Source organism: Gopherus evgoodei, chromosome 6 (genome assembly GCF_007399415.2).
Source record: "Gopherus evgoodei ecotype Sinaloan lineage chromosome 6, rGopEvg1_v1.p, whole genome shotgun sequence".
Classification (NCBI taxonomy): Eukaryota; Metazoa; Chordata; order Testudines; family Testudinidae; genus Gopherus; species Gopherus evgoodei.
In genome coordinates, this window is record NC_044327.1 from 2,989,530 (window position 1) to 3,133,708 (window position 144,179).

A 144,179-nucleotide genomic window follows, 5' to 3' on the forward strand; every position below is an offset into this window, starting at 1 on the left:
AGCCTCCGTGATCATAACAAGAAGCTTGAAAACATTTAGCAAGTGCACTTAATGGCTCAGATACCAAAAAGCTGATAAAAAGGATGAAAATGCGTAGGTGTCGACTCCATGGGTGCTGCAGCCCTGGAGCACCCGGGGAAAAAAACAATGAGTGCTGAGAACCCACTGGCAGCCTCCCTATCAGCACTTCCCCCAGCGCTCCTGATGGCCGGTGGTCCCGCCAATCAGCACATCCCCGGCCCTCCCAGCGTCTCCTGCCTGCCGTGGATCAGCTGTTCCACAGCATGCAGGAGGCACTGGGGGAGAAGAGGGAGGAACGAGGGCAGGGCATGCTCAAGGAGGAGTGGGCAGAGCGGAAGTGGGAAGAGGCAGGGTGGGGAGGGTTGGGGAAGGGGTGGAGTGGGGCAGGCCTGTGGCAGAGTGGGGAGCGCACCCCTGGCACATTAGAAAGTCAGCGCCTATGTGAAAATGTATTATTTTTAAGCCAATTTCATTATTGGGGGGGGGGGTGATGTATGATTTGTGAATGCGAGGTTAACAACACTGCACTCCACCAGTGGTTAAAATCCCAGTGCAGACAAGGCTGTGCTGAGCTTTTGTGTGCCTCTAAGATGACAGACACTGACGAAAACTCCAGGCTGCAATTATTACTGCTTTTCGTACGCCATTTAAAATGTCTGGTTTTGCTCTGTGTATTTATTTATATACAGGCATTTCTATGGCACTCATCACCATAGTGTCTGGGCAATTCTCCTCTCCCTTCTCATATCATGTAATTAAATCTATGTAAAATACATAAGTTCTTGGCAGGGAAAAAAATCGAGCACTCCTTTTGGAAGGAATTTGCACCCTGCAATTAACTCTTTACTGGTGTCTCTTCTTGCGCTGTATCATGACACCACAATTCCTTTCACATTAAGTTGAGAAAGAAAATATTTTTAGTCTAGTTAGCATTTCCAACCCACATGCTCTTTCCCCACCCCCCATGATTGGTGGCCCTATTCTGCTGCTACTGAGGTCAATGGGAGTTTTGCAATTGACTTCAGTGGTTGTAGGATTTGGCCCTGAGTTTTATGCCTCAGCCTGCATTGCTCGCCCTACTTCTGCATGCTGCTACTTGCACATACTGAAAAGTTCACAAACAGTGAAACAGGGAAGTGCAAGGACCCTAGGGTAGATCCATGGCTATTTTTAAATGGATAATTCTGTATTCTGGTGGGCTGTATGACATCATATGTGCTCTAGCTATTTACGGCTCTAATCTCATAGACTTTAAAGCCACCAGGGACCACGTAATCTTGAACTGCTTAGTCAGGCAAAACTCCCCCTGAAGCCCAGAAACATGAGCAGAACCTTGGCATGGGCTCTGAGTTTGCACGTGGTTGGTTCTAACCACATGTCCCCGCCCCCAGTGCAAAGAGTCGTACGCTGACTCATCACTTAAACCCAACAGAGGCACCTGCTCCTGCTCCTGCTCCCATTCAATTCAAAAGCAAAACTCTCCTGGTGAAATCCTGACTGTTGCCCCTCTGTTTTCAGGGGCAGTGGGATTGACCCCTAAGCAGTTAACAAGGGCACATAAATGTGATTTAACTGATACTGATGAAGTGCTGTGAGCTCAGTGGCATTCTGTGGGCCAGCTGCATGACCCTGGGTGAGTCACCTCACCTCACGGTGCTGGTTTGCCATCTGTAAAATGCTCCCCACCTCCTTTGTGAAGCTCTTTGAAATGAAGTGGGCTATTTGTTACATCTTCTTATTGCTCAGCCCTCTCTGATTTTTACCTCCATTGACCTTGTGAAACTCTACGTACGGTGAAGTAAATGGTGAAGCCCCAGGTGTTTCAGTCCATGTTCAATATACAATTTTGCAAGCTTCTTGTGCTAGCTCCTGCTCTCACTGAAATCCATTGCAAAACTCCCATTGACAGCTGTCATGCAGGATCAGGCTTATAATGAATGGCTGCTTGGTATGAAGCTGTTCTGTGAAAAAAAAAAAAAGATGATGGATGGGATTTTCAGAAACACAATTCCACTCCAAAAGGCAATAGGACTTGTGCTCCTAAATCACTGTTGTATTTTTGAAAATTCCACCCAACTTCACTTTAAGATTGTTCCACAGTGCTTTTTTGCAGCATACTCCAGTTTGGTTTGCATCAGTGAAGGGGGCCAGTCCTGCAGCTGGTCACTCTCAGAGACAAGCCATTGGATTAGGTGGACCAGTGATGTATGGCAACACCTTGTGGCCTGTGTTCATACAGATCTCAATTTTATGAATGAGAGAAAGACTCTTGGGTGAAATTCACCCTAGTGCAGATGGCTTTCCAAGGAACTATGCACTGCTTCAGTGGGGGTTTAGTGTCTTGTTGTGTAGCACCCAGGGTGAATTTAAACCAATACTAAAGTGTTTTATGCTCCTATATGCTGAGGTGAATCAGATCTCTTATTTTTCAGTGGTGGTCCATTATTTGCACTGGAGAAAGAAGAACTACTGCCATATCAGTGGTTGCAGACAGCAATGCTATGGCTTTTTGGGATGTGTGGGCACCCAGCTGGACTTGCCTTATAAGGACCTGATTTTCAGAAAGTAATGAACACCTGCCCATCCTCTGAGAATCAGGCCCCTTTTAAAGTGTCTTAAGCTGGGCACCCAAATACTGAAGCAGCCAAAATCATTAATCACATTGGAAAATCATGACCCTTTTTTCGCATGCATCTGTGTGACCAAAGACTTGCTCTTGCAAAACTTCATGAAGCCAGCGGGACTGCTCATGTATTTAGATATCTTCCTGAATGGGGGCTGACACGCATACCACTCCCACTGTTTTCTGAAGGCTCTTAGAGGAGAATTTGGCTTCGTATAAGATTCAACATACCAGTGATGTTCAACCTGAGGCTTGCAAACCCCAAGTGTGTCTCCTGCGTCTCTTTGCAGCACGTGATATTAAAACACTGTGTGATTTAATTATTAACCAATCTATGTTGGTAACCAATCAGGATGCTGTTACTATGTTATTAACCAGTTATAATTGATAATACTTGGTCAGTCATTTTGCTCTGAGAATTCTGGTTCCCCGTCATACTGTTTAAATGTGACTATATAGCACTGTAGTAAATGAAAGTGAATTCCTATGATTGTGACTCCTTTGGGGAATGTTGATCAGTAATATGGCTCCTGAACCACTGAGGTTTGAGTATCACTGGGCTAAACTAAGAAACAAACATTCTGCTGTCCCGCTGCCTATGAAAAGCAGCCTGTTGTTTTATAAGCATGTGCTATTGCAATAGTAATTGCCTGCTGGGAATGCTGGTTTTGTTGGGGTTTGCCCCTCCTCTTTACACCAGTATTTACATAAGGAAAATAATATCCAGTATTGCTGGCTGAATATGCAGAAAGGTATTATTGTTAGGTACCATTTGCTGGTCCAGTTTAAATAGAACTGCATCAAATCTCTTTAATAAACATTAATAGATTAGCGAGCCCTGTGTGTTCACATCTGCCTGTGTTTAGAAGGAATATGAACCAATATTTGTTAGCAGGGTGTTTGAATGCTCTTTGGTAGCACAGATTATATTAACTTAAATTGCTTACCATCCATGTATGATCTAATACAGGGGTAGGCAACCTATGGCACACATGCCAAAGGCAGCACACGAGCTGATTTTCAGTGGCACTCACACTGCCCGGGTCCTGGCCACTGGTCTGGGGGGCTCTGCATTTTAATTTAATTTTAAATGAAGCTTCTTAAACATTTTAAAAACTTTATTTACTTTATATACAACAATAGTTTAGTTATATATTATAGACTTATAGAAAGAGACCTTCTAAAAACATTAAAATGTACAACTGGCCCACGAAACCTTAAATCAGAGTGAATAAATGAAGACTCAGCGCAGCACTGCTGAAAGGTTGCCAACCCCTGCTCTAACATCTTCGCCCTCATGGAAATCTATTCACAATCACGTTGACAATTCTTCTAATGGCAGAATCCTGAAAAGGATGGATGGACCCAACAGATTAGCACAATCTGAAAGATACTGAACCTGACTCTTCTTTGCACTAAGCATGTGCCTACATTACAACGGCTGCAGCATGGCAGCTCTGACACTGTAGCACTGTGCTGTAGATACTCGCTACAACAGAAGGGTTTTTTCCCCCATTGATGTCGTTTATCCACCTTGCTAAGCAGCGCAAAATTTTCCACAGCCCTGAACGAAGTAGCTAGGTCGACCTAAGTTTTAGTTGCAGACCAGGCCTGAGGCAGTGCAAGGGAACTTAAAAAGTGGATGTAACCTGCACTTTAATGTCTCAGGCCAAGAGAGCAATAAGAAGTGACCCTAGTGGAAAGGGGACTTAAGGATGTGTTTATACTAAGGAGCTAAGCAGGCGAAGTGCTGCTTGCCGAGCCGGTGATGAATTGTTTTGTAGTGCCCCCATGAGGACTAACAGCTGAATGCAATGTACTCCCTGCATGCCCTGCACATCTCTCTGCACATGAAGGGCCAACAATTTGCTTTCTTAAGCACACAAAATAACTGGCCAGCAAGAGCTTTGGCCAGCGGGAGGCTTCCTTGCAGGAGACCTTTCTGCTTAACCAAGGACAGCTTGATTATTATTTTAAGTTTAGTTTAAATCAATGGTTATAAGGCACAGCAAACTCCAGAGAGACAAGGAGGAAGAAGCCTCAGAGCCGCCTGTGAACTTCTTGGTGATTTTTACTCCTCTTCAGCAAAGTACATGCGTAGTCACAGTGGTTGAAATCCTGGCCCATGCACGGGTGGCAGGTGAAAATATTGTTTGGGGTGTTGGAGAGCGAACCTGCCCTGGACCGACTAGTGTAAGTAGTGGGGTCCCCTACTGTTGCATCACTGCAGGAGAAAGGGGGCCCTTTCTGCTCTTGAGGGGAGTGGAGCCCCTACTACTGTTCCTGGGAGGACAAGGAGCTCCAGGCCACTGTCTCAGCCTCATGCAAGGTAGAGGGCAGAGGGCCTTTCCCACCAACACTCCAAAAGGATGGTGGGGTCAGAGTGCAGGGACAGGGTTACAGGGTGGAGCCATGAGTGCCTCATGACATAATGGCCTTATCAGGTGGCTGCCAAATCGTTCTATGGCATTGTTAGAGCCCCTGCCACTGTCCTATGGAGGCTTGTGTGATGAGTGTTGTGGTCTCAGTTCCCTTCCTACTGGGCAAATGTCCAGGCCTTATACAAATATTTGCAGGTTTATTCCAAAGCTCTGCAGCCCAATCCCAGCAATGAAGGAGCGTTTCAAAGCCACTAAATGGCATTCTGAGCAGAGCGGCCAAAGACTGCATAGGTCAGGAGACAGCCTGTCACCCGGAGCTCAAGGAGAAGGCAGGTGGGCAGCAGCAGCTCCTGTCCCACAGGGCTGGGCCTGGTTCTAGCCCAGCCTGGTGCAGAGGGGAGGTGAGCCCGCCTGGCCTCACCCTGAGCAGCTGTGGCTCCTTTTTTTCAGCCACAGGGCTGGGCCCAGAGCCTGCAGCATGACCCCAACCAGACCAGTACTCATTCTGGGTAGCCATGGAAACTGCCCTATGGGCTTGGTCTGGGCCCAACTCTCTGTCCAGCCCATAGGCTCTAACTACTTGGGGAGCTTACCGCAGCCACCCATGGCACCCATGGACAGGCGCAGGGGAGAGGGCACTTGGTAAGCAGGGCTGATAGATTTGTAGGGGCTGAGGCCTTTCTAGCCATATTCACCTGCCACCTATGGGCCCATGGGAGTTTTGCCATTGACTTCAGTGGGGCCAGGATTTCACCCATTGAGTTCAGTGGGACTGGTAATGTTCTTCAACAATTAAATGTGTGTAAGCACCTTGCTGAATCCAAATCATAATATCTCTGAGTCTCAGTTCCCTATCTGTAAACTGGGCACAATAATACTGCCTTTCTCCCACGCTGTGCCTGATTTGCCTTTTCATACAGTTAGCACGTTCACATAGGGACTGTGTGGAAGGGCCAGATGGCTTTTTCTAGAGAATGAGTTGAGCAGCTTTCCTGTAAAACCAACCCATGTTTATAAAGAGAAGTCCAGATTCTCAGAGCTCTCAATGCAGCCGCTCATTTTGACATTGCATTCATTTGCTCTTGCAAGGTGTCCCATTTTTGTGGCGCACAAATGCTGTTTGCCTTTGGGAAATGGAATATTGTCAGTGTTTCACAGATAAAAAATAATTTGTCCCTGCCGTTAATAGGGTGAATACAAAAATCAGAAGTAGGTTTAGAAAATTTGCCCCCTTAAATGTATTTAAAAACCAGGAATCCCTTTTGGTATTAAAATGTGGTTTTGCTAGAAATAGCTTTTGATTATCTGTAGCCTCTCTTGATATGGCAACAGAGTGTTTCTATAGTTGGCACCTTGTAAAAGAAAGCTCCCCTAAACAGGATATTCCTGTTGGCAAAAAGACACCATATTTACTTAACACAACATTTGTATGTTTCTGCAACCCTTGACAAGTACAAACAAGGAAGCATACTGATAACTGAAGGGGGGGGGATCTCTATCGAATAGGAAGTATGGAGGCCAGAGCTTGGCATTTACACAGATATCTTGGAGTTATACACGTTGTACAAAAGCATATTTCGATATTTCAAGGTCTTGATTGTTCTCATTCTGCTCTTGTTTTTCAACTCAACAAGAAGTCTGTAATGCTCTGTCTCAGTTTTGTTCACTAACTTGATCAGTTACTTTCCAGCTGTCACAAGCAGCAATTGTTACTCTGTTTTTCTTTTCTTTTTTTTTCAATTGTCTTTCAAGTTTTTGAGAATTGTTTGAAGTGATTGATAATAGGGCCTGATTCTCACTTATACTAAGGTCTGTATACACCACTCTGGCAATGTATGATCCTTAAAGACCCCATTACACTCCTCTGAGTGCAAAGGAGCCTAAGTCTAAGTGAAAATCAGACCCTTAAATCTATAGTGTGTATGCACTAACACTTAGGGGGTGTCTACACTTAGAAGGCTACAGTTGTGGTGCTGCACTCGGACTGCTATCGTGATTCAGGCTATGTCAACACTACAGCTATGGCAGCATAATTTATGTCGCTAGGACTGTGAATCAACCACCCACCTGAGTGACTTAAGTTACACCGACAGAAGCGCCAGTGTGGACAGCACTATGTCGGTGGGAGAACTTTTCCCATCGACATGGCTCCTGCCGCTCACGGAGGTGGTTTTATTATGAGGATGGGAGGCAGAGCTCTCTCCCAATGGCCTAGAGTGCCTTCACCAGATGTGCTGCAACTGCAACACTATATATGTAGACATGCCCTCAGTATAGACACTACCAATCCTGCTAGAAGGAGGTCGCCCTGAGTGGCAGGAGTTCGGTCAACAGAATTCTTCCGTCTACCTAGTAACGTCTCTCAGGAGTGTAGATTTTTTGCACCCCTGAGGGTATGTCTACATCTACAATTTTGCAGCGCTGGTTGTTACAGCTGTATTAGTACAGCTGTATAGGGCCAGCGCTGCAGAGTGGCCACACTTACAGTAACCAGCGCTGCAAGTGGTGTTAGATGTGGCCACGCTGCAGCGCTGTTGCACACCGCGGGGAAGGAGACCTGCTTGGAGGGGGGGTCGGGGAACGCCAGAGCACACCGCGGGGCTGGAGACCTGCTTGGAGGCGGGGTCGGAGAACACCAGAGCAAACCACGGGGAAGGAGACCTGCTTGGAGGGGGGGTCGGGGAACGCCAGAGCACACCGCGGGGAAGGAGACCTGCTTGGAGGGGGGGGTCGGAGAACACCAGAGCAAACCACGGGGAAGGAGACCTGCTTGGAGGGGGGGTCGGGGAACGCCAGAGCACACCGCGGGGAAGGAGACTTGCTTGGAGGGGGGGTCGGGGAATGCCAGAGCACACCGCGGGGAAGGAGACCTGCTTGGAGGGCAGTGGAGTTTGCTTAATTACCAGAGAGGCTTCCTCAGGTATGCTGGGATACCTGCTTATTCCACGGAGGTCAACAAAAACGCTGGTGAGTGTCTACACCTGATGACCAGCGCTGGTGATCCAGCGCTGGATCCTCTACACCCGAGGCACGACCGGGTGTACGGCCAGCGCTGCAAACAGGGAGTTGCAGCGCTGGTAATGCCCTGCAGGTGTGTACACATCCTAAGTTGCAGCGCTGTAACCCCCTCACCAGCGCTGCAACTTTGTAGTGTAGACAAGGCCTCAGACAAGTGTCTATACCAGTGTCAGTTCCTAGTGTCGACCAGCCCTTACAATCAGCATTAAAACTATAGGCATTTGGTTACTTCTCAGTACTAAGAAAACCATAACAAGGACATGTATTCTCTGTGGTAGGTTTTTTCCTTTCATCATTAAATTTCAGTCTAAGCAGCTTGTTTAGCTTTTCTGAGGAGGAAGTGAAAATGCCCACAGGGGAGGTAGAAAGCAAGTAGCCAATTCAGTTAAGCGAGCCTCCATGATGTGACTGTTTACTAGAAAGGCAAGTGAGATGTCAGCAGTTTGTGGATTTTGGATGTTTGACTGGATGTTGGTTTTCTAGGCAATTTGAACAAATTGGTTTCACTTACATGATGATATCCAGCAAAGTGAATTATAAGTAGCAATGTGTACAGTATAAATAGCTGCAGTAAAATAACTTCAGGCCAAGACTGGAGCCGGGAGAATAATTTGAAACTAATCATTTAAAAAAATTACCTCTTTTTCTGTTGATGAAATGTCCCAAATGTCTGCCAAATTCTCAGATGTACTGATGAATTCAAATTATTTGTGAATTTCTTCACTGAAATAGTCTTAGTCTGGAGCTCATTTGAGAATTGCAAAGAATCGAAATTTGAAATATACGATGTATTGGTTAGTTGCGTTCATCACATAGTACTGCTTCTGTTTCCTGATTGGATAGCTTATATAACTAACCAAGAACAGTGCAGCTGCTCAATTCCATATCTGAGTGTAAAATCTGAAAACTGATGCAAATTGACATTTACACAAGTTTTTGTTAGTTGCACAGTTTGAAATTTCACTGGCTAATACTTCACAGTTTGCTAGTGAAAAAACCCATTTTTACAAGTAGCTGTGCTAGTAGAACATGAAAACTCCAGTATTCATATACAACATACACAAAAGGCTCACAGCTACACGTGAACTGAAATTCACTTTCAAATAATGGTTTGCGCTAATATCCCAAGTCCAGTCTAGACACAAACCAGCAAGGCGTGAGATACTCTGCTGCATCTCTAAGAGGCAGAACACAGAACTAGCAGCCCAGGGGAAGGAGGGGCTATCCTGGCATAAGCCATCCTTACACCTTCACAACCCTGGGCTGTCATAGGGGCTGGAGAGGCCCTCAGCATAAAACTTAGATAGCTCCAGGGGCCTATCTGTGGGTGCAGTGCTGAATGTCTCAATGCTGGGACCTGGAAGGGGGTCCTCAGGAGGCAGCCGTATGGCTGTCTTCTGCCATGTCTGTGCCTAGGGAATCCTTGCCTGGCTGGATGCAGGGCTTTTAGGCAGGGCCGTCCTTAGGATTTATGGGGCCCTATGCAGTATTATTATTAAACTGGTGCCCCATGCCGGATGGCAGCCCAAGCTCACAGCCTGGTGGGGGAGGGGGAGGAGGGACTTGACAGCAAAGGATAATGAGATGCCCGGCCTGCCTCATGGTGGCGGAGAGTCACAGTTCCCCGCAGAGACTTCCATGCCCTCTCCCTCATGCAGAATGGACATGAAGAAAGTACCTAATTAAAAGCACTAAAATTTGGGAATGAAAAATGTCAGTCACAGGTTTTTTGATATGCCCTGAAGTTTGTCAGAGATTTATTTGCAAAAACTTCATAGTAAGGGTGAGTCAGCTGTCCTGCTGAATACAACATTACATATAATGGAATATATGATGCAGCTTTTCTTTGTTTTACATTTTCTTAATCAGTATTTCTAAGCTGAATTTATATTTTAAATGTACTCAAATCTTAAACCAGCATTCCAGATTACTACATATTTAACTCACTGAAACAAAGACATTCTTTTAAATTAATCAGAGAGGTTTAGTGTGTTCATAAGAATGTTCATTGCTTTTAGAAAAAGGGAACAGTAATTTACTTTGTGTGATCTCCATAACAAGAGACATGGTTATGAAATTTCACCAACTTTAAAAAAATATGTTTCCAAAGATTTTAGGTATAACAAGGATTTTGTCTTACTAAGGTACTGATTTTGCTGGAGGATTCTTTTAAAACTAGTTCGTCGGATAGTCAAAAGTAAAGAAAGGGAAACTCTTTGTCCAGCTATCTGGAGGGGAAGGACTGTTGTCCCTTTAAGGGCTCTCTTCAGTGGGGAGTGGGGGGAGAGGTGCTGAAGGGATGAACAGAAAGGACAGGAAGACTTGGAAGCACTTTTTTTTTTTAACTATAGTAATTAAAATGTGTATTTTAGATAAGGGAGGTCTTTTGAAGGATTTATTTAAAAAACTGTATGTCTGAAGATCCACACATTTAAGGCTAAAGATGATTGTGTATCTAAAACTCTATGCAAGCATTTTTTAGAAATGTGATTTTATAATCTTCACCAGCTCACTAATGAAATATTTTTAAAGCAAATTTTAAACTAAGGTCCTGTAGACTGACATGTTCTGTGTAAATATTACATTAATGCACAACTGTTTTTGTCAGTAAAGTCAGAAACTGACAGTATAAAAATTTATTTGGGCATAAGCTTTCGTGGAGATCTGATGAAATGGGTTCTAGTCCACAAAAGCTTATGCCCAAATATTTTGTTAGTCTTTGAGGTGACACAAGGACTCGTCCTTGTTTTTGCTGATACAGACTAACAGGACTACCACTCTGAAACCTGTCAGTATATACCTTGGGGTTGGCAAATGCCTGTTAAATGGCTTGAATGTCTCTTTAACAGTTTCAATGTTGTGCTAATAGGTCTGGCAGGCTGGAGGTTTTTTCACTTTTAACTACTAGATTCCCTTCCAAGGAAGACTCACCAGGCTAGAGCAGCCATCTGTGGGAGCCTACAGGAAGGGTCAGAACAGGGATAGGAAAACAAGCGGGTGGACACTAAGACCCAGTGGTGCCCCAAATTTTCAGGTGCCCTACGCAGCTGCCTATGTTGCCTATGCCTAAGGACGGCCCTGCTCTTAGGCTCCCTTTAACATAAGAGGCAATATAAATGGGATGGAGAGAGAGTTAGGAGCGCACACTGGTTGCTTAAAGTTAGGCTCTTAGATCCATCTTGAATCACTGAAGTTAGCAGCCTGGTTTCCAGAAATGAGAAGGACCATCAATTCCCATAAACATACAGGGGAATTCCTGGGAGCTCAGTACATTTGAAAAATCGAGCCCCTGACTACTCAGAGTGTGAGCTCTTCAGGGAAAAGACTGTTTGTACAGTGCACAATGGAGGCCCGGATCTCAGTTGGTGCCGCTAAGTACTATCCAAATATAAATAAAAAACAAACATTTCAGAGCCTTTGAAAACATGTAATTTGAGATCAGTTCTAGGAATGGGCAAAAAGTTTGGGTGCGGTAGTTTCACATGTTTTTGGAACCAGTTTCTCTGTCTCTGTTAAGCCTCTTGGCAGGCAGATCTCACTGGTGATAATTGAAATGGCTCTGACCGTGATGTAATTTCTAATTCTCTGCTTCTTGAATATGATGAGCTCTGATTGTTGTCTTCCGCTGAACCTATTTCTTTGATGGACACTTTATGGTCCAGCAATAGCAAGAGGCAGAGGTGGCGCCATCCCAGTGGTCTTTTGGTCTAAACATGATGCATTTGTAAGCCTATTTTTCAGTGAAAAATGGCTGCCGGTGACTCATCACCATCCCCGTGCTCTCCTTACTTACAAAACCTGGCTACACTACCGTGGGCCACATCCTCAAACGTATTTAGGTGTCTATCCCCCATGGATTTCAGTGGGAGCTTGGCATTTAAATTTCTGTGAGGATCTGAATATGCCAACATCGTGCTTATTTTCATAATGGATCAATGTATTAGCTTGCCAACATGCTGTTGGTAGTACAGTCTGTGTCATTTCCAGTGTATCTGGAAAGCTTAGCTTAGCAAACATTTTTCCTTGTGTGTGTGTGTGTATGTGAGATTTTTTTTTCTTTTATCAAATTGACAAACTGTTACTAAGTTATCCATTTACTGAAGCATTTCTACTGCTGGGAAAATAGTAACAAAATATTAATGAACATCTTTGCATATTAGACATCAAATTTCAACTTATCACAGACCAAGATTTTCAAAAGTGACTAATGATTTGAGGAGCCTCAGTACTTGATGTTCAACTTGAGATACTTTAAAAGGACCTGATTTTCAAAGGAATACAACAGTCCTTTCTGAAAATTGGACCCCCTTTCAGATGTATCAACACTAGCACCCAAAAACTCAGCCACCCAAAACCACTAGTCATTGTTGAAAGGGGTGGCCCACAATGTTTTTGTGTGTGGCATCTGTGTGAGCAGTGATTTGTTTACACAAACTTTAACAGAAAAACAATTTTCATCCAATAGCAAAAAATCATTTCATACTTAAATGAAAGTTGGTTGAGGTGGAAGCAGAATTAGATTTTCAATCGGTGTATCTCAGAAAAGACAGTGGAGTGTTTACTGCAGTCGCCCTAGCATGCATCTGCCAAATTGTATTGATAAAGCTATGCTGGGGGTGCCCAGATTAGCACCCACCCCCTGCATCTGCAATGAACCTTTTTTCGTATCCCCTACCCCCCAACTATTACCTCTCTCAACCTTCTGGGATTTAATGTCTGTAGGACAAAAAAGCACATATATTGGTGCAATATTGCCAGATGTCATTGTTTTTCCAGCCTAATTGTATGTTAATATAGAAAAAGGCTGGAACTGATATGGTAGTAAATAGAATGACTCATTTATTTCTATTACTTTAAAATCTGTACTGCAGTGCCCCCTAGAGGAATAAGGATTCTCTTGATAAAGCTAAGCTAACTAAAAGCAGCAAAGAGTCCTGTGGCACCTTATAGACTGACAGACGTTTTGGAGCATGAGCTTTCATGGGTGAATACCCACTTCATTGGATGTATGGCTAAGCTAACTGTGACTTTTGCTATTATTTCATGTGGATCAATGACTAATGTGACAGAGGGAATTACATTCAGGTACATAGTAAGCATCAAGTGTCAGAGCGGTAGCCGTGTTTGTCTGGATCTGTAAAAGCAGCAAAGAGACCTGTGGCACCTACAGTCTGTTAGTCTATAAGGTGCCACAGGACTCTTTGCTGCTTTTATAGCAAGCATCGTTTAATCAGTAAAACTGAGGAGGGGGAAATACCAAATTCTCATAGTCATTGAAATCACAGAAATTAAAGCTGGAAAAGATTTCCAGGATTATGCTGTTGTTCTGGTCAGTCAAAGAACATAATCGCCGGGCTATCTAGACATTCACTTAGACCCAGGTCTTCAAATATATTTAGGCTCCTAACCTCCACTGATTTCAGTAGAATATAGGAGCCTAAATACCTTTGAGGATCAGGGCCTCGGTGTTGATGCAGTAAAGTTTCCTTCCTCTCCTGGCAGCTAAATAAGAACACTATTTATTTACCCAAGTTTTTATACTGTACCCAGGACCTTAGTGTTATGCAGAAGGGCAGATTAGATGATCATTATGGTCCGTGGTGGTTTTAAAAAGCTGTTCAATTATATCTGAGCACCTATTAAGGTACAAACTAAGGACAGTTCTTAAAAAGGTATTAAATAAACAACAGAAGACTCACTAATAGACCTGGGATATCTGTCCCCTAGGTACCATCAGAGCCAAATAATGCTCTGAGAGGGAGTCCTGGAGGACAATACTCTTGGATCTTAGGAGAAAGGAATTCAGCTGGAACAGGCATGTGCAGCAATCATCAGCCATTGATAACACTGATGCCAAAGTCATCGAATGTGATACTGTTAAGACTGAAAGGAGAATCAGCTGATACACCTATTAAGAGTCACTTAACCTGAAGTACACTGCAATACAGGTGTTGGGGAGGAAAGTAGTGCTACTTTTCCTGTAGCTTGACCCACATGAGTTGCCAAAATGAGCTGCTGCTCACAGTAGATTTTGCAGATATTCAAAATATGCACATGTTGCACTGGGCTCCCCCTCACTGGGCTTTGAACATGCTCCGGGGCTTTTGCGCTCCTGGGGTTTGGCTCCTTCTTGACTGGAGGAAAAATATACATAGAATCATAGAATATCAGGGTTGGAAGGGACCTCAGGATGTCATCTAGTCCAACCCCCTGCTCAAAGCAGGACCAATTCCCAGCTAAATCGTCCCAACCAGGGCTTTGTCAAGCCTGACCTTAAAAACCTCTAAGGAAGGAGACTCCATCACCTTGCTAGGTAACCCATTCCAGTGCTTCACCACGCTCTGAGTGAAAAAGTTTTTCCCAATATCCAACTTAAATCTCCCCCACTGCAACTTGAGACCATTGTTCTTTGTTCTGTCATCTGGTACCACTGAGAACAGTCTAGATCCATCCTCTTTGGAACCTCTATTCAGCTAGCTGCAAGCAGCTATCAACCCCCCCTCATTCTTCTCATCTGCAGACTAAACAATCCCAGTTCCCTCAGCCTCTCCTCATAAGTCATGTGCTCCAGCCCCCTAATCATTTTGGTTGCCCTCCGCTGGACTCTTTCCAATTTTCCAACATCCTTCTTGTAGTTTGGGGTCCAAAACTGGACACAGTACTCCAGATGAGGCCTCACCAATGTCAAATAGAGGGGAATGATCACATCCCTCGATCTGTTGGCAATGCCCCTACTTATACAGCCCAAAATACCGTTAGCCTTCTTGGCAACAAGGGCACACTGTTGACTCATATCCAGCTTCTCGTCCACTGTAACTCCTTGGTCCTTTTCTGCAGAACTGCTGCCTAGCCATTCGGTCCCTAGTCTGTAGCAGTGCATGGGATTCTTCCGTCCTAAGTGCAGGACTCTGCACTTGTCCTTGTTGAACCTCATCAGGTTTCTTTTGGCCCAATCCTCTAATTTGTCTAGGTCCCTCTGTATCCTGTCCCTACCCTTCAGTGTATCTACCACTCCTCCCAGTTTAGTGTCATCTGCGAACTTGCTGAGGGTGTAGTTCACACCATCCTCCAGATCATGAATGAAGCTATTGAACAAAACTGGACCCAGAACCGACCCTTGGGGCACTCCACTTTAAACCGGCTGCCAACTAGACATGAAGCTGTTGATCAGTCCCATTGAGCCCGACCGTCTAGCCAGCTTTCTATCCACTTTATAGTCCATTCATCCAGCCCATATTTCTTTAACTTGCTGGTAGCTCCCACATGTTGCTACCCTGTGGCACCAAACTGAGGCATTGCTCACAGTGACTTGTGTGGATCTGAGCACCACCCTCTCTTTTCTTATAGGAAGGATGAAATAATTAATGTGTATGTCATTGGGCATCTGCCTTAGCCCCTCACTCAGATGAATGGGGCAGTTTGCACTCTATGAGCTATTGTTCCATCTATTGTTCTGAACTACTGTTCTCATCTCTGCATTGGTTACACTCATTCAGATTGCGGAGGTTTTCTTCACACCAGTAACAACTAGTGATATCTTTTTTCTTTTTAAATGCAAACCAATAATAAGATGGTAGCTTCAGAATGGTGCTGGGACAGTGTATGGGCACACACCAGCTGTTTCTGAGCCCTAGTGCAATAGTTATGAGTTGAGGAGGAGCTGACATTCCCCATTATTAAATTACTCTGCTTTTCCTTCCACAATATGGATCATTCCACTACTTTACTCATCTAGATGCCTGCTGGTTTACAGGCCCTGCAGATTTTAAAAAGGATTCCGTTAAATTAAGCTGTTTGTCCCCTGGCCTAACTCCATGGTGCTTGCCCAGGCCAGAGTCATGCCAAATGGGGCCACGTCTATTTACAGGTGCTTGCACATGACCACAGGGTCTCCAGAACCAGAACTAGGACTAGAGTCCAAGCAGAACTTTGAACTAAGCAAGAGGGGGGCTTCCTTGGAAAATGGGATGGACTTATTACAAACTAATAATATAACAGTTCCTATTCACTGGGGGACTCCGAGATGGCAGTAATGTAAAGCACTAGACCTCTGCTTGCCAGAATTAGGCAGAGACATAAGCAAAGAGAAAATGATTCCCACACACTCCCACTCCACACTCACAGCGGGATCACCTCTGAGGAATGAAGTGAAAATAGAGTTGCTGAACTAACCTGCCTGGTCACATGGGCTAGATCCAACCAATCAGAGATCCTGGCTGGAGAGATTCCGTGTGGCTTCCCACCTTTGACTTTGTCCCATCATATGAGCTGTCACAGCAAACCCAACCTGATCTCAAAGACACACTTCAAAAAGTTCCTGCCTATCTCTGATGTGGGGGAGGGATAGCTCAGTGGTTTGAGATTGGCCTGCTACGCCCAGGGTTGTGAGCTCAATCATTGAGGGGGCCATTTAGGGAACTGGGGCAAAAGTCTGTCTGGGAATTGGTCCTGCTTTGAGCAGGAGGTTGGACTAGATGACCTCCTGAGGTCCCTTCCAACCCTGATATTCTATGATCTCAGTAAACAGAAATGTTAGGTGTGGGGCACCCACTCTAAGGCACAGCTCACCTCCTTCTCATGGGCAGGCGTTTGCTGCTCACAACACCTGTGTGGATCAGCAAGTACGGGCTGGAGCCTAAGGTCTGCCCATTCCCTGCACACATGCTCTGGGTTGACAGCAAACACACAGCACCTAATTACTAGAGTGTACCTGGACTGAATATTCACCTAGCCCTCCCACCCCCTGCCCAAAGAGAAATAGGAGCAGGTGTTCTTAGTCCTCCTTACTCCCTTCTCTCTTTTCTCACCCACACATTCATACACAGACTAGCCCAGGACTGTAAAATCTGCCTTCCACTCGCTTTTTTAAATAAAATACATTTTCCTCTTGCAAATGTGCAGCACACACCACTTAAAGTTGAAAGAGAATTCAGTCTCTCTAGACTGCAGCCAAACTGAGAACAAAGCACAGCATTACTGCCCTGACTAAAGGTATCATTAGCTTTTATTTCCCCTAAATTTATGATGAAATTTTTGTCTTGTGCTGTATGTAACACATTTTAATGCATGTCATAAACCTTTGGTCACACACAGAAACTGACATTAAACAACTGCTGAAGCTTGATACAGGCTGATGAAAGCCAGTAAATGTATGTTTAATGGGGCATTGTTCAGACCATATGGTCTCCAATACTGAAACAAATGCAGTCCATTAAAAAACAGTTATGATGGGGGGGTGTCAAGGGCTGGATGGGTCACAGCTGTGCTCTGCTTAAGAAGCAAAGAGGACATTCGCATGGCTCAGCTGAGTGGGTCTGAAATGGGCACTGCAGTTCATACTGTGCCCCTCCCCTGTAGCTCACTGCAAGGATGTCGCTCGCTTGAGTCCTAAAAGCCCAGACCCTGATAGGTGTATAAGCGTATAATCCCCATTGAAATCAGTGGGCGCAAGGCATCGAAATACCTTTGGGCTTCTGGGCCAAAGTGCCCACAGCTCCACACAAGCTTGGTGTCCCTGTTTTTACTGAATAATAACTCTTTATTTTTGCTGTCAATAGAAGCTAGATTACGAAGGGTTGTTTACACGGGGGGGAAGGGGGGAATGGAAATTCGACAGCATTTTGACCTCCCTGTGAGACAAAAATGGGACTTTTCTGTACCAATGGGTTGTTCAGGATTAGCTCGAACCACCCATCTCAGTGGCAGATCCAGAAAGCCAATGGGACCACAAACCAGACGTCAAGAATTGTAACATTCAAACCCAGTCGGAGACACTTCAGCCTCCCTGGACACTCAATTCCAGACCCAATTCTTCAAAAAAATCACTTCAGAAAAAGACTCCAGTGAGAAACTGCAGAACTGGAATTAATTTGCAAACTGGACACCATTAAACTGGGCTTGAATAAAGACTGGGAGTGGATGGGTCATTACACAAACTAAAAACTATTTCCCCACGCTAATTTCCCCTACCGTTACTCACACCTTCTTCTCAACTGTTGGAAATGGGCCATCCTGATTATCACTACAAAAGTTTCTTTTTCCTGCTGATAATAACTGATTAGTCTCTTTAGAGTTGGTATGGCAACCCTCATTTTTCCATGTTCCCTGTGTATATATATCTTCCTACTGTATTTTCCACTGTATGTGTCTGATGAAGTGTGTTTTAGCCAATGAAAGCTTATGCCCAAATAAATTTGTTGGTCTCTAAGGTGCCACGAGTACCTACTCGTTCCTTTTGCTGATACAGACTAACACAGCTACCACTCTGAAACCTGACACTGGGACGCTCCAGCAGGCAGAGCATGTGAACTCAGCAAGGCTCTGCAGGACCAAAAGGTAGCTGGCAGGTGTCTATGTTAAGAGCTGAGCTCACAGAGAACAGAAAGCTCTCACCTGAGACTAACAAGGGGACAGAGCCAGAAAACCAAGCTGGTTCCCATAGTGCCTTGGCTTATGGGAGACCAGGCACTGGCCAGTTGGGACTATGTCTTAACTTTGCTTCTCTCTGTTATCTTAAGGCCTTGCCGGAGCTGTATTCCAATCGACTCCGAAATCCTGCTCTGATCTGAGGAAACTGGCTGGTGTCACTGCAAATTCTTGCTGAGGTGCATGGATCTCTGGAGAGGGTGAAAACCTTTGAACAGGAGTCAGTCTCAGTGGGACTCAACGGGGGGAGCTCGTGGTGAGAAGCAGGAAGGCTGAAGCTTAGGAGGCATTGAGATTGTGTGGCCTATTCTTGGGGAAAAGTGCAATCCTTTGGCAGGTCTGGTGCAGTGAAGGGGTTTAAAAGCTGGGGCATAGCACAGAGCCTGTGCATCTGTGACAGTCCCTGCATGAGAGACCTTCAGGTGTCCTTAACTTGGGGTCTGTGTGTGATGGGTTGGGTCACAGAGACCCCCTTGGGACTGCCACCTGATCTGCTGAGACTACCTCTGAGCCCATTTTCTCTGCCAGCCTGGGACTCCAGAACCCTGCCTTGTTGGGCCAGACACACTAGCCCAGAGGTCCCCAAAGCAGCGCCCGTGGGGGCATCTAAATGCACCCGCATCCTGGCCAACAGTGGAGCATTCGCCGAAATGCTGCCAAATTTCTGCAGCGTTTTGGCAGTGACACCTCTCAATGACATCGCTTGTCAGCGGCAAGTGATGTCATCGAGAGGTGTTGCTACCGAAATGCCGCAGAAATTCGGAGGCGACACCTCTCGATGACACCACTTGCTGCCGACAAGCGACATCATCAAGAGGCGTCACGACTGAAATGCCGCAGAAATTCAGCAAGTGCTCCACGGCAGCCACGGTCCTTCGTCTGGCGCCCGCCAGACGAAAAGGTTGGGGACCACTGCTCTAGCCTGCTGCAACACAGACTCAGAGTCTGAACCACATTCCCAAAGCTGCAGACTTAACTGAAAACAGCTTAGCAAATACTCCTGTCTCCAGCACCCAGTGGGATCCAAACCCCAGATAAAACCGTTTTACTCTATATAAAGCTTATACAGAGTAAACTCATAAATTGTCCGCCCTCTATAACAATGGTAGAGAGATATGCACGGCTGTTTGCTCCCCCAGTATTAATCACTTATTCTGGGTTAATTAATAAACAAAAGTGATTTTATTAAGTATTAAAAGTAGGATTTAAGGGGTTCCAAGTAATAACAGACAGAACAAAGTAAATTACCAAGCAAAATAAAACAAAGCATGCAAGTCTAAGCTTAATACATTAAGAAACTGGTTACAGGTAAATCTCATCCTCAGAGATGTTCCAATAAGTTTCTTTCACAGACTAGACTTCTTCGTAGTCTGGGCCCAATCCTTGCCCTTGGTACAGTTCTTGTTAGTTCCAGCAGGCATCTTAGGTGAAAAGCAGGGGATTCCACATGACTGTGACCTCTTTGTTCTCTTGCACCCCCTTTTATAGCTTTGGCACAAGGTGGGAATCCTTTGTCTCCCTCTTCATTCCCACTCCTCCTTCAAAATGGAAAAGCATTAGGTTTAAGATGGATTCCAGTATCATGTGACATGGTCACATGTCCTGTGAGACCCCTAGTCTCCATTCTTCCAAGGCTGGCCAGCACATATGCAGTGGAGGCTTGCAGGTAAACAGCCATCTACGTCAATTGTCCTAGTCAATGGGAGCCATCAAGATTCTAAACCACCATTAACAGCTCACACATTGCATAATTACAATAGAACCTCAGAGCAATACTTCATATTTCTAGTTTTAGATACAAGAATGATACATACATACAAATGGGATGAACACATTCAGTAGATCATAAGCTTTGTAATGATACCTTACAGGAGACTTTTAGCATAAAGCATACTCCAGTTACATCATGGTCACACTTATAAACATATTTTTATAAAGCATATGGAATGCAACATCACACTGTCCCACACTGTGTTCCAAATCTGGGTCTTGGCAAGTCTCAAAATATTTTCAACTGTGCTGTTGTAAAGTCATTCAGCTCCAAAAGGGCGCCCCTTCATTGCTTCAGTATTAAACATCTTGCTTGTTTGTGGTCTGAACTCAGGACTGACAGCCCAGTACTTTGGCATTTCCTCCCCTGTCCTGCTACAAACAAAAGTATACACAAAATGGGCATACATATGGTCACAGAAAGTTCGGTGTTACCAGTGGGTAAATTCACTGTCTGGACACTATTTTAGTTACATACCATTTGGTGTACAGAATTGGTGCATTATTGTTATATCCAGGGAGACCTGTGTGGCACAATTATAATAATTACAGTAGCACCTGCAAATCTCAACTTAGACTGGGGTTCCACTGTGCTAGGCACAGTTACAAAGCCCCTGCCTCAAACAGCTTACAAATTAAATGGACAAGACAGACAATGGGTGGGAGGAGAAACAGAGGTGAAGTGATGTGCTTGAGGTCACGTGGCAGGTCTGTGGCAGAGCTGGGAAGAGAAGCCTGCTCACCTGATCCCAGTTCAGTACCTTATTCTCTAGACCATGCTGACTTCTTACAGCTAGAGAAATCAAGCAAAACATGCTCTATGAATATGCCTTTGCATTTATAAATGACTTTGCTTCAGCCATTATCCTTTTGTACATGTTTCCATGTACTTTTCAAGATTTTGATTCAGCATTTGGATCTAAAGTGGAGCCAAACTGCCTTCAGGGATCACCTATAAACAAGAATGCCTCATTTTAAATCAGACAGGACCCGTATTTGATTTGGCTCCAAACCCCTCCCCCGGGTCCATTTAGAGTAGGCAGCTGAGTCATAACAGATCTCAATATGGTATTTAACATATGGCAAAAACACAGATCAGGCGCCTTGTAACACTTAGCTGAACTTGGTAATTAGCAGGTATTAATGTGAAAAACTGCTCCATCATTAAATACTGCAAACATTCATAGAACCTTGGTCTCCTATTATTATCATCATAAATTAGGGGCTGACAGACTGTTATTTAACCAGCATGAGGTGGAGGATAATATGCATGCAGACACAAATGTGTGTGTGTGCATGGATATACATAAACACAGATAATTAATAAATGGTAAACAATGAGTGGTGCAAACTTGCTATCTTTCTCTCTATTCCATTATAATTCACATACTGATTAAGTAGTAGCATGCATAATCACTGTGCACAGAATTTTAAATATATGTAAATAAACAGTATTGAAATTATATTAATTGCTTTAATCTTTAATAATCAGACCCCACTTTGCTTCTGATTCATGTTTGAATAGGGCAGCTTGAGGAGAGGAACGATTAATTCATAGAATCAAAGAATATCTGGGTTGGAAGGGACCTCAGGAGGTCATCTAGTCCAACCCCCTGCTCAAAGCAGAACCAATCCCCAACTAAACCATCCCAGTCAGGGCTTTGTCAAGCCTGACCTTAAAAACCTCGAAGGAAGGAGATTCCACCACCTCCCTAGGTAACCCATTCCAGTGCTTCACCACCCTCCTAGTGAAAAAGTTTTTCCTAATATCCAACCTAAACCTCCCCCACTGCAACTTGAGACCATTACTCCTTGTTCTGTCATATGCTACCACTGAGAACAGTCTAGATACATCCTCTTTGGATTCCCATTTCAGGTGTTGAAAGCAGCTATCAAATCCCCCCTCTCTTCTCTTCTGCAGACTAAACAATCCCAGTTCCCTCAGCCTCACCTTGTAAGTCATGTGCTCCAGCCCCCTAATCATTTTTGTTGCCCTCTGCTGGACTCTTTCCAATTTTTCCGCATCCTTCTTGTAGTGTGGGGCCCAAAACTGGACACAGTACTCCAGATGAGGCCTCATCAATGCAGATTAGAGGGAAATGATCATGTCCCTCAATCTGTTGGCAAAGCCCCTACTAATACAGTCCAAAATGTCATTAGCCTTCTTGGCAACAAGGATACACTGTTGACTCAGATCCAGCTTCTCGTCAACTGTAACCTCTAAGCCCTTTTCTGCAGAACTGCTGCCTAGCCATTCAGTCCCTAGCCTGTAGCAGTGCATGGGATTCCTCCATCCTAAGTGCAGGACTCTGTACTTGTCTTTGTTGAACCTCATCAGGTTTCTTTTGGCCCAATCCTCTACTTTGTCTAGGTTCCTCTGTATCCTATCCCTACCCTCCAGCGTATCTACCACTCCTCCCAGTTTACTTGCTCAGAGTGCAGTCCACACCATCCTCCAGATCATAAATGAAAATATTGGACAAAACCGGCCGCAGGACTGACCCCAGTGCACTCCGTTTGATACTGGCTGCCAACTAGACATGGAGCCATTGACCGCTACCTGTTGAGCCCGACGATCTAGCCAGCTTTCTAGCCACCTTATAGTCCATTCATCCAGCCCATATTTCTTTAACTTGCTGGCAAGATACTGTGGGAGACCATATCAAAAGCTTTGCTAAAGTCAAGGAATAACACATCCACTGCTTTCCCCTCATCCGCAGACCCATTTATTTCATCATGGAAGGCAATTAGGTTAGTCAGGCATGACTTGCCCTTGGTGAATTCATGCTGACTGTTCCTGATCACTTTCCTCTCCTCTTAGTGCTTCAGAATTGATTCCTTGGGGAGCTGCTCCATGGTTTTTCCAAGGACTGAGGTGAGGCTGACTGGCCTGTAATTCCCCAGATCCTCCTTCTTCCCTTTTTCAGTGTTTCTCAAACTATTTACCATTGTTGGCCGCACCCAATACTACCTGTATGGCCCTGAGGATGTCACATGGGCTGGAGCTGTGTGCTGATTGGGCCACAGGTTGAAAGCTACTGCATTAATTTTATGCTTTACTACTGTTCTAATACATTGGGTCAAAATCCTGAGGTCCTCAGGGTGTGCTCCATTCCCTTCCCACTCCTAGATCCACACATGAAGGAAAACTCTCTCCAAGCTCCGTGGCGGATGTTCTGCAGATCCATGGGCCACGTGGGTAGAGGGGACTTGAAGGGTCAATGGGAGGAAGGAGGATGCATCTTGTTCTCCTCTGTCCCCAGGGAGCTCAAGCCTGGGCCTTTATTATTTTTTTTCACTGAGATCACTTCTCCCAGCAGATTCCAGGAGCTGCTGCTGCTGCTGCCGCCGCCAGGAGGAGATAGGCTGTCCCGGACTGAGGGGAACACAAAAGGCAAAGGCACTGCAGAGGCACAGGCCCTCCATCTAGCCTTGGCTTCCCAGGAATCTCTGGAAACATACGGGACTTGTGAGGGCAGGGCCCACAGCCTGTTCATGAGGCCAGGGAACACACCCCACCTTCTGGAGGAACAAACTCTGTGTCCTCATGGACAATTCCTTCTTCAGAGCCCCAATCCATAGGATTTTTGTGGGAGGGGTTTGTCCAGCCTCACTTCTCATCCAGGCCTTGCATTAACTTTGTAGCTGAGCTGGTCTGAAAACAAAACTAAAGGGAGTAGGGGCGGGGGAGCGATATCTGACATTTTCTGACAGAAGAATTTTCATTTAACTTCATAGCTCTGGTTAAATATTTCAACTTCTCTGCAGAAACCATGCCACAGTGTTGTATTTGCCACGGTGCTTTTCTGGAGCCATTGTTCCCAAAATGTAGGAGTATTGTTATTTCCTATTTGTATTATCATCGCCATTAGACGCTTCAATGAAGCTCAGGGTCCCATTGTGCTCGGTGCTGTACATACATACAGCAAGAGACAGTTCCTGCCCTGGACACTAAGGGTCAAATTCAGACGAGCTCTTACATACATAGGTATATCATCCATCTTCAGGCCAGCACTCAAGTACACGCTTAGAGCTTGGAGTTTACCGATAAAACAGCCCCAATTAAAAAAAATGCGTGTTTATTCAACAAACACTGGAAAAACACCCGAAATGGTTACTTGTGTGTATGAGCTATGGGGGTGAGTGCTAATGTGCTGCGTGTTAATTGGTCTGTGTAATCCCTGCTGGTGCACATGCACTTTAACTAATGTTGATTATACCAGTACTACATTAAAGGGCACGGCCCAAGGAGATTACTCATTACTGTACACACTACTGGAATGAGTAATGTATGGAATATACATTATTTATGACAGTGTGTACAAAGCGAAAGCACCGAAAGAGCCCCAGATTTTGGACATCTACATAAAACTCAAAAACATGTCCCCTCAGATCAATACACCCCCAAACCAGAAGCCCTACACAGGCTTTACTTACGTGTCTGCTTAAGGTCAATGGATTTCAAAGGGACTTACGGACACACCTAAAGCTCAGCACGTGCTGAAGTGGTGTCTTGAGTAGGGAGCCTTTCTGAATCGGGGCCTCAATAGATCAGAGACAGAAGGAGAAGGAGAAACAAAGTATGGTCAGCCCCGTTTTACAGCTGGGGACTTCAGGCCCATGGAGATTAAGGTAGCTGTGCAAAAGGCCTAACTCTGATCCAACAGAAGCCAATGGCTCCCGTGATTTCAGTGGCAAGTGCTTTAGCAAATCCCACCGTCTGTGACTTGCTCAAGGTCCAACAGAAAAACCTTTGGCCAGGCTGGCAATCATGCGCAGATCTCCTGTATCTCAGGCTAATGGCTTAATCCTAAAACCACCACCCTGCTTCTCCTGCTAAGGACAAACTGTAGCTGCAAGACATCTTTTCACTAGGGCATGGAGAGTCCTCCATATGCTTCCTACCCACACTAGAAAGATGCCTTGATTTATTTAAGCAGCAAAGAGTCCTGTGGCACCATATAGACTGAGAGACATTTTGGAGCATGAGCTTTTGTGGGTGAATACCCACTTCGACGGATGCAACAACGAAGTGGGTATTCACCCACGAAAGCTCATCTTCCAAAACGTCTGTTAGTCTATAAGGTGCCACAGAACTCTCTGCTGCTTTTACAGATCCAGACTAACACGGCCACCCCTCTGAAACCTATTCATAGAGGCTGCTTCTTCCTAACCTCCAACAATCAGTCTGGCTTGTACTACAAAGCATGAAAGTTTACATCCCTGTCATATTTCCATGGGGCTTCGGGGTATTTTTTATAAACAAATCTAATGTAACTGTGGATGTCTTGTTATCTATATGAATGGCCAGTGCATATATGAATCTTATTAAATTCTTGGCCTTGATATCTTGTGACAGTGAGTCCCACAGGTTAATTATGCAGTGTGGGAGGGAGAGGGTGTATTTGTAGCAATTGTAAATTCAGTGCCTCCTAGCCCCCTACTGTAAAAACTCAATCACACTTACTCCCCTTAAAAGTTCTTTAAGGAGGATAAAATACAGGATACTAAAGGGCTTTTCAGTATAGCAGCAAAGCACAACAAGCACACATGGCTGACAGCTAACGGCAGACACGTTCAGATTAGAAAGAAGATACACATTTTTAATGTGGAGGGTCATTAACCATTGAAGCAAGCTACTAAGGGAAGTTGTGGAGTCTCCATCCCTTGAAGTCTTCAAATCAAGACTAAATACCTTTCAGGAAGAGATACTTTAGTCAAACACAAGTTACTGGGCTCAGTACCAGGGAAACTTTTGTGATAGACAGAAGGTCAGACTAGAGGATCTAATGGTTCCTCCAACCTTAAAATCTATGAAGCTCTAACAAGAGCATCCATGTTAATTGCACATAAGCTCCCCCACCCCGAATGCTAAATCTATGGCCTTGAATAGACTGTATACAGACACTACAGCTTTTATACCTACCTGGCACCATTTACACTGCATTTCCTTGGAGGACACAAACAGGAGAAGCTGAATGTCCAGGCCCCAGGCCAGTCTGTGTGCTCATGCAGGTCTTGGGTGTTGGAAATCTTTACACTCAGCTTACACATAACACATAAAACCACTGCTGTCCAGTCAAGGCACCCAACCTTAGATGGAAAGGTAGGACGTGTTTAAGTTACCCTTTGGCAGCTCTGTGCTACGAAGTAAGTGTTTAAAAACATTACCAGCCTCAGAAGAATTTATTTGGGGTGAACTCTCAGCAATAACATAATGGAAAGAAAAAAAATATTTAAGTAGAGCTGACGTCCCTTTGCCCCTCAAATTAAATCAAACCCAGGAAGATGGTTATTGAGTTTTCCAGATGTGGTCAATGGCATATGGTTTGACCTTTGGGGGACAAAATATCTGCAGGTGTAAATGTGCACAGCTCCACTAACAGCAATGGAGTTTCATGTATTTGCACCAACAGGGCCTTTGGCCCCTTGACATCTTTTTTGCTTTTCACTGCACCAGCACTTCTCATTTGCTTGTGATCTCCACACTATGAAATAAGCAGCTTTCCCTTCTCTGTAGCTTCTCAGCAATCCCTAGTCTATCTTAACTTCAAATTGGCGGCAAACACAGGGTCAGTTAATCTTTTGTGGGCCCAGCGCCAAACGTATTTGTGGGCCCCCATGGGTGCAAAGGAGCCTGGCGCGGGGAGGTCAGTCCCCAGAGCGAGGGGCCAGCCAGGGCATTGGGGAGTAGCATGACGGGGCTGGCCTTGCTCCATCCAGCCCAGTGCAGGGCACTGTATACAAACCAGCAGTTGCCAGACACACACTGGCCCATCCAGCCCTGTGCTGCCAACATGTCCCTTCCCCTCAGGGGTGGGCCCATGTCCTGCCACATAGCCTCTGACTCCATATGCCCAGCAGCCGCACCCCCACAAACCCTCCACCACAAATGCACAGCAGCCTGCACTCCCCCAACCCCTGCCCAGCACCCCCCATGCAGCACCACCACTACTGCCCAATGCACTTCCCCACAGCCCACCACAACTACACAGCCAGGGGCGGCTCCAGGCCCCAGCGCGCTTGCTTGGGGCGGCATGCCAGGGGGGGGCGCTCTGCCGGTTGCTGGGAGGGCAGCAGGCAGGCTGCCAAAGGCGGCCTGCCTGTGGAGGGTCCGCTGGTCCCGCGCACGAGGCCCACCGGAGCCGCAGGACCGGCAACCGGCAGAGTGCCCCCCGCGGCATGCTGCCGTGCTTGGGGAGGCAAAATGTCTAGAGCCACCCCTGTACACAGCACCTCACTCAGACCCCCCCACTGTGCAGCATCCCAACACATAGCCCTCCCCTAAGAGACCCCCACTGGCCAGCAGCCCCCGCCACATACACCTCCAGAGACCCACTCCTTTGCATCCAGCCTCCTGGCCACACTCACCAGCCCTGCTGGCAGGTGACTGCATCTGCCAGGCTGAGCTGGAAGGGGCGCGATCAGCCAGGCCAGGGTCTGCGCCTGCCCTGGCCTGGCTCCCTCAGGGCCCACCTGCCTGGAGATAGGGGGACCATACGTCCCCATTTGGCCAGGACAGGTCCCCTTTTAAGCTTTGTCCTGGCCGTCTCAACTTTTTGGACAAAAACAGGCATTTAGCCCATTTGCTCTTGCCAGCTGATCAGCTGGCAAGAGGAAATGAACAACTGCCCAGTTTAGCAAAACATCTGGTGCACCCCGGTAGCAGGGCATGGAAGAACGTGTGTAGGAGGGTGGCAACACAAGGTGTCAGGCAGCAGGTAGAATGGAGCTTGGGGGGATTAGGGGCCAGCCCCAGCTCCTGGCAGTGGTGTGGGGAGCTGGGGCGGGAGAGGGGTCAGCCCCAGTCCTTGTAGCGGCATGCAGAGCTCAAAGGGAAGGGTCAGCCCCTGACTGTGACTTGGGGAGCTATGGGAGAGGGGTCAACCCCTGGCCGCAGCATCAGGAGCTTGGGGAGAGGAGGAGGGGTCAGCCTCTGGCAGTGTTATTAACAGTTATTAACAGCCCACTGTGGAAAGCAGCTTATTTGCAGCAAACTAGCACTGCGTTTCTTCCTTACTCATTCAACTTGCTACCACTGATCAAGGAAAGATGGGCATCACAGCCAGAAGCAGCACACTGCTGAATTAAAATACTTGCCTTCTCTCACGGCTGGTGGAGGGTTGTTGCAATCAAAAGAGAAGCTTGTTTGCTGGGGTTCCTTAACCAAAGGAACATTGCAAATCAATAGGTAAAGGTGTTGTACCAAAGCAATGGCACAATATTTTGAGTGTGAGAGAACAAACTGACAGAGAAGCAAATCTCAAGCTAATGTATCAGATAACAATACAGAGGCCATAATAGACCCTTTATATACTGCATCATTAAGGCCAAGAGCTTAGCAGGGTTTAAAAAAAAGTCAGATAATGAGAACATCCAGAGTTATAATAGGAAGGATTCCAAAATATTCTGAGTTTTGGAAGGGCTATGCAGCGGGGTGGTTACTCGCTCCAGCCCTGACAGGGTTAAAACCAGCCCTGGGAGAGGTCTGGAGGGTTGGAAGAACTGCCCAAGCTGAGTGGGAAGCAGGATCAGCTGGGGCTACACCCCAATCAGGGTCCAGCTGGCCCTATAAAGGCTTGAGCCAGGCGCTCAAGCAAACAGTCTCTCTGGCTGTAGAGGGAGATGGGCCTGGCTGCAGGGAGCTGGAGACAGGGTACCTGAGTGGAGCAGGGCTGAGGAAAGGCAGGGGAGCTCCAGCCTGGAAAGCCCCAGGCTGCAGCCTAGCATTGGGCTAATAGGTACTGGGGGTTGCAGGGGCAGTCCAGGGGCAGGCAAAGGCAGCAGGTCCAAACCCCTTTGCCTGTGCTGAGTGGCTTATACTGCAGTCTGCCCTAGTGAACGGGGGCTGGATGGAGACTGGGCAGTAGCCAAGACTGAGGCGAAGTGGGGAAAGTGGGTGGGGGTTCCCCTGGGAGGGGAAGACCCAGAACTGTGGAGTACTGCCAGGGAGCAGCACCCAGTTAAAGAGGCACCGGGGTCCTGGGAGGGCACTCCAAGGCTGGAAGCAGAGGGCACTCCAAGGCTGGAAATGAGCTAGTTCCCAGAAGAGGCCAGCAGGAGGTGCTGCAGGGGTGGGACCACTCACTTACAGGCTATAAACCCTTGTGCATCAAGGAATCAGACATTTTTCCTGGGAGCAGGTTATCCAATCACTGCCTGCTGCAGGGGTTCTTGTATCTTCCTCTGAAGCAACTGGCACTGCCCTCTGTTGGAGGCAGGATGCGGGACAATACAGACCCCTGCTCTGCCCTAGTCGGACAATTCCTGTGTGTACCACATGCCTACCGCTATGGTCTGAGAGATAGTCATATTACCACCATATCATAACTTTCACTTCATAAACAGTTTCAAACAGCAAGTTAGTAACAGGCTTGAGAACAGAAAATACTCAGGTCTCCTAATGCCTTATCTCTTGCCTAACTGTAGAAGATGTTACTGATCTGTGGTTTTATGCATGAGAGCAGATTCTTACTTTCAGTCACACGAGTGTATCCATACTTACAGTGGTGTAACTGAGAAGAAACTAGTCTCCCCCTAGAATAAGAATATTTCCATTATAAAAATCATCTTACATGGTAAGCATCCTAAGTAAGAGACCCCTTCTGATGTCTGCGCGTTAAGCCACAGTCTCAGGTAAGTGACTGGTCATTTGAACACCTAGCAGGAGCACTCCTGTCTCAGCCCTGGCATAATTCCAACAGTGCTGTCACAGCGTGAGTAAAGGTGGGGTGTTTACAGAATAACTAACTTTCAGAGTAATCCTTGAATTTAAATTACACCGACTGTTTCCCGGAGATGGAGAGTGACCATATGCCGTATTAGTAGTATTTATCCTGAGGTAACACACACAAGCCCCAGTCATGGACCCCCATCGGTGCTGTACAAACAGAACAACATATGGTCCCTGCTCCAAAGAGCTCACTACATATATTTTTTCTGTACAGCAGAACTTGTTTCAATGAAAGTTGGAAACGTTAGTTTAGGTTATGGTTTCACCTATTTCAACTGAGCATATTGAGAAGAGGCCCCACATACTTTAATCTATTTTGTGATATGTGAGAGGTTTAGTATGTTGTTTATCATAGGTATTTCTAAGGCACCAATTACCGTAGGCCAATGTTTTCAAAGACGAGTGAGTCCCTGATTAAGGCAGTTCCTATTTGCAGTAGCGACTAATAATCAATTGATAATTTCTTCAGAATTGTGATTATTCTCAGGATTTTGACATTGCCAGGGGCTTAGCTGGATTTTAAGGCTGGGATTTCGCAAAGCACTCAGTGTTGGCCTAACTCTACTCCCACTCAAGACAATGGTAAAGCGCCCATTGAGACATCAAAGGGGGTAGCGCTGGGCCAGTAATGAGCACATTTGAAAAAAAAAAAACCACCTAAAAGATTATCTACACCAGAGAGAAGCAGAACAAAGACAATAACAGAAGCAGCAGCATACACGAGGTTGGAGCTTTAGATCAGGGACTCATCCACGAACAGACCAGTCTCTTCTGACCTTGAATCAACCCATCTGTGAATGATTCAACAGCTGAATGCTATGTTGGGATCAGATCTGTGACACTGGTCCACATTCTCCTTTCAGATACACTGATGTAACTCCACTGAAGTCAATGGGAGGGCACCAACATTGTGAGAGAAGAGCCTGGTGAAGTCTGGTATAAATTATCCTTCAATTAAAGGCTAGGTTCTGATCTCAGCTGAAAATTTAGAAGTCATAGACGTTTCTCCAGAATTATACCAGTATAACTGAATTGGGTCTAGGCCTTGAACTGTTCCCTTAAATAATATTATTTATTATTGTAGCACCTAGAAATCCCAGTCGGGGACTAGGACCCCCTTGTGCTACGCACTGTACAAACACAAAACAAAGAGACAGCTCCTGCCCCAAACAGCTTCCAGACTAAGTCTTTGAATTGCTTGGGACTATGTGTCTGTTTCCCAATGTATCCTTGACTGCAGGAAATATTGCTAGTAAGGAATTCTGTAGACAGCCTTATCTTATAATATGCATAATCTTCCCTCTGTAGTTTGTCTTATTCTGTGCATGGTACTTACATATAGGAGGGGATGAGTGACATTTAACTATTTTTATTGCATTCTAGAAGGAAAACGTGAATACTAGTCTCTGATAAGAAACAGAAAATAAATAGTAATCAACATTTTTACCATATGCATACAAAATCTGCATTTCCAAGGCTGCTTTAAAACCTGGTGGCATCTGCAGTGTCTAGGCAGCACAAACTGTAACGCAACGGTGAGAACCCCTGCAGTTCTTCATAATTATGTACTGATTCTTCAACTTGATCCTAAAATTACCCACATTACCCTGCCAGCCATCCCCAGGACCCAGAGTGGAGCACTTCTGAGCTATGGAATGTATAAGAGATGATCCTAAAAGAGAAGGAACTCCCTTTCATGGAAGTGGAACAACCAAGGAACACGCTTAAGGAACAGCTGATGGTGTATCTGAATGAATCCCTTTCACTGGAATCTCCCACTGTGCTGCTGGATTAACAGAGGGACTAGCTTTAGTAGTTGATTCGAGGACACTTGCAACAGGAGGGATATCCTGGCAGAAGGGTATATGTGTCTGCAAGGGATTTACAAACATTTTCTACTCATGGCAGGAATTTCAGACAGCCAGCATGTGAAGAAGTGCTGTGTCATTCGCTGTGCATTTGAGATTCAGACTCCAATACCCAAGTAACAGGTGTTTTCTCTCAGTGCCTGGTAGTTTACACCGCTTACAACTGTTCAGCATAATTAAGATCCTTGTAGCAGGGTCTGAGCTACTGGAAAATTCACAGCAGGCCTAGGGAAATAAGAAATAAATTAAAGCCCCCACCCCCAACAAAAAAAAACCTCTAATGCCAAAATTTCAGTGATTTTCTCCATGTTTATTGAAATAAAAGTTACAAAACAAAACCCAGAAATTACAGTCACAATGAGAATGAATCCTGGGTACAAAAGAAAGCCACCCAGACCCTCCCACCCCAGACTCTATCCTGAAAACTACAAGGCCAATACAGTATCTTAGGCTCCTGTGTTGCACCCTATTCTGCCAAATTCATTCATTTTTTCTCCACCATTGCCAGCAACCAATAACTGCACAAATAGCATCAACTAGAGTTTCAGGTTTCCTGTTGTGTGCTGGAACCAGGCCAAGCAGTGGCACTGCCAGAGGTAGTATAAAACCACTCCATTAACAACTGCCAAAGTCTCAAAACATAACAAAAATAAATGGCAAATGTTTGTCCTTCCTTAGGGAGGCAGATGATGAGTCCTCTGGTGTCTGCAAAAGTCAATTGTCCATAGGTCTCGTCATGTAACAGTAATAAGAGTAATAAAAAGTGTTTCATAGTCTCCTCTGATTCAGAGCAGGTTTCTTGGGGACAACCTTTATCTACTCTATGCTTCCTTTACAGGTAACCTCCAACATACAGTTTACCCTGAAATACTCACCACCAACACTACCTCTGTACTTAAAGGAAATTCTGTGATGTCTATGGTACAGCAATGCCCCAATGAGACAATCTTCTGAGCAATTCAGTACTGCTAAATGGTGTTCTGAAAAATATTCCTTAAGCACCCTCTGGTGATGCGCTCTCCAACTGTGAGCCACCTTGCCGGACTGCTGCTGTTGGAATTGCCCATGGGAAATGCAATGTAAAGCAGGGGAGTTGCGGCAGGGGCACATTAGAATCCGCATCTCTTCTGAAGAGCAAAAGAGCGCCCCCAAAGGATCCATCCACAAAGCCTTGATCTTCATGTTAATTACGGCCCTGGCTGCAGCTGAATAATTAAACAAATACGTCCCTATCATCTGTGCAGCCCAGAAATCACACGCACGTGAAATGCCCCTCTCCTTTAATCTGTGCATTTAAACCTTGCAAGCCCCTGTTACCCTACACTAACCACAGTAAAGGGTCCAAAGGAAAACAATACAGCAATGGACTCCAGGGAAAACCCTGTCTTACCCCAGAATGCATCTGTACAGCCTCTCTCCTCCACTCATTTATTAGAGGAATGCATACTGAATGAACGTACAAAAGCTGCAGCCAGCTAATAAACTGTGGAGAAATACCATACTGAGACAAGACCAACCATAAGCAAAGCAGGTTCATTCTATCAAAAGTTTTGGCCTGGTCCGATGCTACAACATAACCCTCCCTATTTGCCCCATTGCAAATATTTCCTGCAAACTGCACAAAGTGTCTGTCCTTTAAGTGCATTAGATTGTCTGGGATGCAATCATTTCCCTGTGATTTTCTCCAATCTCTTGGCTAAAATGGGAGCCAACGTTTGCAATCTGTGTTCAAAGGGCAATTCACCTCCAACTCCTGATATCTTACAAATCCCCCACTAGTCAAAGCATCATTGAAAGAACATGAGAGCCCCACAGAGACAGGATCTACCAACCTCTAACAAAATGTTGTAGTCAAGCCACCTGCCCCCAGGGAAGTTCCCTTCTTCAGTGATAAGATAGTTCAGGGGTTGGCACCTTTCAGGTGTGCTGGGTCGAGTCTTCATTTATTCACTCTCAAATAAGGTTGCACGTGCCAGTAATACGTTTTAACGTTTTTAGAAGGTCTCTTTCTATAAGTCTATAATATACATCTAAACTATGGTTGTATGTAAAGTAAATAGGGTTTGAAAAATGTTTAAGAAGTTTCATTTAAAATTAAATTAAAATGCAGAGCCCCCCAGACTGGTGGCCAGGACCCGGGCAGTGTGAGTGCCACTGAAAATCAGCTAGTGGGCCGCCCTCGGGGGTGAGCCCATGCCGTGCCACACCTGAGATAGTTGCACAAACCTCCATCTCTTCTATTGACCTCATCACAACCAACTCCTGTCTGTGCTGGAAAACATGCAGTACTACCCAAAAATTGCGGCTGCTGCTGGAAAGGAAGAATGATTTGTCCCTTAAAGCACTCACTATAATATTCCTCAACTATCCTCAACATACCAGCAAAGGTCCCTGTGGACCAGGCCTGTGCTAGGATCCCATAATCCCACTGCAGTGTCTTTTCCTTACATCTTGCAAATATATCAGAGGCAGCTGTCCCACCTTTTGTCCTAAAGTCCATTGCAAATGTAGCTGTTTCCAGCTTTCCCTTTTGGTGCTGAACCATTTGCTTCTTAACATCTTCTAAGACCCGTATTTCTCTATGTCCTCCAGTTTGCAGTCGACTGTAAAGCTCTCTCAAACAGCTTTGCAACGCTACAGAACACTTTTAATCAGATGTATACAGACTTCCTGAAAAGGTACATAAAGCAGCCACCAAACTCCTCTTTTTTGGTTCCCTCCATTCCATCTGGGATGCATAAAACTCCGGAAGTGTTTCTCATGCCATAAACATGTCTTTAAACTTTCTAATTGCTACTGCATTATTAAGTGAACAAGTATTCAATTCCCAATAACTGCAGCCAAAGGTCACTGTTCCATACTCCCCACGCTAAACTGAGCAATGGTCAGAAAACTGCAGGCAGCACTCCATATATCGGCCAATCACTGATGAAGCTCTCATACACACCCTGTCCCAACAACTATCCAATTCCCCTCCAAAAACAAAACAGCAAACATCCCCTCCTTCCTTAAATCAGAATGGCCAAAAATATCTTAACCCAAGAGCATCACGCACTGCTTGTAAGTTTCATCAGCTCATAACCATTGAGGTTTCTTTGCTCTGTCATCCCTCAACTATACAATTAAAATCCCCCATAAAAAACCACTGCAATAAAAAAGGATCAATCTCCATAAAAAAAACTCTTTTCTTGGCTCCTTGAGGCTTTGAGCCATAGCTGATGACAAAACAATACCTCACCGCCAAATAAGACATCAACCAACAAACCCCTTCCTGACTGCAGTTCTGCCACCCTCCACACTGATACCACACAAGTATAAAACCGTAGCCCCATACCACCATAAACATCAGACCCGGCGGACCAAAAAGATTGGCCCCCTCTGTCAGTCCCTCAATGTCACACCTAGAACCTAGTCTTGTTTCCTGGATTCCTGCTAGATCCAAATCCCGCCTTAAACTGAGAGATCCTCTGCCTCCAGCACATGCTCAGAAGGGAACACATGTTCCACATTGCAATATGTAGAACCTTCTAGACAAAGACTCAAGCCCACGCAGGACTAACGAACACCATCTAGTTAACTGCTTTGTCGCTACTACTAAACTGCTTGACTTATCCTGCTCTCATTTTTTCCTTTTCTTTAGCCACTTTTTCTTTGTTGATTGGTTCATTACTCCAACTGGGGGCCACCTGAGTCCTCAGCTTCCAATCCCAACTCTTATAGGTCTTTCTGAAGTTGTTCCAGCCTGCTAACCCATGTGCCTCTTTCCCCCAAAGAACATGCTTGTAACCATCCAAAGGGTCCTCCCTCTGCTCTCCCTTGTCTGCATCAGCTCCTAACACGGAAAACCTATTATCCATTTGAACTGTGAAAATGCTGTGTGGTTTGGACAGTTACTCTACCCTCAGTTGTTATAACCCCAGCAGGCTTCTTGGCTCCTCTCTTCCCCTGTCTAATCTCAAGAAACATTTCTCTTTCTGGGGTTAAACAAACCAAAACCTGCTCCTCAATGATAGGGTCTGCCATAACCCAGCCTGCCAATTCCAAGCTGATGATTGGGATTCCTGCGTAATTAAGTGTGCTTGCAGATGTCCCTCCCCAGTTTCTCTTTTCCCTCCTCCCCATCTCCAAGATTCTCCCCCACATTACCAGAGATCACGTCCCTATCTGCATCATCCTCACTCTCATTGGTTCCCACTCCCTCCCCCTGACACCTTCCCAATCCTGTGTCAGTTAAGGCCAAGCTCTGTCCTTCCCTTGGAAGGAGAGAGGCCCTACCACTCAAAATGTGGCTTCCATCAATCCTTGCATGGCTGCTTGGAATTACCTAGCCCACTGGCTCTCAGCAGGAGAAAGGGTTCCGGCGAGGCTGGGAATGTCGTCCTTCCCTACTGTGCCGCTGCCTATAATAAACATGTCCACTTTCCCCACACGTTGTGCCGATGAAGTCCCTGCAGTCCTCAGGCTTGTGAGCATTTGCACTTCCTCACACCACAGCACACAGTAAAATGTTCTAGAGTCACAGATAAAACAAGTGTGTGACTGGCCAGGCTACCTACAACAACCCCACACAGAACCTAAATACAATATACTGGGGAGATGTTACACCGCATTATTTACCTGGAAGAGTTCACTGGTGCCTTTGAAGTCACCATTCCAAACCCTAAATCGATCACAAAATTTAACTGGAGGCTGCGACACTTTAGCGTAACGTGAAACCCAACGCAGAACATCCATTTCGGGTACGTTTTCATTGCGGAAGGAAATAGCTGGTTGGAGTAAAGAAAAGGCTACTCCCAATCCCTAGTCCCCTTCCCAAATCCCAACCACTGCCAGAAAAATTCCACTTCACCATGAAAGCTGATACCGAACTCCCTGCTGCCTGGCAGATGCAACACAGCTTCCAGCTGTGCAGGAGAGAATCCTAAAGATTTTAACAGAAGAGTCCCAACAACATAAACCCTAGTGCAGTGGGACATTTGTTCATGTCCCCTGGGCTGTGCAGTCAAATCACATCTCTCTGCTGAGGCATCCTAAGGCAATGCTTCCATTGTGGGGAGACTTGCCCAGCAGCCTGATCCTGACCAGCTGCGGCTGCTACTAGGATTTCTTCTTAGGCAGCCCCTTAGGAGACCCATGGCTGGAAACAGACACCTCAGGGCAGTGGTCCCCAACCTTTTTGTGGCCAGTAGCACATTCATGTTTTCAGAAGAGTGTGGCGGGCGCCAACAATTACTCATATGCAGGGCCGGCTCCAGGCACCAGTGGAGCAAGCACGTGCCTGGGGCAGCACATGCTATGGGGTGGCATTCCGGCCATTCTGCAGAGTTGGAGAGTGTGTTTTTTGTTTTTGGCGCCAGTTCTGGGCAGTGCAGAGAGAAGCCAGGAGAACAGAGAACACAGGTGCCTGCAGCCTCAAAGTATTCTGTCTCCAGCAGGGGCGGGGCCCCGGCTTTTCTCCTCTGCTGGGCACTAGGTGGGCCCCATGCCTGCGGGGGACAAAGAACACCAGCACTCGCAGCCCCGGAGTTCTCTGTCCCTGACAGGCGCAGGGCCACGGCTTCTCTCCGGCTTAAGCTGCGGCCCCGTGCTGCCAGGGACCGAGAACAACGGCACCTGCAGTCTGCAGCCTTGGAGAAGCTGGAGAGAAGCCACGGCCCTGTGCCTGCCAGGGACAGAGAACACTGGCGAACCGCAGCCTGCAGCCCCGGAGTTCTCTGTCCCTGGCAGGCGCGGGGCCATGGCTTCTCTTCCCTGCTGGGCACTAGGCGGGTGCACATAAATCCCATGGCAGGTACCATGGTGCCCACGGGCACCGTGTTGGGGACCACTGCCTCAGGGCCTTCCTTATTGCCACTGTTCCTCAGCTGCTCACTCATGACAGCCCTTTGTGCTCCCTCCACAGCACTGGGTCAGTCGTCCCTTTGTGCTGCTGGGATCCTCAGGGGCAAAAGAATCAAAAGACCCCACTTTGGATTCTAAAAAATGCCTCTTTGGGGCCACTTCTCCTGGTCAAATCCTGCCCTGAGGGGAGTCCCTTAAAGTGACTGGAGCCCCTGCCACAGAGGACAGCCCAGTACGACCACAGGGCTGGCTGCTAACCTGCCCTTTCCCCCTACCTTACTGATACAGCCCAACTGTTGCAAAGCACCACAGTGGTCCTGCCCCTCCTCAAGGCCCCATGCTAAGCTTGAACCTGGGGACAGGCCCTGCAAAGCATTTCCCAGTGTGAGGGGGCCTAGCTCCATGCCCACCACACCAGGGCTCCCTCTGGCACAGGGGTGGGCGGACTTTTTGGCCGGAGGGCCACATCGGGGTTGCACAACTGTATGGAGGGCCAGATAGGGAAGGCTGTGCCTCCCCAAACAGCCTAGTCCCCGCCCCCTGACTGCCCCCCTCAGAACTCCCGACCCATCCAACCCCCCTGCTCCCTGTCCCGACAGGACCCCTTGCCCCCTATCCAGTCCCCCTGCTCCTTGTCCCCTGACTGCCCTCCCAACCCCATTCACATCCCCGCCCCCTGACAGACCCCCCCGGGACTCCCACTCCCAACTCTCCCTGTTCCCCATCCCCTGACTGCCCCCCCAAAACCTCCGCCCCATCCTCCCTGATTACCCCCCAGAACTCCCTGCTCCCTTACCCAACCCCCCTCCCCTGCTCCCCGCCCCCTTACCAGCAGCAGGAGCTTGCAGCCATGACACCTGGCCAGAGCCAGCTGCGCTCCCCACAGGAAAGGAGGGGCCAGGGACTAGGTTCCTCGGCAGGGAGCTCAGGGGCCGGACAGGATGGTCCCGTGGGCCAGATGTGGCTTGTTGGCCATAGTTTGCCCATGTCTGCTCTGGCAGCTGCAGGGAGGAAAGGAAACTCTTTTTCCTTTCCTTTCCTTTCTCCTTTCCTCTTGGCCTATCCCTTCCCCCCCAAATCCACCCCCTATCTTCAGAAGAGTTCCAAGTCACTTCCCCACGGGTGCCTTTGTCTCCAACCCACCACAGGAATAAGGATCATCAACTCAGCGGACAGTGCCACAGGATCTACCAGCCTGTGCACCATTCACCAAACAAACAGACTCTTCCACCATCACATCCAAATAACTTACTGGAGGGAAAAGCTTCCCTCAGCCCTACCATCTGAGGCTGCAGCCAGCGTGGCAGAAAGAGGAAGTGAGAACAAAATAATTCAGTTAAATTAGGGCTTTATGTGGAATAACTGTCTCTAACCCCTTCCTAAATCCCAAAACCAGCCCTGAGCACAGTTGTGTGACAATGTTGAAAAACAATTGGCTAGGAGATGGGAAAAAAATTGATTTGCCAACTCATCCCAGAAAGCTCAGGCCAGCTCTAGCTGTATACATAAAGGTATCTCATCATGGAGCAGTCAAGCGGTGGTCCTCCTGGAATATTGCATTCAATTCTGGAAACTGCACAACCAGAAAAAACATCCAGCTTAGAGAAGAACAAGAATGGCACGGGGCTAGGGCATTGGCCTGGGATTTCAGAGATTGTTAAGGCCAGAAGGGACCAGTGTGATCATCTAGTCTGACTTCCTGAACAACACAAGCCACAGAACTTCCCCAAAATAATTCCTGGATTTACTCACTCAGGGCCAAATTTGTACAGGGATTTAGGTACTGTCAAAGTTAGAATCAGGACTCACAATTTGTCAGAACACTCTGTTTTATTAGCGCAGCGCTCCGCCAATAACACCCAGATAATGTGAGCACCATGCAAGGCACAAACTATCTTATTTATACAGATAAAAGAGCAGGAATTAGACAAAGGGACAAAGAAAGCAAAACTGTAAAATTCACCTGGGGCACAGCATGCATATCCTACTTCCTTACTAACTCTTATGGATTTGAGGCTAATACTTCACCAATTGCCCTTAAATGGTGCAATTGTTCTATATGAATGTCTGTATTCCTGACATCTGGATTGCAGCATTCCAACAGTTTCGCTTAAAGGTACAGACAGCATTTCTTTAATCCTTTCTATTTTCACAATATAATTCATTTTACATTCACAGTACCTAAAGATGCAGAGATAGGTGCCTAGATTCTTTTGAAAAATCCAATAGCATTAATTTCTAAGGACTTGTCTACGCTGGTGGCATGTAGAAGGGTACTGCAATGAAAAGCAGGCTGCATCCACATTGTAGAGTGTAGCTACACATAGCAGTGAGAAGCTCTGGCCGGGGGCAGGCGGTGAGGAAAGGCTCTGGCAGTCGGGAGCTCCAACAGGAAGAAGGCAGGACACTACACCGCTGAGGAGTGTAGCTACATCCCTGAGGGTTCATTCATGTCTTTACTCACCTAGGTAGGGCCTCAGCACCTACACTGCTATGTGTGCCTGTGCTGCAGGGGAGAGGTGCTACATGCACTGTAAGTGTAGGCACAGCCTAAGAAGTAAAAGACCAAGAGGCTGATCCAACTTCCACTAAAGTCAATAGAAAGAGTCCTGTCGACTTTACTGGGAGTTGGATCAAGCCAGGAGCTCAGATGTTTAGTCTGACTAAGCAACAAATGAGGCAGATGTAAATCCATGAACATAATGGGAGGTGTCAGCATCACGAATAAAGAGGGATTATTTAGGGTGGTAAATGTGTGTGTGTGGGGGGGAGGTGTATTAACTATAATAGGATGAATACTAACAATGGGAAATTATAGACTGAAGAAAAAAACATCCTTACAATGAAACGTATTAATTTGTGTCTAAGTCTCCCATAGGAAGTCACAGAACCCTCATCTATCTTATGGCTTTCTACAGAACCGATTGCTGTAGAATCTAAGAGCTGAAAAGATAAAAACAGTTACTAACCTTTCACAACTGTTCTTCGAGATGTGTTGCATAGAAAAGATGGCCAATCCAAGATAAGAGAAATGTGTCTGTGAGCGACCTTGGGCTATGACCCAGGAAGGAGCAGAACAGGAGAGACTTCCTGTTGTGCTTCATCACGAACGGATTTACCTGGGGAGTCCCACACTTCTGGAATATGCCTTTCACAATATCTGGATAGATGGACCATTCGTGGTGGATGCAGAAGGATCTGCTGAGATGATCCACTAGCTTGTTCTGTGACCCTAGGAGATAGGAGGCTTTGAGGTGGATTAAGTAGGTTTTGTAGAATTCCCACAAGAGAAGTACTTCCTGGCACTCCAGGTACCTCCAGCGCGCTCCACCCTGCCTGTTACAGAACATCGCTGTTGTGTTGTCTATGGGAACTGACCTGCACTTGCCCACCACGTGGGGTTGGAATAGCCAGGTGAACTGCTCTGACCTCCTTGATGTTGATGTGTAGCAAGAGACCTTCTGGAGACCAAAGGCCCTGAGTTCTGAGAGACCCAATGTGAGCTCCCCAGCCCATTGCAGAGGCATCTGTGATAAGACACGCTGATGGTTGGGGTCTTGAAAAATGGGACTCCTGCACACCCCAGCAGTGGGTCCAACCACCAAACAAGGGAGATCACTGATGGGGGAAGTGTGATATCCATATCTAAGTGGTGTTGGCCTGGTGCGTAGAGATTCCAGCAACACCTGAAGAGATCTGAGCCATAGTCTTGCATACTGCAAAATGTAGGTGGCTGTAGGGGGCCCAGGAGCTTTCAGCAGTTTCTTGCTGTTGTGATGGGGTGATTTCTGAGGCTCTCTATAAGCATCCCTATTGCTTGGAACTGAGCTTCCCAGAGGAAGGCTCTGGCTTGGACCGAGTCGAGGACTGCCCCGATGAATTCTATCCTTTAAACCAAGGAGAGGGTAGACTTCTGCATATTTATTAGCAGACCCATGTCCTGGAAAGTTGATGGTATTAAATTTATATCAGACTCCACCTGGGCCTTGGTCCGATTGCTGATCAGCCAGTCATCGAGATACGGTAGACCTGAATCCCTTGTATCCTCAGGAAAGCTGCGATGACTGCCGTGCATTTTGTGAACACCCGAAGCACTGCTGATGGGCCAAATGGGAGCACTGTGAATTGGTAGTGCGCATGGTTCATGATGAATCTGACGAACCTTATGTGTCCCTGAAATATGAAAGTAAGCATCCTTCATACCGAGGGCAGCATACCAGTCCCCTGGATCCAGGGAGGGGATGATGAAGGCCAAGGATACCATGCAGAATTTCAGCTTCTTCATGAATCTGTAGAGGTTTTGCAGGTCCCGAATTGGTCTGAGACCACCACTGTCTTTCAGGGTTAGGAAATAATGGGAGTAGAACTCCTGACCCCTTAAATCTTGTGGAATCTGCTCCCACCCTTAGGAGTGACTGCACCTCTTGGGCTAGCAGTTGCTCATGAGAAGGGTCTCTGAAGAGGGATGGGGAGGGGCGATGAGAAGGAGAGGAACAATTGAACTGAAGGGTGTATCCCAGTGCTATTGTGTGTAGCACCTAGTGATCTGAGGTAATCTGTCCCTGAGTGTCCCATCAAAAGGCCTGCTCAGACCCTGCCAAGTGTCTGGGGGGCAGGCCTGGACACAGATGTGGATTGGGGAAGAGGTCTTCTCCTGTAGCCCCTGCTCCTCCTTTTACTATAGTCTTGCTGAGCAGGTGCCAGGAAGAAACGAGTAGCTAGTTGGGGCTTGAAGTGTTTCTTAGAAGAAGTCTGTGTATGCAGGCCTAGGGACTTCAGGGCGGCTCTCGAGTCCTTCAGGCTGTGCAATTCGGAGTCTGCTCTGAAAAGAGCACTGTACCCTCAAAAGGGAGGCCCTGCAATGTCTGCTGCACCTTGTGGGGTAGGCATGAGAATGGACGTCAGGAGCTTCTCCGCATTGCCACTGCTGAGACCATGGAGTTGGCTGCAGAGTCCATGCTTCCAAGGCTGCCAGCAGAGATGTCCTGACCACAGATTTTCCCTTCTCTATGGCGGTTGCAAATCCACATCTGGACTCCTGTGACAATAATTCTTTACATTTTACCACAGTGTTCCAGGAATTAAAATCCCAGCAGCTCAGGAGTGCTTGCTGATTTGCGCTCTTGAGCTAGAGGCCACCAGGTGAATAGATGTTTCTGCCAAAAAAGTCTAGTTTTTTGGCATCCTTGGCTTTGGGGGCTGGACCATGTAGACCTGTTGCTCCCACTCTTTGGGTGCTGATACTACCAATGAGCCCAGTGGTGGATGGGTGTACAAGAATTCAAACCCTTTAGCTGGAACAAAGTACTTTTTCTTCATCCTTTTTGCTGTTGGCTGAAGGGATGCTGGGGTCTGCCACAAGGCCTTGATGGAGTCCATAATAGCCTCATTTAAGGGCAAAGCCACTCCTGAAGGGCCACGCAGCAGCATATCCATCAGGATGTGGGAGGACTCCTTTACCTCCTCTACCTGGATCCCCAGGATTTGAGATACTCTTTTGAGGTTCTCCTGATGTGCCCTGTAATCATCCTGGGAGGGTACCGTGCCCATTCCCACCACTGCCTCATCTGGAGAGGAGGAAATGGATGCTGCACAGGCAGGGGGCACTACTCCTCGCCCTCAGCACTGGACTGATCTCACAGTGCCGAGTCCTGCTCTAAGAGGAGCAGTGGAGGTGCTCTAGATGCCAATACAATGGACTAGGACCTTCTGGATATACCCCTGAGCTGGAGAAAAAGCCCAGAGATTCCATAATGGCCAAACTGCAGGCAGGATGCATAGCCTAGGTCTGCCATCAGATGGTGTCAGCTGGAGTGTCGGTGAGGGCTCTTGCAGGAGATGTATGGCTTACCTCTGAGTCTTTCCCCAAGGATTCCCTTCCAGATGACCAGAGTGGAGTGGTGCCAACAGGTGCCATCGAATGGTGCTGGGAGAGAGGAGACTGGGGCTGTGCTTTCATGGACAGTTTTCCTTTAGACAACTCCTGGGGCCTCGGTGCATGGGAGCTTTTGCCACCACTGACATCTCCCATACAGTGGGGGATGGTGGTACTGGGAGAGAGAGTACATCTCTTGTGGCCTCAAGCACCTTTGATATAGAAGGTATTGCCGGGGTAGCAGAGCGCCAATGGCTGCAGTGTGGCACAGGGTCCATTGGTTCCAGACTTAACGGTGGCCAGGGCCAAAGTCAATGGCACTGGACAAGTTGCAGGGGTCTGAGAGTGGCCCCACTCTGCTAGCATCTCTACCTCACAGACCTCGGAGTTGGGGATTGCCCCCATTCATTGTCTTCTGCTTCTTTCTCGGCACCGGTGATGGACAGCAGTGCCGAGAGTCCCTCGCCAGAGTGATTTTCTTTGGCAAGGGGGATGATGGACGATGACATGAGTCCCGAGATGCTGAAGAAGCATCTTTTTTCAGCGCTGGAGATGTGGAATGGCATTGACTCTCCCTAAGAGAAGCCAGGTTGCTTCTTATCTAGGCTGAAGTACTCGGTGCCAAGTCAGAGGGACTAGGCTCTGAGGGAGGGCGAAGAGCTGCTCCACGAGGAGGAATCTAAGCCTGGTGTCCTTGTTTTTTTGGTGCAGGGCCTGAAGTCTCGCAGAGTTTGCAGTGCTCCTGCATGTGAGCTTCCCCCAGGCACTAAAAGGAGCTGGAATGGGGGTCGCTGACAGGCATAGGCTTGTGGCACGACGCACAGGGCTTAAAGCCCACAGACTGAGGCATGTCCTGGTGCCAGGAGAGACTAACTCTGTTGAGGGGGGGTCACTAATCTAAGTAATTTAACTAAAACTTCACTACTACAAATGAAGATAACGATGTACAATTAAAGAATCAAAGTCCATTGAGAGGAGCACTTGCAGAAAACACAAGGATGAGCTGATGTTCTAGCGACCATCACAGGCGATAAGAAGGGGGCAGCAGGTCATTGGAAACCTTTATGCCAGCACTATGAGCATGCTGCTCCAGGGGGCACCGAAGCTGAACCAACGGATACCACTGAGGGGAAAACTTTCCAGCGGCAGTGTCAGGGGGGAGCACACACCTGCTTTGGAAGGAACATGGGCAAGCCCTTGAAGAAGCAATTAAATTACTTGGGACTTTTAAACGGAGACTATACAAAGTGCTAGGCAACATACTGTAGAGAACAATCCTACACTAGCAGAAAGATAGCCTGGATGAACTAAATGTCTTTTCCAGCTCAAATATCTATGACTTATGACTGTCTGGAAGGACACATTGTCCTGAAGATGCAGCCAAAAACTATTAACTCCAACCATTCCTTAACCCCCAGGAAATGCCCCATACGAAAGTCTATTATAAACTGAAAAAAAAAAGGCTGTTTATTAGCAGATGATGCAATTTTAAACTTGGAACATGCAGGTCATTTCTAGTGAATTAAGGCCTGTTTTGTTTTTTTTAAAGTAGGCACCTGCAATTACAGGCTACGACTCCAATCCAGCAAACAGGCTCCTGCTTAATGTTGCATAGGTGAGTAACCCCTTTGAAGTCAGTAGGCCTACTCACATGCACAAAGTTAAGCACATGTTGGTAACACGTTGGTAGGATCAAGGCCCTAATTTGAACATGCAGTTATCATAATTACACACACAAAGCAACTAACTGCAGAGATAAATGACCACGTACATATTTAACTGGTCTATTTGCATGTATAATTACTCCTATTTGCACAGGCAATCACTGTAATTCCATGTGAAAATTAGTCACATAATGTGCATACCTAATTTTTAAAATCAGGCCTATAATGCCTTGTATTTACCCAAGTAGATGCTTTATGTTTTAATTCTCCGTGCTGATCTGATGCCACAAAATTCAAGTGAAGGTTTCAGAGCTAGAGCCGCAGCTGGTATGAAATCAGTGGAGTTATGTCCATTTACACCAGTGGAGGGTTAAGCCAGGCTCTTTCAATGGAAAATCTGTGGCTCCATACATACATAAATGATCCACTCTGAGACTCATTTACACTAAGGCCCCTTTACATCACTCAGAAAACATAAAGGTGCCTTAAACATGGACAGTATCAGGACTCTTTACATGCCACAGTGGGGTAAAGGGATCATCATGTAAATGAGAAGCTGGCTCCACTGTCTGAAGTGTTTGCACTAAGCAGGAAGCTAAGTGCACCCTGAGCAGTGGACTCTCCAAAGTCTTTTTGCCTTTCTGTTTATTTTTCCCATGTTCTGAGGAGAATCTGGAAAAAATCAAGAGTGTCTGGAACGCTTGCAGCATCCAGCATTCCACTGTGAAGAATATTGGAACAGATGTAACAGAGATTTTATAGTCTGCTAAGAAAAGGCTCCGGAAAAGTGAATGTGAGATCTACAAAAATGAAAAATTTAATTACACTGCCCAGGTCTTTCCATGCTTTCTCTTGGAAGGCACTGGATCACTTTAGCAAACACTTTACAAGAATACATTTAAAATGTAAAGCTTTTAAAATATTTGGATGGCAGGCTGGGAGCTCTCTCTCAGGTACACATTGCCAAATACAGCATGCCTCATTAGTGCCTACCTGGCAGAAAGAGAGGTCTGAGCAGGTCAGCTTGTGGGGATCAGTTAATTATTTGAAATACTAACAAACAGTAAGAGGTGGAAATAGATTCAGTTCTCAGTTAGAGGGTTGGTGAGTTATGTTTGTTTTTAAATCATAGCACCCAGCTATTTCTACACCTTGACACTTTATTTCAGCTAATACTTGAATCTTATCAATTCAGTGAGAAAGAGGCTACCAGGTCTACTCCAGTATCCTGTCTGCAGCATTTGTCACTACCAGATGCTTCAGAGGACGGTGTAAGAACCACACAGTAGCCAGTTGTAGGAAATCTGCCTGAGCTCCAATAACTCTCTAACTACGCCCTTTCCATAACCATTGTTATCATTGCTTAGGTTGTGAGGGCAGAGACTGGCTTATTGTCCTGGGTTTGTGCAGTGCCTAGCACAATCGATTGCTGGTCCATGACTAGGAACTATGGTATTACAAAGAATAAAAAATAAATGAAGTAAGAACAACTCTGAATATTCTTGATATCCCTACGCAGGGATGTGTGACGGACCCCAGCTCCAGCGACTCAGGATTAGACATGCTTTGGGGTGAATTGCAAAGGCATAAATGGCAGGTAGGTGTCCAATTCCCATTGAAAGCAATGTGAGCTGTGCCCCTTAACTGTGTTAGTGCCTTTGAAAATCTCCCCCTTATTCTTTTAGAAAGAGACTGAGCCATAAAGCTCCAGCCTGAGTCTGAGCGGGGGCCAGCACAGCTGTCCCAGGAGCAGCACTGGGAAAGAATTAGAACTGTGACACACAAGGGCACAATCAAGCCCTTGTAAATGAATTATTACTATATCAAGTATTCCCGCAGGAGAGGAGGGGGTGTTTCTTGCTAGAACATTAAGTAAACCCAATAGCATCCTAAACTAATGGTCAGGGACACTGTCCTAATATTAGAGTAAGCAGTAGTGTTTGGGTCCATTACTATAGCACAGAAAAGTATTTTGAAATGAGCTAATAAGGTAAACTGATAGAAATCAACAATTTATTTTTACACATCTCAGACTTTTTCTTAGGGTACAACCTAACCAAGAGATTGTCTCATGAGCACCTCATTCATGGAACCTCTCCTCTCATTCATGAGCATATTACATCCATGGAGCAACTACAGCAATTGTTGGAAATGGGCCATCCTAATTATCACTACTAAAGTTTTTTTTTTCTCTTGCTGATAATAGCCCACCTTAATTAATTACTCTCATTATAGTTAGTATGTCAACACTCACTCTTTCATGTTCTCTCTGAGTGTGTATATATATCTTCCTACTGTATTTTCCACTGCATGCAGCCGATGAAGTAGGTTTTAGCCCACAAAAGCTTATGCTCAAATAAATTTATTAGTCTCTAAGGTGCCACAAGTACTCCTGTTCTTTTTACAGCAATTACGTAAGTGGAAAAGCAGTATCAGGCCTTCAAAGATCTAGGTTCAAACCCTGCTTCTGCAACTGGCTCGCTGAGTGACCTTGAGCAAGTCATTTCTTGCCCCTGCCCATTTCCCCAGAATCTGTTAAACAGAGATAATACACCAATCTTCTTTGTAAAGTGCTTGGGCCCAGATCCTCAAGAACTGCCACTGATTTCAATAGTAAGTACCTTTGAGCATCTGGGCCTTTGAGACTGGCTGATGAAAAGCGCTATAAGAGCTAGGAAAGGAGCCAATGCTTTGGTAGCTATCTGTTAATGCAATTTAGCATGGACCCCCCATTTGTGTGGGTGGTAGGTAATTTTGGGACTAAAATGAGTGAGGTGCTTTGAACTGAGACATATTGGAGAGGCATGTTTCACTGTTTAATTGCTGTTTATAGTTTCTTTTGCCTTTGCGTTTGGGTCCAACATTTGGATTTTTTTCCCAGGCTGTTCTTAATTAATAGGAGATTGTCAGTTAATGTTTTGTTTCTTTAATAACTCTCTTAGAAGCTTCCAAATTAAATTCCTTTCCATACTGTCATTTTCCATTTAACAAAGATTAATTGCCAAGTGCTTTAATAGTGTTGAAAAGAATGCAATTCAACATATGTTTAAAGGGACAGGACACGTTAGTTAAATGTTATAGAACGTTACCAAACAACAATCACACTTCTCATCTGGTTGAGGACAGACTTTGGCTTTCTGCCTGCTAACAACCCTAAAGTATCCATAATATCCATACACTCTCTCCCGAGTTATGGGTTAGTGGCCTGCTTTCAAAGGTGTGAAGCACCTGCATTTCTGAGTGAAGGCAGCGAGAGCTGTAGGAGATCAGCATCTCAAAGTCAGGCCATAAGGAACTAGGGAAAGGAGGTGCATGGGGGCAGATTGTGTTGAAGGAGGGAAGCAGTCAAAGATTGCTTTAGTCTCTAGACTTAACAGCGTCACTGTTACAAGTAGAGCTGGTCAGAATTCCTTATTTCCCCCTGAACATTTTGACTTTTCAGCAAAAAAACAAAACATGGAAATATTTTGATTCAGAAATGTTGCTGCAGTGCTTCAGAGGACTTGTAGTATAGGTGCCTCTTGATCCCAGTCTGCTCAATAGCCGAGCTCCCTGGTTGTACTACATGTCCCATGATGCACCCTGGCCTCCTCTCTTCCTGAGGGGAGGGAGTGTATCACGGGAGAGACCCATGGCTACAGAGTATCCTGGAAATAAAATCTAGCTAGGGGGACCCTGGCCACTGGAGGAGAGGAGAGCATGAGACATGAGAGTATCTGAATTGAAATGTTTTCAGGCAATTTTTCTTGGAAAGCAGACACATTTAATGAACAATGTTAGTCAAAAACCCAAACTTCTGTCAAAAAGGTTATGGCCTAGAGCAACTGGCGCATGCTTTGTCGGGGATGGTGCATGTGCAGTTTTGTCAGACCCGTGAGAGGAGGGTGCATGGTCAGAGCAGATGGAATCCTCAGCAAATGTAGCTACCCAGCTCTCTTGTGGGCATGTGTAGAGATTTTCAGAGGCTTATAACTTGGCCAAACTCAGGCAGTTGTTCAAGGGAACGGCAAAAGTCATATTCCAGCCACCAGGGTGATCCCTACCCCCCACATTTGTCAAGCCGTTGTTCAAAACCGTGGATGTGCAAGAGCCTCTCAGCAAAATGGTTATTAAAAAAATTAACTTGGAGAAGTGGATTTTTCCCTAATCTCTTTCTGAAATGGCCAAACTCTTTTAGCAGAAAATTTCCTCAAATATTCAGCCAAAGGCTAATGTTTAAATCTGCAAAGTTATAAGCCACTGAAAACAAGAATCTCATAAAGGGAAGTGTGAGGCAAACAACTATATGGGCGATGCTACCAGCTCTGCCTATAACAACATAGTGACAAATATATTCCAAAAATCAAGCCGTGCGAACGTCACTTATCACCACTTCTCATGTGAATGGAAGTTAATTAGAATTGCAGTAATATTTAGCCTGTTCAGATCTGTTGAATCACATTCATATTTCCTTTGCTCAACCTGGAAATGAAATAATCTCTTTCACTCAGATGTCAAACGCTGCATTCCCAGTTCCAGGCTGTCTCCCAGGAAATCCCATGTGGGGTTTTATTTGTATTGTAGTCACGTCATCCTCCTCAGTTCTAGCAGTTTGGAAATAGTAACTTGCACTCTCCAAGTCTATAGGACGCAATGCAGTAATGAAGTCACGACACTGGCCCGCTGCAAAGGAAGACTGTTTTGGGAATGCCAATCAGCTAATTTGATTTTGAACAGCAATCTTGGCCCACTATTCTATGGAATGAGGCATGTTTAAGTTAAACAGGTACACATAATAGCCAGTCTTCTCTCTATATATTGCAATCCCTTCATGCTTAAATTCCTATTTTGGGTCACAATTCTTCCAACGTGTGAGAACTCTCATGTTACTTGGGCCACTGGAAACATGTGGCATAGGGAAAAAAACTTGCATACTGCAGCTTTCTGTGCCCTCATTGAGCACTGAGTCATGTCGTATACAGGGATTGCAAAAATTAGCTTACTTTGCACTTCATTTCATGCATTTTGATAACTTCCTATCTTAACCCTGCTGCTCTTCTGAGATTAAGTACTTCCAGTAATTTCCTTAGCACTGTTCTGAAGATTACAATTATTTAGAATTTAAGACAAGTGCCAGCAGGTCATGAATTAAAGATTTGCCAGTATCCCATAATCCCGACAGAATGAACTGTCGAAATGAACTCCACCTGATCAGCCCCTTGATAGTACCCATGACCCTGTGAATTGTCAAGGGGGAAACTTAATTAAATTAGCCACAGATACAAACAAAACAATCAATAGCATGACCATGAAATGTGCTGTTTAGCCAGGTTCTACCTCTCCAATCAGCTCAAATAGGAAAGGGGGGAATTGTAAAGAAGCCAAAAAAACAGCTAAAAAGACGTGTGTGGATGGAAGTGCAGCAAGTTAAAAAATGTCTGACCACTACATTCACACAACGAGTTTTACCTGTCAGCTTCCTTTTCTCCAAGCAGGGTCACGCTGGGAGACAAGCAGCCCAAGCGGAATTATATTGAGTAGACTTCCAAAGAATGTGTCTGTATATGGTAACATATGGTTTTTATCCTTCTGTGACCCCTTTACTGTTCTCTCCTTGCCATCTTTCCTCACACAGATACCACATTTCACCCACACTCTCATTCATTAGTTGACTCCATTCGCCCCTGTATTCAAGCTTGCTAAACTGACCTGTCCCTTGGGTGACTTAGCAACTCCTCAGGCCCCGTAAGCCCCCCCAAACCTCTAACTCCTCAGAGACCCTTCCCTTCATATCATTAATATCCCAGGCCTCTCTTCCTACTTAATCTCTTTACCGCTCAGAACCAACCCCCTCAACTCAGAAACCTCTGCCATCCAACAGATTCTGAATATCACTCCCATCCAACTTCCCCCTCCACTCCTCAACCCTCCAGACTGAGTACTCGTCTTACCAAACACCCAATCCCAGCCTAAGAACAACCCCCCCACCCCTTTAGCGTTCATTTTCAAATGATCACACAATAGAAAAGACAATTAGAATAATTCAACCTTTGCAGCATTCCTACTTCCGGCTGGGTCTAGAAAAGCAGGAGCAGTGAGCACGTGCTCTGAAATAGCTCCCCAGAACACTGTTCTCATGGCTTCATGAGCTGAAGCTCTCTAATGACAGCCCAGGGGAGCAGTAACTCTAGCTGCCCTGGCAGCAGGTGGCACTGCATACTGCAGTACGTAGAAACACGGGGGAACAAAAAAAAGTTTTCAGGGGATTTCCATTCAAAGTTTTTTATTGAAGAAAACAACACAAAAACAACCACCTGAACTTGAAAAGCGATGACTAGTTCTAAAAATTCTCATATGTATGAACTATAGATTAACTCACCAGTTTTCTAATCCAAGGCTGCGGGCTTTAAAACTCAACTGAATGAACAAACAGCAATGAATCCATCAGCCAGGAGGCCACAACAAATCACCTCACCGTTTGGCGGAAAGACTTACTTGATACATGACTATCCCTCACGTATCATGTCTGAGATCCTTGCTATCTCAGACAACAGGAATTCCAAAGACGCTCCCGCACGAGGGCACTGAGGATTTGCTCACACATTACCTTTAAGTTAGAGGCCTGAAGCTTTTTATGGTCTACTTCTTCTAAGCATTGCTGCACAGGCGGCAGTGCAGGAAACACAAGGCCCTGAACATCACCACTTGCTGGATTTCCTAGCAACAACATGAGATTGTTATTCTGTACTGAAAGTGTGTCAGGGAGAATGCAGAGGGATAGGGATGAACAGCAATAACATGACTTTAGATGGTACTATTTATTAAACTGGCAACTAAAACCACTCAAGATTGAGTGATCTGCATGGAGATTGATCCTAACAAAATTTGTGAACAATAGATTTTCCAGATACCAGTTTTACTAAAGTGCATTTTGAGTTAAAAGCAGCATTAAATTGCTTATTACTCATGTTTTAATCTCTTGCCCAACCAATGTTCATTTCTTATTTCAGAGGAGGGGGAAGCTATTCAGAGCGAGCCTAATATTTTATCTCTAGTACAAGCTCAAGGTTCTTGTCAGACTGAACATTCCTATTCCTGACCGACCTAGTAATAAGAAAAGATTCGTATGCATGTAGCACAATAACTGGACAAATCAGAAACTAGCTAACAGCACTAAACTCACAGCGATTACGAAGGTAGCATCTTACTACTCATTCAAACTTTTCTTCAACTGGCCACTTCCACGCATCTTGCAAAATGGGCATCAATAGGGTGATTGGAATGGGACCCCTCACCTTTTTTTCTTTTTTTTTTTTGCACTCAGTATTCCAGCATCTCTGCAATCCACCTTCAGTAACCACTCTTCCCCTTTGCAAGTCCTCTTATTTGTCTATTTACAGTCTTCAAGTATTAGCAACAGAGCCTGACCACGGTTGTAGCAGCTTAGTTCAGTAACCAGTTGTACAGATGTCCTCTCAGGGATTATGACATGGCCCAATGAAAAAAATAGTTGTTTGGATAAATGCAAAGGCATTTCCCATTATTTTGTTTCATAACAATCCAACTTTTCGTTTTCCAAAGGGATGATTTCATTTCAAAACTTAGTCACACCATCTGACTAAGCTTCAGGAGTGACATTGGCTCCACACTTGCTTACCTAAGCCCCCAAAAGGGGAAGGGGGAGACCAGGTCACTCTAAACCAGGGGTGGCCAAGCTTACTGACTCTGAGTCAACAAACTTCCAAAGTTTGAGAAGCACGGTGCACCTGACAGGCACCTCCTGTCCCGCAGAGCTGAAGCCCCAGTGCCCTCCTCCCTGCTGGGTAGAAACCAGAGGCAGTGTGAGAGGGACACATGGGGTCACATCCTCCCCAATTTTTGCCAGGGTTTGCTGGCCCAGCTTGGTCACTTGGTGCTGCAAGGCGCCCTCCCCACACAGCAGCTGCTGCAACTGGTGAGCTGTGCCCTGGGGGGAGGCAACAGCAAACAGCTGGGAGCTGGAGAAGGAGCTGCTGCTTTTGCTGCTGCCTCTCCCCAAGGAGCTAAAGCAGAGGCCCTGCCCTGCAGCTCTCAACTGTTTGCCACTACCTCTCCTTGCAGAGCTAAGACCGGGGAGCTGCAGGGAGGGACTGCTGAGGGTGACACTCAAGCTGTGGGGGCCCCCCAAAACCTTTCCATTGTGCCCTCCCTCCCCCCAGCAGGCACCAGTCATGTCAAAAGCCCCTAGCCCCCACCCACCCTCAGTGGGCAGAGAATGGGGGGAGGGGAGGCGGGCATCACACAAGCCACAGTTTGGCCACCCCTGCTCTAACTCTTTGGCTACAGTTAGGTCCATGAGAGGATGTGCGATTGGGACAAGAATAGCCACCCCTGCCATTTGAAAGGGGAAGCAGAGAGGACTAGGGACATCTTTAACCATAACTAGCAGAGCTGAGACCGAGTGAACCTTTTTCATTGGAGACGTCCAGCACACCTATCAATCTGCAAAAGCAGAACAGCAGTTATCCACAAACAGTTCCTGGCCCTAGGACCTTTACTTCAAGGCAAACAGGAGATAATATGAGAGTGACTTGTTTACATCATATTGCTACCTACTTAAAAACTTGACTTATACGAGATGTGCCTTTCCAGCTGTGGCTAAGGAGTGGCTGGGATTTGTCTCAGCCTGCATCCACAGAAGAAATTTTACTCATTTTTCCAGCACTAGTTCAGATGCATAGTATGACCAGTCTATATTGACTAGATCTAGCAGTGACGTTTATTTTCAAGATGATAATGTTCTACAGGTAAAAGGGGCCAAGCTTGACTAATGTTTTATGAAACCCTGCTTGTGGTGCTTATACTTAAATTATCTGAAGTGTACTGAAGTTTTTTATTTTTATTTGTTTCGTTTTCTAAGTCCTGAAGTTAAATTTTGTAAATTTGCAAAGGTTAAAGTTCATTCAGGAACTATTTACAGGTCTATACAGCTGCCCATGATAGCCCTGCCACATTGCTGCAGTGTTAGCACTCACGGGTATTATGAAAGACACTAAGGGGTTGCAATGAAAGCTGAATGAATAAGAAACACATCAGAAAACTGAAGACCTTCAACATGATTGAAGGCTACAGCAGAGCACTCTGTTGAGTTAAACCTCAGGCACCACGAAGCTTATTATTCTAGGCACTGAAAGGTTTAGTACAGTGTAACTAGTCAATGCAAAGATAAAATCTCAGGCTGGGAGCTATGTGTTTGTTTTACTCTCCCCCATCTCATTCCCTTTCCAAAGTCCATGACTCATTGTAGACGGTGAACAATGAGATCAGTCAGCACACTGACTACCCATTCCATACCCAATCCCTCCTCCGGTCAGAACTGTACCATTAAAAATAGAGATGAACAAGGATGAAGAGCTCAAAGGTTAAACACAGAGTTTAGAGAGTTAAAATATAATTGCTTTATGCCCAAAAAGTGATGACTTATTTTCACCCCATGTTCAAGAAGTGTTGTACAAGAGATTTTTGGAGAAAGTAAAATTAATTTTCCTCCTCAGCACTGCAGCAGAGTTAAAGTTGTCTCTGCCAAGCCAAAATGTACTTAAGGAAGCTCAATGAATTAGCCACTCAGCACTCAAAATAACTGACGAGGCACCAAGAAATAAGACTCAGAACTCTACAATTGGAGCTTACTTTTAATAGAAGGAAAAGTAGGTGTGCATAATGTTTTGGGATGCAATAACTTGATTGTTCGCCTAATTCTCAGGTTCTGAATTCCCCCACACAGCCATTTATAGACATAATGTCCTTCCTGAAGAGAAGTACCTGGAACATTACAATCCTTTCAAGAGCAATACAACGTCAATAGCTTTAGAGTGGTCCTACGTTGTCACAGAAGATGAAAAAAAGAAAACAAAAAGGTATTACAACATTAGATACCTGGTTTTGAAATACTTCCAGCTGTACTGGTGAAACAACTTTAATAAAACAGGAAGTACAGTGGAATCTGACTTGTTAATAAATAAATATTTCACTACGATGGAGAGAAGTGAAGTTTGCATTTTTTTTTTTTTTTTTTTGCTGACCAAAAAGTGCTCAATTCACAAAAAGGGATACATCAAAACCAAACATGCAACGGTTGTTTTTAAAACCTTTACTGCAACGTAACATTGAAGTAAACAGTAATTAGATATCTATCATTTTTTCCCCAAAAAGAAAAGACGTAAACAGGAAAATAAGTTTGCCTGTATGTGTATAGCTTCTCAGATCATGTTAGAAGGGAGTCTAATTCAATGATCAACAAATTTTAACATAACAGTAATGAGTTTTCATTTGAAGGCATTTTTTCTTAAATCCAGCATTTAACATGAAATCATGGGCTTCTTGCACTAAATTTAATACATCTGAAGCAGCAAAATAACCCCCTATATTTTGGCATGTATGTTTACAGTTGCTCAATTCTTTTAGATTTCACAAAGCCATTATCCAGTGTTGCCATGAAATACAGATTGTAGATTCTAGGTAGCAAAAGCTATTTTCCAATACCAATGTTAAGTAAAAAGAAACATGAAGCAGGGCATTACACTAAGTTTCTGGAACTAGTACAGTAAAAGTGAAAACCTAGAAAAAAAGTTAACCTACAATTTATAGAAGGAACTAAATACCTGCAGAAGCTGATTTTTGGTTGTGTAGTATTTTACACTGTGATTTGCTGCGTCTGCCAATTTAAAGCAGACATGCTTTATTTATCCTTGCTTTGTTTCCTATGTTTTCTTCTCCCTCCCCCCATACCATACACCAAGTATTGTGGATATGAGCCCAAATACCCCCAAACAATCCAGTGAACAAAGTTAGTGTAATGCACTGGTGTGAAGCGTGAGATAAAAAAGTCTCTCCCTTTCAATCTTCATCAAAGTTCTGTTGTAGAAGAAAGTTGGCAGCCAAGTTTTCATTCTTCTCGCAAGCAAAATATGCTTGTATCACAAGTCCTTCAGGAAATCCTAATGCCTTTAACTAAAGAAGAGAGATGCATTTAGAAACCACTACATTTAAGTATATTAAAACTCCTTGAATGTTTACTATATTAGGATTTCACCATTTAAGTCATTTGTTCAAATTAACGTTGTGACCACAGTTAGGCTTCTCTTCCCATCCCTTATTTACTAGAGATTTTGAATTGAATTGATTTCTTGTAGTAACCTCAAATTAAGTTCTCATTTAAAAAGTGGTTATGTCAGTCTGACTGAGTACATTAAGTCACATCACTATGCTTTCGCTGCTGTAATAAGTTATAAAACAGGCACCAGGAAATAGCAACTGAATGCTGCACTGCTGTAGCTAAAATTCATTCAACACAAAGCACATCTGAAATATGAATAGTATGATAGTTCAGTGCCTTTAGCAATAAGTATAGATTGTAGCAAATAGGGTCTAGAATGCAAGGACACTGGGGAACCTGACTATAGCAAAAAGAGTGATTTTAACTGAGCGAGCAGGCAAATGTAATGGCTGCTGTGAAGACCATTAACCTCTGACTACTTGATTAGGTTTGGATCGACAAGACTGAGTGCTGGATTTATTCACTTTACACTTCTGTTTAGGTCTTCATTTTAGCTAGCTATAAGTCAGTCAGGTTAAGAAATTTGTGTTTTCTGTCACAAGATTTTCTGCACATATTCTAAATTAATACCAGACCAGCACTTAGTCTGAGACACTGGGTGCTCTTAACCAGGGAAGGATATCAATTCCTAATTAAATCGGGAGACTTATCATAGTGTACCTCTATGGAGCCCATGTCAGCGGTAACACCACATAAGGCATTTGAGCTCTGGAGTGTGCTGAGCATCTGACAGGAGAAAAATGTTACACTCTTTATGAGGTTTTGAAGCTATTCTAGAGTTAATCCTTTGCTGCATAAAAATGAATTAAAAATGCTTCAACCACCATTCCAGAGGACATGCTTCCATGCTGATGATGCCCATTTAAAAAATGTGTTAATTACGTTTGTAACTTAACTCCTTGGGGGAGAATTGTATATCTCCTGCTCCATTTTACCCACATTCTGCTATATATTTCATGTTATAGCCGTCTCGAATGATGACCCAGCAAGTTGTTCATTTTAAGAACACTTTCACTGCAAATCTGACCAAATGCAAAGAAGATACCAATACGAAATTTTTAAAGAGAGCTACAGCACTTGACCCAAAATTTAAGAATCTGAAGTGTCTTCCAAAATCTGAAAGGGATGAGGCGTGGAGCAGATTTCAATAGTCTTAAAAGAGCAACACACTGATGTAGAATCTACAGAATCCAAACCACCAAAAAAGAAAATTAACCTTCTGCTGGTGGCATCTGACTCAGATAAAAATGAACATGCACCGGTCCACACTGCTTTGGATCGTTATCGAGCAGAACACGTTAGCAGCATGGACGCATGTCCTCTGGAATAGTGGTTGACGCATCAACGGACATACGAATCTTTGCGCATTTGCCATGTAAATATCTTGTGACGTTGGCTACAACAGTGCCATGCAAACACCTGTTCTCACTTTCAAGTGACATTGAAAACAAGAAGCAGGTAGCATTATCTTCTGCAAACACAAACAAATTTGTCTGAGCAAGGACTTGTAGGCTCTAAAGCTATACATTGTTTTATTTTTGAATGCAGGTTTTATTGTACAAAATTCTAGTATTGTACAATAATTATGTATTATTGGACTATAAGGTAGATAGAAAGCTGGCTAGATCGTTGGGCTCAATGGGTAGTGATCAATGGCTCCATGTCCAGTTGGCAGCCGGTATCAAGCAGAGTGCTCCAAGGGTCAGTCCTCGGACCAATTTTGTTCAATATCTTCATTAATGATCTGGAGGATGGCATGGACTGCACCCTCAGCAAGTCTGTAGATGACACTAAACTGGGAGGAGTGGTAGACACACTAGAGAGTAGTGATAGGATACAAAGGAACCTAGACAAATTGGAGGATTGGGCCAAAAGAAATCTGATGAGGTTCAACAAGAACAAGTGCAGAGTCCTGCATTTAGGACGGAAGAATCCCATGCACTGCTACAGACTAGGGACTGGGTGGCTAGGCAGCAGTTCTACAGAAAAGGACCAAAGGGTTACAGTGGATGAGAAGCTGGGTATAAGTCAACAGTGTGCTCTTGTTGCCAAGAAGGCTAATGACATTTTGGGTTGTATAAGTAGGGGCATCACCAACAGATCAAGGGACATGATTATTCCCTTCTGTTCAGTATTGGTGAGCCTCATCTGGAGTACTCTGTCCAGTTTTGGGCCCCACACTACAAGAAGGATGTGGAAAAACTGGAGAGAGTCCAGCAGAGAGCAACAAAAATGATTAGGGGGCTGGAGCACATGCCTTATGAGGAGAGGCTGAGGGAACTGGGATTGTTAAGTCTGCAGAAGAGAAGAGTGAGGGGTAGATTTCAACTACCTGAAATAGGGATCCAAAGAGGATGGATCTAGACTGTTCTCAGTGATAAGAGATGACAGAACAAGGAGTAACGGCCTTAAATTGCAGTGGGGGTGGAGGGGGTTAGGTTTGAGATTAGGAAAAAAACTTTCACTAGGAGGAAGGTGCAGCACTGGAATGGGTTACCTAGGGAGGTGGTGGAATCTCCTTCCTTAGAGGTTTTTAAGGTCAGGATTGACGAAGCCCTGGCTGAGATGATTTAGTTGGGAATTGGTCCTGCTTTGAGCAGGGGGTTGGACTAGATGACCTCCTGAGGTCCCTTCCAACTCTGATATGGTATGATGATTTGTAAGTTCAACTTTCATGATAAAGGGATTGCACTACAATACTTGTAGTAGGTGAACTGAAAAATACTATTTCTTTTGTTTACAATGCAAATATTTGTAGTAAAAAATATAAAGCGAGCACTGTACACTTTGTATTCTGTGTTGTAATTGCAATCAATATATTTGAAAATGTAGAAAACATCAAAAATAATATTTAAATAAATGGTATTCTATTAATTTTTTTTAATCGCTTGACAGCTCTAGGAATTATTGCTTTGCAACTATTTATAGAAAAAAAACTGTTTTAAAAGAACTGCATGGAAGCACCCCCTTGATATACAAATCCAGATGTAGATATTCAACTATTTCCTTAGTGCTGATAGGTAGAGGTAAAAATTATTGTGCATTTTACACTTTAATGCTCCAATCTAGTGACTACTGCAAAATTCCACAGCTCTGCTTCTAGTTAGCAAAATAATGCAACTGCAGGCTGGTCTACAAATTTTAGTCACAACTGTTCAAGTTTCATTTTGTTCCAAATTACTACATCTGTCACCTTTACTGAGCAGCAAGTGGAATTTAATGCATTCACTGCATTACATTTCCAGGCCTTGCAGATCTGCAAGTTTATTTAGATGTTTACTAGTATTTTTAGCAACCTACAGAGCAAAAATTCAAACAGTCAAATAACTGGGTTAAGCAGTGACTTTCGTCTACTTCCTACGAAAATTCAGAGCCAGTTTGAATACTTTAGGAATCAATTTTAAGGTACAAAAAAAGCACTCTCCCTGCACATTATCAAAGAACTATTATACTTCCAGCATTGGTAACTGAAGCTTTTGCAAAAAAGAATGGCTACTCACCTTCTTGTAACTGTTCTTTGAGATGTGTTGCTCCTATCCGTTCCAATTAGGTGTGCACATGCTGCACACACAGTTGATGGAAAGTTTTTTCCCCTAACAGCACCCATCAGGTCATCTGTTGAGCCCCCTGGAGTGGTGCTGCTGTAATGCTCTACATATGACCCCCTCAGTTCCTTCTTGATGGCTACTCTGACGGGGGAAGGTGGGTGGGTTTGGAATGGGTATGAGCAACACATCTTGGAGAACAACAGTTACGAGAAGGTGAGTAACAGTTCTTTCTTCAAGTGATTACTCATATCAATTCCAATTAGGTGACTCCCAAGCCTTACCTAGGCGGTGGGGTCCGAGTTATGGAATTGCTGATTGAAACGCTGCTCTGCCTAATGCTGCGTCATCTGTAGCATGCTAGACGATGGCATAATCAGAGGTGAACATATGCACCGAGGACCAAGTCGCTGTCCTGCAGATTTCTTGGATTGGGACTTGGGCCAGGAATGCCGACGATGAGGCCTGTGCCCTTGTAGAGTGTGCCCTAAGTGCGGGAGCTGGGATTTTGGCTAACTGATAGTACATGCAGATGCCATGACTATGAATAGCTGGTTTGACTTTCTGAACGGCTTAGTGGAAGTCCGTTTAAGGTAGGTCAGAGGTGAGGGCATTCAACTCAGACACCCTTTGGGCTGAGGTAATGGCGATCAGAAAAGCTACCTTGTAGGACAGAGGAGGAAGCAAGTTGCCATCAGTTCAAACGAGGGCCCCATTACATAGGAGAAGACCAAATTCAGGTCCCACACAGGAACTGGCCATCTAATCTGCGGATGGAGGCATTCCAGGCCCTTTAGAAAACATCTCACCATTGGGTTCGCAAATATGGAGTGTCCAGATACTCCTGGGTGGAAGGCTGAAACAGCAGCGAGGTGTACCTTAATGGACGACGCTGCCAGGCCTTGTTGTTTTAGGTGTAGGAGGTACTCTAGGATGAGTGGTACAGGCCCCTGGATTGGAGGGATGTGATGCTGGGCACACCAGCAAGTGGACCTTTTCCACTTAGCTAGATAAGTGGATGATTTCCTGCTGCCAACCAGGACCTCTGTTACCAGTTCTAAGCATAGAAGTTCCATGGGGTTTAACCCTGAAGCTTCCAAGCTATGAGATGGAGAGACCTGAGGTCTGGATGGAGTAAGCGACTATGGTCTTGAGTGATTAGGTTGGGGTCAAGTGGCAACACAATAGGGGTGTCCACTGATAGTTCCAAGAACGTGATGTATCCGTGTTGTCGAGGCCATACCAGGGCCACCAGGATTACCTCCCCTCAAGGTCCCTGCGGACCTTGAGAAGTACCATGTGCAGAGGGAATGGGGAAAAGCCATACAACAGGCAGCCTCCCCTGGATAGCAGAAACGCATCCGTGACCAACCCCGCGCTGTGATTCTGGAAGGAGCAGAACATCAGGCACTTCCTGTTGCTGCAGGTGGAAAACAGGTTGACCTAGGGAAACCCCCATCTTTGGAAGATGGCGTGCATGACTTCCGGATGGACGGACCATTTGTGATTGTGGAACAATCTGCTGAGACGGTATGCCAGGTCATTCTGAGCCCCTGGGAGACAGCCCACTCCGTTCACCTGGAAGCGTCCTATGCAGAACTCTCAGAACCTGAGGACTTCTCGATATGGGGAGAAGGAATGGGTTCCACCCTGTTTGTTCATGTAAAACATGGCAGTGGTGTTTGTTCATTCTCATTGCCATGCACTGGCCTTGCAGCCAGGCGCAAAAAGTTCGGCATGCTAGGTGTACCGCCCTGAGGTCATTGATGTAGATATGAAGAGAGAGATAGTCCCGAGACCATAGGCCCTGCATTTGTAGATCTCCCAAATGCGTGCCCCAACCCAGAGCCGACACATCCATTACCAGGGACAAGGAGGGCTGTGGATGGGGACTCCTTTGCACAACATCTGAGGGTCAAGCCACCACTGGAGGGACTCGAGTATGTGCTCTGGTACCATCACTACTAAGACCAGGTTGTCGTGTCCCAGGCAATAGGCCGACGCACGCCATGCTTGCAGGGGTCTGAGCCTCAGCCTGGCATGCCAGACCACCTAAGTGAAGGCTATCATGTGGCCAAGGAGATGTAGGCAACCCCTTGCAGTAGTGGTCAGGAATTGCCTGAGGCTTTGAACGATGTTTGACATGGCTTGAAATCGTGTCTCCAGCAGAAATGCTCTTGCCTGCATCAAGTCTAGCACTGCTCTGATGAACTCTATTCTCTGGGTCAGACACAAGACTGACTTGTTCACGCAGAGGAGACCCAGTCTCTCGAAAGCGGATCTGATGAACCAGGCCTGAGATTCCACCTGCTCCCTAGTGCGCCCGAGCAGCCACTCAAGGAAGAGGTATACCTGCACCTGTCTCTTGAGAAGGCTGCTATGACTGTCATGCAGTTGGTGAAAACTCAGGGGGCTGGCAACAGATCAAATGGGAGGACCATGAACTGACAGTGTTTGTGGTTGATGACAAACCTTAGAAATCACCTGTGCATGGGGCAAATGGCTATGTGAAAGTACATGTCTTTCATGTTGAGGGCAGCATACTGGTCTCCTGGATCCAGGGAAGAGGTAATCGTGCTCAGGGAGACAATATGGAACTTCAACTTCACCATGAATTTGTTGAGTCCTTACAGGTATAGAATGGGTCAGAGACACTCTTCCCCCCCCTCCCCTCCCCCGCTTTGCCTTGGGGATTAGGACTCTGAGCAGTGCTGGGATTCCAAATGGTACCTTGTCCCTGGTGGTGCTGAGGGGGTGGAGCATTGAAGGTTTTCTTGGGACAGTGTCGCATGCTGTGGCATTGGGGGCTTGGTGCGAAGGGCCAGGGACTGCAGTGCCCTCATGTCTATGACGTCTCTCGCGGTCTCACATGTATCTGGGGTGGAAGGCAGTTGTAACTCCTCCACCACATGACACGGTGAGTCCAATTGCACCAGACTCAACGATCCCTCTTGCAGGACTGAATTCGATGGTGCTGGTTCCAAAGTTGTTGGCACTGGGGGCTCCTCCCTGGGATGCACCCCACTGGCCGGTTCCAATGGGTTGGGTCCCAAAGTCAGGGAACCAGTCCTTTCTTGTCTCCGATGCCACTTCTGACCTGGGTAATGGGACCAACGCCAAGTCATCTCTGACTGTTTCCACACTGGACAGTGGCGGTGAGGCGGGTCTCTTCAGTCCTTCCACGGTGCCATCTCCACCGCTGACAGGGCACTATGCACCGATGCACTCAGTGCTGGATCCTGCCATGCCAAGGCTGGTTGCAGTCTGAGTGCTGCCTCCATGAGGGGCTGCTTCAACCTAAAGTCCTGCTCCTTCTTTCTTGGGCGAAACTCTCTGCAAATCCTGCACTTATCCGTCTGATATATTTCCCCGAGACACTTCAAGCAATCGTTATGAGGGTCGCCCGTTGGCATAGGCTTATTGCAGGACTTGAAGGGTTTGAACCCCTGGAACATAAGCATGCCCTGAGTCCCCAGTGAGAGCACGGTCGGGCTGAAGGAGAACCCCCAGACTTCCGACAGTGAACTATTAACACTACTCTGATAACCAACTAAGGAAAACAAACACTAAGTAAACAGAGCTAGGGACAGGTGCAAGCCTGCTGAGCAAGACACCACAGTTCCAACGACTGTCACTGGCAGTAAGAAGGAACTGAGGAGGTGCCGGGTCAGCAGGGTCTATACAGAGTACTATGGAGGCACCACTCCAGGGGACTCCACAGCCGACCCGATGGGTGCTGCTAGGGGAAAAACCTTTCCGACAACTGTGCACATGACATGTGCACACTTAATCGGAATCGACATGAGCTATCATTCAAAGAACTCGTTTTATCCTCTTCCTGAATAGGGCTCTATTCTTCTCATTCAGTTATGCATGTGCACAGTGGACCCTTGGCCACTTCAAACTGCAGTGTTGTGATTGCAACTGCACGGCCTTTTAAGCTTCTCTTCTAAAAAGGCAGGTTCCAGAAAAGGTTGGGAAGCAATGGCCTTACAGCAAAGACATGATTTCCACCAGGCCAAGACTACAACAGCTTGTAAATCTTACACTGGAAAATTAAGATGATTCACAGAAGTAAGATATCAACTTCACATACAGCTTCAGTGCAGGTTTTCACCTGCACAATGCCTAATCTTGGGAGAAAGAAAAAAAAAAAAAAAGATAGCAAGAGCATGTAAAGTATTTTAAACCCAAAAAAGTGGCTTACCCTCTCTATAGCTTCTTTCTCCTGAGGTGTTACTTGAATGTAGTTCATCTGACCACTTCCAGCTTCTGCTACTCCTCCACTGCCACCACCGCCACCTCCTCCTTGGCCACCAGACTCTTGAACTGGCTCATTTAACATCTGAATAAAATGCTCCTGATGTTGGCTGATTTGCTGTGGTGCATGGGAGAACAAAAGGAAACAATACACTGAAATAAAGCGTGTTCAGTCCTGCCAACCGGCAACTAAAAGTTTCTAGTTGCACTGAACTTTGTGGTCTAGAGAAATATTATAGAAGCCTGGTTAATTTTGAGAATAATGTTTGGCAGGTTCTGACTGAGAAGAGACGCCATTATCGTTACCAGAGTCATGCTGCAGCTACCTCCTTACTCCCTTACAAACTCTGCATCCCGTAGAAAGGAAATAAGCTGTCAGGCATTCTGTGCAGGAACTAAGGCTGTTTCTCCATTATTCTCACTGGCCAGAAAGACAGCTACTGAGGAAGCTTGACTCGTCACAGATACGATTATAGGAATACCTACTGTCTATTTCTAACATATGATCCTAATTCAGTTGAGTCTCAATAGCTCCCCTTCTCTGAAAAAGTTTGATTTCTTCCTTCCTACCCCACTCACCACACTTATAATTTGAGAGGTGGTGAAGAAAATGAAAACTAGGAGAATTTGCAAGCATATCTTAAGAATTTAAGGACAGTGACTCAGCATCTTGAGCTGCATTAGTAGGAGCATTGCCAGCAGATAGAGGGAAGTGATTATTCCCTCTATTCAGCGCTGGTGAGGCCACATCTCTAGTACTGCATCCAGTTTTGGGCCCCCCCACTACAGAAAGGATAGGGACAAATTGAAGACAGTCCAGCGGAGGGCAGCAAAAATGATCAGGGGCTGGGGCACATGACTTACGAGGAGAGGCTGAGGGAACTGGGACTGTTTAGTCTGCAGAAGAGAAGAGTGAGGGGGGATTTGATAGTAGCCTTCAACTACCTGAAGGGCGTTCTAAAGAGGATGGAGCTCGGCTGTTCTCAGTGGTGGCAGATGACAGAACAAGGAGCAATGGTCTCAAGTTGCAGTGAGGGAGGACTAGGTTGGATATTAGGAAACACTATTTCACTAGAAGGGTGGTGAATGGGTTACCTAGGGAGATGGTGGAATCTCCATCCTTAGAGGTCTTTAAGGTCCAGCTTGACAAAGCCCTGGCTGGGATGATTCAGTTGGTGTTGGTCCTGCTTTGAGCAGGGGGTTGGACTAGATGACCTCCTGAAGTCTCTTCCAACTCTAGTCTTCTATGATTCTATGAACTCTGAGACAGTATCTAGTACTTTGGTTTGTGGCCAAATTGGGCAAGGTGCAGAAGGAAAGCCTCCATCCTAGTACTTTCCAGTCATAAAATTGTTTCACACACCACAAAAATAAGAGGGCACATTGCTAGTATTGATAGATTAAAGCGCCCTTGCCTGATCTAGACACGATATCCCATGGTGCTTAAGTCACCTGCAGTAGCTGGGGGTTTTCCCGTCCTATCTGCTGTAGCAATGCTGGCAGCAGATTAGGATTCTGCTGAATAATTTGTCTCATCTGCTGGAACTGAGGTTGATTTCGTAAAAATTCAAGTGGATGTCCTGCAATATAAACAGTTATACATTTAAGAAAAAAAGCAAAGAAGTTACTACAGTGGCTTCTGTAAATGAGACCAACAATATATATTAGAAGGAAAAAAAGCTGGATTAGCTGAAGTTTCACAACTGGAGGGTAATGTGAAATTCCTTTCAAGGTGACTCAAGTCTTTGAAGTGTACAATATTCACAATGGCCTTATTACAGACAAGCTCAGACAAAGGAGTGGACCTGGCAGCAGGACCTGTCTCACCCATAGAAGTGGATCCTCTCTTAGGGAGGAGGTGCACCAGTGAAACGGTAGCAAAGCTTGCCTCACCAATAACCACACGGCTCCTGTTCTGTGGCTCTGTACAGAAAACTTCAGTTTAAGAGAATGTCAAGCAACACTGCGTAAGAATTTAGAAAATGAGTTTAAAAAAAAAATAAAAGCAGACTTTGGTCTCTTAAGGCCTAAGGTGGTGCCATGTTGGGGACTAACATTTCACAGTGTTACAGTTTAAAACCTAAAATGTAATACAAAGGGATAAAGCAAAATATATAAGTTCAAAGGATCTTGTGGCTTTAAAAGCGGGGTGTCTCAGACTCCAATAAGATGGTGACTGGAGAGCTAATCTGAAGACCACTGCAGATGAATTGCTGAGATCAAGTAAAAGCAGATAAAATGTTCAGCCTCTTTGGGACCATCATTTACTGGTACAAAGTCTTTTAAGAGGCTTCTCCACCCCTTCACACATTGAACTGTTACTTTCCAACCACTCATGAACAGTAATGAAAATATATCACTTCAAATAAAGGCTAACATCTAACCTTTTAAAGAGAAGAACATAAAATTCCAAGGGTGGTTTTCCATTCTGTGTAATTCATAGCGGAATTAATTTTAACAAGCATACAACATTTTATTTTGCTTTTTAGATAAAGAGCAGGATGATTCAACATACTGGAAAAACAGATGTTTCTGCTAAACCTAGAGGAGGTCAAAAAATTGGTGTCTGTGAACCATATAACTCCCTCCCAAATATCCACATCTGAAAGATAAAAATGCAAAGCAGCAGCAAATATATATGCAGCATGGGTGTAGTTTTATTCTGGTACACACAAAAAAGGCAGAACTTAAAGCAAAACTTGTCATTACAATGTCAAAAATGTAGCAGACAATTTAATTTATTTTTAGCATTCACTGAAGTATGAAGGACTAGCAATAGCAATGAGCTGACACGCTTACTGACACTCTCCACCTCCTCACACTAGATTTAATTTTGGGAGTGCCAATTCCAAGTGTTACTCCTTTTGCCACCTTCCCGATGATGCATGTGCACTCCCTTAAATGTCTCCACACAACAGCTCAAACTTTTCAAAACTATGCAGAAGAAACTACAGGGGCTCCTTTGAAAAGCAATGTTTGAAGCTTTATATTTGACAGTGTAACTTTGCATTTAATGAACATGATAGGTACTTGTTAAATGCTTATGTTAAGGCAAGTTTGAGTCCTCTGAACTTAGTAGCCGGACTGGTGGGTCCCTTGCAGAAAACTCCAAAGCTTTCTGCTGCTGTGAGGTAGTATATCTGAAGGAGGTAAAATGATATTCATGAACAGGTCCTCTTCCCATGCACCCTCAAAGGCTTACTCAAAAGACTGGTCTATGTACAGCAGAGCCCAAACTGAGATGGCTCACTGAGCATTTCATGGCAGCTGATTAAGAGCTGGGTAGACATGTAGTGCTGGCTTTGTTTCCAGCTACTTTTATAGGCCTCTTTGAAAATAGCTGGAGGCCTGGAGAAGCCAGAAATAGGGGAGCCAGTTTAGCTGCTTCTATTAGGGTCGGGTACTACACAGGAGGACAAATTAGAGTCACGAGCTAGAAAGGTACATCATTAGAAGCAAAGCAACCGAGGATCAAGTACGTATGCAGAACAGGTGGAGAGGGGACAATAAAAAGAAAAACACTGTGATGAAGATTGAAAATTGAGTTGCGCTGAGAAGACATTTACTATATTAAAAAAAGGAAATATACCATTTTATTTTGTCAACATTGATTTTCCATGTACCACTGTTGTAGGTGCAAGAGAGGGGAGGCTCTCACAGATCACCTGCTTAAGAGCATTTGCCACATTTTGAGTTTGAGGACCCTGATTATTATTTATATTACGGTAGTGCCTAGGAGCCCTGGTCATGGACCAGGCCCCCATTGTGCTAGGCACTGTACAAACAGAAAGAGCTCCAAAGAGCTTACTAATAAGTTTAAAAATTTCAAGTGGCCACAAGCAAGGCTGCCTATTATAGTAGGCAATACAAAAATGGACACCTTCATAAATTAAACCTAACATTCTGGGGTTACAAGTGAGGAAGTTTTGAAGTGATGTACTGCTACAACTCTAATTCTAGACAGTAAGAAGCCAGAGGTGAGGTTGAGGAAATATGAAGTTGTCCATAGCCGCGATCTCAGAAACTTAAAACCACACATATTGGATCAGAGTGGGTATAAAACCAAAAGTGGTGTTTGGGAATTTGAACAACTATGGCCCCAACATTACAGATCTACTCACCCACAAGTGTTTCCTCCAAGCAAGTTCTGCTGCTCTTTTGTGTCTCACTTTGAAAAGCCTAATGAATTTAAACCCACTATTTAAACATCTAGTACAGACAGACTGCTTAACAGCTACCCACAAACAAAAGACCATCTTACCTCCTGAAGAACTAGTAGTCGTAGTTGTGGTTGCTGCCGCTGCTGCCACTGCTGAAGATTGAGAAGCACCGGTGCTTGCTGCCTGAGGGGGATCAACTGCAGCTTGAGTCTCTCTATCTCCGGGGATACCCTAAATCCAGGGATCATGTTACAATTTACAGCATTTTCATGGGTAGAGATCAAAGTTAATGGTTTCACTGCACTTGTTTTGCCCTAGAAATAAGACTCAATACTTTTGTTGCAAATATAAACCAATTAACACACTACAGATTGCAGACACTATTGCTAACAAACCTACAAACAGCTCCAAATCATTCAATACAGCATTGGGCAAACTGAAAAGGGAGAAAGGTCTCAACAATCTAGTGCTCAACATCTTGAACTGCACTAGGAAGTTTACTGGCACTTAATTCAGAGAAGCGCAGTGTTCCAATACGTTTTTTGCATGGCAAGTGCTTCGTTATATGACTTTAATAGAGGTAATCGATACATAACTGTCATAAGGGCCACATCCAAATGGGAGGATTGCACTTGTTGCCAGCCACTGATGGTTACGAGCACTCTTGCCTACAGAACTCAATAGTTCAGAAGTGGACCAGGATTTAGGACCCTTCAACATCAACTCTGTATTGCAATGGGTTCTGTCAGAGGTACAGATCTAGTTATTTAATTGCTCCCCTCAATATTCTTATTTGGGTTGAGCAGTTCTTGGAACATTTCCTGGAGGATAACATCTTGTTTCAGAAGGTGGAAGAAATAACCATGGGACACCCATTTTAGACATGATTTTGACTAACACAGGAATTGGTTGTGAATCCGACAGTGAAAAGCAATTTCGCTGAAAGTGAATCATGAAATCGACCATTTCATGATTAAGGAAAGAAAAGAGTGATCGGCTGAATAAGGACAATGGACTGGTTAAAAAAAGCAGACAAAACTTGACAGCAAGTTAAAGTAGTATGGCCTGGATGAATGGACTGTAAGGTGGATAGAAAGCTGGCTAGATCGTCGGGCTCAACCGGCAGTGATCAATGGCTCCATGTCTAGCTGGCAGCCGGTATCTAGCAGCGTGCCCCAAGGGTCGGTCCTGGGGCTGGTTTTGTTCAATATCTTCATTAATGATCTGGAGGATGGCGTGGACTGCACCCTCAGCAAGTTTGCAGATGACACTAAACTGGGAGGAGTGGTAGATATGCTGGAGGGTAGGGACAAGGTACAGAGGGACCTAGACAAATTAGAGGACTGGGCCAAAGGAAATCTGATGAGGTTCAACAAGAACAAGTGCAGAGTCCTGCACTTAGGACGGAAGAATCCCATGCATTGCTACAGACTAGGGACTGAATGGCTAGGCAGCAGTTCTGCAGAAAAGGACCTAGGGGTTACAGTGGACAAAAAGCTGGATATGAGGCAACAGTGTGCTCGTTGCCAAGGCTAATGGCATTTTGGGCTGTATAAGTAGGAGCACTGCCAGCAGATCAATGGACGTGACCATCCCCTCTAGTCAACACTGGTGAGGCCTCATCTGGAGTACTGTGTCCAGTTTTGGGCCCCACACTAAAAGAAGGATGTGGAAAAATTGGAGAGAGTCCAGTGGAGGGCAAAAAAAATGATTAGGGAGCTGGAGCACATGACTTATGACGAGAAGCTGAGGGAACTGGGATTGTTTAGTCTGCAGAAGAGAAGAATGAGGGGAGATTTGATAGCTGCTTTCAACTACACCTCTACCTCGATATAACGCTGTCCTCAGGAGCCAAAAAATCTTACCGCATTATAGGTGAAACTGCATTATATTGAACTTGCTTTGATCCACCGGGGTGTGCAGCCCCACCACACTGAAGCACTGCTTTACCATGTTATATCAGGTCACGTTACATCGAGGTAGAGGTGTGCCTGAAAGAGGATTCCAAAGAGGATGGATCTAGACTGTTCTCACTGGTAGCAGATGACAGAACGAGGAGTAATGGTCTCAAGTTGCAGTGGGGGAGGTTTAGGTTGGATATTAGGAAAAACTTTTTCACTAGGAGAGTGGTGAAGCACTGGAATGGGCTACCTAGCGAGGTGGTGGAATCTCCTTCCTTAGAGGTTTTTAAGGCCTGGCTTGACAAAGCCCTGGCTGGGATGATTTAGTTGGGGATTGGTCCTGCTTTGAGCAGGGGGTTGGACTAGATGACCTCCTGAGGTCCCTTCCAACCCTGATATTCTATGACAAGCCCAGAACTGGTAGACAGGGTCCCATGGGAAGAAAATCTAAGGGTTTGGGAGAGGAGAGCTGGCAGTTTCTCAAAGCGACAATATTAAAGGCTCAACAGAAAACTATTCTGATCCAAAGCAAAGTAGGAAGAACAGTAAGAGGCCAATATGGCTGCATTAGGAGTTCTTTAGTAACTTGAAAAATCAGAAAGAAATCCTACAAAAAATGGAAACGTGGACAAATTGTTACAGGTGAGTACAAAACAGCACAAGCATGTTGGGACAAAATCTGAAAGGCACAAAATGAGTTCCAACTAGCAAGGGATACAGAGGCAATATGAGGAGATTCTATAAATCCTCTCTTTTGCTTCTAATGTAAAGTGTAGGTCCACTATTTAGCAGGGAAGGAGAACTAATAACTGACGATACAAAGGCAGCAGAGGTGTTTAAAGCCTATTTTGCTTCAGTCTTCACTAAAAGGGTTAATTGTGACCAGAAGGGTTAACTGTTACCACAATTAATATTTATAACAAGGAAGAAGGAACATAAGCCAGAATAAGGAAAGAACATGTTAAAGAACATTCAAGTAAGTTAAATGTATTCAAGGCAGCAGGGCCTAACGAAATTCATGCTAGTGTATTTAAGGAACTTGCTGAAGCAATCTTGGAACCACTGGCAATTGTCTTTGAGAATTCATAGAAGACTGATGTGGTACAAGAGGGAGAAGGGAAAACACAGTATCTAGCTTTAAAGGGGAACATAGGACCAGGGGAATTATATAGACTCATCAGCCTAACTTTGATACCTGGAAAAATACTGGAACAAAATTATTAAAACAATTTGTAAGCATCTAGAGGATAAGAAGTAATCTCCAACATGAATTTATCAAGAACAAATCATGCCAAACCAACCCTAATTTCCTTCTTTGACAGGCTTACTGGTCTACTGGATTGGGGGGGGAGAGAAACAGACTTGACATTTTGATTTTAGGAAGGCTTTTGACAAATATTCTCATAAGTAATCTAGGGAAATGTGATTAAATTACCGAATGGCAGGTTCACAACTGATTGAAAAACTCATCAAAAGAATAATGAGCAATGATTTGGCAACAAACTGGAAAGACAGATCTAGTGGGGTCCCAACAGGGTTCTGTCCTGGGTCTGATATTAGTCAACATTTTCATTAATAACTCAGACAATGGAGTGGAGAGTGTGCTAATAAAGTTTGTGGATGACACCAAGCTGCGAAGGGTTGCAAGCATTTTGGAGGACAGGACTAAAATTCAAAACTACCTTGATAAACTGAAGAATTGGTCTGAAATCAACAAGATGAAATTCAATAAGGACAAGTGCAAAGTACTACATTTAGGAAGGAAAAAAATCAAATGCACAAACAAAATAAGGAATAAATGGCTAGGTGGTAGTACTGCAGAAAAGGATTTGGGGGTTATAGTGGGTCACAAATTGAATATAAGTCAATTATGATGGTAGTTGTAAAAAAGGCTAATATTTTGGGGTGTATTAATGGGAGCACTGTATGTGAAACATAGGAAGTAGAAGTCCTATTTCGGGTGCCACCATTTAAGAACAATGTGGATAAAGTATCAGAGGGGTAGCCGTGTTAGTCTAGATCTGTAAAAGCAGCAAAGAATCTTGTGGCACCTTATAGACTAACAGACGTTTTGGAGCATGAGCTTTCATGCATCTGAGGAAGTGGGTATTCACCCACGAAAGCTCATGCTCCAAAACGTCTGTTAGTCTATAAGGTGCCACAGGATTCTTTGCTGCTTTTAATGTGGATAAATTGGAGTGAACACAGAGGAGAGCAACAAAAATTGTAAAAGGTTTAGAAAACCTGATCTACAAAGAAAGATTACAAAACTGGGCATGTTTAGTCTTGAGAAAAGATGACTTAGGAGAAAAGATGATCATAAGTCAATGGTGATCAACTGTACTCCATATTCACTAAAGGCAGGACAAACAAGTAATCAGCTTAATCTGCAGCTAGGTAGATTTAGGTTGGAAACTGGGGAAAATTTCTAACTATAAGGCTAGTTAAGCATTGGTATAGGTTACCGAGGGAGGTTGTGCAATCCCTGTCACTGGAGCTTTTGAAGAACAGTTTAGACAAACACCTGTCTAGGTACAGTTAGTTGGTTCTGCCTCAGCAGTGGCACAGGGTGAGGGGATTGGATTAGATTAGTGTTTCTCACTGACTTGCAACCTCCTTACCAGTTCTGAGATTTCCCTGACACAGTTTAGGAAGGCAGCAAGCCAGTCTCTGGTATCAAAAAGGTTGAGAAACACTGGAGATGACATCTAAAGGTCCCTTCCAGCCCTACATTTCTATGATTAGCTAGCTATCCCTCATCAAGCCCCAATCCCAGACACATAGGAACTATGCAGAAGTTTACATCATTAAAAAAAATTTCTTACTGGTGGCTTATTAAACAGCTATGTAAAGAAATTTCTTTATTATTAGACTAACATTGTGAAACCTATAACATTAATGGGGAGGACTGAGGTCGCTTTACATCTATTCTGTAGTGCAAAGTTTAGTCCTTGCAGTTTAAAGTTTGAAGTCATTTTCAGAAGCAGTTAAATTCAATTTATGTTGAAAATGAGTCATAAGCAGGGCTTTGGAGCAGAGCCCGGAGCTGGAGTGCGGAGCAGCTCCAGAGCAGTGGAGCTGCAGGTTTTTGCCTGGAGCTGGAGTGGAGCCGGAGCACAGCTCCAAAGCTCTGCTCATAAGTAACAAGTGCAGTTCTGGCTTAAAACTGTAAGTAGTAACCTGAAGGATTAACATACGAATGATGCCTATGGAAAAAAGTTACCAATTCAAAAGCTTCCTCCTAGGAAGTTCAAACCAGTTTTTTTCCTTCCTTGGTCTATAGAAAGCCACATTCACACATGATCTGTATATCTCAGCCTCAAAATAAACCAGAAATTAAGTTCATTAAGTGTGAATGGGGAATAGCAAAGGGAATCTGATGTCGGGGAAAAAAGTGACCGTTTCAAATGAACCCAAAAGGTAGCCAAAACTGGAGACATTGGAAACATGCATTAAATATCCATTTGTCCCACTGAGCTTCCATATCCATTTTCATATTTTTCTTCATTTCTAGAGCGGCTTGTAACCTATCAGGCTGAGAAACAGAACTGAACGTAACCCAATACAAAAATAGAATGAGGAAGATTTCAACATACGAAGTAATGTAACAAGATTCACTTGGACTTGTAGCCATTTTCCATTTCCTCTCAAGCAAATAGAAGTGCACTGCATTTTTAAAGCCAGTCTTACTACGGACAGGTTTTCTCTTCTTCAGCAGATTGATCGATCAACTCCTCTCCAAGTTTAACTACTATTTAAAGAGAACACTGAAGTCCAGACCCTAAGTTAATATTATGCATACATGACATGCTCTCTAGGTTCCATAGCATGATTAGTACCAAGGAAGAACAAACAGCTTTAAGGGCTTGGTCTGTTTTGTGATACTATAGCTGCCAATACAAAAAACAGTGACTATTATCCTCAATTGGTCACAATAAGAGAATCATTTTTAGTTCATTGATACAGGCAGTATCTTATTGAGATGGGCATAGCTAATTAAACCACACCATGTCAGCTTCAAAATTTTTAGACACACCTTGCATACACAGCCAAATAAATGAGTATGAAATATGGTAATCACAAAATTTAGACACCCATATCACCCTTAAGGCAGTAGGCTCTTTAAAATCCATTTCTCAAACTTCCAGTCTCTCTGCTTAAAGCTGCTGTTCCTTTGTGGATTTTTACTCATCTCTTATAAATTGTATCTTTTTCGAAGATGAATTCTTCCGAAAAGATGAGGAGAAAGCAAAAACGTGAAAAAATAGCTCACCATTAGAAGGTACTCCACTGCTCTGTCAGGATTGTTGAAGCTGGCCCTCAGTGCTGCAATTACTTGCTCTCGCTCATAGCCCATTGACATGATCTCAGTCACCATATTCTCATAAGACTGACCTGTCACTAGAGGAGCAAAAATAGCAGTTTTAAATGCGGTAAAAGGGTGCAAGCAGACTTTGAGAAATGCCAAAACAGACATTCACTCGACACGAAGTGAGGGGAAGTCACATTAAACTTGCCAATTTCTGTCTATTTCATTTTTCAGTATGTTCAAGTTTTGTATTAAGGACTCAACAGGATGGCAGAGTTCCCGGGGACAGAGCACAATGGAGGCTCCTATGGAAGATTCAATGTGTTTGTAACACTCCTTGTACTAATAATCCCTCTTCCCCACTCTCCATTAAGGTCAAGGGCATTTTCACAGCTAATATTCAGTTCCTGGCTTAATTAAAAATGCTTCCTGCAGTTTAAGGCTGGATATTAATCCCACTAAGCCGAAATCTGTGCCAAATTGCTTTGGAAAGCCAAATGATGACTTAACACAACAGCTGGAATGGTCACCAATGGTAAGTGTGGACCAACTGACAGTTCTGCACCACTGCAACGTGGTAAGGCGAGACAGTGAAGGCCACCTGGACAGCGCAGTAAAGCATTGGATGGATCAACCCAAGATGGCAGAGGAGGGAAGTTCTGAAAAGTAACAGAAGGCTTGAAGTGCTGTTTAGTGATGCAATTTTTTTTTCTTTTAAACAGTCAGTGGATAATGAATTGGGTCCAACAAAATTGAGTGTGTTACATATTTAAGGCCCCACCAACTGACACCCTCCTAACTTAATAGATTCTAAGTTACCAAGGCAGTCTGATCTTATCTGTCCTCCTGTATGATATGGGCTACAGGACTTCTTGGATAAACTAGAACATCTTTTAGAAAAATATCTAATCTTGATTTAAAAATTGCAGAGATGGAGAAACCACCACAAGTCTTGGCAAACTGTTCCAGTGGTTAAGTATTCTATTAAAATATTGCACTTCATTTCTTGTTTGTTTGTCTAGCTTCAAACTTCCAGCCATTGGATCTTGTTTTACCTGAGAGATTAGAGAGCAGAGATAAGATTAGTGCCCTTTATCAAATGTCTGTTTCCCATGTAGGTACATACAGACCGATCAAGTTATTCATTAATCTTCTCTTCATTAAAAACTGATTTGAACTCCTGGAGTATCACAGACAACATAGGCAGCAGCTTGGTGTACAGCCCTCTTAGGCAGAGCTTTCTACACTAGGCTGTTGTCTCCATCCTTAGACACATCTGAAGATGCTCCAGAGGTCCCAACACTAAGGTGAAGGGGAAAAGGTGCACACATGCCCTGCCTCATCATATGTAGCATACTTAAGGATTTTTAAAAGGAAAAAAATTCAGTTTAAGAACCTAGAAAGTACATTCAGACATTACTATTAAATGCAAAAATCAGTCATTTTACTCTAAATGCTTTGCTGCCTTTCTTTAAAAAAGGAGCACATTACACAAGTCAAGGACTGATTCTACCTTGAACTATAACCTGACAACTTTCATGGTGTGGTGAGGGGCTAAGTGTGGCAGAGCTGATCAGCACTAACTGACTCAATGGAGCTGTACATCACTGTTCTAGATACCAGTGACACAGACAGGTCACTTGAGCAAGGTTGTGAAAACCATTCATAATTGCAATTACAGCAATTACTAACAGTTTTGTTTTCCTGTTACTTACCCATATTCTAAATTTGCTAATTGTACTCTGCTAGGAGTACTAAGTAACAATGGAAAAGACACTCATATTTTGGGGCTGGCTCCCAGCCGCCTCCCTCACCAAGCACACAGCCTGGCCACCCCTGCACACGCAGCCCGAAGGAAGGCAGGGGTGGCCTGGGAGCAGGACAGAGAGCAGAGTGGGACCAAGCAGCTCCCATGCAGGGGTGAGAGCAGCAGAGCTCCCAGCTCAGCACAGCTGGGGAAGGGATGACCCCCCACCATCCAGGCAGCAGGGAGCTGCTAGGCTGGGCTGTGTGCATTTTTCCTCTGAAACCTGTATTTTGCATCTAACTTCAAAACAGACAAAAATAAAAGCCAACCAAACACACCTTCACTGAACATCCCATTTTAAAAATTAAGAATTGCAAAGTTTCATGCTAATAGATTGACAGCCCTGGAGACTGATGTCCTAATTATCTCAGCTGAGAGCTGGAAAGCCCAATTCTCAGAGTATATGGTAGTTCAGCATCAACCTTCTCAAACTGCAGTCATTCTACTGCAACAGTCAACAAAGGAGTTAATTATTCAGATTACGTACTCATGTACCCCTTATGGACACTAAAGTGCCATCAATAGCACCACCACAGTTAGGAAACAAGGTGGGCAGTAGAGTTTCCCTGCAGTGCATTATGTTACTAGGGCTAGAGTGTCGACAGCTGCGGGGTCAGGCGTCCTAGGCACTTTGGGATAGAGTTTCTTTGACTCAGATCTGGCCACAGCAATGTGGATGCCAGAGTCCCAGGTTTGAGCATGGGTCAGAAAACTCTTAACCTAGGGTTAAAATGCAACGTAGATGCACAATTCCAGGGTTCCCTGACATGCATCAGCTGACTGGAATCCCATCAACCCTAGGTTTACACTGCTGTGTAGACAAACTCTTTATTATCTACAATGAATTTAGGGGGTAAGTGGAGATAACATACATAAGCCACTGGCTTATCCAAAATAACCCAGTAAACCACGTATAGGGCTGGACTCCCCACGGCATTAGTAATGTCAATTCAACATTAAACAAAAATCAGTTCAATTCTGAGTGAGTATCACCTAGACTAAAACTGTCAATGCAGGGTCAATAACTTTGGCTCAGGTTTCAAGAAGTGCATGCACAAGATACTGTGGTTGTGTGTGTGCATCTGCAATAAGGGATTAACCATTGTCTCTCCTTGGCCTTCCAAGTTTACAGAAAGAAACGTCTTAAAATATAAAATTGTAAAGTAACAGATTTGTGTTTTGAGAAACAGTGACAGAAAACCAGTACAAGTACAATCATCTTAGGTGAGGTGATCTTAACTTACCAAATCAGCAATTTTTTTACCGCCACATTTACTCATACTACAAATCACAAACTCAGACTGGCAAAAACATGATTCATACTGCAAGTGAAGATCACCTAACCCCCGGTCCCTAACCATATTAAACTGGTCACTTTTTTCAAGTGCCTTTTGGGACCACCAGTGTTATTCAGGTGTAAACTAGAACACTAGATGAATGGGGAAAACTAAAGGAAATCTGAAAAAGATAAAGGTCAATTTATTCTAGCCTACTGCAGTACGCACTGACTAAGATGAAGGAGAAATCTGAATACTGGTAATTTATGCATCTATAGTCAACAGCAATCCATGCACTCAAATCTGATTTCTCCAGTCACACCTAAGTAGTGTTAAAGCAGGCTTGTGACTGGTACTCTAGGATCCACTTTTTTATTTTGACAATCCATCAGTACCTCATTCATATTCAGTTGTGGATATTCTAACCTCCAGTGAAATCTGGACTGCTCCAATGAAAAAGGAGTAAACAGTCAGCTACTTTACACAGTGAGAAACACTGACAGATGTGCCATCCATCCTTGCAGCATATGAAGGGGGAGCAGCGGGTTTATTCAAGTGGAGAGAGAAGGACCTCTCCGTAGAAAGTAATCATTTTACTGCACAGACTGTGGCACTAAAATGTCCTTCCATAAAATCCTCTCTGGGATGTAATATGGCCCAGAGGCCAAATTAAAGACCAGATTGAGTCAGGATACTTGGGTTCTAGATCCAACTCTGCTAATGTGATGCGTGATCTGGGGCAATTCATTTCTTTTCTAAGTCCATTTCCACATTTTAAAAAAATGTGAGTTTATGCCCACTCACCTCTGTGAAGAGTCTTATGAGTTATGGATAATAAGCACTGCATGTGCTATAAATTAAGACCAGCAACTCACTTCACAGGTCACTGCACTATATCTAGAGATAATTACTGCAGAGACCATTTGTGACCAGGACTGCATTCAAACTAGTGACCCTAAATTCACTGGGTGCACATGCTACATAGTACTGTCAAAGTTGGAACGGTTCTTTCAATATCGTGAACATAAAGTCAGAGAGTGCAAGTCACTGGTTGTGTTTAATGGCCATAACATAAATCAAAACACGCCACACTCAGTACTCCATTCAAACCACTTCAAATTGAATCACTGGGAAAGAGTATAAGAAATCCGGAAAAACCAGAAGGGATGTTATAAGTTTGTTTTCCTGTCTTTATACAACACATCTTTGAATATAAGTTAAAACAACCTCTGTATTAAAGTGAGAAGAATGTTTATATGAGGTTGATTTTACTACATTTACCTCTGTTCTTTGGGAACAGTGCTTTGATGATAATCTTGAGGATAAAAAGGTATAGTAGAGGTGAGAATGCAAACAACTTATCTGTTAACCCACCATTTATTTCAGCTGCAGTGAAACAAGGTTTAAGTGCAAGCTAAAAGTTTAGATAAACACTTACCAAGTGCACTTGTAGCATCCTCAAAAAGGTTTGATCGAGAAGTATCACCTGATGTACTGCAAGACAAAACAAGATCTCAAATATACAAGTTTGGAATACATAATTGGTAAGTAAAAGCAGCATCTGGAACTAAAGGAATTAAGGGTGTCTATGACCTGGTACAAAGCCAGAATTTACACACTTCTGTGCTCTAAGTTAATGCTACTGTTTTTAACCCTTACTCTTGCTGATTTCCATCAAGAATATCCACATTTGGAATACCGCTTATCCATTCAAGTGCTGACACCTGCTTACCTAAATATTGCTTTTAGGACTGCGAGAGAAGTAAGGGTAGGATGGGATTTTCATAAGTGCTCAGTGTTTGCCTAACTGCTCCCACAGAAGTCAACAGTAAAACTCACACTGAATTCAGCGGGAGCCGAGTTAGGTCAGTGCAGAGCACTTTTTAAAATCTCTCAGTATCACCCCTTGAAGGACAACTTATCAAAGTTTATCCATTCCCTTTAAAATTCCTGTAACATATGAAGACCTTTGTTCCCCCAGTTTGTCTGAATCCACTTCCAAAAAGACAACCATTCAGAAGACACTGTTTAAATGGATGTGACTTTTCTACAGATAAAGAAAAATATTCTGGAAAGACTACCACACTATCATTTGACACTGACAAGATTTACCAGAGCTAGAAATGCTACAGAGTGAAGGGAGATCTGTTTTCACTAGCCAATGTCAGGGAAATCCACAGCCATACTCCAGAGGACAGTTATTTAAGCAACAGCTTGAGCAAGAGGATTTATGGTTAAAACCTCCTGCCACAATCTAGCAAGATTTTAAAAAGAAGATTATATTTCCATTACTACACTCTTCCTATCTCTAATTCAGAGTTGGGCATTTACACAAAGACTTATTTCATATTCAGCCTGAAGTTTTATTTGTGGCCTTCCTCTTTTCTCTCACACCAGTTTCTGGGCCATCTTTGAATCTCCTTCTGCCCCCTCCAGCCCACACCATCACTTGAGTGAATTTTAATATTTATAATCCAGAAGACAAAAAGTGTATTTAACTAAGAAGTGCTTGTATAAGTGAGTATCCACATTTTACTCATTTATATCAGCCCATATATGAAGTAATTCAATAACTAAGAACTCTTCTCTCTTCAGACCCTTTCGTGTGGTTGAGGTATTTGTCAACTACCATCTTCAAAATGAATAGGGAAGGGCAAACAAGATCTAGACAAGAGGTTCTCAACCTCTTAACTCCCCAGGACACAAATGTCAAATGCAATTTGTCACAACCCACCCAACTCCCACAGACCTTTGAAGCTGGGTCAAGGATTGCTTTTATTCTGGATATTTTCCAGTAGTGGTAAGATGGAATAAGTCAATCTTTTGGAATCTATTTAGCAATGGTCAGTACGATAGATTCCTTACAAAATTATTCTTTCCAGAAACTAAGTGAGATTCTGGTCAGAATAAGAACTTTAACAATGTGTCTAGTGCATCTAACTAAGATGTTTCAAGACATTGCTTCTGGACGGCAATCCATTTAAGTCTGGAAGGGCTTTACAGACATTAATTCACTATGGATCACAATACCCCAGGAAACAGGAAAGTATACTGAACTTAGATGGGAAAACAGAGTCACAGTAATTCTGTGACACACCCAAGGTCAGATATGTCTGTGAGAAAGCCAGAAATAGAACCTAGATTTCTCAAACTCACAGGGCTGGAATTCAATCGTAAGACCGTCCTTTCCCTGAAAAAAGGTAGTGCACTCTACAAAGCTTCACACCGGCCAGACAGCCATATAAAAACTATTGTAATGGAGAAAAATAATTAGCCATCTTTTCACTCCATGTCCCACTTTAGTGGTAGATTTAATTTAAATCAAAGCTAAAGGAAAGAATAATGGCCAATTTCACATGGAACGGTTTCAACAATTTCCAAGTGGTCCATTCATACCTGTCAGTTGATGTTGGGCTGACAGCAGCTGTTGCCTCAATGGGCTTCTCTGCTGGTTTCTCTTCTTTAGTGGCACTTACAGGTGCAGGTTCACAAGCCACTGCAGCTGGTGCTGGAGGGGTAGGAGCTGGGGCAGGAGCAGGGACTGGTAGAGGAGCTGGTGCAGGGGCTGCAGCAGCTGTTGTAGAAGAACTAACAGTAGTAGTAGAAGTAGTAGCAGCAGCATTTGATTGCTGCGTTGTAGCTGGTGATGGTGCTGGAGCAGCTGCTGCTTTGGGCTACAAAAACAATGAAACAGAATTAAGACAGCACATTCCTGCCCTAAGTATGCTCTGCAAGGACCAGTTATGCTTCAGATAGTAACTTGCAAACGCAAACTCTCCATTTAATGGATTTTATAAAAGACATTTTAAAAATATGAAGGTGTATAGTTAAAAAAACTAAATCTCTTAAGTATCTAAAGATACACATTTTCAAAGGCCATCATTTTGCAATCAGAACTGAGGTATTTATTTAATACATAATTACAACATCCAGTACTAAGTTAGAGGCTTCATGTTTTGCTTCAAAACCAAGTACATTCAAATCCAAATACTGTACATTAAAAGAATGCCTACACCTTTTTATAAAATGTACATTTCATAAATATTCTATAAGTAACAATGTTCATAGAGGAAATTCCTTAAGATAATCATCAGCAGATTTTTGACCAGTGTAGAGAGGTTGAAAAAAAAATGTGAAATAAGCTGATACAATGAAAATTTGACATTCAGCTGTTAATATGTTGGAAGGTAAAGTACCAGGAGTTAAGATTAGAAGGAAATCCTTAATATTAAGCTTAACCCACCACCAGTATGCCTAGGTACTAGAGCAGAGGTGGGCAAACTACGGCCCGTGGGCCACATCTAGTCCTCCTGCCCGGCCTCTGAGCTTCTGGCCCAGGAGGTTGGCCCCAGCCCCTCCCCCGCTGCTCCCCCTCCTCCGCAGCCTCAATTTGCTCTGCCGCCAGCTGCGAGGCTGCAAGCTCCTGGGGTGGCCTGACCTGGTGCTCTGTGCTGTTGGCTGGCGTGGCTGCCTGTCCTGGTGCTCTGGGCGGCACAGTTGTAGTGCCACCAGCCATCAGTGCTCCAAGCAGCGTGGTAAGGAGGCGGGGGGAGAGTGGGGTGATAGAGAGCAGGGTAGTTCGGAGTGGTGGTCGGGGCAGGGGTGTGGATAGAGGTTGGAGAACAGGGGGAGGGGGCCCCCAGGGAGCAGTCAGGAAGGAAGGGTGATTGTATGGAGCGGTGGGGGGCAGTCAGGGGCAGGCGTTCCAGAGGCGGTCAGGGAGAAGGGGTGGCTGGATGGAGCAGGGGTTGGGGGGGGCAGTCAGGAAGAGGAGGGGTTGGATGGGGTGGCAGGGGGCACTCAGGGGCAGGGCTTCTGGGGGCTGTCAGGGGACGGGGGATTGGATGGGGCAGGAGTCCCTGATGGGGGTCGTAACGGGGCAAGAAGCAGGAGGGGTTGGATAGGGGGCGGGGCCAGGTCATGCCTGGCTCTTTGGGGAGGCACAACCTCGGCTAACCAGTCCTTCATATTATTTTGGAAACCCAATGCTGCCTCAGGCCAAAAAGTTTACCCGCCCCTGTACTAGAGCACCATTTTCAAAATACTGCAGAGCATTTTAGCTATACAGTTACCACTGAAGTCCACAGAAGTGTGTTGTGTTCCGTGGATTACCAGGCTTTAGGTGGGAAGGCTATGACTGACACAGAGGTAGCAGTGAAAGACACAATGAGGATAACTGGATGTGGAAGCTGCGGCATGTACATGATCCTGGAGGGGGTACCTGAAAAGAGTTTTGTCTGCATGAAGTGTCGCCTGATAGAGCTGATGGAAGAAAAGATCCGAGGACTGGAGATGCAGGTGGAAACTCTGGTTGAGTTCAGAAGGGGGTTTGAGCAGATGATGGAGCACAGACAGGAGGGGGCTGAAGGGATAAGCTCAGCCGTGCAGATGGAAGCAGGACGAAAATTCTGAGGGGAGACTGCTGGGTGAGGAAAGTGGACGGTGGAAGCATGTGACTAAGAGAACCAGGCAGAGGAAAAGACGGGCCAGTGAAGGAGAAATAGAACTCAGGAACAGGTTTGCAGAGCTGGAAAATGAAGAAGGGGCACAGCAGGTGGTCGCTGAAGGAGAGGGCAAGGAAAAAGAGAAGAGCTGATAGTCCTACAAGAGGAGGGGAGGAGTCAATGGAGGCAACACCAAATATCAGCCCCAGGAGGATTGCAAGGGTGAACAGGAATCGAGGACTTGCAGCCAGTGGGCGCAGGGGATAGACCAGAGAATCACACTGTCACTAGGAAAAGGCAGGTCTACGTGACTGGAGACTCCTTACTGAGAAGGATAGACAGGCCTGTAACTAGAGCTGATCGGGAGAACAGAAGGGTGTGCTGTTTGCTGGGTGCTAAGGTACAGGATGTGGACCTGAGGCTGAAAAGGATCCTAATGGGAGTGGGAAAGAATCCGTTGATTGTCCTTCATGTGGGAACGAATGATACGGCTAGATACTCTCTGGAATGTATCAAGGAAGACTATGCCAGACTGGGGAAGACGCTTAAGGAAATCGAGGCTCAGGTGATCTTCATTGGGATTCTGCCAGTTCCTAGAGAAGGGCAACAAAGGAGTAACAAGATTATGGCGATCAACAGATGGCTCAGACAATGGTGCTGTAAGGAGGGCTTTGGGATGTACGGCCATTGGGAAGCATTTACGGACTGAAGACTGTTCTCTCGGGATGGTGTAAGGAGGGAAATAGACTTCTAGGATGGAGGCTCGCCTGAGTTAGGAGGGAAATAGACTTCTAGGATGGAGGCTCACCGAACTGATTAAGAGAGCTTTAAACTAGGAATTTGGGGGAGATGGTTGGGAGATGTCCAGGAGATCTCCAAGCTGGAATTTAACCTTGAGAGGGAAGTAAACAAAGTAAGAGGGGATATAGTCGTGGACAGAAGAATTGGCCTAAGGAGGAAGGGTAGTGTAGATAGAAGACTAACAGGTGATGCTGATGGTAGAATGTCTGTGCCTAACAGGGTAAAGAACGTCAGTGAAGCCAAACGGCAAAAATTAAGATGTCTGTACACTAATGCGAGGAGCCTAGGGAACAAAATGGAGTAACTAGACCTACTGGTGCAGGAAGTGAAACCGGATATTATAGGGATAACAGAAACATGGTGGAATAGTAGTCATGACTGAAGTACAGGTATTGAAGGCTATGTGCTGTTTAGGAAAGACAGAAATAAAGGCAAAGGTGGTGGAGTAGCATTGTACATCAAGGAGGAGGTTAACTAAAGAAATAAGAAGTGATGGAATGGACAAGACAGAGTCTGTCTGGGCAAAAATCACATTGGGAAAGAAAGCTACTAGAGCCTCCCCTGAGATAGTACTTGGGGTGTGCTACAGACCTCCGGGATCTCATTTGGATATGGATAGAGACCTCTTTAATGTTTTTAATGAAGTAAGCACTAATGGGAAATGTGTGATCATGGGAGACTAACTTCCCAGATATAGACTGGAAGATAAGTGCTAATAAGAATAATAGGGCTCAGATTTTTCTGGATGTGATAGCAGATGGATTTCTTCACCAAGTAGTTGAAGAACCAACAAGAAGGGATGCCATTTTAGATTTGGTTTTGGTGGGTAGTGAGGACCTCATAGAAGAAATGGTTGTAGAGGACAACCTCGGTTCGAGTGATCATGAGCTAATTCAGTTTAAACTAGATGGAAGGATAAACAAAAATAGATCTGCGACTACGGTTTTTGACTTTAAAAGGGCTAACTTTAAAGAATTAAGGAAATTAGTTACGGAAGTGGATTGGACTGAAGAACTTGTGGATCTAAATGCGGAGGAGGCCTGGAATTACTTTAAGTCGAAGCTGCAGAAACTATCACAAGCCTGCATCCCAAGAAAGGGGAAAAAAACACAGGCAGGAGTTGTAGACCAAGCTGGATGAGCAAGCATCTCACAGAGGTGATTAAGAAAAAGCAGAAAGCCTACAAGGAGTGGAAGAAGGGTGGGATTAGCAAGGAAAGCTACCTTAGTGAGGTCAGAACATGTAGGGATAAAGTGAGAAAGGCTAAAAGCCAAGTAGAGTTGGACCTTGCAAACGGAATTAAAACCAATAGTAAAAGGTTCTATAGCCATATAAATAAGAAGAAAACAAAGAAAGAAGAAGTGGGACCGCTAAACATTGAGGATGAAAAGGAGGTTAAGGATAACCTAGGCATGGCCCAATACCTAAATAAGTACTTTGCCTCAGTCTTTAATAAGGCTAATGAGGAGCTTAGGGATAATGGAAGGATGACAAACAGGAATGAGGATATGGAGGTGGATATTACCACATCTGAGGTAGAAGCCAAACTTGAACAGCTTAATGGGACAAAATCAGAGGTCCCAGACAATCTTCATCCAAAAATATTGAAGGAACTGGCACATGAAATTGCAAGCCCATTAGTAAGAATTTGAAATGAATCGGTAAACTCAGGGGTTGTACCGTACGACTGGAGAATTGCTAACATAGTTCCTATCTTTAAGAAAGGGAAAAAAGGTGATTCGAGTAACTATAGGCCTGTTAGTTTGACATCTGTAGTATGTAAGGTCTTGGAAAAAATTTTGAAGGAGAAAGTAGTTAAGGACATTGAGGTCAATGGTAATCGGGACAAATTACAATATGGTTTTACCTAAGGTAGATCGTGCCAAACTAACCTGATCTCCTTCTTTGAGAAGGTGACAGATTATTTAGACAAAGGAAATGCAGTAAACCTAATTTACCTTGATTTCAGTAAGGCATTTGACACTGTTCCACATGGGGAATTATTAGTTAAATTGGAAAAGATGGGGATCAATATGAAAATTGAAAGGTGGATAAGGAACTGGTTAAAGGGGAGACTACAACGGGTCGTACTGAAAGGTGAACTGTCAGACTGGAAGGAGGTTACTAGTGGAGTTCCTCAAGGATCGGTTTTGGGACCAATCTTATTTAATCTTTTTATTACTGACCTTGGCACAAAAAGCGGGAATGTGCTAATAAAGTTTGTGGATGACACAAAGCTGGGGGGTATTGCTAACATGGAGAAGGACCGGGATATCATACAGGAAGATCTGGATGACTTTGTAAACTGGAGTAATAGTAATAGGATGAAATTTAATAGTGAAAAGTGCAAGGTCATGCACTTAGGGATTAATAATAAGAATTTTAGATATACATTGGGGACATATCAGTTGGAAGCAACAGAGGAGGAGAAGGACCTTGAAGTATTGGTTGATCACAGGATGACTATGAGCCGCCCATGTGATATGGCCGTTAAAAAAGCTAATGCGGTTTTAGGATGCATCAGGCGAGGTATTTCCAGCAAAGATAAGGAGGTGTTAGCACCGTTATATAAGGCACTGGTGAGACCTCACCTGGAATACTGTTTGCAGTTCTCGTCTCCCATGTTTAAGGAAAAACGGTTACTCACCTTTGTAACTGTTGTTCTTCGAAATGTGCTGCTCATATCCATTCCAGTTAGGTGTGTGCGCACCGCGTGCACGTTCGTCGGAGAAACTTTTGCCCTAGCAACACTCGGCGGGTCGGCTGGGCGCCCCCTGGAGTGGCACCAGATATATACCCCAGCTGACCCGGCCAGCCTTCAGTTCCTTCTTGCCGGCTAGTCCGACAGTGGGGAAGGGGGGCGGGTTTGGAATGGATATGAGCAACACATCTCGAAGAACAACAGTTACAAAGGTGAGTAACCGTTTTTTCTTCTTCGAGTGATTGCTCATATCCATTCCAGTTAGGTGATTCCCAAGCCTTACCTAGGCGGTGGGGTCGGAGTGAGATGTGGCAGTATGCAGAACCGCTGCGCCAAAGGCTGCATCATCTCTAGATTGCTGGACCAGCGCATAGTGCGAGGTGAAGGTGTGGACCAATGACCAGGTCGCTGCACGGCATATCTCCTGGATAGGCACGCGCGCCAGGAAGGCTGCTAATGACGCTTGAGCTCTAGTAGAGTGCACTGTAAGGTGGCCCGAAGGGACATGAGCTAGGTCATAGCATGTGCGTATGCATGCAGTCACCCAGGAGGAGATCCTCTGGGAGGAGACTGGCAGACATTTCATCCGTTCCGTGACCGCCACGAACAGTTGGGGAAACTTTCGGAACGGCTTTGTTGGCTCAATATAGAAAGCGAGTGCCCTGCGTACATCTAACAAGTGTAGCTGCTGCTCCCATTGAGAAGAGTGGGGCTTCGGAAAGAAGATCGGGAGGAAGATGTCCTGGTTGGTATGGAAGGCAGACACAACCTTAGGGAGGAACGCCGGATGAGGGCGCAGTTGCACCTTGTCTTTATGAAAAACAGTGTAGGGTGGGTCCACCATGAGTGCTCTCAGCTCGGAGACCCGCCTGGCAGATGTAATGGCCACCAGGAAGACTGTTTTCCATGATAGGTACAGGAGCGAGCAAGTTGCTAGCGGCTCAAATGGTGGGCGCATTAGTCTGGATAGGACCAAATTGAGATCCCAGGTAGGGGCAGGGCGACGTACAGGGGGATAGAGACACTTTAGGCCCTTAATGAACCGAGAGACCAAGGGGTGGGAGAACACGGAGTGGCCACCCTCACCTGGCCGGAAAGTGGATATAGCCGCTAAGTGCACTTTCAGAGAGGATGTCGCCAGGCCCTGTTGCTTAAGGTACCAGAGGTAGTCTAGGACTGTGGGAATCGAGGCCGCCGAAGGAGTAACGCCCTGAGTTGTGCACCAGCAAGAGAAGCGTTTCCACTTTGCCAAGTACGTGCAGCGGGTGGAAGGCTTCCTGCTGCTGAGGAGAATATGCTGAACCGGAGCGGAACAGAGCAACTCCGCTGTGTTTAGCCATGCAGGAGCCATGCGTGAGGTGGAGGGCTCGCAGGTCTGGGTGACGAAGCCTGCTGTGGTCTTGTGTGATCAGGTCTGGGAGGAGAGGGAGGGGAACTGGGGTGTCCACGGACAGATCTAGCAGGGTGGTGAACCAGTGCTGTCTGGGCCACGCAGGCGCGATCAGGATCAGATGCGCTTTGTCCCTGCGGAGCTTTAACAGGACCTTGTGCACCAGGGGAAATGGAGGGAAGGCATACAACAGGTGGTGCCTCCACGACAGGAGGAATGCGTCTGTGATCGACCCCGGAGAGAGACCCTGAAAGGAGCAGAACTCCTGGCACTTCCTGTTCGAGCCGGAGGCGAACAGGTCTATGAGGGGAAATCCCCACCTCCGGAAGAGCGAATGGATGACGTCCGGTCTTATTGACCACTCGTGACATAGAAAGGACCGGCTGAGCCGGTCCGCCAGCGCGTTCCGGACCCCCGGAAGAAAGGACGCCACTAGGTCTATCGAGTGGGCTCTACAGAAGTCCCAGAGTCGAATGGCCTTTAGACACAGGGGAGATGAGCAGGTCTCTCCTTGTTTGTTGATGTAGTATAGTACATGGCTGTTGTGTTGTCCGTGAACACTGAAACACAACGGCCATGAAGATGTTGCTGGAACGCCTGGCACGCAAGGCGGACTGCTCTCAACTCCCGGACGTTTATACGGAGTGTCAGCTCCTGGGACGACCAAAGGCCCTGGGTACGCAGGTGACATAGATGGGCCCCCCAACCAAGGGATGACGCATCCGTTGTTAAGGTCATCGACGGCGGCTGTGGATGGAACAGCATCCCTGCGCATACCAGGGATGGAGTTAGCCACCAATCGAGGGAGTGGAGGGGGCTGGGGGGAACTGTCACCAAGACGTCTATAGGGTCCCTGCCCGGGCGGAAGACCGAATGGAGCCACGTTTGGAAGGGTCTCATGTGGAGTCTGGCATACTTGGTCACATAAGTACATGCGGCCATATGCCCCAGGAGTCCGAGGCAGATGCGAGCTGAGGTGATTGGGGAGGCCTGTAAACCTCGTATAATCGATACGATCGCTTGGAAGCGGGGCTGAGGCAAGTAGGCCCTGGCTTGAGTGGAGTCCAGCATTGCCCCTATGAAGTCCAGCCTTTGTGTGAGGACCAGGGTTGATTTCTCGGCGTTGAGGAGTAGGCCCAACCGGGAGAATAGGTCCGTGACTATATAGACATACTGCCGGACCTGAGACTGAGAGGTCCCCTTGATGAGCCAGTCGTCCAGATACGGGAACACATGTATCTGTTGCCGGCGGAAGTGGGCCGCGACGACGGCCATGCACTTCGTGAACACCCTCGGGGCCATGGAGAGGCCGAAGGGGAGGACTGTGAATTGGAAGTGCTGGTGGTTGGCCATGAAGCGAAGGTACTTCCTGCGTGGTGGAAAGATGGCAATGTGGAAGTACGCATCCTTCATGTCGAGGGCGGCATACCAGTCTTCAGGGACGGGATAATCGTTCCCAGGGAGACCATGCGGAACTTCAACTTGAGCATCCATTTGTTGAGGCCCCGCAGGTCTAGGATAGGTCTGAGGCCTCCCTTGGACTTGGGGATCAGAAAATAGCGGGAGTAAAACCCCTTTCCCCTCTTGTCTAAAGGTACCTCCTCTATAGCTCCCGCAGCGAGGAGAGATTGGACCTCCTGTAGGAGGACTTGCTCGTGAGATGGGTCCCTGAAGAGGGAACGGGATGTGGGGCGGGAGGGTGTTGATGAAGCAAATTGGTGGTGGTACCCTTGCTTCACTGTGCGCAGGACCCAAAGATCCGATGTCAATTGGGACCACGCTGGGAGGAAGTAGGAGAGATGGTTGGAGAAGGGAGGGAAAGGATCCTGTCCCGAGACTGGTATGCCGTCCCCGGGCGCACCTTCAAAAGTTGGACTTGGGGCCCGGTGGTCCCTTAGAGGGCCTGTGGTTTTGGCTCCCTTGGGGACCGGACTGGCGTCTGCGGCCACCCCGCCCACGCCTTCTACTGAGGTCCTGCCTCTGCCGAGGTGTAAAGTATGGGCGGTGTGCTTGGGGCCTGAAGGGTCTACGCTGGGTTACGGGGGTATGCATTCCCAACGAGCACATGATGACTCTATTATCCTTCAGGCTCTGCTGCCTGGGATCGGTCTTTTCCGAGAACAAACCCTTACCATCAAAGGGTAGGTCCTGGATGGTGTACTGCAGCTCAGGAGGCAAGTTAGAGACCTGGAGCCAGGAGATGCGCCTCATGGTGATTCCCGAGGCCAAGGTTCTGGCCGCTGAGTCGGCCAAGTCTAGGGAGGCCTGGAGTGAGGTCCTGGCCACTTTCTTTCCCTCCTCCAGGAATGCGTTGAATTCCTGGCATGAGTCCGGGGGTAGCAGCTAGGAGATCCTACTCACTTCTGCCCAAGTGTTATAATTGTATCGGCTCAGTAGAGCCTGTTGGTTGGCCACTCGGAGCTGTAGGGCCCTCGCTGAGTACACCTTATGACCAAGGAGATCCATCCATCTGGCCTCTTTGGACTTTTGGGCTGGCGCCTGCTGGCCATGTCGCTCCCTTTCATTGACCAACTGGACAACTAAGGAGGAGGATGAACGTACAAGTACTCATACCCCCGAGAGGGTACCATGTACTTTCTCTCAACTCCCTTTAATATAAATTAGTTAGCAATGTGTGACAGGTTTGCTATTACAAACATGATGATTTCTACAATTCTCTCTTCCCTACCACTTACCACTTGAAACATGTAAAACTTATTTATATTCAATATTAAGTCCTCATATATGGTTCCCTCTAATTTGCCACAGCTGTCAAAATTCACAGGTCCACTTCCTTGAACAAATCATGTTTTTTCCTAGTTTAAACTGTTGAAGTTGACAGAAAGGACCACAATCATGAGTTTGGAAAGGCAGCCACTAGAAACTTTGGAAGCTCTGAGCCTGGGGATTTAATACTGGTCTTCCTTCTTTAGTAAATAAACTCATGAACAGCACGACAAGAATGTAATCGAAGTACGTAAAATGAAACATGAGGAGATTGTAAAAAGGATGGACTGTAAAATTCAGACTCCACTTATCACCCAGGAGCCATCAAAATTTTGTTGGAGATTTTTGCATTCTAGTATTGGTGTTCATTATTACAAGCTGCAACATTTATGCACATTGGAGCGGATAAAGGACAAAGTTTCAACTCAATCTCCCCTACACACACACTTCATGAATAACGTAACTCTCAGATAACTTAAATAGACTTTAGTGGTTCTGTAGGTATACACTTACATGTGTAATGCTGAGAACCACAGTAAGAACTCTTTACAAAATGGATGCGACTTTGATGAGAAAATTGCAACTTACTTTTGTCACCATAACCACCACAAAGTTCTTCTCATCGATTTTGTATTCTTTAAGAGCAGTATCATCATTAAGGATTTTACCTAGCAAGTTCAATATGAAAGTTATTGAGAAGTCATTTAACAGTTTGTTAGCTCATCTTAATATTCCATTAAACGGTATCAAAGTACCTAAAAATAGCTACATGCAGACACCTGAATATGCATAAGACAAAGAAGAATGTTTTACCCCTAAACTCTGGCTGCAGAGCTCCTAAATAAAATTTTCCTGCTGTGCCCTTCTATAGCACAAGTTATTTGAAGCCAGTTCTGACTATTCTGACATTTTCAACACTACACCAACAGTGTCAAATATGTTCCGTAATATTGAAAATAGGATTGTCATCTCAAGGAAAAAGGTTTTGTTCAGCGTTGAGCTTTTCAAACTAGAAAAAAAACTTCAATGTATCAATTAAATAATTTAAATTTGCCTAGTGCTTAAGATAAAGAAAAAAATATTCGATATCCTCCATGCTTTATATCTCTACTGCCTTATTGTGACTTTGTTAGCCTTTCAGAGCCAGCAACTGATCAGCATAAATGCATCTGCATGAGACAAGCTTGCAACTCTGCAATTTTACCAATTTAAACTTAGCAGACTTAAATACTGGCTTTATGTGAAACAGGCTTAACCTTTCTTTTATCCTGTCTTGCAAAAAGATTAAGGTAGCGACAAGACAAAAAAAGAAAACAGTGGTGCCTTTCTAATTTGCACCACCATTGTTGATTAGCATCTTTTGTTATTTAGCAGAAAATGGTCAAGTTCACTTATACCAGTTTGGTTTAAAACTTCATTACACTACATAAATATCCTGTAAAAGCAGTCTCAGTTATAGCATCACTATAGAACTCCAGTCTTTGAGAAATTAGGTGAGATAAGGTTAGAGAATACTATCCTACTATAAAACTGAGCAATAGTCTCAGTTCTAACAGTCAGGTTTCCTGCAGCGGCAGCAAGTCTTACGGAAGGGTTGGAACTAACATACATATGCACTTTTATAACTGATCCCATCCCCATATGAGTCGGGTTTAAAAACAATATGCTGCCTCAGCTGTAGTTAACAGGATATTTCCTTGGCCTGTGGTGTAGAAAGTCTGGGCAAGGGAGGATATGAATAGAACAGCCTCTCACTCATGTGGCTCCACCTGGGAGCTGGAGGTAGACTTGAGTCCTAAATGGTTTGGCCATTTGAACACCAAAGGTGAAATGTGGATGCCCACTGAGGACCTCTTATTATCTTGTAAACTGTGTGGGAAAGGAACTACCCATCTGTGTATGCACAGGACTCTGCACCACACCCCCAAAAATACTCAAAGCCTCCAGGGGCTTCTGTAATATAAATATGAGACTACAACAAAGTTATCCTCACCTTTGAGCAGTTTATTGTTTTTTAAAGCAACCACCACAATTCCACCAGGTTGAACCAAAGCCTAGCACAGTGCTTTTAAAAAAAAAAACCACCACAAAATGCCAAAACGAGCCCTCCCCACTCACCTTCCTAAGAAAGGATTTTATGTCATAATCAATGACACCACACATACCTTACTTCTAAATTTAAAAAAAATAATGGTGCAAGCTAGGATTGCGGAAACATGAGTCTTGACTCCTTAGTTTAGACTTTAATTCTGTATCTTATTCCCTATCGTCCCTATTCAATTTTATTTAAATTAAACAATTTGCACAGTGCTGCCAAAGAGGCATAAGAATTTGAGAATCTCAAAAGTGCAGCTACTTGCATTAAGTTTAACTTGTGTTAAATCCTGCGCCCTGCTGTGTCAGAATTTTTCAGCCCCATAACCAACAGAAGTTTCAGAATTTCATACAATTTTAAATACATGCACAAGACATTTTATGAAGACAGTTTTCTAGTTAACATATTTAGAAATCCATCTTTATGTACTGAAGTCAATAAGAACAAATCAGGCAAGACAAGTCCATTTCACTATCCTGGGGACTTTCCTACCTGTTTGTTATTGTCCTCCCTGACAAACCCTCCAGGGCCAGAGATGTAAAGAGAATCCAGAACAGTTGCCTTTACTGTCTTTCCCCTTATTTCAAATGTGGGGTTTCCAAGTTTAATCTTAATTTTCTATTTCCTTTTTTATTTATGCTAAAATGTCCCTATGTGTTTTTTCTCTTAAGTTACTGACGTGCACTCAGTCTTAACTCCAATTTAAGGACTTTTTTTTTTTGCCTCTGAAGGAAAACAAATAGTTGTTCTGAGTTCCAGAAATCCCGCCTTGCTGTGTTGGGGAGAGGTCAATATGTTAAGGATATCAACAAGGCTTTTTTGGGAGAAGAAGGAATCTGAGAGAGTATTTTGGTCCTTGAGATAAGTGTCCTCTGAACTCAGAAATGAAGCTATGCGAGGAAAGGAGAGTGGATTCCGACATTTTAAAGCCAAAAGGGACCATTATGCAAGAGGTCAGACTAGATGGTATTACATAGCCACTGGCTTTCACCAAGCGATTCAGGAATCAAGTATTAAGAACTTGATTTTAAGCCCTAATGTCTATCTTCCATGGCCAGTTTCTCATTGGTATATACCAGTGGCCCCCAGCCTTTTTCGTCTGGCAGGCGCCAGACAAAAGACCGTGGCGGCAGACGAGCATCCACTGAAATGCCGCCGAAATTCAGTGGCGATGCCTCTGGATGACACCGCTTCTCAGCGGCAAGCGGCAACATCCAGAGGCATCGCCACTGAAATGCTGCTGAATTTCGGCAGCATTTCAGCGGATGCTCGACCGCCAGCCAGGATGTGTACGCATTTAGATGCCCCTGCGGGCACTGCACTGGAGACCCCTGGCATACATTGTATGTTTCTAGGTGATTGATTGTGATGCACCTGGAAAACTACTACTGAGAGTTGATCCCAAAATACCAAGAACTCCCTCTGCTGCTAAGACAGCTTGTTTTGGTTTTTAGTACTTCTAAAGGCTAAACAAAACCCTAATCCTTGGAACAGGGGGATACTGAGTAAGAAGTCAGTGAAAAGCAGAAAGTTTGTCAGTTTCAGATGTAATCTTTACTTTTAGAAGACATTACCTGCATAAATTAGTTTTTGGCCAGCTACTGGAAAAGCATCTTTCCCCTTTTCCGATTCGATCTTCTCTTTCAGCGCCTTCACCTAAAGCATAGTTCTTGTTAGAGGAAAGTAGATTCACACACTTCACATCCCGCTTAACACTGTGTTTGTTTCAACAGAACAGCAGATATAAATAGACAAAGCGTATTTCAATCCCAGGTTTGGAACATTATGTCACAAAAGTCAAACTGCCAAAGAGCTTTTCTTCCAGCCTCCTCTTGGAGCAATATTGTTCAAGGAATTTTCTACTAAAACAAATTAGAGTTACAATCCAGTGTCACATTACAATCATTCCCCTGACAAATATGAAATACAGATCTAGAATTCAGTGAAAAGTGAAGATAAGATTTGATGCAGAAAGTACTCGTTAAAGAAATGAGGTATCATGCCTAGTGGCCCTTCTCTAAAGCACTTGCTCAGAATACAGGGTAGACAAGAGATTTAAAAATAAATAAATAAATATTCCCTCTCCCCCCCAACAGAATGATGATCTCACGATCTATAAATTCAGTTGCACTTTTTTTAATCACTGCACTCACTAAGTGATCTGCTAGCTCAGGGGTTCTCAAACTTCACTGCACCGCAACCCCCTTCTGACAACAAAAATGTACATGAACCCAAGAGGAAATACCAAAGCCTGAGCCCACCCCAGCCCTGCCACCCCAAGATGGTGGGCCAAAGCCCAAGCCCAAGGGCTTAAGCCCCAGTTGGGGGACCGTAAGCTCAGCACCATTGCCCTCGGCAGTGGGGCTTGGGCTTTGGCCCAGCATGGTAGAGTTCGGGCTTGGGCCCTGGGCCCCAGCAAGCCTAATGCCAGCTCTGGCGACCCCACTAAAACGGAGTTGAAACCCACTTTGGGGTCCTGACCCACAGTTTGAGAACCGCTGTGCTAGAGCACTGTGAGGGGCAAGTTGTCCAGTTTTGCTGCTAAAGTTAGAGGACTCCTATCCAGAGGGACTATATTCTGGCAGTAACGTGCAAAAGGATCACTAAAGACTCTTCAGTATACTTAATTAAAGAAATGTTTTTATACTAATGCACTTAGAACATTAAATATAACACTCAAATGTAGTGTACCCGGAAGCATTCTACATTTGTTGCATTTATCCCTTGACAGTTCACAAGAACCGTGACAGCTTTAACAGGCAATCTGAAAGTCACACCCCAGCATCCACAAACTAACCTATCTTGTAGAGGATTTCCATACTTGTCTTTCAAAAGTATACAACACAAGCACAGTCAGTAAGAGAGACATTGGGATTGAAAAGTGCACAACATGCTTAACTCAGAGGACTATGCTTACTGACCAAGACAAAAGATACTTGTATCCTAATATCACAATTTAAGTCAATACTACGTGTGCCCTATGTAGCTGCTACATGACCAATATTGTTTAATTTTCGAATGTAGCTTGCTATTAAGGCTAGCCCAATGGCCGAAATATACACTACATGCATCTGAGGAAGTGGGTATTCACCCAAGAAAGCTCATGCTCCAAAACGTCTGTTAGTCTATAAGGTGCCACAGGATTCTTTGCTGCTGTTTCTATTCAATAGCTGATAAGAGTTCTTAACTTATGTATTACAAAAAGCTGCCAAGTTATGGCACTTAACACTGGTGAAATCTGGCAAACATTTGCCCTTACATCTTTCTTGTATATTTCCTGGCATCACTTTGTTATGTAGTTCTTATCTCTGCCTCTCCTCTCCAGTTCCCTAGCCCTCACCCCTCAACTTTGCTTCTTCCATTTTTTTTTCTGCTACGTTATACATTTTACACACTTATAGTATTTTAACTTTCTCCCAGCAGCCTCTCCCCACAGGGCTTAGAAATGAGAGCCCACTGTCCAAGGGAAACTCACGTGAGGAGTCACGCCTTCCTCTTTATCCAGCAGCTAGGGAGAAGACTGCGCTGATACTCCCATTAGACATGCTGCCCTGGGACCGATCAGAAGTTCTCTCATATCAGCCTCCCAGCTAATCAGTTGTATTTCTGTTGGAAAACTAGCCAGGCTCTTGACTTTGGATCTGTTACAACTCCATGACCTCTACATGGCTTTACCATGGACAGAATTCTCTTTGTTTATAAAAGGCACTCTAGTCCCCTATGAATTTTTCCTGCAATACTATTGACTTGTTGGCAAGCTGCATTATATTTACTTTACATAATAAAATGCCAGTTTTCATCCAGTGTTTACTCCAAAAAGGCTTTACATGAAGTCCACAAAACCATGAGTGTTCAGCTGTAAATTGTTCCTAGATTACTTCTTGAGATTGAAGGACATGAACCTTGTTTTTGGAAATGTTCATCTAGGCTGTCTCTACACTACCACTTTCAACACTAAAACTTTAGTCACTCAGGGGTGTGAAAAAACACCCTCCTGTGCAACGAAAGTTTTAGCGTTGAAAAGCGCCAGGACAGACAACACTCTATTGCCAGGAGATAAAGCTACCATTCCTTGTTTGGGGTGGTTATTTTTTTTATTGCCAGGAGCGCTCTCCCCCAGCCATAAAGCATGACTACACTAACCACATCACAGAGCTGCTGCAGCCGTGCTGTAACGTGGACACTTTAGTCAGACCCTAACTCTCTATCATTTGTTACCACAATAAACAAACCTGTAAATGTGATTTGTAAGCAAGTTTGATAAAAGTTTTAGGACTTTACTGGCTAAGACTAAAAGCTGCCATTAGCAGCTGAACTAATTAGAACTTGGCTGATCACTGTCACACTCAAACTCAGCCACCACGTGTAGGGCTTGGCTACACTGGCACTTTACAGCGCTTCAACTTTTGCGCTCAGGGGTGTGAAAAACCCCCCCCCGAGCGCTGCAAGATACAGCGCTGTAAAGCCTCAGTGTAATCAGTGCCACAGCGCTGGGAGCGCGGCTCCCAGCGCTGCAAGCTACACCTGTAAGGGATGTGGTTTATGTGCAGCGCTGGGAGAGCTCTCTCCCAGCGCTGGCGCTCCCACCACACTCACACTTCAAAGCGCTGCCGCAGCGGCGCTTTGAAATTTCAAGTGTAGCCACACTCTCAGTTGCCATGCCCTTTGACCATGCTATTTCATCTTCCACTTAAATGTTTAACACCCATTTTGTAAGGATATTGTAGATTTTGTTCCGTGCGTTGTAGGGTGCACAGTGTAGCTGCTCTGTCACTAGGCAAGCTCTCCCAGTGACAAAATAAAACCACCCCAACCAAGGGGCGGTTGCTTTGTTCACAGGAGAATGGCAGGAGCTGATGAAGCACTATCCACACCGGCACTTTTCGTTCTTAAAACTTGTCATTTGGGGGGAAAGGGGGTTTCCACACCCCTGCGCAACAGAAGTTTTAACAATGAAAGTACAACTGTGGACAAAGCTAAGATCAATGTGCTAATCATGGTCACCAATAAGAGCGATAGATAGGGTTGTTTTCCTACTAAAATTTCAGCTAATGACTTGAACAATGAGTTGAAAACAATCTGAGTTCAAAAAGGTGGTGTTTACAAAAAAGATTACTGGAGATATCTTAAAAAATGACAACAACAACAAGCCCGGTGGCACTTTAAAGACTAACAGATTTATTTATGCATAAGCTTTCACGAGTAAAAGACTCACTTCTTCAGATGCATCAAAAAAACTACCTACTTAACAAAACCATAATGGATGCAGGGCCAAATCACTCTTCTACACCAGATCACTGATATACTTTTGACTAGACTGAGCCATAAGATATCAAATTAAAAAGTGTTCCAGAATTAGTTAACAAGAAGTAAATCGACAGTAAATTGAAAAAAGCTATAAGAGATATGTCTTTCAAACTATCTCAAACTTAGGACTTGTCTACACAGGGACATCTAGGAAAAAGTTCATCCAAGTTAACTAAAAGTGTGAATTTGAAGTGGATTAAACTACATTAAAATCATGTGAACACCCTCATTTAGAATAAACGTGGCCTTAATTTTGTTTGGCTGAATTTACTTCTGAAGATAAATTAAGGCCACGAATTCTTAAGTATTTAATGCATTTCAACTAATGCACTTCAAATTCACACCTTTAAATTCAGATTAATCTTCCTAAACATTTCTGTGTAGATAAATCTACAGGTATCCATCACTTTAAAACAAGACATATATTAATTTCTGACATTGAGGATAATCTGGTCCACAATCATGCTTGTGCAACTCCACTGACGTCAATGTGGATGCATGAGTGTAACTGAAGGCCAAATTAAGTCATAAATTAAGAGAATTTCTATTGACCAGCTGAATTTATTACCATTTTATGCAATACTCAAATTGCTTCCAAAACAGCAATTTCTAAAAATACACACACTTATTTTGATAAATCTAAAGGACCTCAATCACATTCTAAAGAAACACATTTCCTTAAGTTTAAAGTGGTTGTTTCCTCTCAGAAAAATAACCAGAATGAGAAATTTTTCTGCTGTTACCAAGTCAGTACAGGTGTAATCTGTCACAAAATGTATTCAGCACAGAAACCAACAGACTTCTGCTACTAGAAACAGAAGTAAATTCCTTAAGACATTCCAGCTATAATTAGTTTTGGCAACTGTAAACTCTTCTGGTCTTTTGGACTATCCAGCCAAGACTCTCCTCACCTGCAGAGGGCTTATGAGTAATGCTAGACCTGTGTCATGGTTGCCACTGATTCTATAATCATGTTTAATTATTTATGACTCAATTTTATTAAGCCATTTGATTACAGAAATATTAAACAACTCAAGTTTCACTAAGAGTTATAAGTTAAATCATTGAGTAGAGATGAGACAAACAGACCAGTTGCTCAGCAGTACCACCAGATTAATGGATGAAGTGAAAACTTAAACTGACTTAAAAGCAAGCAAAGTTGAAGAGGCAGAAGGACAGACAACTAAAGAAACATCCATAACCTTATGATCACTGTTCTCAAAGCACACACCAACCAGGCAGACATCCAGCCTGCTGAGTAAGCATTCAACATAACCCCTTTTCAAAGAGCAAAGCTTGACTCGACCCAATTTGGCAGCCAAATACAGCTATCTACTCTTGAGGACTGAGAAGTGTTTCTCCACTGCTCAGAGTTCCATCCTTTTAATACTTAGGCCATGTCTACATTACAGCTACTACAGCAGCATAACTATACCACTGTAGTGCCGCAGCGTCGGCACCTCCTACAGCAAAGGAAGGGTCTTTTCCATCGCTATAGGTAATTTACCTCACTGAGCAACGATAGCTAGGTCAACTGAAGAATTCTTCCGTCAACCTAGCCACATCTACACTGAGGTTTAGCTTACTATAGCTACAGCTTTGGGGAGTGGGGTGACTTTTTCATATCCATGAATGCAATAGCTATGTCAATCTAGCTTTTAAGTGAAGGGTAGGTCTTACACAAATTATTTCATAGCAAACTGATTTAATTCAACTAGGGAAGTTTAGAGGGATTGTAGCAAGGTAGCTACTGGCCTCTTCCACAGCTGACAGCTCTTATGATTAGACAGAAGAGGCATGCAGACTTAGGGGATGCCCCTCACACATACCACTGATTAAGGTAGAATCTATAGCATGTAACAGCCTTCAAATCCTTCAAGTCCCCAACTGGAGAGGAAGTAACAATATGGGAATTCTTCCAATTAGCAAATTTAAATATCCTGAAAAACTGGATTTTGATGCTTTTGAAAGAAGCACTTCACTCACCACTGTATTAGTTTGCAACAAATCTAGTTCTTATATTTAATGCAAGACTTCACCAGAGAGTAAGCAAAGGATTCTCCCCATTAGCTCCACAGCCTCCAACACTCTCAGGGATCCTCATTTATCATCTGCACCTAGTTGCTCTGAAGATACAAAATTCAACTTCTGTATACAAGATAAAAATGCTGTTAATGCAAAGTAGAAAGTCAGGAAATGCAAGAGTTAAGGTTTCTAAAGCAACACTACAGTAACTCACAGTAAACATGTCCTTTTTATTCCTGTTTTCTTCTTAAGAATTAAATGTATAATACACAGGTTGTGCAAAATGGTTACATTACTGCTTTACCTTTTGCATTCTGGCTTTCACCCCGCAACCTTAGAAATAGCATTATGAAGTGTGATTTATTTTTAAGAGAAATTGCCCATGCTTAATGCAGTTGGTATTTAAGCAGTCCCAATATGCTGTGCCATGAGAGCAAGCTTAATGAAGGTGGTAGAGCCAAGTTCATACCTTTCTATGTATTGTTTGGCGGGACACAGTTTCTACAAAGCTAGTGGGGCAGGTATATTTTGCTTGTGATGGCTCTCTTGGCACTTGATGGCTAGGAACTCATATCTTTTCAAAAGAAAGCCTGTAGTGCACAGACGAATCAAGCAAAGATTTTGAAGACCCTAAAAATCCACGATTCACAATTCCCTCATGTCGAGGATGAGACAGTTTACAGAGGGCTATGTTTCAATAGACACAGGCATCAGCATACAAACACTGCACCCAGCGGATGCCTAAGAACAGCAGTGTCTTGACTGTCAGTCTAGGCAGAGAAAATGGACATTGTGATTTTTGAGGGGGAGCACTGTATCATTAGGATCCAATAAAAATCTTAAGATGCCTATATACAAAGCATGCTTATTTATTTAAAAAAACATTTGCAAACTGGTTGTGCACGTCAAATGAACATTATTTACAAACCAAATTTCAAAGTTCAGTTAGCTATTCAAATTGTAGGAAAGTGCAGCAGTAACTGGAGTTGCGAAAGGCAGAAAGCTGGAGTGCATAAACAGATTTCCCCCCCTCAAACTTTTTGTTGTTGTTTTTAAAGTCAGCTTTCAGCTGAAGCCTTTCAACCTACAGGGGTTTCTTCTTGCAAGTTATAAGCAGTGCTCCCTCTAATTTTTCCCACCCACGGGCAGAATGAATTTTGTTATGTGCATCAATATGGAGGTGATGTTCATACTGGTGCACAAAACAAAATTAATGGGGGGAGGTTGGGGCCAAGGGGTTCGGAGTGTGGGAGGGGCTCAAGGCTAGGCCAGAGGATTGGGGTGCAGGGGTGTGAGGGCTCCGCCTGGGGATGTGGGCTCCAGGGTGGGAACAAGGATGAGGGGTTTGAGGTATAGGAGGGTGCTCTGGGGCTACAGCGTGGAGAGAGAACTCTCTCCAGCCCTCTCTCCCCGCAGCAGCACCTGGGCTGGGAGGGACAGGCACCTCTCCTACCACGGCAGCTCCAGGGCTGGGGCCACAGGATAGGTGCCCTCCCCCAGCCCCTGTAGATCCGGCCAGGGCTAGGTTCAGGGAGAGGTACCCCGGCCGTGACAGGTCTGGGCTGGGGCTGGGTTTAGGGAAGGGTGCCATACAATAGGGCTGGGCAGGGCCGCCCGGGTTTTGGCCAAGTCGCCAAGTCTGGGGCTGGGCTGGGCCGTCCATCTCCCAGGATTTCCAATAAGGCCCCAGCAGCGGTGGGTCCAGCCACGGCACCCTGGCCAAATCAGGCTAGGGGCGCTCCATCCACAGCAGGTGTGAGCTGCAGCATAGTTGGGGTTGCAGGGGCCACCCCAGCCACAGCAGGCTGGGGCTGGTGGAGGAGCGCTCCTCCCCTGGCGGGTTCCCCGAGCACCTGCATGTCACTAAATAGGCTGCTGCACAGCTGTGCAGCTTACAGGGAACTTAGGTCATAAGTGAGGGACAGTACAGAGTAACAAACTGCTTTGCAGATGTTAGTTTGCAAACTATGCTTTAATAGATTTTTTGCTCTCCCCTATTTAGAACACCATTTTAGAAACTTAGAATAAGTTTCCTACTAGCCAACCCACTGTTTGTTTCTGCACTACCACTAAACTGAACTGTCACCATTCCCAGAGGTTTGGTGATGACTATGCAGCAGTAAAGTGACCTCAAATTGTTCACAGGTCTCACAGAAGTAGTGGTTACTTGTTTTTTTGTAATCTAACTTGTGACTTTTTAAAAGCAAAAGGTTTTAGTCTGGTGGGAACAGTCATGTTCCTTGTCACAAAAATACCTAGCAGACATCCAAGAGCTTCCCAGGATGAATCCTTGATCAATAATACTACTGATTTAAAAACTGCATTTTACAGTGCTGCTAACAAAGTTCAGCAAGAGTCCCAGGCAACCATCTATAGTTAAACTAAGGTTTTGATTACTCTGAGTTTTTACTTAGCAACTAAAATCAGTGCAAGATACTCAGTGTGGACAAAAATTACGTTAATGGCCTGTCTGACTCTAGCTCAGAAGTGGGGCTGGTAGACTGTTTTGAAGTAATCATCACTTTTGTTATTACAAATGTTAAATATTTAAAAGGGATGTTTGGTTTTATTTAATTCCATATGCTGGGAATATTCACTTCATTTGTTTTTTCTACCACCATCTGATCCACAGTTACTGCAGCGGGGAGAGGGAGGGATCAGCATTTACGACACACTCATCAGTAGACAGCCCAGCCCAGCTAATGATCAACCAGCAGACCAAACTTGGCGGTGAATCCTGGTCATGTACTACCTGAGGAACATTGCACACACACTAAGATGACAACGACTGAAGCAGTAGCTTCCAGTTCAAATGGATTGTTAAGTACAGTATCAGTGGATTCAAAGCATATACGAAGTTCTTACTCATCTTATAAGTTCTATAGGTTGCTCACAAAACATTTAAAACCAAAGCATTTTATACTTCTTTTTGTATTTCACTTTGAACATAAACTAGTGGACTAGTGTCCACATTCTGGTTCTCAAGCATTGCCGTCTAGCCTTTGAAAAGGATATTTGCACTGTGATGATTGCTATACAGTGTGTGTTCAAAGTCAGCCCATGACATCGCTGCTAGATCAAGAATCAAACTGACTGAGAGCCAGAGGTGGTAAACTGACCGATATAATAGGTTTTATTCCCCTCCACCCTCCTCCAAGAATACGAAAAGACAAAGGACCAACATCTCACTGATCACTAAAATAATCAGTGTATTAGTGTAAGGCCAGGTCTACACTAAAAAGTTAAGTCAATCCAGCTACATCGCTCAAGGGTGTGAAAAATCTATGCTCCTGAGAGACACGGTTAAGTCAACCTTTCCCCTAGCGTAAACAGCGTTAGGTTGATGAAAGAATTCTTCAGGCATCGTAGCAACTGCCTCTTGGGGAGGGGATTTAACCACAAAAATGTGAGAACCCCTCTTGTCACTGTAACAAGCACTACAGAGGAGCAGCTGCAGCATTTCTAGTAAAGACAACTTCACTGATAAGGGGATACCTAGCTCCAGCTTTTAGTAGAAGTATCAAAAACTGTCTTGGTTGACATGAGCCTACTTTACAGTGAGGCCTTTTACCTGGGATGCCAGCTTTTATTTATCCTCAATTTATATAATCTCTCTGGACCAGGAGCAGAATAGCAAACTGTCTTGACAGTCGCATGTAGAGACATGGCAATTTAGTGAGAAAGAGAACAAAGTTCTATTAACCCAACCTGGTTCGCTAGTTTTGATGTTTCTGCCATGCTCTCATACTAGTAATCCTGAGACTATACCAGGACTTTAAAGTCCATTTGTCATTAGAAAATAGGATTCTGTCCCTGATAAGCATATGTGGGGTGGGGGAGGAAAGACTAACCCAAATCATTTTCTTTAAAAAGCTTCTAGACTTCTGTTTGTGAAGCTATGCTTTTGCAGGTGTACCAAATTTAAACTAATGCCATTCTTCCCTCACTGTTTGCAGAGACTCAGAAGGGTAGCCGTGTTAGTCTGTATCCACAAAAACAATGAGGAGTCCAGTGGCATCTTAAAAACTAAGATTTATTTGGGAATAAGCTTTTGGGGATTAAAAAAACACTTCAGATGCAGAGAGGCAGCTGCAGTGATATTGCTATCCATAATTTCTCCTTGGTATTGCTTGAGAAATCTAACAGTTAAGTTTCAATTCTCATTTTTAAAAACCCTATGGACAGGAATGAAGCCACACAAAAGAGTCACATCAACTTCACTCTGCTGATGACAGGAAAAAGCTCTGAGCATTACAGGCAAGCACTGAAATTATTTGAGAGAGAAAAGCCTTAAAAAAAAAAAAAAACCAACACAGAATCCAGGAAAGGGGGCAGAACAGAGGTCTATTTGCCCAGTAGTCACGACTAAGGCGGATTAAGATTTCTTCTTTCAGCAGAAAGAAGCAGGGGTAGATTTCAGATTTCAGATACCTGCTATCCAAAAGCTGATACACAAGATAAAGAGTCCTGTCAAAATTCTATTTGCCTTCTCAATACCTGAAAGTTTTTGGGGAACTGGCACTGCAGGACAGAAGAAAAGAGAAATGCAATTGGATTTCTCACTGCTAGACCTCTCACAGGTAGGTCTGGTAAATTTTTCAAAGCACTTGTCTACATTCCCAAAATTTCCACCTTAGCAAAATCAACAGTAATGGGTCAGCAAGCTCCTCAGCCAACTCTTCTAAATTCTTGGATGCAAATTATCTGGACCTGCTGATTTATAAATACCTACCTTTAGTAGCAGTTGTTTAACATCCTCATGAATTACTACTGGAATAGAAAGCATCATTATATGATATAACTACATCACTTGGACTTTTCCCCAAATAACTACCAGAAATATTCATTGAACATTTCTGTGTTATTTGTTAGCACATAGCCCCAAAAGTCTGTAGTAAAGTTAGCCTGATAGTTGATTGCCCATACTCCAAACTTCATCCAAGAAAAGGTATGATCATTGAAAGAGTATAATATAAAATACAAAAATTAAAAAAAAATCCACATATATAGTTTAAGAAGTTAGAATAGGCATACAAAATTATTAGAGAGGGTGTGAACATGTATGGTTATAAAATAGCTGAGAGTCTCCAGTACTTCAGAGATAAATAATCATCCTATAAGGCCACACTGTAATGTATCTAAACAAAATTAGTTGTGAGCATACTCTGGCATTTCATGCAGTCTTAACATTCCTTTAATGAAGATTTACGGAATACAATATATTTATATTAAGAAATACTACACAATACTGAGGAGGATTAGAAAACCAGAGAACTGGATTTTACCCTTCCCTAGCTTGAGAACTCAAACTGTGGCTATAAGACTGGAAGCAAACAGAATTTCCCAAGAAAAGCAAAATGTGTTTTACGGAAAAATACAAGTTTGACTTCTCAAAAGGATGTCTCACCTTGCCCAGAGATCTTAATTTGGAGGAAAGCATGACAAATTATGAAGCAAAAAATTACACTACTAAATGTTTATTCTGACAGTGTAGAATTTTGAAGTTACTATTTTTGCAGAGTCATCCACTGAGAATCAAGAAGCAAAGTAAAAAGAATGAGGAGTACTTGTGGCACCTTAGAGACCAACAAATTTATTTGAGCATAAGCTTTCATGGGCTAAAACCCACTTCATCGGATGCATACAGTGGAAAATACAGTAGGAAGATATATATACATTGAGGACATGAAAAAATGGGTGTTGCCATACTAACTATACCAAGAGCAATCAATTAAGGTGGGCTATTAGCAGCAGGAGGAAAAAAAAATTTTTTAGTGATAATCAGGATGGCCCATTTCCAATAGTTGACAAGGTGTGAGTAACAGTGGGGAGGGGGGAAATAGGTTTTACTTTGTGTAATGACCCATCCCCTCCCAGTCTTTACCCAAGCCTAATTTAATGGGGTCCAGTTTTCAAATTAATTCCAATTCTGCAGTTTCTCATTGGAGTCTTTTTCTGAAGTTCTTTTGTTGGAGTAGTGCGACTCTGAGGTCTGTAATCGAGTGACCAGGGAGGCTCAAGTGTTCTCCGACTGGTTTTTGAATGTTCTAAGTAAGGCCCTTAACACTTCACAGCTTCCCCAACTATTTGTGCAGTAGCAGTTAAAGAAGCAATGTAACTAGCCTTTAGAGGGGAAACAAGATGTCATATAGCGACTGAAAAGTGATAAAAGACATCAGGGATGAAGGACATGTAAGTACATCTTCTTGCCTAGAAAAGGAAAATAGACAGGTTTGAATTCTGCACAGCTTCATGAGAACATTTCCTCCAACCAATGTGAACATTAGTCCCCGCATAGGCAGATCATTCTTGTGTTTCTGCTAGCATGTCAGGAAAAGTAACTTGTGAATGAACCACATATTTGGAGTGGAGAAAGCCACAAAGGACAAAAATAGGGGTATAGAGGGAAGGATGCCTTTCAACTGTTCTTCACAATTATGAATCTAAAATTAAACTTCCATATCTACTTCTAAACAAAGAGATCTTCTCTTTCACTACTGTAAAGTTGTAAGAGGTTTGACATGTGAAATAGTGGTGATAGAAATCTTAGAGAGCAAACACAGCAACTCCACATTATAGAGGGTTCAGCACTTTTATTCTTGTGCCCATTTTTAGGCCTGACCGTTTGAGATGTTTGAAGGAAGTTGAACTTGCACTTTTTCCTCCTTTTTGTACATAACATCTACTTCTTCTCCTAACCCACACTTGAAATCCATTAATCCTCACACTTCAGTTAAATGAGGCTACTAGAGCAGTAGGTGTTTTCCTGGCACAAGCCCCTACCTCACCTAGCAAGATTTAATTGAATCCTGAAGAAATATGCACCTTCTTCTCCAATGCAGCTACCGTGGGGGGCGGGGAGCAGGGAACATTTACTACAGCAACAGAAAAATCCCTTCTGTTCCTGTAGTATGTAAACTACAACAGCATAGCTGCAGCTGTGCTGCTGCAGTGCTTGTACTGTAGACATACTCTTATTGTGTAGAGTTAAGACCTTCATGACAATTTTTAGAGACCGTTTCAAGCAATTAATTAGTTTAGTGACTATATCACAAGAATTTTACACCATGTGTTCTATATAATGAGATCCCAGGATTATCACTCTGAAGCCTAGAAAGTCTGTTGATACTGTATTAAATGATGGAAACAGCTACAAGCATGATAGAAAAGGTTTTTGTTTAGAATAATGCCATGCCAAGAATCCTAGACCTCTGTGGTATCAAAGGTAGGTAACTCAACCAATCACTACCTTTACTCCACAGCTAATTTGGATGCACCAATTTTATTGGTTGTAAGAGAGGCTGAACAGATGGTGGATTACTTGGCCCAACTACCACACTTCTGCAACAGCACACACACACTTGTCGAAGGGGAAGAAACAACAATTAAGAGGATGAGGTGCTGGTCCAGTGGTCTAATAGGAACACTTCAAGGTTCAGGACCAAATTCTCATTTCAGGTACTACAGAAGGATGTGCAGCAAAGCAGGCTACCAGTGCAAATATACACCCAGGGGTCAGGCAGGCTTGTGAAGCCTGCGCCATCAGGTCCTTACTGCCATACGTTTAGTGAGCTGCAAGATTAAAGCTGGTGCAAGTATATCTACACAATCTGCAAATTCACACTCATGACTTCAGTGTAGACAGAGTATCCACCACTAATCTTCCTCAGCCATAGGGGAAATTGCAGCAACAGAGAAAAAGGAAAGAAGGATCTCAAAAAGGACACTGACAAAACCAAACAGGTAATGAAAAAACACCTACCTTGGTAGCCCAGGCTTCAATTGTTTATTGAATGGTAGCTGGAACTTCAGCTCCAATATCTTACTCAACCCCTTCCCTCACTCCCCTCACCAGTTCACTGCTAGTTTCTAAAGAGAAGTTAAATCCCAAAGCAGTAAAGTTAAAACAACATAGGGCTTAAAACTAACGACTAGTCTGCCAACCCATATGAATTTATACTACCTAAAAATAAAGAAGTTAGGTGACTTCAGTCCTAGTGGTTCCTGCTGGTACTAGAAAACAAGTTCAGTCATTGAAACTAGAAGATATGTTGCAGACATAGCTGTAATGATCCACTTACATGAGAACAGCTACACAGGGTCAGACCAATGGTCCATCTAGCCCAGTATCCCGTCTTCCATTGACAGTGGACAGAGTGAGATGCTTTAGATGAAATTAATAAAATAGGGAAATTATGGAGTGATTCATGCCCTGTCCGCCAGCTTCTGGCAGTCTCAGGTTATGGGACATCCAGGACAGGGGTTTGCGTCCCTATGGCTAATAGCCATTGATAGACCTACCTTCCGTGAACCCATCTAATTTTTTTTTAACCCAGCTATAATTTTGGCCTTCGCGAGTTTCACAGGTTGTCTGTGTGTTGTGTGAAATAGTACTTCCTTACATTTGTTTTAAATCTGTTGCATATGAATTTCATTGGTGACCCCTGGTTCTTGTGCTATATGAAGGGATCATTAACATTGTCTTATTCACTTTTTCTACACTATTTGTGACTTTACAGACCTTTCATCTCCCTCCTTAGTCCTCTCTTTTCTAAGATGAAGAGTCCCAGTCTTTTTAATCTCTCCTCTTACGGAAGCTGTTCCATACTCTTAATAATCTTCATTGCCCTCCTCTGTACCTTTTCCAGTTCTAGTATCTTTTCTGAGATGGGATGATCAGAACTGCACACAGCATGCAGATATTTTCTGTCTGATTACACTGGTCTACAATATTTGAGAAGTCATCTGCTTCAGAGATAAAATGTGATATTTATTATGTATTTTGATGGGCTGAATTCAAATATGACAATTAAAACAACTGATTGGCTACTGCTTCTAAGATATTTAAGTTTTTACATTTTATGTCTATGTATATTGTGTAGATAGTAGAGTTTTAATCAAATTGTAAACCTAGGTCTTTTCATGTGTTTATGGTTGCTTTACATGATAATATTTCACCTGTCCTGTTTATGTAACAGTTTAAAAATCAGCAAAAGGGTTATATAAATAAAATTTATTTTGAAACAAAAGGCAAAAAACTATTATGTGCATAGTTTAGTCCTATTCAGTGTCTACTCGGCGCTTCTTGGCTTGTGTCTTGTATTCATTAAATGGAGCATCTCGTCACTGTCCAGCAATAGTCTGCAAGCATTGATGGGCTCCATTTGCCCTGATAGCCTGCCAGGAGATTCCACTGCTGTAGTCTGGAGCCCAACAGCTCTGCCTTACTCTTGGGTAGTTTCAAATCCCTGACAAGGTCATTCAGTTCACCTTGTGTTATGTGGTGTGGTTCAGAGGAGGAGGGTGGGGGAAAATGTGGGTCCTGTGACACTGATGGTTCAGGACCAGAAGTTTCATCCTCTTCCTCGTCTGACTCAAGTGAGAATGATTCTGATGCATCAGGAACCGGCAGTCCTTCTCCGTGGGGTACTGGGCGTATAGCTGATGGAATGTTTGGATAATGCACAGTCCACTTTTTCTTCTTTGACACACCTTTCCCAAATGGAGGCATCATGCAGAAGTAACAATTGCTGGTATGATCTGTTGGCTCTCTCCAAATCATTGGCACTGCAAAAGGCATAGATTTCCTTTTCCTGGTCAACCACTGGCAAAGATTTGTTGCACAAGTGTTGCAGCATATGTGTGCGGCCCACCTCTTGTCCTGATCTCCAATTTTGCAGCCAAAAGAAAGGTGATAGGCTTTCTTAACCATAGTGCTTATACCGCGCTTTTGTGATGCAAAAGTCACTTCACCACAAACAAAGCAGAAGTTATCTGCACTGTTCACACAAGTACGAGGCATCTCTGCTCACTTTGGCTAAACAGAAATGTGTCCCTTTGCAAAATCAAACACTGACAAATAAGAGAGCACGACACTGTATGATTTCTAGAGCTGATCTAGGGCAATTTGTTCAGCAGACTGATGCAAGCTTCATTATGATTGCCTCATTCATGACTTCTAGGAATAACATGATGCAATTCATATCATGTATGACGCAATACCAGCTTCAGATTGCGTCATTCATTGTTTTGCCTAAAAAGCAAGTACTGTCCAAACCCAGTCATAGATTTATTTACAGATCCAGTCAAAGAGGTATTTTAGTCATTTCTGGTTTAAATTGAGATCCCTTCCCTTTATAACTCACTTATCCTCCGCCATTCCCAAGTCAAGGGTTGTATATACTGACCCACTAGCATATCTTGAAAACTAGAGCCAATCAACAATTTTAAGCATCATTTCCGTTCTCAGTGACCCAGAATTAGTAAAGTTGGACTACATTTATTTCAGAAGCATTTTGGCTGCAGAGCAGTGTTATCTATCCCTTTTCTAATGGTTTCTAACCTTATCTTTTTTGACTAGCATTACACATTGAGCAGATGTTTTCAGAGAACGATCCACGATGACTCCAAGATCTCTTTGAGTGGTAACAGCTAATTTAGATATTATCATTTTGTATGTAGAGTTGGGATGTTTTCCAATATGCATTACTTTACATATATCAACACTGACTTTTATCTGCCATTTTGTTGTCCAGTCATCCAGTTTAGCGAGATCTCTTTGCAGTCAGCTTTGAATCTATCTTGAGTAATTTTGTATCAGCTGAAAATGTGCCACCTGTTAACCCACTTTTCAAGATTACTGTTGAATAGCACAGGTCCCTTTCCAGCTCTTTGGAGGACCCTGCTATTTAACTCTCTCCATTGTTTAAACTGACCATTTATTCCTACTCTTTGATTACCATCTTTTTAATCAGTTACAGATCTATGACTGGACCTTCCCTCTTATCCCATGACTGCTTACTTTGCTTAAGTTTTTGGTGTAGGACCCTGTCAAAGGCTTTCTGAAAGTCCAGATACACTATATCCACAAGCTTGCCGATACCCTCAAAGAATTCCAATAGATTAGTGAGGACTTGTGTCCATCTATGTGCCTCATAATTTTGTTCTCTACTACAGTTTCAACCAATTTACCTGGTAATGAAGTTAGGCTTCTTAGCCTGTAATTGCCAAGATAGCCTCTGAAATCTTTTTTTAAAATTGGCATTACATTTGATCGGTCACGTAAGAGGCTCTATTCAGCAGCACAGCTTCAGTTTCAGTATGCCACATTATATTCCATTTTGGTTTAAAATTGCCAACTTTTCCCTTTGAAGATTTAATGGAATGGAAAGAAAATGCCTGACTTTTCTACCACACCATAAGAAATGAAAGTAGCACAACTGCAGTATTTACTTTTGTCATAACACCACAACTTGGCTGTGAGTCAAGAAGTGTGCCCTTCCACGCTGGCAAGCATAAAGCATACTATGGCACTGGCAGCTGGTGACAATGTTTAAGACAGAGAAAGTGACAAGTTAAGGTAGATGAATAGGGATACTTCCAAACCTTAGGCTTGGCCTAAACCTAACACTTAGATCAACCTAGCTAACACTTTCTGTCACTAAGTGTCTACACAGTGGTGATCTGTGCCACTGTAGTGCTTCTAGTGTAGATCCACTCACAAGGTGATCTGTTAAAACTAAGGGCAAGTCTAAAATTAAGACAATTCAAGCAGATTATTTTTGGAAAAATTACATTTATCACTCACTTTATTCTTGAAAACTGAGCAAATGCCAAGTTCTATCTGCCACAAAAATCAAGCATTTAGGGCTTGATGCCACTCCTGTTGATTTCAATGACAAAACTGTCACTGACTTCAGTTAGGGCAGAATTGTGCTTTTAAGCGCTGTGGCCTTCCCACTTCATTAACTGCTTTTAAACAGTCTTTAGCAAAACTTCTGAAGTACTGAAGAGATTAGAAATTGATGGGACCAATATGTCTTTTAGTCTCAAACCTGCATACAAATCCACTTATAAGTTTCAACCACTCAAAAGATTATTTGGTTTAGTAACATTATCTGATTCATAAATTTAACATTACCATTATAAGTAAGACATCAGAAAAGAACCACAGTTACATTTTGGGATTCCACCCATATATATGTTTGCGATTACATCACCAGAAAGGCATTTCAGATTTGTCAGATTTTACCTAGGCTCTGGGCTCCTCTGACTGACAGGTTTTTACCCCATCCTTCACTGTAAGCCTGCTGCCTTACTCCCCATTCCTCAAAATCTCCCTTACCTTCCCTGCTAGAGTAGTCATTTCTTCCTATCATCCTCCAAGAGCTGTATATCACCCTTGATGGAGCACTACAGATGACGACTCAATGAAGCCCTACATGAAACACCACCATCCCCACTGTATCTTTTTTGCCTTCCTCCTCCCATTGCAGCTTCAATGGAACCTGCTTCGTGTCCAGGATTCCTTCTTTGTTAGAATCTACCCTCCAGGCAGATTCCATAATGCTAAAATTTGAGAGGCTGAAGCTATGTGCTATTTAAAATACAGCTTTCAACATCACCAGATATCTGTTACGAACAGGGCTTTTTGAGGTGTACATACTACCGTCTATATTCGTTCATAATCCAAATATTTTTAGTAAAAAGGGGAAGCACCAGAGAAGGGGGTCGGCTTATGAACGGGCATACAGAGGAAGAGGTGGAAGACAGCCTCTCCCCCCAACAGAGGGAGCAAGGAAAGGCAGCAGAGCCAACAGAGTCTGAAGAGAAGAGGCGGGGCCTGTCTCTCTCTGCTTCTGGCCACGCTGCTCTCCCCACAGCCTCCAAAGCAGCTGCAGCTCCGGGGCTGACAGGTTGCGGGGCTGACAGGCTGCAACCGTGCCACTCAGCCCCGCCCCCTAGAGCAGGTTGTGGCCACACTGCCCGGCCCGCCGGAGCACGCTGCAGCTGTGCCTCCCGACCCAGCCCGCTGGAACATACCGCAGCCGCAGCACTCGGTCTGGCCTGCCAGAGCAGGCTGCAGCCGCGCTGCCCAGACTGTGGGAGCAGCTCCAGCCAGGCCAGAGACATCCTCCCCTGGCCCTCTCCAGATAAGGTGGGATCGGATGGGGAAAGTGTGGGGGTCCCAAGTTAGGGGTGGAGTCATGTGGGGGATGGTCACAGGGGTTACTCCACTGACCCCCAGCTTCTCCCCCCAAAAAATTTCCCCCACCAGTTGCTGTTCCAGCCTGTCAGGGTGAGCAGCTGGTATGCTGGGACACTGTTTACTTAGGTTTATCTCTGTGACTGCAGACAATGGAAGTAAACAAACCATCTCAGCCCGCCAGCGGTTTATCCTGATGGCCCAGGAGCCAAAGTTTGCTGAACCCTGAATTACAGGATCGGCTTATGAACGGGTCATAAAAATTTTCCATTTTTACTTATCCATCGGGGGGGTCAGCTTATAAACAAATCGGCTTATGATCGAGTATATACAGCAGTTATATTTATATTTTACTGTTAAAATTAACATGAACACCAAAGGTGTCCAAAAGTTGTTCTTAAAATAGCTTTCACAATTTTTTTTTAAAAGACGTTTCTTAAAACAAACAGGCATTCCTTGAAGAATGCTAGCACAGGAGAATGCAGACAATGTTAACTAGACACTGCTGGAAAAATAGTGACATTTCTCTAAGCTTGGAACAAGAGATTTAGTTCAATAGCCTAGTAAAATATGAGTTAAAATTAATTTAACTAGGCTCAATTATTGAGACCAGCATTCAACATATTAGGGTAAAATAATCTTAAGCTTCCCAACACGGCTGTATATTTAGAAGCATGCTATTCCTGGGTGACATCAACTGCACCTTGGTCTAGGCATTCCCAACAACATAACACCTTTCAAAGTCTACAACTCTGGATTGTCATGACTGTCTTTCAGCCACAGGCAAGAGCTCCTTTGCTAGACAGTACTGCAAAAGTCTCAGGTAGTGGGAATTATTTCAGCCTGTGGTCCTCTAGTGCATTCACCATTTCAATCAAAGGTTATCAGTAAATAGGAGCACCAACGACTATATAAACAGGTGCTTTTGTTCAACCTGAACCAGCCAGAATGCATTACAAGTATTCAGCCAGCAAAACTTAGAACACTCCAACTGGCAAAACAATCTTCCATAGAGAATGAGGAGTGTAAATATGATCTTTACACATTTGTTCCAGAAGTTGACTGCCCAAAATTCAGAGGCCAGAACGAAGTGTGGCAAGTATTTCCCCTCAACGCAGACCCCACAGAACTTCTCCAACCATGAGGCCTTTAGCCAAAATTTTCTTAAACCAAGTATTAGGTCAGATGAGATTTTCTATAGTTTCTACCTGATAAATTCAGAAGTGTACCTCCACAGACAAAGACAGGTAATTAGAAAGTCTAGTAATCAGAAAGTGCAAGTTCAGACCATGCTAATACTTTAAAATAAATAAATAATATAAATATACATAAACAAACACACACACACCGACATCTAACTCAAGACCATAGCAACAACACTCAATCACTTGGGGCTTGGCTACACTCAAAACTTCAAAGCGCTGCCGCGGCTCCCAGCGCTGCGGCACTGTTTACACTGGCGCTTTACAGCACTGAATCTTGCAGCGCTCGGGGGGTGTTTTTTTCACACCCCTGAGTGAGAAAGTTGCAGCGCTGTAAAGCACCAGTGTAGCCAAGGCCTTGGTTATGGAAGCCTGTTCTTTTATAAGGGAGATATTGTCAGTATTTTATGCAAAATGCTGAAATTGTTACTGAATTTGGGGTTATTTTAGTATCAAATGTAAATTAAGCGGGTTGTTCATGTTCTCAGTGGAAAGTATACTTAAATGGTTGAATACTTCTAATGACAATCTGCAGTGTTTCTTACTTTACACTCAACATCAGTTTGTTTGGTTGTTTTTTTAAGCTTTACTTATATAAAGAAAGTTAAAGAAGTGGCCATAAATTGCTAGACTAGTAGGAGGTTTAAAACAGAAGTTTCCTGAGCCTATCTTAACTAGATAATTTTGGCCATGTCACAGTACAGGACAGTGCTCCAAGTAATCAAACCTACCTTTAGCACTGAGCACATGGAAACAGTGAATTGACTAAATGTAATGTTTCAAAAGCTCCCAGGAGTTAACACACTTTGATTCAACACAAGTCTAACATTTGGTTTGGGCATTAGTATACTTAGTGCTATAAAGGGCCATTTTCAAAATTAGACTGAAAAGGAACATCCAACCAAAAAAACAGCTTTGAAACCAAAATTATTAACAAGGCTGTTTTAAAGGATTTGGTGATTTCAACTGATTTTGGTTTTTAAACACAGGCCTCATGAGCATGTTTTTTTTTTTTTTATAAAGTTGGCATTACAAGTGTACCATCAACTGTTCTAATATTTGGCATACTTGTTCCAACAAGTTTCTACTGAATGTGCTAGTTTTAAATACTCCAAACCTATTGCTGCAGAGTTACCAAGATCACGGTTTCACTATACATAATTTGACATAAGATACCCAAAAAATTTTGTCATATTTTTAGCCATAAGTCTACTGTATCACTGTGTGTATTCAAAGCCCCATATCTACTGGAGCAAGTTCTTTGCTCAGTTACACTTATGTAGCCATCCAGTGTTTGTTAACTGGAGAAACCATTCTACTTCCCCATCCTCCAACACTTAGCCCAGGGGTGGGGAACCTACAGCATGCGGGCTGGATCCGGTCCACTGCTTCATTTTAACTGGCCCGCGGCAACTTTCTGCACAACAGTCCAGAAGCCCTGAGCCTCGGACCCCCCCGCATCCCATGGGGCTGGAGCCGCGAGTGCCAGCTCACCCCACTGTGGGGCAGAAGCTGGGGTTGCCAGGCCATCAGAAGTCCAGTCAGCTCTGAACAGCTCCCAGAAGCTACCAGCATGTCCTCGCTGCCCATGCTCCTAGGGGCTATCAGGGATGGGGGGAGGGATAGCTCAGTGGTTTGAGCACTGGCTTGAGTTCAATCCCTGAGGGGGCCATTTGGGCATTGGTCCTGCTTTGAGCAGGGGGTTAGACTAGATGATCTTCTGAGGTCCCCTTCCAACCCTAATAATCTAAGGACCACACGCTGTCCCCTGCACCCAGCACCAGCGCTACCATTGGTCAGGAATGATGGCCAATGGGAGCTACGGGGGCGAAGCCTGTGGGCAGCACACACAGCCACCTGGCTGCGCCTCTCTCCAACGGTCGGACATGTTGGCCACTTCTGGGAGCGGCACAGCACCTACTTTAGCCTTGCTATGCCATCAACTAGGAGCCACCTGAAGTAAGCGCCACCTGGCTGGAGCCCACACCCTGAACTCCCTGCCCTAGGTTTGAACCCCCTCCCACACACTAACTCCCTACCAGACCCTGCACCCCTATCCCCTGCTCCAGGTCAAAACCACCTCCCACAGCCTAATGCCTTCCTGGAGCCTGCACTCTGAACCTTCTCCTGCACCCCAACCCATTGCCCCAGCCCTGAGCCTGCTCCCGCACTCCAAACCCCTTGGCCCCAGCCCAGAGTCCCCTCCTACACCCCAAGCCCCTCATCCCCAGCCCTCACCCCCAAAGCCCTCACCCCTCCCACACCCAAACCCCTGTCCGAGCCTGGAGCCCTGTCCTGCACCATTAAACCCTCATATCTGGCCCTAATCTCGAGCCTAGGGGAAGCCTCGTGCCGATGTGCCCCCCTGCAGGGTTATGTGTGACCCGCGACTGATTTTTTTTATGTGGGTCAGTGCCCCAATAGAAAAAAAGGTTCCCCACCCTGACCTAGCCAATACTTTTTGCAGACTCACATGCACAGTTTGTGTGGCTAGCAAACCTCCCCCTCTAATCCTCTCCTTTTGCTGAGGTTTCCTAGGACCTCAGAACTGCTCCAATTCACTCAGTATGATGAGAAGGGAAATAAAAAGAGAGAAAGCGGCTCCCTGGGTAGGTATTAATTATAAAGGTTACTGTTTTAAGCCTGTGAAGGACTCCACTGTGTACATTTCAATTAGACATTCATAATCTCTCTCAGCCAACTTGTCTAGACCCAAGCACCCCTGTGAGCAAGCTGCAGCTACCCTTCACAACATTCAATTATCTTTTCTTTTTTGTGGGGAAGGAGGGATGTTTAAACAATCAGACCTAGGGAAATACAGAGGTCTTTCCATGGTTTCATTGCCCAACCCTAATGGGCAAGGCCTGGGGAAGATGCACTGAAATCCCAGTGGGGTGTTAGAAGATGGCAGCAGGTATGAATATAACATGGGGAAACTAGCTGTAAGAGGTTGCATCCGCACTCTCTGAGTTTAAAGGGCACTGTAGTGCACTTCCAAGGTTGGAGAGAGTTTAAGAACCTAACCCTCATTTTAGTTACACACAACCTCCCCGTCCCCCTTATTATCAATGGGCCTACATCAGGCTCACTGGACTTTGCAGTAATACCCATACCCCAGCACTCACGGGGACTGTCAACAGTCACCCCATGCATGCACCCCCACTACAGAGCAGTCACAGCAACTGAAATGCTAAGGGAATCATCTCCCCAAAAGCTTCTGCTACAGGAAGCAGGGTCTCTCAATTCACGCCCAGTACCCCCCCACACACACTCATACTTCCCAGAAGTGCAACCACTACAACCCGCCCCCCCAGGGCGGGCAATGAAATCTCCCCACATACACCAACCTCAGGCCTCACCCAGGAGAGATGCACCAGTCACCCCACACCGGCACCCTAACGCCACCCAGATTGCAAAAAAGGGTCACTCCTACTCACAAAGTGGGGCAGCTGTTAGCCATCATCTCCGGCCTCCCCACCCCTCCACCCCCCACCACCACTCCACCAACCCCACAATCCCCCATTCCCCACAGTCTCCCACCTCTTCCCCAAAGTGCCTACTCTCCTGCCCCCCCCCCGCCGCGAGGAGCCTACTCATCCTGCCCTCCCTCCCCCTCCCGCCGCGAGGGGCCTACTCTCCTGCCCTCCCTCCCCTCCCGCTGCGAGGGGGCCTACTCTCCTGCCCTCCCGCCCCCCCCGCCGCGAGGGGGCCTACTCTCCTGCCCTCCCTCCCCTCCCGCCGCGAGGGGGCCTACTCTCCTGCCTGCCCTCCCCCCCCCCGCCGCGAGGGGCCTACTCTCCTGCCTGCCCTTCCCCCCCTCCCGCCGCGAGGGGCCTACTCTCCTGCCTGCCCTTCCCTTCCCCCCCCTCCCGCCGCGAGGGGCTACTCTCCTGCCTTCCCTTCCCCCCCTCCCGCCGCGAGGGGCCTACTCTCCTGCCTGCCCTTCCCCCCCCGGGGCCCTACTCTCCTGCCTGCCCTTCCCCCCCCTCCCGCCGGCCGAGGGCCTACTCACCTGCCCTCCCCCCTCCCCACCGCGAGGGGGCCTACTCTCCTGCCTGCCCGCCCCCCCCCCCGCCGCAAGGGGCCTACTCTCCTGCCTGCCCTTCCCCCCCTCTCCCGCCGCGGAGGGGCCTACTCTCCTGCCTGCCCTCCCCACCCCTCCTCCGCCCGAGGGGCCTACTCTCCTGCCTGCCCTCCCCCCCAGGGGCCCTACTCTCCTGCCTGCCCTTCCCCCCCTCCCGCCGCGAGGGGCCTACTCTCCTGCCTGCCCTTCCCCCCCTCCCGCCGCGAGGGGCCTACTCTCCTGCCTGCCCTCCCCCCAAGGGGCCTACTCTCCTGCCTGCCCTTCCCCCCCTCCCGCCGCGAGGGGCCTACTCTTTCCTGCCCTCCCCCCTCCCCTCCCGCCGCGAGGGGCCTACTCTCCTGCCTGCCCTCCCCCCCCAGGGGCCTACCTCCTCCTCCTGCTGCCCTCCCCCCCTCCCGCCGCGAGGGGCCTACTCTCCTGCCTGCCCTCCCCCCCCCTCCCGCCGCGAGGGGCCCCCCCCCCTCCCGCCGCGAGGGGCCTACTCTCCTGCCTGCCCTCCCCTCCCGCCGCGAGGGGCCTACTCTCCTGCCTGCCCTCCCCCCCCCCTCCCGCCGCGAGGGGCCTACTCTCCTGCCTGCCCTTCCCCCCCTCCCGCCGCGAGGGGCCTACTCTCCTGCCTGCCCTTCCCCCCCTCCCGCCGCGAGGGGCCTACTCTCCTGCCTGCCCTCCCCCCCCAGGGGCCTACTCTCCTGCCTGCCCTCCCCCCCCTCCCGCCGCGAGGGGCCTACTCTCCTGCCTGCCCTCCCCCCCAGGGGCCTACTCTCCTGCCTGCCCTCCCCCCCCTCCCGCCGCGAGGGGCCTACTCTCCTGCCTGCCCTCCCCCCCAGGGGCCTACTCTCCTGCCTGCCCTTCCCCCCCCCCGCCGCGAGGGGCCTACTCTCCTGCCTGCCCTCCCCCCTCGCCGCCGAGGGGCCTACTCTCCTGCCTGCCCCCCCCCCCCGCCGCGAGGGGCCTACTCTCCTGCCTGCCCTTCCCCCCCCGCCGCGAGGGGCCTACTCTCCTGCCTGCCCTCCCCCCCCAAGGGGCCTACTCTCCTGCCTGCCCTTCCCCCCCTCCCGCCGCGAGGGGCCTACTCTCCTGCCTGCCCTCCCCCCCCGCCGCGAGGGGCCTACTCTCCTGCCTGCCCTCCCCCCCAGGGGCCTACTCTCCTGCCTGCCCTTCCCCCCCCCCGCCGCGACGGGCCTACTCTCCTGCCTGCCCTTCCCCCCCAAGGGCCTACTCTCCTGCCCTCCCTCCCCGCCGCGAGGGGCCTGGCGCCCGGACACCGCGAGCGCCGCCGCCTCCCCCCCGGCCCGCCACGCACCGTCTCCTCGGGGTCGATGTCGATCTTGAAGGTCTGCTGCTGCAGGGTTTTCAGGGTGATCTGCATGGCGAGGGCGCCGCCCCGCGCTCGCGGCCTGCGCCTCCCGGAGCCGCTCCCGCCGCCTCGGCCCCCGGGCCGCTCACTGCGCTCGGCGCGCGTGGGGGGGGGGGGGAGTCGGGCGGGGGCGCGCGTGCGGGCGGGCGGGGGAAAGGCTCTGCGGCTCACAGCCTGGCCGCCGCCATCATGACTCGCCTCCGCAGCCCCCTGCACAAGATAGGGGGAGGGGAGAGGGCAGGGACGCTCCGTGCGCAGGCGTGGGAGGAGAAAGGCGGGGGGTGGCCTCTGCGCATGTGCGGAGAGCGTTGTGGTTGGTGGGGGAGACGGTGCTGGGTACGAAGGGGATTGAAAGAGGGGGCGGGGCTAAATTGCGTTGGAGAGGGCAGGGTCTACCTGAGGGGAGGGGCTGCTGGGGGGGCAGGGGTGGGACGGGACTGGGGGAAGGGGGCTGAGTTAAGGTTAGGTTGGGACTGTGGGGGGTTGGGGGAAGGGGGCTGAGTTAAGGTTGGGTTGGGACTGTGGGGACTTGGGTTGGGGGGAAGGGGGCTGAGTTAAGGTTGGGTTGGGACTGTGGGGGGTTGGGGGAAGGGGGCTGAGTTAAGGTTGGGCTGGGACTGTGCGCGGTTGGGGGAAGGGGGCTGAGTTAAGGTTGGGTTGGGACTGTGGGGGGTTGGGGGAAGGGGGCTGAGTTAAGGTTGGGTTGGGACTGTGGGGGGTTGGGGGAAGGGGGCTGAGTTAAGGTTGGGTTGGGACTGTGGGGGGTTGGGGGAAGGGGGCTGAGTTAAGGTTGGGCTGGGACTGTGGGGTCTGGGGTTGGGGGAAGTGGCTGCTGGGGGGCAGGGTTAGAGGTGGGACTGTGGGGGGCTGGGGTTGGGGGAAGGGGGCTGAGTTAAGGTTGGGTTGGGACTGTGGGGGGGTTGGGGGAAGGGGGCTAAGTTATGGTTGGGTTGGGACTGGGGGGGGTTGGGGGAAGGGGGCTGAGTTAAGGTTGGGCTGGGACTGTGGGGGCTGGGGTGAAGGGGCTGCTGGAAGAATGTAGTATTGAGGAGGGAAGCCGCAGGTCAGGGGCTCTCTGGGGTTGGGTGTGAATGAAGAGCAGTTGAGACTGAAGGAGGAGCTGGGATCCAGGGTTCTCTGCCTGGCTGCTACTACTGTAGAGAGTTGTGCTGTATAATACATAGGAGCATGAGCACATACGGGTTTGTGATGAGCATTACACATAGAGGGCATCCGTTCCCCATATTTTAGCAACAGTGTTACCATGCTCTTTTTATGATGCCCCCATAAAAAATCCTCTGTCTGAGTATACTTCACTGGAGCTTAAAGATATCTGTCTCGCTCTCTGTAACCCATTAACCCCCACCCTTTTCTTTAATGGGCCACTTCACCTTCAGTGGTCCCTTAGAGCATGTGCTATCTGTTGGATCTCCTATTTAGCTGTGATACTCTAAGGCTAGGTCTACACTGGGGAGGGGAGTTGACCTAAGAAACGCAATTTCAGCTACACGAATAGCATAGCTGAAGTCGACGTATCGTAGATCGATTTACCTGGCCCTGAGGACGGTGGCGAGTCAACTGCTGCCGCTCCTCTGTGCCGCGGTGGAGTTCCGCAGTCGACGGCAGAGCGATCGGGGATCGATTTTATTGTGTCTACACTAGACACGATAAATCAATCCCCAATAAATTGATTATGTAGACATACCCTAAGTCTATGTCTACTCTGGCAATTGAATGACAAAACTTGTCTTTCAGAGGTGTTAGCCCCCTCACCTCTCAGAGACAAAAGTTTTGCAGCAACAACCCCTCTTGCTGATAATGCAAACACTGCTTGCTCTTGGGGATAGAAGTTTTTTGTCAACGAGTGGACAGATATTGGCTACACTGCACGACTTTTAGTAGCATGGCTTTAGCGACACAACTATGTAGACAAGCCCTAAGGCCAGGTTTGCACTACAGACCTATGTTGTGGGTGTGACAAACCTACTTATACCAGCCTAATCCCCCTGCTCCCCATGTGAACAATGCTATGTTCATGGGAGAGCTTCTCCCATCAACATAGCTCCTGCCTCTTGGGGAGGTGGATTAACTAGCGATGTAGTGGCACGTGTAGGTGAAAACGAGCCCAAAGTACCTTTCTCAGACCTAATGAAGAGCTCTGAGTAGCTTCAAAGCTTGTCTCACAAACAGAAGTTGTTCCAATAAAATCTATTACCTCACCCACCTTGTCTATCTCACGCACAGACACACGTAAAATCCCATAATATCAATGTTAGTGTAATTTAGATGTCAACGTATATGAAGTATCAGAGGGATAGCCATGTTAGTCTGGATCTGTAAAAGCAGCAAAGAATCCTGTGGCACCTTATAGACTAACAGATGTTTTGGAGCATGAGCTTTCGTGGGTGAATACCCACTTCATCAGATGCATGTAGTGGAAATTTTCAGGGGCAGATATATATATGCAAGCAAGCTAGAGATAATGAGGTTAGTTCAATCAGGGAGGATGAGGCCCTGTTCTAGCAGCTGAGGTGTGACAACCAAGAGAGGAGAAACTGGTTCTGTAGTTGGCAAGCCATTCACAGTTTTTGTTTAATCCTGAGCTGGTGGTGTCAAATTTGCAGATGAACTGAAGCTCAGCAGTTTCTCTTTGAAGTCTGGTCCTGAAGTTTTTTTGCTTCAGGATGGCCACCTTAGGGTCTGCTATAGTGTGGCCAGGGAGGTTGGAGTGTTCTCCTACAGGTTTCTGTATATTGCCATTCCTAATATCCGATTTATGTCCATTTATCCTCTTCTGTAGAGACTGTCCAGTTTGGCTGGTGTACATAGCAGAGGGGCATTGCTGGCATATGATGGCATATATTACATTGGTGGACATGCAGGTGAATGAAACGGGGATGGTGTGGTCTGGTTAGGTCCTGTGATGGTGTCGCTGGTGTAGATATGTGGGCAGAGTTGGCATCCAGGTTTGTTGCATGGATTGGTTCCTGAGCTAGAGTTACTATGGTGCGGTGTGCAGTTACTGGTGAGAATATGTTTTAGGTTGGCAGGTTGCCTGTGGGCAAGGACTGGCCTGCCACCCAAGACCTGCGAAAGTGTGGGATCATTGTCCAGGATAGGTTGTAGGTCCATGATGCTTCGTTGGAGAGGTTTTAGCTGGGGACTGTATGTGATGGCCAGTGGAGTCCTGTTGGTTTCTTTCTTGGGTTTGTCTTGCAGTAGGAGGCTTCTAGGTACACATCTGGCTCTGTTGATCTGTTTCCTTATTTCCTCATGCGGGTATTGTAGTTTTGAGAATGCTTGGTGGAGATTTTGTACGTGTTGGTCTCTGTCTGTGGGGGTAGAGCAGATGCGGTTGTACCTCAGTGCTTGGCTGTAAACAATGGATCGTGTGATGTGCTCGGGATGGAAGCTGGAGGCATGAAGGTAGGCATAGCGGTCGGTAGGTTTTCGGTATAGGGTGGTGTTAATGTGACCATCACTTATTTGCACCATCACTTATATGCCACCAGCCCTCCCAGCTATCTCCGTGACACCACTGATTTCCTGAGGAAACTACAATGCCTTGATGAGCTTCCAGAAAACACCATTCTAGCCACCATGGATGTAGAGGCTCTTTACACAAACATCCCACACACAGATGGAATACAAGCTGTCAGGAACAGTATCCCTGATGATGCCACAGCACAACTGGCTGCTGAGCTCTGTGCCTTTATCCTCACACACAACTATTTCAAATTTGATGACAATATATATCTCCAGATCAGTGGCACCACTATGGGCACCCGCATGGCCCCACAATATGCCAATATTTTTATGGCCGACCTGGAACAACGCTTCCTCATCTCTCGTCCACTCATTCCCCTTCTCTACCTACACTACATTGATGACATCTTCATCATCTGGACCTATGGGAGGGAGACTCTGGAAAAATTCCACTGCGATTTCAACAGCTTTCACCCCACCATCAACCTCAGCCTGGACCAATCTACACAGGAGGTCCACTTCCTAGACACCATGGCATTCTTGACAGCAGAGAATAACTTGGTTGCATTGTATTCAGGGTCATTCAAAAAGAGAGTGATGTTCAAGCACATCTAATATCCCTTGTTGTTCTTGTACTGGTTGGTTGTTCACAAGTTAAAACATCATTTGCCCTCTTTTACTGCTACTGCGTGCTACTGTATTGAATTTCTTGTCTTGCAGCTAAAACCTTTAATTGTACTTCAGCATTTCATTTAGAAGTGTTTGAATTTAAAGCAATCAAACCTCCTTAAATGCTGCTTTCTACATGTAAATATAGCTGTTTTGTAGTTAATAGATCAGTACAAATGTAGACGTTTTGTAGTGAATAGTTCAATTTCCCTCAAGTTGCACTACCCTTTACCACTGAAATCAAGTAGAATCAGTTAAACATAAACAATCCCTTTTATCATTTGTGTATGGTTACAATTTATACATTGCAAACTTCTCCTCCCAAATATCAGATCTGATCCTCATTTATGCTGAGGCTGTTTTGCTCTTCTCTGCCAGCGTACAGGGGCTTTAAAGATGGCTTAAATATAAAACCAGGGCCTACTTTAAAGCCCTTTTACCTTGGCAGAGTAGTGTAAAATGGCATCAGCATAAATGAGAATCAAGTTCAAAGCTAATTTCCTAGACCTGAAGAAGCTTTGTGTAAGCCCCAAAGTTTGTCTATCTCCCCAACAGTAGTTGGTCCAATAAAAGATATCGCCTCACCCACCTTGTCTTTATTGAATCCAAAGACATTTCATTTCTTAGGATGAAATTCTCAAAGCCTGTCATTTGGGCTTTAAGTGAGGAATCAATAGGGGATGAAAAAGAGCATAATCTTCCCCCTAGTGTATAGGACAAGGCCCTGGGGCAACTCTACCGTCTGCTTCTCCATTGCAGAGTTTGGAACCAGTGGATCTGAGCAGGCCAGAAATGCAGTATGGGCAATCCTATGGCCAATACTTATCCTCTTCATTTCCAAAGCAGGTCACTGGAGATGTTGGCTGTTGGAGATGTGGTATCCCCACCACACCACACCCTGCATACTCTTTCTGCAGCTCGGTTCCTACAGATAGTAGCTTTATGGTGCTTCCACTGTATTTGGTCCTTCAACAGCAGAGAGTATTTTCTGCGATGGAATCTGATTGTTTATTTTCTTCTCTTTTCATTCTACCACATTTGGAACAATTCTTGCTTTGTGATCATAACAAGGCTCACAACTTTACATTTGGGTAACTTTTTTTTTTTTTTTTTACTGTGTAAGGGCACAACACTGCTTCCATTCAAAGTCAATTACTAAATTCCTGTTTGCTTCACTGACAGTAAAGCTGAACCTAAAATTTCACTACTTTCAATTAAGTTAAGGTCTAGATTGCAAACCTATATGGCCACAGTGATTGTTATCTATTTTTCAAAAGACATGAGCTTTCTTTTCTAAATATTTGATCACAGTGATGCAGTCAGTCCAATTTAATGTTGCCATCAATTCGCCCATGTCTTTTCCCCATTATCCAAGATTCTTCCGTAGCTGATCTGACATTTCTTAGCTTAAAATCAAATCACCCAGAGGTGTTTGTTTTCATTTCCTTACTATTAAAAAGTGAAATTATTAATTACAGAGCTGAAGGAAAACAAGCTGAAACAAAAAACATACAGTGCTGTTAACTGAAAAGATGAAAAATCTCTTGGGTCGCAGGGAATAGTGAATATAGTAAGGACCCAATCTTGAAATTAGATCTGTATGTGTGGACCTCTGTGACCATGGAAGGTTTCCCTGGACACATGGATACACTCACATGGGGCTAGTTGCAAGATCCTAAATACGTTTGAACAACAGCGATTTTCAACTGAAAATTGATATTAAATGGGCATCAGTTGTACCAAATTAGTACCATGGGTTTTGGCCCAGTGGTTGCCCCCCTCCCGTGGGGGTGACATTTTCCACTGAGTCAATATTAAATGATCTATGCCATACTTGCTTATAAGCTCTGGTTTCTATGTTGCTGTTACATCCACAAGTACAATATTGCAATGGACCTTTCTGTAATGTGTTACAGCAAAATCAGTGAAACCCGCTGCAAACGCAGCTCCAGAATAGGTGACTTTGTCACTTACTTCCAGTTTGAAAGACAAATCAATTCTGTGTAAATGGTTTATATTTGTCAGTACTTACCCTAATTTTAACTATTCGCAGCTTTATTCATCTTTCAACAATAAAAGTATTCTTTCCTTTTTATTGAAGGAACGTTGTTAAGGTTGACAGGCCTGATCTTTAAAGTACATTAAAACTGCCATTTAAAAATAAAATTTCCTCCTGATCATGAAAAATCTATCAGCTTTGAATAATCCCACTGAAGGCAATGGTGCTATTTACACAACTAAAGTTCCTTGGGTGTAACTATTTACATGGTCACACCCAAAAGTGAGGAAATTCAGTCAAGTTTCCAACCCCAAATTACAACAGACTGTCAGACCTGATTCTGATCTACCTCATGCAAGTGCAAATCAAGAGTTATTCTACTGTAGTTAATACATTTGCAATAGTTAATTAAACTAGTACGAGATCAGAATTAGACCCAGCCTTCCTTCCACAGCTGCATTCTTAGTGAGTGCTACAGTGCCTGAGGGCCCAATTCTGCTAACACATATACGGGCCTAACTTTATTCACCTAAAACTTTACTCCACAGGACCTTTCATGTAAGTAGTGATGTCAAACCCACCAGAATTCTTCAAGATGTAACAAACATTTCCCAGTCAAAACCTTTTTAATTTATAGTGGCGGATATTTTCCTGCACCAAGATGCCTTGTGATGCAGGAGGGTTTGGGAAGGTGGTTCCAGGTCCCTAATTCTGTAGGACCAATCTGCACCAACCATCATCCTGAACTGAGCATGAATCTGAGCAGCCTAGGGGCTCCTCTAACTTAAACCAGTGCTGCCCCCAGCACACTCTCTACACCAGGGTATGTGACGGGGCAGCTGGTGAAAGAGGCAACTATCATGTCTTTACTGCAGTTAAGAATTTCCACATACATTGGAGGGGAGAAGGGGAATTTCTCAGGTGACCAGCTATGGCCAGATTCTATGAGAGACATTCCCAAACTTGTGATTCAGAGACCATTGGTGGCCTGTGGAGAGCTGGCTGATGAGATGGAAGGGGAGATGAGATGAAAAGCAAAAGCAGACAGCGGATTTATCTACACTTGGAAAAACAGTGATATTTTAAAACACATCAACTAACATTTTCTTTAACCTGTTTTTAAAAACCAGTTAGAACCTAGTGTAGATGCAGGCACTGAAATCTAAGAACATATTAGCTTATCATGGCTAGCCCTATGGTTAGTCAGCACCATGCGACCAAACAGTTATCCTTGGGCCATGGGTTGTCCATGAGTCTGGCTATCTCTGGCTTATCCAAAGTGTCTCTGCTTTGCTGTGCATTGCAGTTTGGGGCATGATTGGAACCTTGTGTAGCCTACTCAGTGGGAATTTTGTCTGAATAAGGACAGTGAAATTGGGCCTGTAAAAGGTTTATATATTTATATAATTCCCAAAGTCGTCACTACATAGTGGCCCTGAGTCAGCAAAGCACTTAAGCGCCTGATTAGCTTTAGTCCTATTACTTCACTCATGATTTAATGGGACATAAGCACATGCTGAAAGTTGCATGTCCTTAAGAGTTTTTCTGAATTGAGGCCTAAGTAAATTAGTCTATGCAAGGAGGAATAAAGGGAGCAATTGTGACTTGAGTGTTTGAGACACACTTCCTCCTGGCGCTGCTACTCAGGTGATGCAGCTTACTCCCCTCTCCTTGCATGGGGGCTGTAGCTCAAGTTATAATATACAAAGGGCTAGTTTCTATTTGTTTTTATAATTTGGTCATAAGTCTCTCCTCAAGTCATATCAGTGTCCCTGCCACTTCTGGAGGTGAGGCTTGCCAAGAAAGGGCATCTGGGAGTTTGTAACTGAACACCACACTGCACACTACATGATTCCCCAAACATTTAGAAGTGAAGATCATTTTCCAAGCTTGTAATGATCATGACTGACAGTTCTGGAAGCTTAGCCTCTCATTATGCATGCCCACCAGAGAGTATTGATTGTAAGTTTTTGTATGCATAAAGGTTAGTTATTTTTTAAGAGGGCCAGTGTATTGAATTCAATATGACAAGGAATTCTCCAAGTGAAATAAACAAAAATCCAGAAAATCTTTGGTTTCGGTAATACTGTAGTAGTTTGGTCATTTAATCAGAGGCTTTCTTTTAAGTGTAAGTGATTTATGAGGGGAGGAGGCAAAAAATAATTTTTGAGTTTGGATAGTGATCATCAGCTGAATCTCTGTGGCTCATTTTTTTTTCAGTGCATCAGGATTGCCCATCTGTGTAATATTTATGCTTTGTCCGGGCTTCTCTCTTGCCTTTGTCCCTGTGAAATAATGGCAGGAGCAACTGGAAGCTGGAGATGAGCAAAGCGGCGATAGAGGAGGCCACACATCTGAACAGCTCCATGATGTACCTGAGTACCATGATGGTCATCAAAAGCACAGAGGGTGTATGATCAATTTATATTTGTGTGATTTGATAGTATCACCGTCAAGGAATGTACTGCTGACCACACTACAAGGAACTCTGAGAGGGAATTTACCTCAGCTATTGGCTGTGATTAATCTGGAACATTGATTCCAAGCACGCCTGTCATATTAATAAAATTGTGAGACAAATCCTGCAGGACTAACTTGGGAAAAACTCCCTTTATTTGGCCAATTATGAAAAAGTTAGAACAATTTATTATCATATGATTTATTAGTAACATATTACAGCTATTATTGTCATTATCAGGAAGGATTTTAATTTAATCAAAATGCAGTTAAAATTAATTTAAACAATTGTCAGCCCAAATTGCACTGTTCCATCCACAGACCAAACTTTTAAAGCTGGGTGTTTAAAGTTAGGCCCCAGGTGTCCATATTTAGGAGCACACACTTTTCAACATTTTGCTTTTAATGCCTGTAGAATAAAGAACAATATGGTAAGGCCTGGGGGTTGTTCACGCTATTAGTAGCCTATACAGACCATCTGTTGTGCAGCAATACAGCAGCTAGAATACACTGCTCTCCTACAATATGGGTAGTCTGACAGCTGGAGTGTGTGGTTCCTCTGGACTTGTCAGGGGATTGTTCATAGGTATAGCTCCTCTAGTTACTCAAGTACTTTATGTAAAACAATCCTAACTTTTAGGTCTTGGTGACCATCAAGCCTTCTAAGTGATAGAGTGTCATCAAAGTTCCTACCCCATTCTATGGCCAATGCAACTGGAGAGCAATTGCAAAAACTTATATTATGGCTCATAATCAAACTGATCTCTGCAAAGCATAGTCAATGGAACTGCCAAGCTCCATCTGCTGTTTCCATTTCCTGACACTGCCCACCCTGCTTCCTTTCCTCCTCATGTAAACCCTTTTCCTGACTGAAACAAGACAGGTGGTTTTACAGCATCACTGTAACGGTCCTCTTACATCAGCCAGAGTCTAATTTGAGTGTAGACACATGCATACGATAGAGCTATGCAAAGCAACTTGTATCTGCTTAACTTGTAGTGTAGACCCCAGGCCCCTGTTTCAAACTTACATGACTCTTCCCTTCCTAGCTCTGTACTCTTCCCCAGCTCTGCTATTGAGCAGGGGTTTATATACATTTAGCTGGCTCTGGCGAGCATAGGCAGCAGGCAGTCAACAAGTCCATGGGCCTACTGATTGATTGTTCTTCTTTCTGCAGCTAGCCATCTGCCTGGGAGGCAGTGTGATCCAGTGGATCGGGCATCAGACTAAGAGTATAGACCTGGCTTCTAATCCTGGCTCAGTTATTAAAAAGCTAAGTAACTTAAATTACTTCACTACTCTGTTCCTCAGCTTTCCTTTCTCCCCCCACCTGTGGGGATGAAAAGGTGCCTTTCAAAATGTTGACTACCAGTTAATTTTAAACTTACCAGAAAGAAAAACAATCCAAATTATGAAAATTAAAAACTGGGAGAAACAGCAATCAATTAGATGGAACTATTATTGTAAAAGCAGCAAAGAATCCTGTGGCACCATATAGACTAACAGACGTTTTGGAGCATGAGCTTTCGTGGGTGAATACCCACTTCCTCAGATGCATGTCAGGATTCTTTGCTGCTTTTATAGATCCAGACTAACACGGCTACCCTCTGATACTATTAACTAATTGTTTCTCATATGACTAGTTCAGGAAAAAACAACATCAACAGATAGAATGTGGGATCCACTCCCTGGACCAGTCTCAAACAACAATTATCAATAATTCATGTCCCAAACTTAACAAAACAAACTTGACTTTGAAATAAAAGCAACTGTTTATTAAAGTACTCAAAGATGATAAAAAACCTAACAAAACAAAACTTCAACTAATAAAGAGTGTGCAAATGAGTTACACAGTATGAGAAGAAAGGTAAATAAATGGAGTGATGCAAGGCATTAGTCATGCTTAAAAAATCAAATAGGAAATTCTAGCATATGAAATAAAATGTAAAAGATAAGAGTTTGACTAACTGTCTAAAGGACTTGAATAATGGGAGTATACATTTCACAAGCAATGAGAATCAACAATAATGGTTACTCAGAACATTAATAGTATTGAAAGGATATTATTCAGTTGAGGGAGGCTAACTCTCAAGCATCATTTACATCAATAACCGTACTTAAAAGAAATAGTATCATATAATCAAATGTAAATTAAAATGAAACTGACCTATATTGCATAACAATTCTATATTTAAATGAATATAACAAATCTCTGAAGCTAAAAGAATCAAAATGCCAGTAAGGTCTCAGCAGTACTTACGGTACTGTTAGAGGTTAGTTTTAGTAGGTCAATGGAATAAGCATAACCATCTGCAATGAGCTCTCAAAAAGATATGATGACACAAATCAGTGCAATCTGAAGAGGCACGTGCATAGACAGCACAACAATTATAAGCTCACTAGTCTTTTATAGGCAGTGGCAAAGATAATTTTTGTAAGCTGGGCAATAGTTAAATCAGCCTTAACTTACAGAAAATACAAACGTTAAGGTTATAGTGTTCTCTGTTTGCAAACAGGCAATTCAATCAGGTACCAAAGCAACTTGTTTTCAGTGTTTCAGAAGTGAATCCTATAACCCAGTCTAATTATTATTTGTAGGAGATAGATTTCAAACTCTTAATGCTATTTCAGTGCAACATCTTTCTCTCTTGTTCCAAAATTGATCATTTCTTCTACTATTTGAAATCCAGATTTCTCGGTAACAACTACGTAAGTTGTCAAGCTTATTAGTTTTGTATATCTCCCAAAGTTGATTCTTATCAGCACAATAGATCTTTGTTCCATAAGTGCAGACTAAGTTCCAATTCTTTCAATTATCTAGTAAAGCAGTATTTTCACTCTTTCAGACCAAGTTCTGTCTTCCTTCAGAGTACAGAAATTCCCAGTGGACTCTTTGAGTGATAAATATTGATTTTTCCAGTCCCTCTGCTCTTTAAACAGATTAGGTTGGTCTCACTCTTAACCTCAGTGGTCATTGAAGTCTTCTCATGTGATGGTGGTTTCTTCTTTGTTGGGGTCTCTAATCTTCAGGAAAGCTTCCTCTTTCCCAAAATGATAAAGGGTGGGGTGGAACCGTCCCTCCATTTCCTTCTCTACCACCAATCAAAAGATGATCTGAAGCAGAGGAGAAAGATGGTGGGTAGTGGAAAACAGATGGGGACCACACATTTCAAAGAACCTCAAGTTATGAAAGTAAGTAACTGGGAAGGGAGTGGGAGGTATCCTGTCTGCTTGAATCAATGGGGCCAGAGCAGTGACAGTCTGTGCCACAGTCAAACAAGACAGAGTTGAAACAATTGGTAGTGATGCTCTTGATGCTTATCCTTTATTGGTGCCATCAGAGTCCAGATTTTATGCTTGAATGGTACCAGAAGCAAGGTTTTGCTGAATTGTGGTCTGATTCCGATGGAGCCCTCGATTTGTGGGCTTCGTTGTCATGCCCGTTACCAGATTTGCCCATTATTTTAGGGTATGCTCATTTATTAGGGTTACTCTTTTGTGGGGGTGGGGGTTCTGTAATTCTATCAATCTACTGCTTGTGTCACTTGTGTTCTCATACGGAGCTCTACTTCTGCAAGTTCCCTCCCAATGGAGTTATTCTGCAGTACCCAGGTTTCCCAGGTCTGGTTTCTTCCAGCCCCAGAATCAGACAAACACACACACACACATTAACAGAGCGCATCTGAGAGGATCAGGTTAATCAGCACTCTCAAACTAACCCCTAATATGTCCCCGGACTTAGTAGGCTGGGTCAAACAGCGCCTCCAAGCTGTCACCCTCCTATGCCATGGGCACCGCACCAGAATAGAGCAGGCCTGAGCAGGCTGGGTTGAGCGGCACTTTCAATCTGCCACCCTCACATGCCTCAGGTTCAGCATGTTCCTATCCCCACTTTCACTCACCTGATGAGCAAACTCCACAGGATTTTTGGGCGCTGCAGAGATCATTAGCATAGGTACAAGGAGTGTTGCTACAGAGCAAATGAGGAAGCCAAAAAACACCCACGAGGAAGAGAGAGTGTTGGTTACTTACAAGTCACTGAGAAGGGTGACAATAACCCTTTATAGTTATTGTGAGATTTCCCGACTACTCCTTGGAGTTTGGCCAGAGGGTGTGTACTACATTCTTTAATCCAATTATTTAATTGTGGGATTACATTCTCTAAAATTTTATGAGTTATGCCCAGAATATTTAATTTCAATTCACTTAGACCTTCCATTCTAGTGCTAAAATGCAAGCAGTGTCTGACAGTGTAAATTATCACTCTGCTAGCCACCAAATACCATGTCAAATATGAAGAAAATTCCTTTCTCTCAACTGTGAGTTAGTTATGTTCCCTGTGATGGAATCACAGGCTGGGCAGGTATAAGAGTTGTGAAAGGCAAGTGGATTAGTTCTAGAATGATATTAGCCCTTTTTCCTAGAAGATGAAAAGGGATTACCTCAGGTGAACTAGGGACTCCTGAGTCCAATTAAGGGCTGCCCGAGACTTTAAAAACCCCTTCTCTGGTGTGAGAGGAGGAAGTGAGACAAGCTGCTGCAGGGCTGGGGGCAACAGAGAGAAAGGTTGCTCTAGGGTGGAGGGCTGATCTCTTCCCTACAGGGGAAGCTACCTACCTACTTGACTATCTGTTTAGGGGAAGGACTGGCACCTTGGAGCCAATAACAAAGCCACAACCCTTCAGAGTGGGTGTTAGGAAGAGGTATTCCACTTTGTTTTGTGTTGAGAACTGGTTTCCTTTGTGTTTGGTGGAAGCGCACTCCTTGGGCCTGCCCCGAGGCCTACCTGGAAAATAAACCCTGAGTGAGAGAATAAAAACCGTCCAGAGTGGGGCTGATTTATTCTGGGCCCCCACTGCCAGAGGGGGAAGCGCTGAGCCTGCCATGGCGGAGGAGGAGGAGGTGCCTTGCCACATCACAGAGTTGTCTTCTGTCTTCTTCACTAATGAGAAGATGACTTCTTAAATAAATAAATAAAATACACTTCTTAAAGCTTTCACATTTCAAGTTGATTTTGCTATTAATGCTTTTGGCTTTCATCCAGTTAGGATCAGACCTGAAGTACAATACAAATACAATTATAGCAAACAGAGGGGAGGGGGGGAATGGTAGTTAGTGTTACATATGAATGTTAACTTTGTTAAGTATAGCAACTTTGATCCCTTGACTGAGACTAAATGCAGTTTGAAATCACCAAAGGTGTCAATTTCTGAACAAGCTAAAATTTGAGAGGAAGCAATATTATTGGGTCAGAGTCATGCATTAGCTATCAAGCAAAAAATAAGTTCAAGCCATACAGTGGGTAGGGGAAATAAATGATTTTTGGGAGGCACTGTACTTAACAAGGCAAATTCTTGACATGCTTTGGAAACTAAACAATCTAGCCTTTGTCTGACTTTTCTGTTTAGATTGTAAACTCCTTGGGGCCGGGACTATCTCTTGCTATGTGTTTATATAGTGCCTAGTATGATGGGGCATGGATCTGAGCTGAGGTTTTTAGCTGCTACTGTATCATATATATATAATAAGTTTCAGAGCAGGTTCACCTGCAGGAGTCCTGATCTAATTAATCTGCCAATGCTCTCCTGCCCAGGGAACTGTCGGCTTGTTATACACAAACTATCTCCTCCTTGCAGAGGAGCATGCTGAGTTTATGAGTAGAGTTTGGCTCTGTCTCCCCCTCTATTATTAGGGGCTGTGAAACGGCTGGAAAGGTCAGGCAGAGGTGAGACTTGCAGCCAATTCTACTAACATTCCCAGCTTCCTCCTCCATGAAGAAGGAGGGCCAAAGCTCCTATGGTTTGGAGCTCTTAGTCACTAATTGTAATTTACATTGGAAGGACTTCATACCTTCCTCCATTTGACTGTTTTGGATTCTGGGGTCTCCAGCTTGCCTGCATTCATTTTAATATTTCTCTCATCCCTGGTGCATTACTTACACTGGTGCAAAGTCCAGGGCATTCATTCACATCCAGGGCTCTGGTTCAGGTCCATGCCTCATGTGAACCACACAGTTCTCAAAACCATCTGACTAGCTCTTTGTTCCTGCTGCTCAGCTCATTAGAGAAACAGCATTCAGACTCTGGCAGATCATTCTGCAGGCTCCATTCCAGTTCCTTTTGCTAGAACATCCCACTATCAGCAGATCGCTCCCAATGGGACAACATAAAAAAAGACAGGGATTTGAACCCAAATCCAGGAACCTGGCTGTGTCAGCATAGCTCCTATCCTGAGACTCTAGATACAAACACAGAAAAAAACTTCAAAGGAAAAAAGCACTTTAATTTGCTCAGCTAATACCCAAGGGAGAAACATATTATGCAAAAAGGTACAGAACTAGGGTAGTTGAACCAGTTCTCATCCCTTAGGTCCCAGGTAAGGAAAGCATCCCTATTTAGGATTATCTCCAATAAGATTTAAGCAAATACTTGAAGTTAAGCATGGTGTGTATATGTGTTCCTGAATCAAGGCCCCAAGGCTGAAAATGTTTGTCTAATGTGTATTTGTAAATTACCATCACCAACAAAAAATCCCTAAAACTCAGATTTCTTTGGTATTAATCTATAGTTGTTAATGACAGAAAAGACCTAATTGACAATTTGGAGCTATTAAAACCCAAAAGTGGTTTCTGGCTCTTGAACTGAAATTTTGCATGAGACTGTTGAATACTCAGTGTGCATGGACAGCATCAGCAATGACGTGACGGACTGTTACAGCTTCAGAGGCATTAGTGCGCTCTATCAAGTCACAGTGTGCATGTGAAATAGCCCCTCCAGCACTCCTGGATACTGGTGCTATGACTTATCAGATCAGAAGGCTGAATAATTATGAGCTACTAAGTTCAAAACAATGTGTTTTAAAAGAAGGAAAGAAGGCATGATTGTTATTCATTTGTATTGTGCTAACACCCACAACATGAGGTGCTGCACACACACGCGCACACACGCACACACACTCCTTGCCCTGAAGAGCTCACAGTCTAAAGGCCAGATTCTGCCACCTGTACTCATGTTAAATAGTAAGTTAGGTGAGATCCTGCAAAGTCAATGAAGTGCATCTTGGTGGTCCATTTTCAGGCTGTGACCTTTTCATTCACGAGTTACCCCTTGAACTCAATGGGACTATTTGTAGAGTCAGATGCTACTCAGGGCAGAATAAGACTGTTAGAGGATAAGCAATATATGTAGGGTAAGGGATAAAACATAGTCAAAATACATACTTTAAAAATGAGTGGATAGTTGTGGGACATGTCTGTCTTGTAGCACCCCCTGCTGAGCTAGTGTGGCACTGCAGGCACTCCCTGACTCACTTTCCCTTCTGTCAGGGCCCCTTAAAAATTCCACCAAGTCCAAATTTGCAATACAAAATCCTCCTGCTGGGGTCCTACTTTACAAAATCAAAAATAAACCTGAACTAAGGTCTCAACCCATGGCTTAGGGGTAGCTCAGCCCTCCATCTCAGGGCCTGTGCCCTCTGGGAGTTCCTCTCTCTTAAGAGAGCCTTTCTCTCTGAGTACATCCCTGCACGTAAGCCCTGAAAGCCTTTTATCAGGCTCATTGTTCATTATTCAATTAATTGCCCAGACAGGCTTGTTCCCTTTAGATTAGCTCATGGTACCCTGGGCCCATGCTCCCCTTAAAGGGGCCAGCAGTCCTCTGATATAGATACAAACTCAAACTCAAATACTATCTCAAACTTACCTTAAAGGAGGAGAAAGGTAAATTACACTGCTCTACAGGCAAAATGCTTCTGAAATAAATGTAGTCCAACTTTACTAATTCTGGGTCACTGAGAACGGAAATGATGCTTAAAATTGTTGATTGGCTCTAGTTTTCAAGATATGCTATTGGGTCAATATATACGACCCTTGACTTGGGAATGGCGGAGAATAAGTGAGTTATAAAGGGAAGGGATCTCAGTTTAAACCAGAAATGACTAAAATACATCTTTGACTGGATCTATGAATAAATCTATAACTGGGTTTGGACAGTACTTGCTTTTTAGGCAAAACAATGAATGATGCAATCTGAAGCTGGTATTGCATCATACATGATATGAATTGCATCATGTTATTCCTAGAAGTCATGGATGAGGCAATCATAACGAAGCTTACATCAGTCCGCTGAACAAATTGCCCTAGATCAGCTCTAGAAATCATACAGTGTCATGCTCTCTTATTTGTCAGTATTTGATTTTGCAAAGGGACACATTTCTGTTTAGCCAAAGTGAGCAGAGATGCCTCGTACTTGTGTGAACAGTGCAGATAACTTCTGCTCTGTTTGTGGTGAAGTGACTTTTACATCACAAAAGCGCAGTATAAGCACTATGGTTAAGAAAGCCTATCACCTTTCTTTTGGCTGCAAAATTGGAGATCAGGACAAGAGGTGGGCCGCACACATATGCTGCAACACTTGTGCAACAAATGTTTGCCAGTGGTTGATCAGGAAAAGGAAATCTATGCCTTTTGCAGTGCCAATGATTTGGAGAGAGCCAACAGATCATACCAGCAATTGTTACTTCTGCATGGTGCCTCCATTTGGGAAAGGTGTATCACAGAAGAAAAAGTGGACTGTGCATTATCCAAACATTCCATCAGCTATACGCCCAGTACCCCACGGAGAAGGACTGCCGGTTCCTGATGCACCAGAATCATTCTCACTTGAGTCAGACGAGGAAGAGGAAGAGGATGAAACTCTTGGTCCTGAACCTTCAGTGTCACAGGACCCACATTTTCTCCCATCCTCCTCCTCTGAACCATACCTCATAACACAAGGTGAACTGAATGACCTTGTCAGGGATTTGAAACTACCCAAGAGTAAGGCAGAGCTGTTGGGCTCCCGACTACAACAGTGGAATCTCCTGGCAGGCTATCAGGGCAAATGGAGTCCATCAATGCTTGCAGACTATTGCTGGACAGTGACAAGAGATGCTCCATTTAATGAATACAAGAGACAAGCCAAGAAGCGCCAAGTAGACACTGAATAGGACTAAACTATGTACATAATGGTTTTTTGCCTTTTGTTTCATAATAAATTTTATTTATATAACCCTTTTGCTGATTTTTAAAGTGTTACATAAACAGGATAGGTGAAACATTATCATGTAAAGCAACCATAAACACATGAAAAGACCTAGGTTTACAATTTATGATTAAAACTCTACTATCTACACAAAATACATAGACATAAAATGTAAAAACTTAAATATCTTAGAAGTAGTAGCCAATCAGTTGTTTTAATTGTCATATTTGAATTCAGTGCATCAAAATACATAATAAATATCACATTTTATCTCTGAAGCAGACAACTTCTCAAAAATTGTAGACCGGTGTTATCAAATGTAGTGCAATGGGCGAACTTGTAAAAATCCATGCGTTTTCACTGCATCCACAAACCCCTTTATGTGCATGCAAATAATTTAAATGCAGATGCAAACAGGCAGAGGTGAAATGACCAGTTATAGCCGTAAAAATGCTGCTTTGTGGATTCCAGAGGTATGCACTGATTTTTATGCAGCTGTTTGTTCCACTTACATTTAAAAAGGTGGTCCCAAGTCCACATCTACATAGCAATAACGATTTGCATTATAAATATTTTTTGCCATACATTTCAACTTGGAGTCAATTTCTGTTCCTAGTCTTCTTTCATTATTATTCTCATTGGCATTGGAGACTTTCATCAGTCCAGTGGGGAGGGTATTGCACTGGGAATTAGAAGACTTAGATTCTGATCCCCATTCTGCCACTGACCTGGTGTGTGACCTTGAGCAAGTCACTTTACCTCTCTGTCCCTCAGTTTCCCCTCCAAAACTTTGACTGTCTCATTTCTTTCAATTGTAATCTGTTCAGCCCAGGGACTGTCTCTCACTGTTTGTATATGGCCTCCCTCTCTGTTGGGGCCTTTATGGGCTATGGTATTACTGATAATAACAACATTAGTACAGTTTCATTTTAGGATCAATTCTGAGCAATAAGAAGAATGTAAAACTCTGGGCATTATAAATAAACTTAAATTATAACACGTGCTATAGTAATGATTAGAGAAAATTACATTTTTTTCATAATTACAGAAAAGCATGAGTCAAAGATAAATTAAAGAGTTCATATACCTGATTCACAATACCCTGCTTTACTTTCTTCCATCCAGTGTAATAAAACCAACTGAAAAGTCTGGCAAAAGTATGCCATTTGCCAGAATCCACAAAACGTGCTACTATTTTTCTGTATGGGCTTTTCCTGGATTTTTTTCACCACAGCATTTGAGATTCTCACAAACATTAATGGATTTAATCTCACACCACCATTATGAGATAGATAAACATTATTATCATCCTTATTTTATTCATGGAAAACTGAGGCACAGAGAGGTCAAGTGACTTACAGAATCACACAGGAAGCATGTTATCAGAGCTAGGAATTGAACTTCTAAGTCCCTATCTAATGCCTTATCCTTTTCTCATGTAAGCAGGGTCTGAATGAATGCTTCAGACAGCTATCTGGGAGAGACTTGGGTGTGTTTATGTAAATACAGTTTGCTCCTGCTCTGCTTACATATTCAGCAAAAAAAGTGATCAATTTTGCTGGTGTTGGGTACAAATCACCTTAGTTCTGAATGCAGGAGTAGTGAAATACGGTTACCAATGTTGTAATTATTGCAGGAATACAGGAAAGCAGGACTGTGCTTAACTTGTTCCAAATGACTGAGAGTAACCTGTCACCCTCAGTGGAAAGAGACTTGTTAAGTCAGGTGCTCAAGCGTCAGCCACTTGTGACAGTGAAAAGGGTGGGGATAAGTATTCTTACGCAAAAAGCTAGCCACCTGCAAGGCTTCTTATTATAGTGGTTTAATTTGTTTTTCCTGTTGTTCAAAAAGTAGTGCTAAACAGGCTTTATTAGGAGCCTCATTAACATGGGAGAGGTCTAGGTTGGATATTAGGAAACACTATTTCACTAGGAGAGTGGTGAAGCACTGGAATGGGTTCCCTAGGGAGGTGGTAGAATCTCCTTCCTTAGAAGTTTTTAAAGTCAGGCTTGACAAAGCCCTGGATGGGGTAATTTAGTTGAGGATTGGTCCTGCTTTGAGCAGCGGGTTGGATTAGATGACCTCCTGAGGTCCCTTCCAACCCTAATATTCTATAATTCTACTGTATGTTAAATAGCCAATCAGAGCTGAAATCAGTTGTGGTAGGACTGTGTTTCTGCCCAGCCTGCTAAGAGTTAACAGTCACTGAGTGCTGCAATCACTTAAGATGGGGTAGTGTTTCTGCCCAGCCTGCAAAGAGCTGAAAATGACTAAGAGACTGATGTGCAGAGATCACAGCAGAGAGGCAGGTGACAGCAGAAGGTGACTCACAGTCAGCTGATGAATGAGTGGTTGGTGGGGTGGAATGGCATAATGAGTGGCCAGCAGGGCGACTGGTGGAGAGGTGCAGCGAGAGCAGTGAGCCGGCAGTTGGTGTGAGCGGCCAGGAGAGAGGGGTGGCAAGCAAGTGCCCGAGCAGCGGTGCGAGTAAGATGCCTCTTTACCCCACCTGGGAGGAGGTGAACTCTGCAGATGCACCTCTGAACTTGGTCTGCATTGACCAAAGACAGCGCCTGAGAGTGGGGTGCAAAGAAGGGCCAGGCATGGGAAGGGGACATTTGGGTTGCTGGACTTAAGAACCTGAGGGGAAAAGGACACTGCCCACCTTACTTGGGAGTGGGTCTTTTGCTCATGGTTTATGTTTAGGAGCCCTGTTTGTGGTGTTTTCCCAACTTAATGCTGAGTTTCTTCTTTCATTAAAAGTTTCTTTTCTACACTCAGACTCTGTGCTTGCAAGAGGGGAAGTATTGCCTCTCAGTGGCACCCAGGGTGTAATTTTCCCAGGTTACTGGGTGGGGGCTCAAGCCGGTTCTGTGTTGTATCAATGGAAAGGAACCCCTTGATATTGAACCCGGCCCTGGTTGCTGCCGGGTCCACCTGGCAGAAGGGTTACACTTACTCTATATTGTTTTATTGTGAACCCTGCATAAATTCTCATAACACCTCTGCTGTCTCATCAGTATATGGAAACTATACAAGTGGTGCAATTACTGCTCAGAGCAATATTTTAAAAAGTTTGCAAAAGACATGTTGCTTCAATTTAATTAATGGATCTGTGTCTGGTGTTCACCTACTTTGTTTCTCTTTGTGTGGGCAACAAGCAGGCTTTGAGAAAGTGTAGTTTCTTCTACAATATTCATTTATTTCCCCTACTGACACTGCTTCTTGATAGATAAAAGCAGAGATAGAAGACAGGCAGAATGACTGCTATATGATAGATTAATAGAAAGAGATAGCTCTGTCTCTTTATAGGATAACAGCTGCAACATCATTACAGGCTCGAAGAAGACAGAAATATGTGTTTGGCCATTGTTCAGCCTTGGCAAGCAACTGTGGTGATTTTGTGCTGGTAGCCACTGATACCAAGGGTAAGTCTCACTGCTTTTGTGCGAATTCACTTCACATTACCCATGGTACTCTGCAGTTTTGCTTTTGAAGCATGCACCACTGACAAGTCATCTTAACCTAGATAAAGACAGCAGAGCCTACTATGCTGAACAGCATTTCCAAAGGTAGTCACCAATGTGCCAGTGCACGAATTGTGCATTGAGTTACATCCTGTTTTAGAAATAGTTTTGCCAATGAGGATAGAAATCCAGAAGCTGGGGTTTGAAAGTGAAAATCGATAGGAATCTGGCATGAAACTTTGCTAGCAACATTCCTGCTGAAGGACTAAGAAAAAAATAACTGGCTCTAATCCTTCCTCTTTATGTATTTTGGCAGTTTTCTTCCATTTAGAAAGAAATATAAACAAAAACGCATCCTGCTCCCCTTTTGGAAGGAGTCCAAGTTACACAAATTGTCAGCATGAAAATTGGTGTTTAAAGTCCCCCAACTCTTTTCTCCAGATCTTAGATCATTCAGAAAAATACAGTTTATTTACTCCCTGTACCATCCTGAAACAAAAAGTAGCACTTAAAAGTGTGACTGTAGGATATTTTGGTGTGCAAAGGTAGTGATTAAAGCATTCTGGAAAACAGAGCATAAAACAACAAAGACTTTTATGCTCATGATTCCAACCTCACTCACATCAGTTTATACCAGTGTAGCTCCATTGATTTCAATGGAGATTAAAACTGATGTGAGATCAAAATCAGGGCTTGTATTTTTTCTAGTTCTGCATTTTCCCCACTTATAATGGAACTGCAAACAATTTTTGAAGGGGCTTTTAAAAGCACAAAGGTTTGGTGCTTTGATTTATACACCTAAGCACAAACACACACTCTTTTAAAGTTGTACATGCTGTATTTTAGCACTTGCCATAATAAGATTTGCAAATAAAACTATGGGGAAAATATGATTTGAGATACATGGAAAACTTTTTTTTCATAAAAAATATTCATTTGCTGTAAAACTAAACAAAACAAAAGTGTTCGGTTCACTGGTTCCAACAAATCCCAATTGCTCTTTCAGTTAATAGTTCCTCCTTGCAATTGCAAGAATCGCTATGGAAAAGATTAGATGAAGAATTCTTACCGATTTATGAGGTTGTTTATTTCTATGCAAATGAAGGGCCTTCAGACTGGAACTCTCCTACTTGGAGAGTGAAAAACAATATGATTTGGGCACAAACTGCTTCATATTTTCAACTTGGATATAATTTTCTGCCTCTCGGGCAATGTAACCATGAACAATGGAATTTTTTTGCCCAGCTGTCTACAAATAACTCTGCCTCCTCTACCCCCAAACCATGACAGCAGTAGTAATAGTAGTAACATTTCTTAGTTACATTGCAGTAGCACCGACAGGCCTCTGTCAGGATCAGGTCCCCACTGTGCTAGGTGTGTACAAACTCCTAGAGAGACACGGTCTTTGTCTCTAAGTTACAGTCTGAGGCACGAATCGTTCAAAGACTTGGACTGTGTGTCTGTACTAGAAATGCTACAGCAGCACAGATGCACTGCAGCTACAGCATCGTAGTGCAGACACTACAGCAATGGAAGGGGTTCTTCTGTCACTATACTAAATCCATCTCTCCGACAGGTGGTAGCTTGGCCACCGGTAGAGTTCTTCCATTGACCTCTATGCTATCCACACTGGGACTTAGGTCTGCTTAACTACATCTCTCAGGGAAGTGGATTTTTACACTCCTGAGCAACATAGATGGGTCAACATAACTTTCTAGTGTTGTCTAATCATTGTTTGTGGGCTTAACCTTAAGCATCTGAGTAGTTCCATAACAATTCACACACTTAAAGTTAAGTCTGTGCATAAGTCCTGGCAGGACTGCGGCCTAATATAATATAACTAATCCCACCATCCCAGCTGGAACTTCTTGTGGCTACAGGTTAGCATCCTTTGCAGATCAGTACAGCAGTACAGCACCTTGGAAGATAAGGCCCTACATCAATAGTGGTTTGTGTTCTTCCTAACAGCTATATAGAAAATGTGTGGCAATATGTAATTTGAGAAATTTAAACAATGTTTTTACAGCCGTTATACAGTAAAGGTTTGAAAGTGTCTCTGTCACCCTCACCCACCTCCTAATTCAGTAATTATCATTAATTTTCACAGTCAGTTCACGACTAAAGCATTCATGCTTTCCTCATTCATGGTTTGGGGGGGCCTGGCCCTTATGTGAACTACCCACTGAAAAACTAATGCTGTTACAATTAGAAAGGGGTCTGAGCCCAGCCCCAGAGATCTGTCCAGCCCCAAACTTTTGGGATGGTTGACTCCTAATCCAGCTCAGAATATCACTGCTGTCCTTGACCCCAAACCAAAACACCAAGTCACTTGAATCTTGGCAATTGTTAGCTTAGGATTCAGATCTGAATTTTGCAACCCTGGCTCATCTCTGAAGGGCAGTGAAGCAGGGAGCCTGTGACAAAAATCTTACATTTGTTTTTTGAAGCACCTGCTTTCATGTTTTGCAGAACTAGTTTCCCTGAAAGCAGTACAGATAGGCAGGCAGAGGAGTTCTGTTTCAGAAGTTAAATTTCTTCACTCTGCTTATTCCTGAGGAAAGTCTGAACAATTACATACTTCTCTCTGAAGCTAGGGAATTTTTTTCATCGCCATTTTTTTTTTGCTGAAAAGTAGGTTTTTGGTCACAATGAAAAAAATCAGTTTAATAAGTGTAGTCCAGTGGTTTTCGAACTCTTTGTATTGGTGCCCCCTTTCACAGAGCCAGCCTCTGAGTGTGGCCCCCCATATAAATTAAAAATAGGTGGGCTTCATTTAATATAATGGAGACTCAGGAGCTGACAGCTCATGACCCCCATGTAACCATCTTGCAGCCCTCTGAGGAGTCACGACCCCAGTTTGAGAATCGTTGTTGTAGTCTATAATTTGATTGCAGTACTAACACCTGGTGAGTAACAGTTTCAATAGTGCCTAAGGCCCAGATCTTCAAAGGCATTTGGTGTCTTAGTCCCATTCAATGGGAGCTAGGTACTTAAATACCTTTAAGGCTTTGGGCCACTAGCGTTCAATGAGACTTAGGCTCCTAAACCACATAGGCACTTAAAATGCTAATGTCAGATCCCATCAGTTAAAAACTGCAGTGGTTAAGACGGACTGCACAATGCGCTGAAATGACAGACTAGCATTTCAGCCCTGGGAGTCTTAGTTCACACATGATCACAACCTAATGCTTAAAGAGCATTTCTTCACCTTGCTATACCATCCTATTATTTTGCACAATCGTCCCTCTCTACTGAGGGCAAAACGGGAACTGAAGAGCAGGAATTCTACAAGTCAGAGCTGAGTTTCTGGCAAAATCTGCCCAGTTCTCACTGGTGCTAAGATTATCTTCCTTTCGTGGAGTCCAAGGCCACACGTGACCATTGTGATCATCTAGTCTGACCTGTATAATA

At 44.6% G+C, this 144,179-nt stretch overlaps 1 protein-coding gene across 2 annotated transcripts; it reads right to left on the bottom strand.

The window, feature by feature from the left end:
* Positions 1-54,851: 54,851 nt before the first annotated feature.
* Positions 54,852-119,746, bottom strand: RAD23B (RAD23 homolog B, nucleotide excision repair protein). Of its 2 annotated transcripts, none has more exons than XM_030567913.1 (10): positions 119,617-119,746; positions 94,285-94,366; positions 91,204-91,283; positions 80,949-81,226; positions 78,991-79,046; positions 74,433-74,560; positions 68,360-68,489; positions 65,551-65,678; positions 64,046-64,234; positions 54,852-56,187 (listed from the first exon to the last, which is right to left on the bottom strand). In XM_030567913.1, exons 1-10 carry the CDS (start codon positions 119,680-119,682, stop codon positions 56,074-56,076), a joined length of 1,251 nt encoding a protein of 416 aa, XP_030423773.1. In that variant the 5' UTR covers positions 119,683-119,746; the 3' UTR covers positions 54,852-56,073. The 2 variants fall into 2 exon arrangements, with proteins under 2 accessions (XP_030423773.1, XP_030423774.1); XM_030567914.1 differs by having other exon boundaries at positions 64,046-64,216; positions 119,617-119,745.
* Between the last annotated feature and the right edge of the window lie 24,433 nt (positions 119,747-144,179).

Coding starts and splice junctions, on each gene's coding strand:
- RAD23B (XM_030567913.1), bottom strand. CDS start 119,682: ATGCAGATCACCCTGAAAACCCTGCAGCAGCAGACCTTCAAGATCGAC. Junction 65,679..68,359: donor GACTACTAGTTCTTCAGGAG/GTAAGATGGTCT, acceptor TTTATATTGCAG/GACATCCACTTGAATTTTTA. Junction 56,188..64,045: donor AGAAAGAAGCTATAGAGAGG/GTAAGCCACTTT, acceptor TCTCTTCTTTAG/TTAAAGGCATTAGGATTTCC.